Source organism: Amblyomma americanum, chromosome 10, assembly GCF_052857255.1.
Source record: "Amblyomma americanum isolate KBUSLIRL-KWMA chromosome 10, ASM5285725v1, whole genome shotgun sequence".
NCBI lineage: Eukaryota > Metazoa > Arthropoda > Arachnida > Ixodida > Ixodidae > Amblyomma > Amblyomma americanum.
The window spans coordinates 109,704,843-109,849,021 of record NC_135506.1 but is presented as its reverse complement, the minus strand read 5'-3'; the positions used below and the strand labels follow the sequence as shown (position 1 = coordinate 109,849,021).

General features: G+C 46.5%; 2 protein-coding genes across 3 annotated transcripts; one reads left to right on the top strand and one right to left on the bottom strand.

Annotated features, from left to right (window-relative positions):
- Window positions 1-51,033: 51,033 nt before the first annotated feature.
- On the bottom strand, window positions 51,034-108,588 carry LOC144108624 (chorion peroxidase-like). The gene is made up of 11 exons (XM_077641813.1): window positions 108,357-108,588; window positions 90,876-91,016; window positions 78,140-78,241; window positions 77,843-77,953; window positions 76,263-76,398; window positions 73,024-73,233; window positions 67,138-67,272; window positions 64,164-64,382; window positions 57,423-57,592; window positions 55,219-55,330; window positions 51,034-51,112 (listed from the first exon to the last, which is right to left on the bottom strand). The coding sequence occupies exons 1-11, from the start codon at window positions 108,586-108,588 to the stop codon at window positions 51,034-51,036; spliced, it is 1,647 nt and encodes a 548-aa protein (XP_077497939.1).
- LOC144106167 (uncharacterized) lies at window positions 80,006-83,852 on the top strand. Of its 2 annotated transcripts, XM_077638906.1 has the most exons (3): window positions 80,006-81,590; window positions 82,654-82,914; window positions 83,699-83,852. In XM_077638906.1, the coding sequence occupies exons 1-3, from the start codon at window positions 80,279-80,281 to the stop codon at window positions 83,767-83,769; spliced, it is 1,644 nt and encodes a 547-aa protein (XP_077495032.1). In that variant the 5' UTR covers window positions 80,006-80,278; the 3' UTR covers window positions 83,770-83,852. The 2 variants fall into 2 exon arrangements, with proteins under 2 accessions (XP_077495032.1, XP_077495033.1); XM_077638907.1 differs by lacking the exon at window positions 82,654-82,914.
- Window positions 108,589-144,179: the final 35,591 nt, after the last annotated feature.

Below are 144,179 nucleotides of genomic sequence, written 5' to 3'. Positions count from 1 at the left end.
TTGTCTCAAGGGTGGTAGATATAATGTAAAATCGCTACCTAGCATGTTTCCTGTGTTAGTCCACTTTCATTCCGTATGTTCCTGGCCAGGTTGAGGTCAGGCGAGGCGCTTGTACATACGCTGTTGCCTAGTCTCGTGTTGTCTTGCAAGTTGTTCAGGACAGTTAGGCCCAAGTTCCTGACCACCAGCCATAGTCTGTTGCCTTTGGGGCTAGCTGTAATGTATTCCTATTCCGGGTGTGGTGTGTTGAAGTCACCTACTATTTATAGCTGAGCTTCAGTCGCTAGTTTCAAGTCTTGATAAGTAACTCTGGTATACCGGTGCATTTATCTTTGGATGGGCTGTATACATTAAGTAGAAACAAATTGGTATCCCCTCGTCTTTTGGGGATAATCTCAATTAGGACGCAGTCTTCTTTTAAAGTTTCTTTGTTCTGTAATATTGCCTTGTATACGGCGATGGAAACGCCCGTGACTGTGCCGGCATCATACCCTGGCGGCAGATATGCCTTATATAGCCCGGTAATTTTACCGCGCCACTGCAGCTTCTTGCATTGCAACATTGTCCGGTGGACGTTGTTGTGCTTGAATTTGAAATTGTAGATTCGCCCGTTTGCGTCGGAAGCCTCTGAAATTGTACTGACATACCAAATTTGTTGCAAGGGGCCATATTTTTGATCCACTTATTGTTGTAATGACGGTAAGCCAGTCTCTAATGCAGTCAACTTCTCCGTCACGTGTTGGAACATAGCCATAACTTCTGTTTGGAATGTTCTAAACTCCACTGTTAAGACATCTATTTTAGCCCCTCTAAAATTCCTACTCTAACCTCTAGGTTGCCTACCTTGATCTCTATGTTGTCCACCCTTTTGGTGAGAGCTTTAACTTCAGCCCTAAGGGTTCCCGTGGCCTTAGCCAACGCCTCCTAAAACTTTTCAAGGCCTGCGCCGCCTCTGGTGACGTCAGCAGCCGCCGTCCTACCCGGCCACTGACCTACCCCTGCGGGTGCCTCCGGTTCCGCGAACCAGCCTTTTCGACCCGTAGCGGCCTTTCCGACCCGTCGCCTCCCGGCACATTTTTCCCCTCTTGTCGCACGCAGCTAGTTTGTCGAGCCAGTCGCCTCGTGGTAGCTTCAGTGCTGCTTTTCTTGCTCCGGTTCTGCGGCATGCAGGTTTCGACATGCCTAACAAGTGTTGTGTACCTATGTGCTCAAGCAACTACAAGACTGGAAACAAGGTCCAAGTGTTTTCTTTCCCAAAGGATGAAGAGCTTTACAAGAAGTGGCTCAGTGCGATTCCCCGAATGGATTTTGTTCCTACTGCCAACAACAAGGTACGAAGTCATTTTCTCTACTGTTGCGACAAATGTACGGTATTTAAGGGAGCCATGTAAAAAATTAAGCTTTACAGCGGTATTAGATTGTACTGCGTCGGTAATGTGGTGCGTCGCACATTTGCTATTGAAATGCAGCTGTGCGCCGTACATTTCCACGCATCCTGCCTCGAGCACTCCTCATCGTACACCGATCCCCGGACAGAAAAGGTGCTCGAAGTCCCACTAAAAGTGCCACGCTTACGTCTTGGATCAGTGCCATCCCAATTCCCTGGTTGTTCATCGTATCTGTCGAGGAGAGATGCCTTGCCAGCAAGGGACTCCCCAGATGCCAAAAAAATGCGCCGGGAGGCAACATGTCTTGCTCGGGCCATTGAAGCGTCCGCAGCCTGCTATCGACAAGAAAAAATGCAGTGCAAATTTTCATCACTGCATGAAATGATGGAGCGCTTAAATGTCAAGTGGGCTCCAGTTGAATAGACTGTTATTAATTGCCCAAACTGCAGCATGTTCTTGAATATCGCAAATGAAAGCGCGCCGGTCCTACAGTCCTCTGTTACTGTTTTCGCAGATCTTCGTATCACTGCGTGTTTTCACGGCTACTCAGTGAAACGTTTAGGAGATTTTGTCGTGCCTGACAAAATCGGTGATATCAATGTCCTACTCGATATATTAAATAAGCTGCAGCAGATTACTAACGACAAAGGTTCCTCTGATGGCGTTATTGACCTGATATTAAACCTCATGGAAAAGATTGAGGAAAGCGTCTGCGAAAACAGAAAAGTCTCCTTTAAATTTCTGAGGGAACAAGTGTTGTTGCTTGAGAAAGAGCGATTGCATTATTCATCTCAAACAATGGTGCTTGCTTGCATCCTGCATACTATATCTCGTCATGCGTACAAGTTTTTGAGGAGTCCTGGTTGTTTGACTTTTCCACATCCGAGTACCATTAGGAACGTCTGCTCATCTTTCCGCTTATCACCTGATAACGAATTAGGTGACCAGAGTTTGCTTAAATACATTGGCCAGAGGTTTAATAAATTGAAATCGCATGAGAGTGCTGTTACCTTAATGGTGGACGATATCCCCATTCAGCCATTTATGGACTACAAAGGAGGAAAGATTGCAGAAGCAGCAGTGAACTCAGATGAAGCTGCAACTACTGCACATGTGTTCATGGTGCAAAGTATGCTGAGCTCCTTTCGAGAGGTTGGCCACATTCTCCCCGTGAGAACGTTAAATGCGGAGTCGCTTCATGCTCTCTTATAAAATGTAATCCTTGGGCTGGAAAGAATTGGTTTTAAAGTTTTAGCTGTAGTAACAGATAATAACTCAATCAATAGGAAGGCTTTAAGCATGTTTACGATGTCGCTTGAGGTGAGAATTGTTTACCCACATCCAGCTGATGCAGCGCGACCCATGATCTACATCGTTGACGCTGTGCACCTGTTAAAATGTGTTCGAAATAATTGGCTTAACCAAAGAAATCGTGGAACCAACTTTTATTTCCCCATGTTTAACCTAACTGACAATTACGTCCACCCTTATATTATACAGTGGGCATCATTTAAGGATCTCAGGGAGCTTCAAAAATTCGAAGCGTCTCAGCTCTTGAAGTACAGTTATCGGCTGTCTTCGAAGACTTTAAAACCCAAGCAATTTAGAAAGGCAAAAGGTTAAACTAGCCTTACAGATTTTCAACGCCTTTGTGGCTGAGGCCTTGGACACGCACTGCGATTTGCCCGTACTTTCACGTGTGAAGGAAACTGCCAACTTCATCAGAATAATTATTCGTTGGTGGAAGGTAGTTAATAAGAAGACGCCACACAAGGGCCATCACCATCGCGACATGTACGAATAACCAATTTTTCGTTGAATTGTGACCCCAAGCTATCCTTTTTGGACGCCTTCGTGACCTAGCTTGACGTATGGGAATATACAACCACGAGAACGGCACACTCACAAAGGAAACTTTGAATGCTCTGAGGCATTCAGCATATGCTCTACTTGAATTCTCAAAGTATTGCATCTGTGAGCTCGGTTTTAAGTACGTGCTGCTCGGAAAAGTGCAGACAGATGGCCTGGAGAACAGGTTTGGTCAGTACAGGCAAATGGCTGGAGGTAACTACCACATCAGCACCCGACAGCTTTACGAGTGCGAAGGCAGCATTCGCCTCCAAAACACACTTCCTGTGATGTGCGCCGGTGACTTCAATGACGATGAGGACAGTTGTTTGTCAATTGCTGCACATTCCTTCAAAATTTCTGCGTTTTCAGAAGATCTGGACAGTTTGAGTTCACGCGCGCCTGTGTTTGGCTATGTTGGTGGCTTCTGTGCTCATTCTGTAATGAAAGCCCTGAAGTGTGATTTCTGCCGAGAGCAGCTTGTTGTGGACCGCGAAACAACGGAAAATGATGATGCCGATGTTCACTCTTTGGTATCTAGCTTGAATCGAGGCGGGCTGAAATTCTCAAGTGCCTGTGTCGTCACTGTCTTGATGCACACCGAGGTAATTGTAAAAGAACTGTTACTACCAGAGAATGCCACATTGTTTGTCCAACACCAAAACCAGAGGAACGTTGTTCGACAACTGGTTATCGAATCGCTGCCAGAGTTCGGCGACCTTGTGACATGCTTGAATGGGCGCGACCCAGGTTTGGTAATTAGTATAATTGCCAAGTGCTCAACAAATATAATGTTAAGCAACTATTGCAGGCAACGCAATGACGCGGCTGCTGTTGCAAAAGTCGACGCGAAAGCACGAAAATTGAAGACACCGACCTCGAAATGAAGTGTTCTTTATGTAGTGTTCATCTCTCTTGTGTGCTTATTCTTGTGTACATGTAAATAAACTCATGCTACCAAACGTATGACGCAACGCTCTACCGGAATTACAGCGTGTTTCTTCACTAAGCAACACGCTTGCAACAGACCAAGCAGCAGAGCTAATAAAATAAATTATTCCTAGCAAGACATCATCAACCGACACGCAAGCTTGAACACTTCATCAGCCGACGCGCAAGCCTTCGACAGAGCATACAGACTCGCTGGGTAGAAAACACGTTCGAAGCGCCGCGGCAGCCTCGGACGGCCCGTCATGACGTAGCTGACGTCATGACACGTGACGCGCAGGCCTGAAACAAGTCTAGGAGGCGTTGCCTTTGCTGTCTGCGGTACATCGCTTTCAGAGCCTTCTGTGGCTCGTTCGTTTTGCGTATTCTCCGCGGGGGGAGGAGATCTTTTAGCTGGGTTGCGTTTCTCCGTTTCCATAGCCTCGCATGTGGGCGTGTGTGTTCTCGGAGGGGTCTGCACAGCTTTTGGTTGTGGTTGTGATGTTTGCTTTCTTAAAGCCATTACACGTTTTTCATTTCATTTATTTTATTTATTGAATCCTCAGGGCCAAATGCATTAAAAAGGGGAGTGGTTACGAAACAAAATACATAAATAGATACAATGCATATTACAGAACAAGTATTATCATCCTCCTGTTATATAATGTTAGCTAGTGCAGAACGAATATGATGGTTATTAATTATGGCGACGATATCTGCGGGAAGGCGGTTCCATTCACGTGATGTACGAGGCAAGAAAGACTGAAATACCGTTTTAGTGTTACATGCTTCAATGCCAACTTTGTGACGATGATCAATGCGATTTCACACGTATCTGGGGGACTAAATGAGGGAATCGCGTAGCGTGTGGTGATGGTATAGTTTATGAAAAAGGCCCAAACGAATTGTCTGCCAGCGGGATGCTAAAAGAGGTAAAGAAAGACTAGCTTTCATGCTTCTTACACTTGCGGTACGGTTAAAGTTGGACAGGCTGAAACGAGCAGCGTTATTTTGAACCAGCTTAAGCAAAGTTATCAGGTTTTCATGATGAGGATCCCATACTGCTGCGGCATATTCCAGATTAGAACGCATTAGTGTTTTACAAAGCAATAATTTCAAAGAAGATGGAGTTTTTTAAAAGTTACGGCGCACGTAGCCCAACATGCGGTTAGCTTTGTTAGTAATGTAGTGAATATGGCGCGTCCAGTTAAGGTCGGCAGAAATATGAACACCCAGGTATTTATATGAAGTAACCGCTTCTAAGGCAACGTTATTTAGGTAGCACACAGGTGGAGAGTTGGAACTTGTTGATATTCGCATAATTTTGCACTTATTAGTATTAAGTTCCATAAGCCAATCATTACTTCAAAGAGAAATGTTATAGATATCACGCTTGACGGAGCTCCGCCATCTCTTTCTTTAGCCTCTCTTTTTCCTCGTCACGCGCTTTTACTTGTTTTTGTAATTGTTCTGCGAGTTCCTTCTCCCGAGCGCTCATCTTTTGGGAGGTCGGATTTGGCCAGCTCACCTTTTTTTTTTTGGTCCTGCTACAGCTTCTGCCTCGGCTACAGCTTGCGTTCTTTCCATCGGCCGCCCTGGACAGCGGCGGGAAGGAGATGGATGTGTCTCTGGCCTGGTTCCTTGAGAATATCGCTGCCTGGATCTCGGCGGATGTTCCACGTGGCGCGGCGGCGCACCCTCGTTAGGCTTACGTGGCGGTCTTTTCCGGATCACGAGGCGGCGTTTGCAGTTTCGACTCCCGGTGTTATGCGCCCCGTGGCACACGATGCAGTCAGGTGTGCATGAGAGTGGTTCCCCCTCAGGAGGTGCAGGATGGTCCTTGCCGGATCAGTGGCAAAGGCTAGCCTCGGGTAGCTAGCATACATCGGCTCGATGTCCCACTTTTCTGCACTTTTACCAGGGTTCTACTTATTCACAGTAAGGGTGAACAGGAAAGACTGATCCCCAGTAGTAAATCTGGCTCCGGATCGTTTTGGAGCGACCCATTTGACGAGCGTTGGCGATCACGACACCCGGGTTTCGGTTCATGAAGCCTGGTCGGACCTGCTCCGGCGAGCTTCCGTCATATTCTTGGTGAATTACGCCTCGGACCTAGTCGTCTGGCACCTCTACATACGTCGCCATGTCATAATTCTGGCCTTCCAGCTGTAAAGTCTTGACTTCGGGCTAAGCTGCAGCTCGCTGGCGTGCCGGGGTGCCCACGGTGAACGTGTTATTGACGGAGTTAACACGAATGGTGTCTTAAGTTACCGCGGGCTGATGCGGGACCTTGGCTGCTTTTCACATGGTGAGTTGGAGTTGGCGTGGTGCATAGGTTTTTAAATTCAAGCTCCGCGGACAGCCGACTATTTTATAGTCGCCCAGGGGTAGTTGCGGTAGCGGTACTCGCCTTTTAGTAGCGGGCGGCTTCCTTGTCTTCTTGTCGGGAGCACCGGAGTAAGGTTTGCCGCTGGCTTGACCCAGATTAATTAGTCCTCTCGACAGCGGCTTGGTTGGCGGCGTCTTGCTTCAGGCGCCTGACGTGGTCTTGTAGGCGAAGAATGGTTTCCCATTGCCCGGATTCCAGCTCCGCCGGCGAAATGTCGTCCCCCTCGAGAGTGTAGTCCATCGCTGGAAGTTTGGGGCTGGCTCGAACAAGCGAGAAAATGGTCCCAACGTCCGTGAAGTTCACGAAAAATGGGCGTCCAGTTGCCAAAAATTGGCTGTGAACCGGAAGTCCATGTGGAACACGTCCGCCGGCGCCATGTTTTCTCAGATATCTAGAAGATCTACCGTTTATTGATGGCTACGTCTGGGAAGGGAGCAATAGGACAACAACGGAGAAGAAGGGAAGAGGGGTAGGTATATGCTGCCACATCAAGGAACAAATTGGCAAACAATAAAATGAGCTTGAAAAGAACATGTCTGGGTATCAGGTACAATTGCCGCTAAAAAGCGGCATGGCTAGTGGTAGTTTATTTAGGGTCAGGCGACAAATGTAGGGAAAAAAACAAGAATCTAGTTAACTGTCTCAATGACGACATAAAGCGGTTTGGAGAAGGTGCCGATATTATTCTGCTAGGTGACACGAATGGCCATATAAAGTATCCGGACGGATACACAGATTATAAAGGGAAGTTAATGCTAGACTTCTGTGAGCGCCACGACCTAGTTCCTCTAAAGAGAGAAACTAAATGTGAGGGGCAAATCACGTGGGAATCCCCTAACAGGCAGAAGTCCATTGACTACTGCCTGATATTGCAGGGGATCTATAGCAAACTCGCAATAATGAAAAAAAGACGAAGAGGGGAAGCACAGCCTGGGAATTGATCATAAGCATATTAGTCTACAGTTGGGTGCCCTGATAAAAAAGAAATGCAGAGAAGTCAAAAAGAGAACAGAAAATTAAACGACGAACCAATAGCGCGCTAAAGGCAGCCGGAGTAAAGGAGGCAGTAGAGAAACGCGCCAAGGAGAGGTGGGATTATAATCAGTTAGAATTACTCATCAGTACAAAAACAAAAGAAGTAAAAGGAGTAAACCGCTGGAGAGGAAATATGAAGCTACGAAGCTTGTGGAACATGGTAATTAGGGAGGCCATCGAACAACGACGGGCGGTTTCAAGGGAACACAGAGAAGCAAAAAGGGCACAGTTATCTGAAGAGGAAATAGGCCAAAAATGGGAATCTTATCGACAAAAGAAACAGGTCCTTGTCCAGGATAAACTAAAGCAGTCCCGCAGTCCTCTGATCGCTGACTGGCTGAAGTTCGCGATGCAACTAAAGGGGGCCATGAAAGTTGTGGAACCATATAAGCTGGCTGGGTAAAACGAATGAATGAGACCAGGAACAGATGCAAGATGTTGAGGGAAATTGTTTACAGGGAGACGACGCTGTGAACTAAATTACACCAGTTATAGCTTAGTCGTTTAGGAAAGACGATCTCTCCAAATGAGGCCTCTCTCCAAGTGAGGCGGCAAACAGGACAGCACAATAGAAAACAGCTTAGAGCTGGCCAGTCTCAACCGAAAAAAGGTGGAAGAAAATATTCCTAAATGCACATCCGCAGGAATAGACGAATTCTAATCAAGCTGCTTAATGAACTTGGCCCAAGAAGCAAGGGAACGCTGATAAGAGCTTCGGAGACAGCCATAATAAATAAGCAAATTCCGCACAGCTGGAGACAAGAGTAAAATGAATTTGATTTATAAGCAGAAAAAAGATAAGATGAACATAAAATTTCTCCGACTGATTGCAACAACGTCTGTTATATACAGGCTGGCAATGCAGGCGGTGAAATTAAAAATGACGTCATGGGTAGAAAGGAGTGTACATTTCGAACTTCAGAACGAGTTCACAAGTTGTAGGCGCTTAGATGATAGCCTGTTCATGCTTACCCAGAGCATTGAAATAGCTCAGGCGGAAAACAGACCTATGTATCCTGTGGAACGTATTAAAAGATGTAGGTATCGGTCATGAGGTAATTGATTTCATGCAGAAAATTACCAAGGAAATTAAGTTGAAATTACATGAGAAGGAATCAAAAGCTTAACTGTCGAGGTACAAAAAGGGTTCAGGCAAGGTTGTAGGTTGTCCTCTATCACCGATGCTGGTAAATGTAAAAAGATGGCTAAAAGGTAGCAATCTAGGTTATAATCTGCCGTACAGATTAGGCGGAAAGGTCGTTGAGCAACGGCTAGCGGGTTTAATGTATGGGGACGATTTTGTACTGTTGGCAGATAGCCAGGAAGATTTGGAAACTCTGGTTAATTACTGTGGAGACGAAAGAGACGCTCTAGGTTTCAGTTTTAGAGGCAGCTAATTCTGGTATGATGATTTTTAACGATACAACTGATCAGGTGCTTACAAGCAGTACAAAGGCATGAACTACTCAGAGTGGGCGAATACAAATATCACGGGGTATGGGTAAACGAAGGGCAGATGTACACGGAAAAGCACGAGCAGTCTCTCATAGCAAAAGGGCGAAGGAAAGCCGGGATAATGAAACATAGGGCATTGTCGGGGTACAACAGGTATGAAGTACTGAGAGGTATTTGGACAGCAATAATGGCGCCTGGGCTTACTTTCGGGAATGTAGTTCTCTGCCTAAGGGCGGAAGTTCAACTGAGATTAGAAGTAAATCAGTGAGCAGATGGAAGATAAGCACTAGGTGCCCACGACAAAATCCCGAACGAGGCAGCACAGGGGAATATGGGCTGGGTATAGTTCAAAGCCCGGGAAGCTCAGAGTAATATACTATACGAACAACGCCTGAGGAAATTGGACGATAACAGGTGGTCAGCTAAGGTATTTAAATACCTGTACAGAAGCAGCGTTGACTCACAATTACGGAAAAGAACTAGCAAACTAGCCAGTAAATATGCCGGACACGAGGACGGAGAAAGAAAGAGCCTTAAACTACAGTTTTAAAACGCGGAAGGTAAAAATTAAATAAATTCATAGGAAAAGAAGCGTAGTGTAGAACTATATCGAACTGGAAAAAGCAGATCAGGAAGGACACCTTCTATGATAACTCAAGAGGCAGTGCCTTCCTCTTTGAAGCTAGCTAGGTCGGGGTGTCTTCCACCGCGCAGCTACAAAAAGATCTATTTAACGAGGAAGATGACACATGTGCTTTGTGTGGTAAAGCCCTAGAAACAATAGAACACCTCATATTCAAATGTGATGGAATCCATCCCGATGTCGATGCAGACACAGTCACTCTTCCTGAGGCCCTATGGTTTAGAGATAACAAAAGTCGTGTAAATAAATCTGCGGTGGAAATTAGCAAAAAGCGATTGGAAGATTGGAGGCTTAAAAGCAGAGAGGTGACATAAGGTTATAGGTGTAGGAAAATGTATTGAAAGAAAATGATGAATCTTAATAACAGTTTACAACAAAACTAAAGGAAAATAAAATAAGCCCAGCATGGTGGCTTTCAAACCACCCTGTTTCGATCCATCCATCCATTAATCCCTCCATCCGTCCGTCCGTCCAAGCTTGCGTGCACCCTGTATGTATTACTGAGGTGAGCAAGCTTGAATGGAGTAACCCAGCGTCTTGAAAAACGCTGTAGCGCAGCAGAAGACGAAAACACAAAGAACCGAAACGAACACCACAAGCGCTTCTGTTCTTTGTGTTTTCGTCTTCTCCTGCGGTACAGTGTTTTTCATGACTATGAACCAACAAAGACACTCTACTGAACAAATAAATGCGCCGCTACTTTGCTAGGGGCAAGGTGCTTGCATCTGCAAGGTACGTACTTAAGCCCAGAGTTTCACGGAATACCGTCTGGCGAGAAGCGAACATTGCAGAAATAAACATACACTGGCAAAAATTTTTGAAAAAAGGGAGCACGACGTTTCGAGACCCGTAAGGGTCCCTTGATCATATCGAGCGCCGCATGGAACGACAGCGGCTGAAGTACGGTAAATATTACGTACGTCTGATTGTAGATCTATGGAAGATTTCCAAGTGAATATTAAGAGCATGCTTCGTGTTATGTGTATGAACAGATTCTAAACGAAGGCGCGATGATAAGTTTTTCTCTGCAGCAATGACTGATGCTTCGTCCCAATCGATGGTGTGTCCCGTTGACAGCTGTGTTCCGCCAAAGCAATTGATGTGGAGCGGCCGTTCGTGACGTCATTCTGAGGCTCTTTGAGTCTGCGCCTTAAGTTTCTGGTTTTGCGAATGTAAGTAGCGTCACAGCCTTGACACAGTAGACACTTTTAGTTGGCCGTACGTAACGGCGTTACGTACGCAGGAACGTTGCGGGTCGCGAGAGCGCATGCGCAGAACGTTCCGTACGGCTGGGCCGCTTGCGTACGTACGCACGCATCGTGTCGTTGCGTGCGTGCGCTACGGGAACGTTACGGGTTGCGTTGACAAGATGGCGGCGCCCAGCTCGCCCGCTTCGAAATAAATGCATGTCGCCGCTGCATTCTCCGACGGGATAGCTCGCTCAAATGGTAGCGGTTCGCTTTTATTTCGGACACTCTCGCCCACACGCAGAAGTATAAGCGATAACTAGCCCCTGTTTTTCAGATAATTTGGCGATTTTCAAGCTGTAGGCCTAACCGTGGATGGATGGATGGATGGATACGGCTGAACCCTTTACATCGGGCGGTGGCTCAAGCCACCTAGCCATGTCTTGTGAAATTTTACTCCTGTCTTGCTTTTAGCCACCAATCAGATAACCTTCGCTTGGTTACTTCTAACCTCTTAAAATCCACTTTCCCTTCACTATCCCTAAACCCCAATGCCTTGGGTAAGTCAGCCCCGCTGCCTTCGACTGTAGGGTGAAGCCCTTTACAGAAAAGTATCAAGTGTTCAGCCGTTTCCTCCTCCTCTCCGCACGCAATGCACAAAGTGTCTATCTCCTGGTACCTGACTCTATATGTCTTAGTCCGCAAAACTCCAGTCCTGGCCTCAAACAACAAAGAACTTCCCCTACGATTATCATAGATATTTTCTTTGACAATTTCCTGTTTAAAGGTCCGGTATGTTTCTAGTGCCGATTTCGTCAGCATCCCTGTTTTCCACAAAGCTCTCTCTGTTCCTTTAACCTTTTTCTTAACCGATAATTGCTGATTTGCCCCCTTACTGCTGTCCAGATATTTGCTTGTCAATTTTCTAGTTCGCTTTCTCCATTTCGTGTCAACATTCTTTATATACAGGTATCTGAAAACTTTCCTAGCCCACCGCTTTTCCTCCATCCTTCTCAATCGTTCCTCAAATGCTATCTTACTGCTAGCCTCTCTGCTCTCGAAAGACGCCCATCCCATATCACCCTGTACCCCCTGATTTGGTGTATTGCCATGTGCTCCCAAAGCTAACCTCCCTACTCCCCGTTGCATAATTTCCAGCCTTGCTTGAACATCTGGCCTCATACACAGGACCGCATTCCCGAAGGTCAGGCTAGGGACCATCACCCCTTTCCAGATCCCTCTTACCACCTCATACCTATTGTAATTCCACAGTGCCCTATTTTTCATGACAGCTGCATTCCTACTAGCTTTATTCATTACATATTTTTCATGCTCTGTCAGATACTCAACACTGTTATTTATCCACACCCCAAGATACTTGTACTCATTCACTACCTTTAGCACGAACTCCTGTATTCTATGCTCGCCGCCCTCTTCATTAAATGTCATGACTGCAGATTTTTCCTTACTATACTTGAAGCCTAATCTATCTCCCTCTGTACTGCATATGTCTAACAACTTCTGCAGTTCTTCCTTGTTGTCAGCTATTATCACTATATCGTCCGCATATATTAGTCCCGGTAATGTCTGTTTAATCAATTCCCCTTGCTTGAAAAAAGATAGGTTGAAACCTAGTCCGCTCCCCTCTAGCTTGGCCTCCAAACCTTGCAGGTACAACATGAACAACAAAGGGGACAGAGGACATCCTTGTCTAAGCCCCCGCTGTATCTCTACAGGCCCTGATACATTTTTTTCCCATTTTATGAGCACTCTGTTACCTCTATATATATCTTTTCAAAGATTAATTACTCCATTTTCCACATCCAATGTGCCCAATATGTCCCACAAATGCTCCTGAGTAACGTTGTCATAGGCTCCCCTAATATCCAGAAATGCTAGCAATAAGGGCCTATGTTCCTTTTCCGCAATTTCTATACACTGTGTCAATGAAAATAGATTGTCCTCCAACCTCCTTTGTTTCCGGAACCCATTCTGTAGTTCCCTTAGCACCCCCTCGTTCTCCACCCAAGCCTGCAGTCTATCCTTTATAATTTGCATCACCACCCTGTAAACCACAGACGTCACTGTTATGGGGCGATAGTTACTTACGTCTGCTTTGTCCCCCTTTCCCTTATATATCATGTTCATTCTACTTAATCGCCATTCATCGGGGACTTTCTCATCCACTATCGTTTTGTTCACTACCTGTATTAATGTTTGCTTGGATTTTGGTCCTAACTTCTTTATCAACATAATCGGGATACCATCTGGTCCTGTTGATGTGCCACTAGGAACCTTCTTCTCTGCCCTTTCCCACTCTCCTTGCTCAAGTGAAGCTATTGCTGTAACCGGTCTATCCTCCTTCGATAAATTATGTACCACGTGCTTTGCTGAAAATTTTTCCGTCATCCTTGTTCCTATGTGTTTTATTGCTTCATCCCCTTCTAGTCGAATACCCTCATCTGTAACAATAAACCTTTGTTCTAGCCTAGTTTTATTACTCATTGCATTTAGATGTTTCCAGAATTTTTGGGCTGCTTTTCTATCCTTTTTATTTACTTTTGACATCCATTGGGCACCCTTTCTTCTAATTTTCTCATTAATCAAATAGGATGCGTCCCTTCTACACTTTATGAAGGTATCCCATTTTCTGTCTACTTCGGGTTTTGGTTCCCCCCTCTTCTTGGAATATCTGTGTTCCCTGGATGCTTCCTTGCGCTTTTCTATTGCCCTCTTGACCTCCTCATCCCACCAGCTCTTGGGTTTGCATCTTTTCCCTTTTAGCTTTACTCCCACCTTAGCTAGCTCTAGCTCCAGTAATCGAGTTAATTTGGTATAAGTCCATTCTGTTTCACTATCCTCAAAAATTACTTTCTCGATTTGTTTGGCTGCTACTTCCAATTGCTTTTCTGAGTAAAAATTTCCCCCTGATTGTTTATCTTGATTCAGTCCTACATTGCTTTTTCTTCTGAAGCTCAACTTGATACGCTTGTGGTCACTACCTAGACTTCTGGAACCATCTTCATCTATGCTCATTACCCCTAATCTGTTATACATCCTCTGTGACATTAGTGCATAATCTATCGTCGAGTGCAGACTCCCCGCCTCCCATGTTATGAGCCCTTCACACTTCTCGGTGCTGTTGCATACAACTAAATCATGCCTGTCACACATGTCCTGCAGCATGCTTCCTGTCGAATCCGTGTACCCATCCAGGTCTTCTATGTGTGCATTCATGTCGCCTAATATAATTATCTCGCCCTGTCCTCCTAGCTCATCAATGTCGCTTGCAATACATTCTAACATTTTCCTGTTTTCCTCTTTGGCATTAACCCCTGTCCACAGGTATACAAAGCCAAGGAGTGTTTGCTTGCCTGCCACTGTTCCTTTTAGCCATAAATGTTCCCTGCATCCCAGTCTAACCCTTTGAAAATTCATACTTTTATGAATGAATGCCCCAATTCCACCTTCCTTTCTGCTGCCCTCTGTTCTATTGCAATATTCCCATGCGTAGTCTGGGTTACAGGGTGGTTGCTCCATGTCTCTAAGATGTGTTTCCGCTAAACCATATACCATTAATTCCTCCTGTCTTAACTGTTCTTCTATTTCCTCCCATTTCAGTCTATTCCTGCCACCTTGCATGTTAATGAAACCTATATCTGAATTAACTTGGCCCTGGCGCTTGCGTCTCTTTCTTCCCCTATGGTTCCATTGTCTGTTTGATCTTAATTCTTCCTTCTCTACACTGGTTCCTTCAGAGCTCTGGGTCCCCCCAAAAAAGCTGTTGCCTGGCGACCTATCCTACTACCCACCTTCTTGCCAGTGGCACCACCGTAGTGGATGCCATCCTGTGCAAAAGGGTGGGGCCTAACCTCGTACACTTCCCTGTTGACCTCCATCACCTCGTATCTTAGTCGTCGACTCAATAGCCTAATTACCCGATTAGTCTCCACGACCCTCCTTTCCGTTTCGCGAGCCTGCCTCTGGACCTCTGGGATTGTGCATATGGTCACATGCACACTCTCAGAGGCCTCTCTAAGCCTACGCATCCCCACCTCCAACTGCGTCTCAAGATTCTGGCTCCTCCCCTGCAGTACATCATTGAGACCAGCATGGATGACCACAAGGTGTTCGCCATCCATGCTACCCACCACCACCTCCCGGGCTCTGGCCATTGCATCCACCATGCACTTTCCCGACTGAGCCTCCACCTGCACCCGCCTGTCTGCCTTCACTGCCGTCAGAACGCCTCCCTCAACCCTCGCTACATTCGAGTCCCCGACCACCAGAACTCTCCTGTGCCCCAAACGTTCGCTTCCTAATTCCATCTGTTGGCCTCCGGATCGCTCTAGCTGACTCTCCTGCCGCTGTACGCTATTGTCGCGAGTTTCCATGCCCGCTTTAACCTTTTTCATTTCGTTCGCATTTTTCTCACTCAATGCTCGCTGCACTACAGCACTGTACGATCGACGAGCCTCGTCCTCCACCTGACACTTCTCCGAACTGGGGTGCCCAGCCGGCCGCGACCTGAGCGCTTCAACCTGTTTTTCTAGCTGGGTCCGCTTTTCCCGCTCTTCTTTATTCTCGCCCACCATTCGCTTCAACAGGGCGGCATTATTCTCCTCCTTTTTAATCAAATCGGCGACCTGAGCTTCCAGCTTAATCCGATCCTCTCGTTCGACCTGCCGGTCCGCATTAAGTGCATTAAACCCAGCTTCCCATTCCCCTTTTAACGCATGAACGGCGTCCCCAAACCGCTTGCACATCTTACACACGAAGCTAGCCTCACCCGCCTCGGCTAAGCTCCCGAACCCTGTCTCATCTAAGTAACACCAACGGTCGCACTCCTGGCACTGTACTAACTCCCCGTCCTTGTCCTCCTTAACTTTCCTAGCTTGCCGACCCATCGTCCGGCCGACTACGCCTTGTGAAAGCCCGCCAAAATTCCTATGCGTAAAAACCCGCCAAGAATATTACACAAAACTTCGGCACTACGCAACGTAAAAGCCCGCCAAAATTCCTAGAGAAGAAACCTTCGGCACTAGTCAACGTGAGAGCCCGCTAAAACTCCTGCACAAAACTTCGGCACTACGCAACGTAAAAGCCCGCCAAAATTCCTACAGAAGAAACCTTCGGCACTAGTCAACGTAAGAGCCCGCTAAAAATCCTGCACAAAAACCTTCGGCACTGCGCAACGTAAAAGCCCGCCAAAATTCCTACACAAAAAACCTTCGGCACTACACAACGTAAAAGCCCACCAAAATTCCTACACAAAAACCTTCGGCACTACGCAACGTAAACGCCCGCCAAAAATCCTACACCAAAAACTTTCAGCAATACGCAAGGTAAAAGCCTTCCAAAATTTCTACGCAAAAACCTTCGGCACACACACTTCCGCTAGCCTTTCTACCCTTAACTCGGTTTAAAACTACTGCCCGAAAGCATGTACAATACAAGCGCAAAAACCAAAAGGCACTTAGCTTCAGACGTAGTCGCTGGAGCTCCGAGTTTACCTCGTAGCAACGACACCTGGCGGAGCACTTCTCTGGCTATTAGTCAATTATTTCATTTTCTTCTGCTTGCATAATTTTTCTTGGAACAAAAAAAAGACTCTCGATGCAGCCAGCTTTGTTACCAGTAATTACGGATGAAAATTTCTGCAATCCAGCGTTGATGTACTTTGACCGCTTGTGGGAGGGTCTCGCGAGATCTCGCACATCTCGTGTCAGGCCAGAGCGTCTTTCAATATGGCCGCAGATGGCGCGGAGAAGCACAGCGGAGCATTTTAGGATGCGCTTGGTACGTCCACTCGGAAGGACGCTAACGTACGGCTAACTAAAAGTGTCATGGACGCGCCATTCGTACCGTACGCAACGTAGTGAGCGTTGCGTACGTAAGCCCGTTACGTACGGCCAACTAAAAGTGTCTAGTATCTTGTATACCACGCCCGGGTACCTTGAGAGATCCAGACGGTCTTTTATCCCGACCAGCTGTTGTTTCAACATGCTGGCCGGCACATGAGAAATGTTCACTTCATATCCTTTGAAAATGCGTGAAAGTGCTTCGCTTACCCCGGAAGCATAGCGTTTCCAGAAGCGTGTTTCCTGTCTGCAAACTGCAAGGCATGTATACGGCTATCCGGCTGGGCTCTACCGCCACTATCATCACGGACTGTCAGCAGCTGCACTAAAATGTGGGCTAATTTCCTGCGCGAAGCACCGCCCCAGCGCTCTAGACAGGTATTCGCACCTGTCGACAAGATCCGAAAATAGATAGCGCGGAGGACAGTTTAATAAATGGACGCGTAGAACGCCTTCAAAGGGCGTGGTGAACGGGAGACAAAAATTGGTGCGGAAAGGCAGCCGAACTAAGGTGCTAAATACTGCACGCATCTAGAAACGCCAGAGTCTGAACAGGTTGCTCAGTTATCACGGCGAACTGAGCAAACGAAGGAATACCGGTACATTCTGAACAAGAAGCAGCCAATGCCTAAGGCAAACGCGTGAGTTCAGCCGCTGTCACTGCTATACGTACGACACAAATAGCGAGGCTGAGAGCTCACGACGGAGAGAATGCAAAAGCGTTTAAATGTGTGTGTGTAACAGGTAATTGGCCCAAGTTTGAAATGGCTGCTTTCATTCTGGTCCTTTCTAGGACCGGCATTTGCCAATACAATTCTGATTTGGGGTCGATTAATTGTGCTGCCGGGTGTGTATGTACAGTCGTGAGCAGAAGTGGTATACAACACGCAGCCGATGGCGGAGCTCGGGAAAACTGATGTCACGTTCCAGTGACTTTAGGGAAAACTGCATGAAACGCCACCTACCGACAGCGAAAGGGGTCAGGATAACTCAAGGGGGACCCATCTTGTCTGCAGGCATGTCAGTTGGCTCCTTTCGGTGTGTCGCGCTATTGTTCGGTGAAATGCCGAGCGCTGCCGCAGCAGTACCGTACCTACTAATGTTGAGTTAAATTTGAACGCCACAGACATGGCCTTTTGTTCGTCGACTTAGCGTCACGCGAATGACCATAACGCTAGCGATATCGGAGCGCGGCGAGCGCTGGTCATGTTCCGGTTGTCTTTGCCGTATCTCGACCATGAAGTGAAAACAAAAATATAAGAAAACGCCACCCACGTGACTTTTATCGCGTCGGAGCGTTTAGGAGAGAAGGAGCTTGACGCATCGAGCCGAGCTAACGACATTCCTGTAGATAAAATGGGGCACCGCCACGATTGCCTCGATCTCAGGTAGCTGTTGCTAGATAGCGTTGCAATGCGGTTTTCCAGAGCTCCGCCGCCGGCTGCGTGTTGTATATCACTTTTGCTGACGCCTGTACGCACCACATAAGCCACGCAGCCTGAAGAAGACCGACAGAAATTACGCTCAGCACGACAAGCGTTAATTCAAGCACAGTCTATGAACTGTGTCACCATCTGCCAAGAGTAATGATGGCTGGTAGTTTCTAGCGCTACAATAGGGCGACTAGTGAGGCAGCCGTTAATATCTTTTTACTATTTCCTTGCAGCGGCTAAACTTTTTCACGGCTCATGTAGTAAGGTAACACGACCCACAGGTTTATAACCCGCTAAGGAAGACGCAAGCGGACTCCCTGTAAAAATAGTATCGTAAAGGAAGTACTCACCGCCGAAGGAACGGTACAAGGCCTCCGGCTGGCTTCCTGCTCCACGGTTAATCGAGCAAAAAAATCCTTCGCCGTGTACGTCGTCGCCGCCTTCATTCGCGCTACGCCCCGTATCAGCACGTCGTGTCCCTCGGAGCGCGCCAATGTTAAGCTGTAACGAAAAAAAGGCGTCTCATTTTTTTTTTATCATTCGGGCACAGTTTTTCTCAGTTGGGCCCTGCGGAACTGCAGCTAGTGTAATCGCCCCGTGCTAGCACATGCTAGGAAAGGAGGAAAGACGAAAAAAAGCGATAAGGTAGCTTTGTATCTTACCTGCCCATCTCTTCCAGCGGAGGAGCCAGTTTTATTTACAGGGAATTCGACTCATATGCGATGAACATCGGCACGATGGTTGACCGCATCAAAATGCACATGCTGGTCGCTGGTTTCACGGCGTTCAATAACTACCGCGTAGTACAGCCGCGCCACCCATACCACCGCAAGTGTCCAGAGAGTTGTAAGTTGGATAAACGACAATATTAAAGACAGTTACTGCTCTCTTTTCTTTTCTCCGGAATCGATTTTCTCTCTTCTTTCAGACCTTCCTTGATCCTTTCACTGGAGGCGAACCGCAAAAGGCGCCCTTGTGCAAGGGGATACCGCAAGAGACTTCCGTGTGCCGTACGATGTCAGTGCTCGCTAAAGAACCCGGCGTAGTCGAACTTAATCCAAAGCGCACAAGGGAACTGCTACGGGCTAGTTTTACATTACAGAAAGGAACAGCGCGGGCACAAGAGGATATGACAGCCTATTGCCACATCTTGCAGACTACGGGGCCGTCATGGTCATTTGTAATGTAGACTATTTGTTTCCAGAAAGCAAACAGATTTCGCGAAATCTCAACCTCAGACACCGCGACTGTATTATTGACAGTTTCTACTCATAATACATAATACGGGATAGCGTTTAAGAACTTCGGATAGGAGAATATAGCACCGCCAGTCGTTCAGGTGCCTCATCATACTTCATTGCCTAGAAGTGAGAAAGGGGCAACAGTTTAAATTCTTCCTCCCAATCGCAACATTCCGCTGCATTTACCAGCGAAAGGAGCGTACAAAATAAACATGATGCACGATTATCTATTATTGATTCTGCGCACATTATTGGCCTTAAAGAAATATGGCACACCTCTAACGTTGAAGACCACGAAATGTTTTGTAATGCAGATATTTTTATCATGTACTTATGTGATCGTCTGGCAAACAGTGGTAGCGGCGTTCTATTCGCTATATCTAATAACGGATCATCCTCAAGTGGCAGTATTAACACTAGCCGTGAAAGTTTCAAGGTGTCGTTAATAATTGACCACCATAATTTAGTGCTACGTAAGCTACCGATCCCCATCTATTTATTTATTTGGGACGCTAAACGCCATCTACACCGCCTACCTTTATAAACGAATTCCATGACTGTCTAGGTGCAGGGCGACGAATTCGTTAACTTATGCTCTCTACTTCCACTAACGCAGCTAATTACCGAACCAACTAGAATATCAGTCAATGTTTCAAAAACTCTTGCTCCCCTCCTTACTACAACACCTGATTTTGTATCCGACATCACTCAGCTGCCTGGTATTAGTGATCATTCATTAATTACATTTGATCTCAACGCGGCACTCCCAAACCTTGCAAAGTAAAAAGAAAATACGTGACTATAAGACAGCTGATTTCATAGCAGTGAACAACGAACTGGGAAATTTCACGGAGTCTTTTCTTGCAAACAACTTTTATAACAGTTCCATTCAGTCAAACTGGGATATCTTTGTAGCTGAGGTCGACCGTATAACAAACAGATGAATATTTCAGTTCGCAGCATCATATCAAACTCGCACATGCCATGGTACACCGCCCATGTAAAAATTATAAACACGAAAATACGATTTATTCGCACCGCGAAACTTTTACCATATAATTCGCGCTGGGCTGCTTACAAGGCTGCCACCAATAAAAGCATATAGGCCCTAGAAAATGCCGGCGACTACTTCTTATCCAGTACATTACCGGACATGCTACAAGGAAACCCTAGAAATTCCTGGCCTGTCATTAATCCCATATCTAGCAACCCTATCGCTTTAGTAAACTAGTGTAGTGATACAAGTGATAATTGCGGCGCTACGGTATTAAAAGCTACATTTGTTGATGATTTTTCATTCCACAGCTTCACTCAACTTCCTGGTATAGGTCAGCATGATTATTTGGTGATCCCTCTAATGGCTGTACGCTCAGCTGGTGTTGCTCGTCTAATTAATACTTCAAAAGATAATCATTGCCCAGGGTAAGGTTCCGTTAAAGCTAAATTCTTAAAACAATACTTGTGCCTATAACTCAGTTAATAAAACCTGCTACAGTCTCTGGACACAGACACACTTCCTGAAGAGTAGAAAATCAAGAAGATCATTCCACCTGACAAATCTTTGAACAAGACTTCTCCAGCTAATTATCGGCCCATATCTGTCACCAGTTGACGTTGCAAACTGCTTGAGCATATCATATTTGCCACACGTATCGACTTTCTCACGAGCAATTCGTTTTTTTTTTTGTACAACATGGCGTCCAGAAGATCTGGCTACGGCTAGGCGATGTCACGTGGTTCTATTTGGTTCAACGCCATATTGCCGCGAATCTTTGTAGTGTTTGCCGCGTTGCAGAGAATAAAACACGCCGAAGAACTTACGTAAGGAAGTAGCAAAGCTTTCGTTTTTAAATGTGGAGAAAAAAGTTTTATGTGGCTCCGCGCTTTGAAGTACAGAGTTTTTACCAGGCAGTTATAAGTCAAACTCTCTTGTTGCTGTCATTACCATTGCTCCTCCTAAGCGAATCGTCCTAAGCCTCGATCGAATGCATGGCCTTAAATAAGACTGGGGAGGTGCCGCAGCACTTTGGCTGGCGAGATCGCTCAAGCTTCGCGTTTTAAATAATTAAGAGATTACCCGCCGCAGTGACTCAGTGGTTACAGGAGCTAGCTGTGGAATTCGAAGACGCGGGAGCAAATCCTGGCCGCGGCGGCTGTGTTTTCATAAAGATTTTGAAAAACTGGTCGAATGGCGAGCTGGCGACACCCCTGGCAACCAGGGTTACCCAAGAAGAGCCATTCACAACCTACAATGAGATCACAAGAAGAAAACTAACCAGAACTTTCCCACCCCCACATAAATTACTGAACAGACACTAACAAGTAACCCGGAGACAAATACATACACTTACCCTACCTCCAAGTATTTTGCTAAATTTATTGATGGAATAAACCATCTTTGCTGCTTTTGCAACTCGCCGCGGTGGTTCACTGGTTAGCGTGCTCTGCTACTGAGCCTCAGTACCCGGGTTCGAGCCCGGCCGCGGTGGCCGCGTTTCGATGGAGGCGAAACGGAAAAGGTGCCCGTGTGCTGTTCGATGTCAGCGCACGTTAAAGATCTCCAGGTAGTCGAAATTATTCCGGAGCACTGCACTACCGGTATCTCTTTCTTCTTTTCTTCTCTTAGTCCCTCCTTTATCCCTTCCCTTACGGCGCGGGTCAGGTGTCCAATCATATGTGAGACAGGTACTGTGCCATTTCCTTTCCCCAAAAACCTATTGCACAGTTATGCGCAATCATCGTAGTCTAGAACTTTGTCAACGCCAACGGCTGTGAACATAATGAACGCCGAAGGTATATAGCTTCAATGCCACGTTTCTGCTGCAACGTTGTTAATGCAAACGCATGCAGCGCACATCTCTAACTACCGCCATGTAGGTTAAAGCGGGACTGAGGTGTCCACTGCCACAAAATGCCAGTTATACGCCTTTCCTTTGATTTCGAAGGAAATTGAAGATTGGTTCTTAAAATGGGTTTTGAGGAAAGGAGACAGTTTCGTCGAGATAGCGGAGGATGCGGACGTGCGCCGCATGGGCTCCGCAGTTTTTGACCCAACCAGACCGCAATTCATCATCGGGCCTCCAACCTTTGGTGGTACCTACAAGAACTCAAAATTGCGATCATCTGGATACCGATCTGAAGATGGTAGTCCCATTTTTTCGTTTTTTTTTAAACTGTAGAGGTCGCCCACGTGGTGGGGCGTAGTGCAGACGCTATGCCTGACGTTAGGCCTAGCGTGTTCACGGCGCCAGCGGGCAACAGAGCCTGAGCCATGGCATCGACGCAACCAGGAACGGGCCTCCGCCAACCGAGCCTGCCGAATTTCGACTCGCCAACCAGCAGAAACGTCCAAAATCTGCAGGACGTTCAAGAAATGGAAGCGGAGCACTACGTGGTCGCACTGGGCCCGACGGGGCCGCTTCTCCTGTCTGACGAAGAAACCGCCATGCCCCACGACGAGGCGGGGCAAGCGCAAAAGCCAAGGAGTGAGTACGATTGAACTCTCTACATGACTAGAAGCTGAATTAAGGCCCAAAAGTGCGGTACATGGAATGCCGACATTTTGAAGAGCGGGGAGCCCCGGCCAGGGGAAAACAATAGCAAGATGACGCCGGGTGGTGACGTCACGATAGGCGACGCAGCTGTCGGCGGGAAAAGCGCACGCGCGAAAATTAAGCGACGGGAAGTCGAAGCCGCGTCCTGGGCAGAGGGCGCCACCGCTTCCGAAGAATGACGTCAAGAGTCTACTAAGACCGAGGGACGGGCTGCCTGTGAAGGCATTGCAAGGGGCCGACGCGGCACGAGCGATCGACGCGGCTTGCAGAAACAAGATTAAGGGAGGCAGAGACTACATCCTTAGACTGCGGCAAGGATCGAACATAATAATCACGAGCACACCGAGCGAAGAAACAGCGAAGACGACTCGGGGAGTCACGAGCCCAGACGTTGGCGGACACCAGTATCCAGTCAACGCTTATGTAGCGGCACCGGAGGACTGCAAGCGCGCCGTGGTTCACGGAACCGGCGCCAGATCTACGGAGGAAGAGTTGATGGAGAACCTAATGAGCCGATCCTAGGGCGTAGCAATTCTGGGAGCACGAATGCTAGGGAAATCGAAGACGGCCCTCATTACTTTTGACGGCCCCTTCATATGCAAGATAGTCTACTGGTGGGGAGGCGAATACAAGTGCCACCCGCACCTACCATCGAGGCAAGTCTGCTACAGCTGCGGACAGCAAGACCATAGGTCGGACGTATGCCCGACACCGGAGAAAAGAGCCTGCAGACGCTGTGGAACACTGAGCCCGACGGACAGGAACCAATGCCAACCAAAGTGACTGGTCTGCGGAGGCGAGCACGCAGCCGGAACCAAGGAATGCAAGGAAATACTAAAGCAAGCCAGCGGGCTGTGAGGCCCGATCAATGGAGGGAGAAGAAGCCGCTCGAGAAGCAGAGGCGGCTGGCGGCAGCAACGCAGACGTTGGTTTAGCTCGGAGGACGAGCGGACCCGGTGGCGAAGAACTTCCCTGAGCCCGAGCCAGGAGGAGCGTTCACGGAACAGATCGAGGAACCGTTCGCGGAACGGAGCCGCCTGGAACAACAGGAAGAACGGGCAGCAGCAGCAACAGCAACAGCAGCAACATAAGAAACAGAAGCCCAACAAGAATGGAAACAAGGTGAGCTGGGACGCAGGCCCTCCCAAATCACTGTTCTAAAATTCGGGTAACGATAATAGGCAAGAAAACACAAACCCACATTGAAAAGGAGAATAGAATCATTTAGCAGAAGGTGGAAACAGGAAAAGAAAACAGAACAATTAACAAGACTAGTCAGGGAGATGCAGGCGGTTAGCCCTCCTACATCACCGTCGCCACCAAGACAAACGCCAGAAGAAATGCCCGCATACTTTAAGAATATTATGACTGAAGTGATGCAGAAACTCGGCCTCATAGAGCAACGCTTAGAAATGCAGAATACGAAAATTAGGAATATGCGCTAACAAAAAAGAACACAAGTTGTCAAGAACAAATTTGACCAAGAAAGAAACCTAGAAAACTAATCATGGCTAGACATCATAAAGGACAGCAAGACGAAAAGCTAGAAATCTGGCAATGGAATTGCAGAGGATTTAGAAGAAAACAAGGGCAGCTACATTAGTACATAAATAAACAATTGACTCCGCCGGACGTAATAGCCTTGCAAGAAATTAAAAGGCACAAACCTAGGCTTCAGGGATACACGCTCCAGGAAGGGGAAGAGGAGAGTCAAACAGCGCTCCTAATTAACAAGAACCTACTGTCCGTAGCACACGACAAATTAAAAAGCACGGGGATTTACCATGGTATCACCGAAATCATACAAAGAAAAAGAAGAAGGGGAGGTAGCATTTTCGTAGTCAACGTAAGCAGTCCCCCAAGACAGAAAAATGAAAACTATGCAAGGCTCTTCCACGGATAAAGAAAGCTAGCCAGAGGAAACGCCCTAGTTGTAGTGGGAAACTTTAACGCAAGGAACCCCAGTTTGGGGTATAGAAACACGGACAAAAAAGGCAGGGACATCAAAGAGGCGGCCGAAGATAACGACTTCCAACTTATAACCGACCCGGGAGTCCCAACCCGAGTAGGCTACAGCGTACAGGAAGACACCAGTCCGGACCTAACTTTTGTCGCACAAACCAAGCTAACAACATGGGAAAACATGCAAGAAGGGCTAGGAAGCGATAACCTCAATCAAAACACAAATTGGTACAGATCACCTCAAGAAGAATAGGCACCGCAAAGATGACAGACTGGAACGCCTTCAGAGAAGCATGCAAGGAGCTCTCGAGGGAAGGAATACAATCCATAAAAGAATGGAGTGGCAAACTGCAAGCAAAACAAAAGGACTACACCAAATAAACTGACCGCACAGAGCAGACACCAGAAGTGGACTCCAGACTGCTGAAGCTACCGGAGGCAAGACAGAGCCTCACTAAGAGGTGGAAAAGACAAAAATTAAATAGGGAACTAAAGAAGAAGATTGCCGAGATCACCCAGAAGACGGAGAAATATGCGGAGCAACTAGCCAGTTCTCCATGTGGGACACTAAGCACGGCAAAAACGTGGAACATCCTTAGGGCGCTACTGGACCCGACCCAGACCAAATCCGAAAACAACAAGGCGATACAAAATCTGGTACATCAGTTTCAGGGCACCAAAGAAGACCTAATAGAAAAAGTAAGACAGAAGTGCTATGGAAACGACAATCCGACAGCATACGCGGAAGGATATAAGGGAGCAGCAAACCCTACCCTAGACGTACCCATAACTAGGGAGGAAGTATATGCAGCAATAAGGAACACAACAAGAAACTCAGCGGCGGGCGCAGGCAAAATCAAGAACGCACTAATCAGGCCCCTAAGCGACGAGTTGGTTGCAGAACTAACCGAATAAATCAATAAACTATGGACCGAGGAAACAATGCCCGAAGAGTGGAAGCACTCAGAGGTGGTAATGATTCCGAAGCCAGGAAAAAAGCTGCAAGTAGAAACTTTACGACAAATCTCTCTAACCTCGTGCTTAGGCAATCTTTATGAACGGGTGATAACGATGAGACTCCAAAATTATATGGAAGACCACGACCTCTAACCGCAGAACATGTACGACTTCCGATGGAAATTACCAACGCAAGATGTGCTTCTACAACTCAAAGAAGTAGTGATCAATATACCGAGGAAAGGAGAACACATCGTCATGATCCCGGATATAAAGGGAGCCTTTGACAATGTCAGCCATGAAGCCATACTCACAGGACTGGATAATCTACACTGTGGGGAAAAGATTCATGGATACGTGAAGGCCTTTCTATCAGATAGGACTGTAACGATTGGAATAGGAGAGGTTAGATCCGAGGTGATACGCACCCCAAACAAGGAAACGCCCAAATGATCAGTAATTTCCCCGCTACTCTTCAATAAAGCAATGATCGGGTTGGCCAAGCAACTAGAAAAGATAGAAGGAATCAGACACGAGATGTACGCCGACGACATCATGGTATGGATAAACGGAGGCTCGCTCGGAGAAAAAGAAGAGAAGCTGAAAGAAGTAGCCACATGCATAGAGGAATGCGTAAAAGCAAGAGGCCTCGCTTGCTCTAAAGAGAAATCAAAACGGCTAAGTCTGGAGAGGCAAGATGAACCAGACGGTGCCGCAAGAAGTGTATAAGCTAAGGGTTTATCTGAAGGGGCAGCCGATATCAGACAAGACAACCGTAAGAATACTAGGAACATGGCTACATTCCAACAAAAGATGCAACCACACTCAGGCGCAACTCATGAACACCACGACGCAAGTAGCACGCATGATAAACAGGGTATCTAATAGAAGACAGGGATGAGAGAGGAAGACGTGCTTAAGATGGTCACAAGCCCCGTAATCAGCAGAGTAACATACAGCCTCCCCTATTATACCTACACCAAGCAGGAAGAGCAACGAATTGACACTAAAATAAGGCAGGCATACAAAACAGGTTACACCTGCTACAACGCACATCAACCGAAAAACTATTAGTGCTAGGGATAGATAATACCTTTGCTGAGCTAAAGGAGGCAATAATGAGCAACGAAATTCAAAAACTAAAACAAACTGAAGCAGGAAGGGTACTCTTAAGGAGATACTTCAGCGAAGGACTAGTAAAGGAACTCGAGGCTACAACGATACAAAAGATACCTGAAGAGTATCTGAGCACAATACATGTCGCGCCGATACCAAAAAATATGGATGCACATCTAGATAAGGCAAGAAGAGAGGTTAGGGCCGAACACATGCAAAAAAGGTTAGAGGAGAAAAGCAACGTTGCATACACCGACGCTGCGAGATACCAACACGACAACGGCGCAGTATCCACAGTTGTAAACGAGAACCTACAAGAACTGACAAGCGCGTCACTAAAGGACTGCGCGGTAGTGGAAGCGGAAGAGACGGCGTTAGCTCTAGCAATCTCAGAAGGCAACCGTACCAGCAGTTCCCTGGCAATCATAACGGACTCCCAAACGGCAAGTCGAAATTTGCATGAATAGCAGAATAGGGAGCAGAGCGCTACGCATTGTAGACGCCCACCCAGCCGACAAAAACATTAAACACAAGATTATCGGGATACCAGGGCACACAGCGGTAAAGGGAAACCAAGTGGCTGATAGAGTGGCTCGAGGGCATACAAGTTGAGCACACTAAGCATACAGCCGCGAGCAACCCGCACCAGTAACCCTAAAACACTCAGACATACTGAATTACTACAAAGGTGTAAGAAGAAGATATCCACCACCCCCTAACGCAAGACTAAGCAGGGAAGACGCAGCTGCATGGAGATTCATCCAAACAGACACCTTCCCCAACCTAAATATCTTATGCAAAATGTTTCCTACGCAGTACGAGGCAAGATGCTCATGGTGTGGTGACAAACCAACACTCTCTCATATGTTATGGGCCTGTCAAAAGCTAGAGCCGCCGATCATTATGATAGTCAATAACCCGAATATAGAACAGTGGGAGGTTATGCTGACCAGCACACACCTGGAGACTCAAAAGGGTCTGATAAAGTGCGAGGCGCAGCCATACTTAGTGGAGCCTTAGACTAGGGCCCCAACCCTGTAATAAGATGGAATGTCAACCGAAGAAGGAAGACACCATGTGAAGCCATGAAAAACGAATTTGAGAGCTTAATAAATGTTCTTTCCTCGAGGAAAGGAAATGGCGCAGTAACTGTGTCATGTATATCGTTGGACACCCGCACCGCGCTGTAAGGAAGGGATAAACGTGGTTGAGCTGAAGATCGTTCAAGGTCACTCTCCGGCCTACGCGATGACTGCATTACCTAGCGTATGGAAGCTTTTTGCTTCAAGAGCGACTTCATCTGTACCAGAGAGTCACTGGATAACTGTTTCAGAGTACGTCGTTCCTTTTCCCAGCCACGTCGAGCTCGAAAGAAATATGGCTGCCATGACCAAATGTTGCCAAAAGATCAAACACCATGCCTTGCAAGGTCTTGAATAGAGCAGCGGGCTTCCAAAACCTCTACGCTCTCCCCAGGCGCCGTATACATACGCATGATATTGCTTCAACGAGTTGCTTCAGCTAGTTGCGTTAACGAGTTGCTTCAACGAGTTTACTGTCTCCCGTTTTTTGCGAGCGTCCGTTCACTGTATCATAACAATTCTGGACAAAAGCATTTTTAAGCGGGAAACCATTTTTTCGTGTGCAATATTTTGCTGTAACAATATATATACAGGTTACCCGACGTCAATGCTGCATTTTTTCATTGACTTTTCTGGTATCGTTAAAACGTTTGCTATTTGTTTTCTATGGCCGTCTTAACTCAATTTGATCTATGGAAACGCTTTAGATTTTGCTACGTCTTAAATGTTCGATTCGATCTATGGAGATGCTTTAGATTTTGCTACGTCTAAACTCTTCGATTCGATCTATGGAAACGCTTTAGATTTTGCTACGTCTTAACTGTTCGATTCGATCTATGGAGACGCTTTAGATTTTTCTACGTCTTTACACTTCGATTCGATCTATGGAAACGCTTTAGATTTTGCTACAGATCAAAAGAACAGACTGTTACCTTCAATATTTCCATAATAATAACTTAGAATTTTCCAATTTTCAAAATTTTTGTTCGAAAATGTGCTAACAATTTGCTAACTAGCAGGCTGGTTGACAAATTCTATGTAAACATTTAACTATTACATTTAGGCTCGTTACTTATTGATAGATATGTAGCCTGCTGCCGTAAGTAATACCCGCATCGGTTTTTAAAATACCGAGAATGCGGTTACACTGGACGCTGTTACCCAACAAATGTTGGCTGCTTCGCGCGAAAATTCATGCGCCTTTTAGAAGCTTACACGCAAAGCCGCCTCTCCAGTGCACGTACTCATCGAAATAGGCAAAATTTGTTGGGCCACAGCGCCGAGGATGACCATGCTTTCGAAATTAAACTGATACCGACACTCGCCGCTGTGGCTCAGTGGTTAGGGCGCTCGGCTACTGATCCGGAGTTCCCGGGTCCGAACCCGACCACGGCGGCTGCGTTTTTATGGAGGAAAAACGCTAAGGCGCCCGTGTGCTGAGCGAGGTGAGCGCACGTTAATGATCCCCAGGTGGTCGAAATAATTCCGGAGCCCTCCACTACGGCACCTCTCTCATCCTTTCTTCTTTAACCCCCTCCTTTATCCCTTCCCTTACGGCGCGGTTCAGGTGTTCAACAATATATATGAGACAGATACTGCGTCATTTCCTTTCCCCCTAAACCAATTATTATTATTAACTGATACCGATATTACTTACAGTGGACTACATGCCTCTCCACAATTAATGCCTCCCGCTTTGAAAAGGAACACCTCAGTGAGTGGGAGGGGGCGGATAATTTCGACCGCCTGTCTTTTTTTTTAACGCGTGCACTCAACACACAGCACATGGGCGTCTTTTGTTAGTAAATTTGACCTACGTGTTTGGCATTGAACCCGCGTCCTTGAGCGCAGCAACCAAGCGGTGTAACCACTGAGCCACCGTGGCGTTAAATGTTTTCTCATAACCAAATGCGCAGTAACTTTGTCCCTACTCGGTGCGCATCTGAAAATTGCCTTTGATGAGAGGAAAGCTGCAGTAATTGCCTCACTCATTGGCGGACATCACGACCACGCCGTCAATTGATTTAAAGGAGTGAGGCAGGAAGACAGCAAGGCTTGCGGTAGCTGTGGTTTCTAGAATACTTTCCTCCACGTGGCACAGAACAAGGGTGCCTTGTGTGATGTCAGTTGACGCTAAAATTACGGAGGGCACTTGAGACTACTTACGTGCTGTGAATGCGAAAGCATTTGTATCATCGTGGGCAAATGCTTCTAGGGTAAAGGCCGTTAGGTCAATGGTCTTTCGGGTGAAAGCTTTTAGATTGAAGACTTTACATTAAAGGTCTTTGTTATCTGAAGCTGCTGTCTCTTAAGTCGGTTATGTTATAAACTAAACCAAACAAAAAAATTGGCGTGGTACTCTCCAGAGCAGTCTCCTCCTATATGCGATGTGTATATGCACGTTTGCCAAACCCTCTACCTGCTTGTCATTATAGTGCACATAATGAAGGATTTGGCTAAGCAGGCGCACGTAGCGCTTTATAGCTGCTGTGCTGATCGGACGAGTCAGCTTTCGCTTTTGTCTTGTTGTCTAGAGGCATCAACGCCAGCAGCGACAGCCTGAGAAGAGCAGCGGCGGTTCCATGGAATGGAAAAGTGCATTCTTCACTTGGGTGCGAGGCAGGCCTCTGCAACTGCCCGACTAAAGGCGCGCTAACGACGCGGATGCGTGATCACGACTGACGCATCAGTTGTTCCCTTACAAAAATGGTCTGTATACTTCTTATAGGCTCTGTTTCTTTCCTACAGAGATATCTTTTTATGTATTCTTAGTCTATAGACTGTCTATAGACAAAAGTCTACTAAGATTGTATGACCATACATCTATAGAGCATCTATAGACTGTTTGTTGCATTTGTATTGCCTATATACTTTTATCTAGGGTTTGTCTACAGAGTCTATTGACTTTATACACAGAAGTCTATTGACAGTCAATAGACTCTCTAAAAAATTTCGTAAGGGTTAAGTTACTGCCCCACGTGTTGACTGGCCGCATCAACGCCAGCGGCGTCAACGCCAGCGGCGGCGGCCTGAGAGGAGCAGCGGCGGTACCATGGAATGAAAAAGTGCATTCTTCACGTGGGTGCGAGGCAGGCCTCCGCAACGGCCCGACTCAAGGCGCGCTAACGACGCGGATGCGTGACCACGACTGACGCATCAGTTGTTTCCTTTCAAAAATGGTCTATATACTTCTTATAGGCTCTGTTTCTTTCCTACAGAGATTTCTTTTTATGTATTCTTAGTATATAGACTGTCTATAGGCAAAAGTCTACTAATATTGTATGACCATACATCTATGGAGCGTCTATAGACTGTTTGTGGCATTTGTATTGCCTATATACTTTTCTCTAGGGTTTGTCTATAGAGTTTATTGACTTTATACACAGAAGTCTATTGACAGTATATAGACTGTCCAAAAAAATTTGTAAGAGTTATGTTACTGCCCCACGTGTTTACTCGCCGCGAGTGAATGTGAACGTGCTGTCAGAGCAAATAAATAGTTTGTTTCTTTAAAAGTGATGTTTTTATATGCTCAGAAAAGCAGTAATTACTAAGCTTTACTTTGTTTTTCTATTACAATACGGTGTTTTCATTCTTACGGTCTTCCCGACGCTTCTTTGGACATTTTGGACTTCGAGGGTCTTATGTAGGCGTGCACATTCCGCGTTTTGGCAGGACAATGCGAAACCTGCCATCTAAACCATACTATCGATGCTCAATGACGCTTTTACCTTATGTATGCTTTATATGTCAATAGTTTAATATATTGTAAGGCTACAGAAGAAGATGCGTCTGATGATTTGAAAAGACGAAGACGAGGTGACAGTGTGATCGAGAGTTTTGGCCAGCGCTACGCTGGTGTGTCTTTTGCCGATCTGATCCCAGACTGCTGCCGTTGCCGTTCCCGTCGCCCCAGTACCTCGTAACAAACCCCCCGTTACAATATGTAAGCGTTTCGAGGTTAATGCCCAGAAAACACAGCCTTCTAAACGCGAACGAACATGTTATCTTTGAGTATCAGGAAAAAGATTTTTAGCTATTGCAACGACAGTTGACACAATCCACTCACTTTACCACACTGTATTTTCAAAAATAGGATTTTTGAGGTAAAAATATAGCTGTTGCGACATGGTATTGCCAGGCTTGGCGGACACAGAAGAGAAACCAACCTAAAGCATTTCTGCCGCATTGATTGCGTATATTTTTTTTTTCTTTATTGGTATTTTCTTGTCGATATATATTCAGGTTAGCCGTTAGTCCTGAGGATGTACCTAAACCCCAGTCAGTCGAAAAGAATGGTAAGTCTCCACTAAAGCTCCGCTTTTCGTTCCTTCTTTCACTGATTCGTAATTACCTTCCTTAACAGAGCGCTTAGATGTTCACCGAGATAGACAGTTACTGCGCGTTTCCTTCACCGTGTAGCCAAATTTCAATATCAGTGATACCTGTTATGCACAGTCGGGAAACATAACTGGGGTGCACCGGGCATTGTTGCATGGCTGCCTTGTGATGCTTTTCGGCAGGAGCAGTGCACGGCTGAAATGCCTTTTGTTCATCTAGATAAAACTGCAGGCAATCTGCCCACTATTACCTACAGCTGGTGCTGCGTGAAAGTGGCGCATCTATGCTGTCTATACTCGATTTCATTCATCAGGTGAACAAGCCCGGGCGAAAACCAAACATGCACGAAGGCACAGCAACCTTATGCCTTCGTGCATGTTTGGTTTCCGCCGGGGATTGTCCACCCAGGGCGTCTTTCTACAACTCAAGCACCATATCCTTAACTCCCCCACGGGCAACACCAAGGCTATCGTCGGCGTCAACCTAACAAAAGCTCTCGATAACGTTACCCACGCAGCCATCCTAGAAGGCCTCCACGCCCTACGCGTTGGCCCGCGGATGTACAAATACGTCTGCGATTTCCTCTCTGAACGAACAGCCACACCACCATAGGCGACCGCTGGCTGTCCGGTGTCTCCCTGCGAGCGCGGGGAATCCCTCAGGGTGCTGTACTGTCTCCTATTCTCTTTAATATAGCCCTTCTCCAACTCCCCCACCAACTCGTCCAAATACCCGACATACATTTCAGTCTCTATTTGAATTGAATTTGAATTTGAACATTTATTTATTCCACACAAAAAGTGAAAAGGGAGGGTGAAGAAAAAGCTGTTTTAACACAGCTTGACAGCGCTCCGCGCCCCCAAAGGCAAAGGCAACAGTAACAGCCTGCATATATCCCGTTACAAGATTACAGAAAAAAAGATTAAATAATTCATACAAGACAACAGGTTTCAAAGCCTAGAAGTTTACAAAGGCACCAGGCAAAGGACAATCTTTTTTTTACAGAAAAAAAATAAAATATAAAAAATGAAAAATTCGGGCAAGTATATGTGGAAGAGAGACATACATACGCAACGCATCTGTCGAATGCGAAAACACTAATAATTTCAATGAAATGAAAAACTTATCCACATTCATTATTTCATTGACATCACAAATGTTCACTATGACATGTTAATATCAGTGAAATGCGGTTGTTTTTAAGCCTTTCCACATCGACGCCTTCCGAGTGGAAGCGGTTAAGAATGCTTGGCAGCGTGTGCGCAATTCTTTGTTGGCCATAGTATGCACGCGAAAAAGGAATGTTCCAGGGTACCTGATGACCATAGGGATAGACGCTGTGTGTGCTCTCTAAGGTTTGCCTGTGTTAGTAATCTCTCAAGTTTCCCTTTAAATGCTCGCTTGTCGCATCTAATTAACTTGAATCTATATATGTCAGCAGCTTTTAATATATTGTTTTTGAGGAAAAGTGGTTGAGTGTGTTCCAAGTAAGGAACATTCTCAATTGCTCGTATTGCTTTCTTCTGCAATAGAATTAAGCTATGTATATTCCTTACTGTCGTGTTCCCCCAAATCAGTGAGCAATAATCAAGCTGAGAATGGATTAATGAATTTTAAAGAAGTTTTTTTACGCCAGTTGGAAACGAGTGACGGCACCTATTTAAAATACCGATAGCTTTTTGCACCTTCCCGCAAAGACACTTGACATGTTCATTCCAAGACATGTCATTTGGAAAAGTCACCCCAAGTGTTTTTACACTTTTATCGCACGATATACTATATGGTCCTAATCTAATAGTATTTGTCATCTTGTAGCAAGTCCCTCGAGCCCTGAAAAGGACGAATTTTGTTTTCGCCTCGTTGATAAGCAGGTTGTATGCTGACGACATCACTATCTGGGCTAATCGAGGCAGTGATGCCGAATTGTAACGCAACCTACAGTCGGCCCTCAACATCATCGACTCATACGCTCGCGCGTGCGGCCTTGCCTGCTCCCCTTCTAAATCAGAACTCGTCTTCTACCGTCCCAGGCTGCACGAACCCGCTAACCCTCCCATCTCACTCACTCTAGAAAACCACCCCATTCCCCTGGTCTCCAAGATTCGCATACTGGGCCTCGTCCTTCACTCCCACGGCGCGCACGGCAACGCCATCCAGACTCTCCAGACCCAAGCCCAGCAAGCTACCCGTCTCATTCGGCGCGTGGCGAAACGGCGCGCGGGTCTGCGAGAGCGGAACACTCTCCGCCTCACCCAAGCTTACATCACGAGCTGCACAGCGTAATCATTCCCCTACCTTCCCCTAAAGCAGAAGGAGCGGGACCGCATCAACGCGCTCCTGAGGAGCTGCAGAAAGGTTGCCCTGCGCCTACCCCCCAGCACCTCTTCTACCCGGCTTCTCAACCTCGGTACCCACAGCGCGTTCGAGGAGCTAGCAGAAGCCAGCCTAACAGCACAGCTGACTCACCTGTCGAGTACCGCGGCAGGCCGCAATCTAATCTGTCAGCTATCACCCCGATCGCCCATCCTACCAAGGGGGTACCCCTACCTCCAGACCTACGCTCCCATCTCATCATCCTTCCAACCCCTAAGAACGTGCACCCAGAGCACGACAGAGAACGCAGGGCAGCCCGCGCCAAAGCCCTGCACAAGCTCTACGGCAACAGTCCTGAAGTAGCCTACGTGGACGCGGCAGCGTACTCGTCGGGCCCCCGCACGGTTCTCGCCGTCGCTACTTCACAGGCACGACTAATCGCATCAGGATCCGTTACCACAGACTCATTGGAAATTGCAGAGGAAGCGTCCATTGCACTCGCTCTCATCTCCACCTCTGCCACCAAAATTATCTCCGACTCAAAATCCGCCGTATCCAATTTCGCCAAAGGCATAATATCCCGCACCACGGCTCGGCTTCTACGCTTCTGGCACCCCACCCACCCCGTAACTCTTATCTGGACCCCCGCACACGCAGGCCTCCCGGGTAATGAGGAGGTCCACTCCCTCGCCCGGGGTCTCAGTTTCCGGACCAGAGTTGGACCGCCTCCACCATCCAGGAGCGTCTGCTTATATTCAAAAATATTCTTAACTACTACGGAGATACCCGGCGCGTTTACGCACCGCCGGCTCTCTCCCTAACTTTAACCCAGGCCTCCCACTGGCGCCGATTCTAGACCTTAACTGCTCCCTACCCTATTCTCCTTCATGCCCGCTACCGCGATCAATTCCTTTCTTCTTGTTATAAGCTCTGCGGGAAACCGGAAGATATCCTTCATGTCCTCCTCACATGTCCTACCTTCCCACACCCTACATCCCCAATCACGGCGGAGCCATACTGGAAGACTCTCCTATCCAGCTCTGCTGCTGCTGACCAGCGGCGGATAATTAGTGGCGCCCTTAAGCGGATAGCCCTCCAAGTGCTGTCCTTTACCCTGCAAGGGCAGCCTCCTAAAGGTTGCCCTGTGTCATGATAGGGGGTTTGCCTCCCTCTGTATCTGGGAATAAATGTTTCTACCACCACCACCACCATTAATCAGATGCAACTGTGTCATGGCTAGCGCTCTTGTGTGCGCCGCCTACATCCGCGACAAAAAGTAGTGCGTTCCTTGTGGCGAGCGAAAGATAGTAAATGATTTGCCTGCTGGCTGACACATTCATCATGGCACATTCGTCACATGACACATTCGTCATGAGCGTCATTAAATGCACTGTTATTGCCGACGACACGCTGTCGCCTTATCGTGCAGTAGATGAATGGGCCACGGAATAAGCGCAGAGTAACACCTCTTCCTTTATTTTTTCATGCGTACTTCATCCGTACCTTTGACGCCGTTGCACCTGATGTATGGAACGGAATATAACCTAAGTTTGCGTGGTAAGGTAAATCGATGTGTGAAGGACGTGGAGATTAGCTCAGGATAAACCACATTTTGCTATCGTGTACGAAACACGAGAAACAGGAAAAATCCACTTGGCTGGTTTCGCCATCAACAAATTTTCCACCCCCTCCTGCTCTCCAGGAGATAATGCACATGTCGAAATTTCGTGTTCTTTAGTTTCTGATAAGGAGTGAACTTAAACAGGTTATAAAATAAAAAAAAGTCTTGAACAAGCTTATTCAGAAATCCAACATTAAATCTCGCGTTTGGCGCAAGATAGCCTTTGGCTTGTGTCACTTAACCCGTAACACACACGTATCCTCCAGCCAGTAGCTGTGTTCCCTCCTCTTATTGTTTTCACGCCTTTCGTACGATTGTGCACATTGTGGTGTGGTGCCACAATTTTGCCTCAGTAGTAACTACAAAGTGATTATGAGGAAATAAAACTCACAGTAACCATGTAGCACCTCCCGGTGGACACCTCAACTGCACCTTGAACGAAGGGATGAAGGTAGAAATAAAAGAGGGAATAGAGAAAGAAATACTACTCGAGGCCAAAATGACTAATTCATCATAGTATGGACATTAAACCATTATTGCTATCCAAACAACTGCCATCCAGGAACACTGGATATGAGCATCGGAACCCAAGTGATAACCCCACTGCTAACTCACTTGACTCGCATTTGGCCTAACTATGCTAATCAACCATCATTTATTTTTTTCTTTGTATACTCTGTGATAAAGATGAAGTGTGGCAAGTGCGCTGCACGCACTCGCGCTCATGGGGGGAGAAGACGACGAAGTAGGAGAATAGAGATCGGCTCGACCGTATGCTACGTGTACTGTTTCATTGCTAATTATCATTACTACGATACAACATATTTTGGCGACGAGGATGCTGTTTTGATTCGGGACCTTCACGTGGCCTGCTCACCATCCGTCATGAGCTTTTCTGGGCTTCAGCCACCACCGCCCTTCCTGCCGACTCCTGGTCGTCCTGCCCTTCCATGGGAGCAATGGGAGCTGGCGTTCCGGAATTACATGCTGGCCTCTGGTGCCTCTACTCTGGGCGCGGACAGGCGGAAGGCCATCCTGCTGAATTGCCTCGGACTGGAAGGTCAGCGCATTTTTTATACATTGGCGCCGCCCCGTCGTCCACTCCAGCGCCTACAGCTGCGGCTTCGCACTCCGGTGACGAGGCGCCCCGCCTTGACGAATTTGATGCGGCGATATCCATCCTGTCGGAGCATTACAAATCGTCCGTGAATGTAATCGCCGCACGTCATCGCTTTCGCCGTCGAGTTCAGGCTCCAGGAGAGACAACCGATGAGTACGTCGCTGTCCTTCGCAGCCTTGTCGGCGACTGCGAGTTTGGGACCATGGCGGACGATATGATCAGGGACCAGCTGGTGGAGAAGACCTCGAGTTGCCATCTGCGTGAGCGCCTACTCTTGGAAGGCTCCTCCTTGACTCTGTCGCGCGCCATGCTCCTTGCTCGACAGTGTGAGCAAGCTTCCCGGGAAGCCAGGGAATTGGCTGAGGAGGACGCTCCAGTACATCGTGTGAGATGCGAGCGCGGATCGAGACAAACACCACCTCAGGCCCATTGCTGCAAGTGCCAAAGTCAACCATCACAACCTGCTGCTGCAATACCAGAGCGCATGTGCTACCGCTGCGGTTCTAAAACTCACCTAGCGAACAACCCTGCATGCCGAGCCCGCAACCGCAAGTGTCATCGGTGCGGCAAGGTGGGCCATTTCGACTCTCTCTGCAAGTCGTCCGACCGTCCTGTTCAAGTTCAGCAAGTTGCAGATACTGCTGACACATCGTGTAGTGAGTTCGACGCCAGTGACGACGTCTTCGTCTGCCTGCTATCGCCAGCCGTGACTCTATAAGAGCTTCAAGAGGCAACCATCAGCGGCGCGGCAGTTGCTCAAGCCATTCAGTTTACATCGGCGACATGGCCGGACAAGAAATCCCTACCGGAGACCCTTAGGCCATACTATCTCCTGCGCTCGGAGCTGTCCGTCATGCAAGGCGTCTTGTACCGAGGTGACAGGCTCGTCGTTCCCGAAAGTTTGCGACGACGCCTCATGGACATCGCACACGAGTCACACCTCGGGATCAGCCGCACGAAACGTCGACTGCGAGAGCTCTACTGGTGGCCGCGAATGGACGAGCACGTCGAAGAAATGGTACGGACATGTGTAGTGGGCCAGTCCTGTGACAAATTGGCTCGTCCGGTGGCAGCTCCTCTGCAACCTGTCGCCGTTCCAGAGAAACCTTGGGATAAGGTTGCCATTGATATCGTGGGGCCTTTCGACCAAGCTCCCAGTGGCTGCCGCTTCGCGATTACTCTCATGGATTATTACAGTAAGTGGCCAGAAGTTGTCTTCGCTGATGCCATCACAACTCAAACCGTTCAAGAATTCCTGCTTGGCCTCTTCGCTCGTGAGGGTTACCCTCAAGAGATTGTCTCTGACCACGGACCTCAATTTTCATCGATGGCCATGCAAACTTTCCTCCGCGAACGGGGGATACGCCATTGCTACTCTTCAGTGTACCATCCCCAAGCTAATGGACTTGTTGAACGATTCAATCGAGTGCTTAAGTCCTACATTCAACTAGCTCTGTGCGAGCGACGCGACCTACGTACAGCGATTGTGGACTACCTCGGTGTCTACCGCTGTACGCCCCATGCACGACAGGGATTGCACCAGCTGTCCTACTTCATGGCCGGTTGCCCCGCACAAGACTTAACGTCGTAGGACTGCCGGATCAGTCCTTCTCAATGGATCCGACAAAAGCGCTTAAGCTTTTGCGGCAGAGGCTTGACGAGAAACAAGCGCAATACAAGCTTTATGCGGACCAGCGGAGTGGCGCCCAGTGTCGTGACTTTCAGATTGGCCAGTACGTGGCGTGTCCGCAAACCAAATGTGCGAGGCAAACTGGCAGCTCGGTTTTCGGAGCCTCGGAAGATTGTGGAGCAGCGTGGACCTGCATCTTATCTGCTGGATGATGGGCGAGTGTGGCACTCGTCCAAGTTTTCTGCGGTTCGCCCAGAAGTAGTTCAGCAGCAACTGTCCTCCTCAGCTCCAGCGGCCCTTTTCGCTGATATTTCGCCGCCTATCGACGGCAACCGAATGCCGCCGCCCAGTCCACAGTCCGGAACCGTGGTCCAGGGTCCTTCTTCGGACGCGCCTTCAATCCATATGATGCCAGCCGTTCCGCCCGCTCCGGAATCGGCAGCCGCTCCTCAACCCTCGTGTAGTAAATCCACAGCGGCAACTGCGGCTTCACCTCCTGCGCCGCCTCGCCGAAGAACTCGCAAAAAGAAGCGGCCCGCATGGTTCAAAGACTATGACATCCGCTAGACATTTTGTTTTTTTTTAAGTGCGGGGGAAATGTGATAAAGATGAAGTGTGGCAAGTGCGCTGCACGCACTCGCGCGCATGGGGGGAGAAGACGACGAAGTAGGAGAATAGAGATCGGCTCGACCGTATGCTACGTGTACTGTTTCATTGCTGATTATCATTACTACGATACAACATACTCTTCTTTTTTACACTACTGTTTTGTACTCCTACAGTTGCCATTGCGATCGTCACCTCCTGCCCTTCATCGCAGTCTTCCTGGATACATTCTTTCGCGTTCATTTTTACATGTATTCTTCTTGCGTTTCACCCTTTTTCATTTTTTTGAATCTTGGCCTTACTTCATTTAGTGAAGTTTGCCCTTCACTAATAAATCTGCTCGCGCAGATTTCATCACCTTATGTGCTCGTCGAGACGACTCAGGATTTCTTGCCGGCGTTACCGTGGCCAAATTCCATTTTTCCAATTAGCTTTCGATTCAAAATTTCTACCTTTGAACTTCTTTCGACCCTGTTTATTTCTTTTTGATTGGTGTGAGCCTGCCAATGGCTAGGAGGTGCAGATTTTTGCTTGTGCTGCTTTATCTTAGTTTTGGCCGGAGCCAGTATTTTGGGGCAACTCATGATAGAGGGGGGGGGGGGGTTAGCATGTCCATAATGTTAGTAGGTATGAGTTCATGCATGAGCAAATTGCGATGAAAGAGGCGGTATAAGACGCAAACGGGATGACCCTCACGATATTAGTGCCTACAACCGTATCTCCTGCCATTGATCTTGCTCAACAAATATATTCGGCTAACAGTGCTGTCGAGCGCATTTTTCAACGGGCATTTGCTTATGAACGCAAATTTTTTTGCACATCGTGAGATTGCACCATAATAATTCAGTGTATGCGCCGATCCCCTTACAAGAAACTTGTTGTTTCTGCTATGTATTGTCCAAAGCGCACCACATCGGCTTTCTGTGGCAGTTTCAAGGAAACACTGGTGATTACGACCAAAAAAAAAAAACGATTTTTCTAAGAATGGCATTTTTGGAATCTAGAGCTATTATTCTCGAAGTCCTGAGATTATTTACTTCCGGAAATCAGTATTTCAAACGTATTAAATTTAGATACCGCATGGGCTGAAATTGCGCAGGAGCTGATGATTTAAGATTAAACTTTGGATACCTGGCTGTTCAAGTATGTCGCTGTTGGCACCTAGAACAAATCGGAATAGAGAACAGATAGAGATAGAGGTAAGCTGAAGGCGCCATGTTTGCAGTAATTAAAACATATTCTTCTATGACGGTGCAATAAAACTCGATAAACTTGCTTGAATGTTAACACCTCGAATGTTCCTATTTCAAGTGCTGTAAAATTACTAATAACGGTAAACTGAAAAACTGCTTTATTATATTCCTTGCTCATTAGAAGAAATAGCCATGTATTAAAAGGTATTTTCATTGGTCTCTTATGGCACCTGGGCAATAAGGAAGTGCTAATTAAATTAAGAATATTAGGAACGTACAAATGTACTGATATTGCATCCTGTGCGCGACGATCGAATATCGTTTGAGGCGAAAATTAGAGGCCCGTGTGCTGTGTGATGTCAGTGTCCGTTAAAGAACCACAGGGGGTCGAAATTTCCGGAGCCCTCCACTACTGCGTTCCGCATAGCCCGAGGCACTTTGGGACGTAAAACACCATGAGCCATAAACCATAAACGTGAGATCATTCTGATCAGTTTGTTTTTAACAGTATCTCTCAATAATGCACGGTTTCCTCCCCAATTAAAAGTGATGTCTAATAAAGCTAGATTTGTACCATTTGAAGCACAGAGCAGCTTGCGAGGCTCGCCTTATTTTATCAGCAACTTATCTACTGCGCACGTCAGCAATCCCACGTGAGAAAGAGTATCAGTATTGTGCCTTCCTATGAAACAGCGCATGCTGTCGGTCTTTGTTAGTAAGGCGAAATGGTTTATAGACAGTCTATAGGCTTCTTACAGACTCTATTGCCTTTTTTATAGATAGTTCTTTTTGTCAATTCACAGTCTACAAATTGTCTATAGACAAGTCTACTAAAATTGTATGGCCATAAATCTCTCTGCAGACAAGTCTACTAAAAGTGTATGGCCATAAATCTCTAGATTGTCTATAGACTGTCTATATGATTTGTACAGAATATAGACTGTTCTCTAGGTTTCGTCTATAAAGAATCTATAGACTTTATAGACAGTCTATGAACAGTCTATAGAGCGCGTAAAGAAAATTTTGTGAGGGGGCCAGGCTTCTTGCTCTTAAATTCTTGACATTTTACTGCCATATCGTGTCACTTCTCAAGATGCTGGCTTTCACTGGCCCTCTTTAAGAGAGTTCACTAGTGACTGTGCCCGTAGGAATTACATGTGAACTTTCAGAAGCTGTAGCGTGTATAAAAATGGCTCGATTTTCATGAGGTTTGTGGCAGCCTTTTCTTCTTTAGTGAATAGAGGAACTGTTGTGGACAGATGTTATTTTTTAAGTTTCTTTTTTTCCAAATCACAGGGAAATACCCGGGAAAATTGCACTTTTAGATATGTCGGTCTTTTATGTCATCTCGTGAAGAAACAAAGTCAAATATCAGGATTTCGTCTGCAACATTTCATCCCTTTTTCTATCTTGATTGTCAGAGCGCAATTTTCATCCATATCGACCTTAGTGTTTGCGTTTTACAGGCTCTGAAAGTTGAGTATGTATTTTCTGCGGGGATTTGAAATTCGCGCTAAATTGAACGCGCCTCGTGGCTTCATCTGGCGTCAGAATATTTTGTCGCTACTACATTCTACCACAAACCTCTTGGTTGTCTGTGTTCGTGCGCGGAGTTTTTTACTCAGAACTGTGATGATCTTGAGCTCTTTCTTTCTTTTTTTTTTTCTTTGGCTGTATTCAGAAAGGATTTCTGATTATCTTTTTTGCTCTAGGTTGTGATGCGGAAAGGAAGTGGGATGCAAGACCACACCCAAAAGTGCCCCCTCCCCTTTCCCTCCCGGCAGCCACACAATAAGGCATTGTTAGTGCCAAAACACAGAACAAAACACAGGAAGGAGGCTCCCTATTCAGGACAGTGTGGGAGAACAGAATTTTTCCTTGCCCAGAGCAGGGGCAGAGTAACCCAGGTGGTGATACAAGTCAAGAATGCAGCTGCAAATATTCTTCATAGGAGGCCCTCGAGCCAAAAGCGCACTTACATGAACCCAACATGGCCTTGTTGTTGAGATATCGGGCCGAAAAGCGCTACTGGGTTCATGTACACGCGCGCCAAATCGGCAGTCGACGGGTCGGGTACAGTCAACTCCGCCTTAGGGGTAGGTTGACCCAACTCGACCCTGGCCCGATGTGCTTGTAAACGCTGTCGAGTCGAAAAGTATGGTTATTGAGAGGGGAGAGTATAAATGCGAACTTGCTTTACACGTGCGCCGTCGCACCTCCAATACAGCGATGGCGTTCCTCAAACTTGGAGGCCGCTACTACTTGCGCGACGCTTTGTGTCGCTACAGTTGGACCGGTTCCGAATCGCTTAGGTCGAGTTCATGTAAAAATGCACTAGTTGAGTTGGATTGATTACGCTCAACCCGATCCCGAATCGACCCGGCGCTATCGGGTTCTTGTAAACAGGGCTAATGGCGTAGACTGCTGTCATGACGTAGCGATTAGCCTCCTTTCACAGAGGCAGTTGCCAATCACCTGGGATTTCACGCGATACTCGCGGACAACTATGTTTTGCAGTGCAACAGCCCACATCAAGAGGAGAAAGGCCCGTCTCCTTCCTTTTCCTGCTCAGCCTCTGTTGCAAAGCAACTGCGACGTCATGAGAACCGGTCGAAGCCAACTTTGGTGTCTAGCTCCAAGCTAGTGAAACCAGAATGTGTCGGATCGGCATCGAAACGGTGGTTCTCTAATGCGTTGGTTGAGTTTCGTTATTTTTTCTCTAATTCTCCTCCCGACCAGGCACATCTCTGCCAGAATGTTCGCGTTATCAGTGCAGGCGCTGTCCACTTTACACGCGTAAGCGTAGGTGCACCTTGTCTGCAGAAAGGAGCTCGCGGATTTCCGAGCCTCCCCCCCCCCCCCCCCCCTACTCCAGAATCGACATCTCTGAGCTGTAAACAACGTCAAACGTTCATGGCCTGGCTGGCAAAATCATCCAGTTTTGCTTCTGAACCGGTTTCGCATTTTCAGTAGAGCGTTCTACAACCATCTTTATTCTCCCAATTAGATACGCCTCGGTATGCACCGCACCTTGTCTTACCTCCTGCACTACGCTTCCAAAAGTCGCATATTTCAATCATAAAAACGCTCGGGAGGGGCGCTATATAAATATATATATATAAAATATAAAATACATAAAAGTATATAAGTTATAAAATATATAAAAAACATAGAGAAGCAGGGCGCCTAATGAGACTTTCCCGGAAACCATAGTAGGTACGGAATTATCGCTTTAGAACCTGTGACGTCATGAAATTTCTGGTGTGCTGTCGTTTTTATGTACAGAAAGAGCACACGTGGTCGGCGTGGTCAGCGTACATCTTTTCTTCTATTGAACTGCAATTTCTATTCTTTTAAAAATAAACCACTAATAGCAACTTCGTTCAGAGCAGTTGGAAGTTGATTGTGTGCTTGTGCAATGAACAAGCTTGCTTTCAAAGTCACCACGAATAGAACAGGACGATCTCAGTGCTTTTGAAATCAAAGATTTCACCCTTTTACCCAAATTTGATTTGTTCCGTTGTTAAATTATAAGCAGTGAAGAAGACATGAAACGAAGTATTTCAGCCGCAATTTATTTACTGAAATGACTATCACCCATAAATAAACTGAAAAATTCGGCGACGCCGATAGCAACAAACGTGCTCTGTGGTCATCGAAGGGGAACCTTCAAGATAAGGTGCTAAAAACAACTACAGCATCCTAGAATAATGTCCAAATAGTTGTGCCTGGCTGCAATCCTTCCAGATAACGCTGACCAGATCTCGCATAACAAAGTGATATTCCCGCGCTCCAACGGTTTTTAACTCAAACAATTAGTACAACAGTTTCGCGGCATTGATTCTCTCAAAAAAGCATCGGCCGTATGTTTGAACGAAAAGTAAGGTAAACAACAGCAAATACAATGCAAAATGAACACTGGCAGTGCAATGAGAGCGCAAAGAGCTTTTCACTGAGGCCGCGTCGTCGACTCGGCGTCCACACTCGTACACGGTCACCAGGCTTGTATTGCGTGTGGCGACGGAGGAATACGCGGAATACAGAAAAGCCGGCCGAAGTGCCGAAGGGGAGGTGTGCCCAAGGTGTGTCAAAAGGTGACTCACACTTTTCTGTTCTCGCTAGGCGAAATCAACACTGCTTCTAACTACATGCTGTATACCCCACCCTACTATTGTAAATGAAATTTCACAGAAAAATTGCGAGGGAGCTTATGGGGACCCAAACCGGAAAACGTACTTTTCCTTCTGGCAGCTTAGTGGTGGGTTACTGAAGAAAGGTCTATACTCTGACCACTACTGGTTGAGAGGGGTTATTCTTTTGTGCTCCTGTCTCCCAGCTTTGGCAGGATGTACACAGAAAGTTCTGGGCCCTACTTTTAGTTCGAGGAAGAACTACTACTTTCGTGTTGCGGTCAAGGAGCTGTCGCGGTAGAATTTACACACCTGGAGGGGAAATAGAAGCTCCTTCCTTCTTGTGATACATTAATGCTGCCATCAATTGACAGAAAATGTTCAAATCTGAGTTGCCTCCTAGCTGGTGAGCCCTCTTTTAATGGTTGTTTTCACTAGTAGCTTCTTTTTTTGTGAAGCTGCAAGAACCAGTAGCGAGGCCGTTACCGGTGGCGGGCGAAGAACTGTGGTCGCCTGACAAATCTCAAGTGCCTTAATCACGTGGGTGCAAATCGCCCCGCCGACAGCCAGAACCGCCTCCTCCTCAGGTGATGCGGAGGGGAAGAGTTGTCGAAGGTGAGGGGAGTTTCAACGAGAGCATTGCATGTGGCTAACTGTATACTCTACGCTTCGAAAACACTGGGGCTACACATGTACTGTTACCTAGTAGATTCTACTTTTAGATTACGGGTCTACGTTGTGCGGACAAGCGAGGTCGTCTTGCGTAGAGCAGCTAGACCCGGTGCACAACTTGGGACTGTGCCTTGCAGCAGGCGCGTGCAGAACGTCACCCGTAATTGGCCTTTGTTGAAAACAATGAGCCTCCCTTGAATGTAGAAGAGCAATGCTGACATGCGCGTACGTCCTTAGAATTAGACCACTTGCAGAGCGCCTCTACTACCCCATGGTCACCCAGTGCACGTCCAGAACGATATTCTGAAAACTAAACATCTCGACCAATTTGGCGGTCTTAACTGCCATCCTCCCCCCCCCCCCCCCCCACGCCTTTCGCATCACTGCTTTTGTTCCTCTGAACCCCTCCTCCCCTCCATACTTAAAGACGCTAGCTACTGCCCCCAGTCTCCCCTGATGAAGGAGCCAAGCCAGCTTCAAAACGTTGGGTTTGAAATTAGTTTTTGTTTAGAGATGTGCAGTTTATTATGTGAACGATATTCAGTAAGAAACCACTAACAGTCACGTCATTGCTAATGTCATTTGAGGATAAATACTTTGATACTGCAAACACTAAAGTTACGGCGCGCAAGCTCTAACAACTTCCTCCGTGGTACAACTTCCTTGCAGTGTGTGATCTATTTCTTACGCGTTTTCATAAGAAACAAACCCCACAGGAGCGCATCATACAAGAATACCTTGCACTTGTGAGAATTAACGCCGAATTTTCTACATATGGCTCAAAAACATCCCTTTATGTCGGATGCCGAGTTGTACAAGACAACTGGGAGACAACAATACGATTACCGCAGAGCTCGTCAATGTTTACCGCCGAATTCTGTGCTGCCTGCTTCGCAACCAGAAAAATTTTGATGTCGACATCAAGAAGAGTACAATCTACTCAGACTAAGACTTCTAAAAGCGCTGCACTCAAGAAACGAAGTACTACCATTTTTAGGAAATATAGTCCACAGTATAGCAGTGGCCGAAGCATATGTACGAGAAAAATAATTATGCTAGGTCCGGAGCAGAGTCGGCATATGCGGTTACGAATGACCCGACGTTTGTGTGGCTCGAGCTAACTTAAGCAAACCACAGAAAGTAAATGTTCCGCTCAACGATTTCTTAACACTAGTAAACAGTAAACTAATAAAGAAATGGCAGTATACTTGGGATGATGAAATCAACAACAAACTACACCTGGTAAAGCCGATCGTGGGCGAATGGAAGTCGTGTCAACGCAAAGAACACTATATTGAAGTGTTCTTGCATCGCCTTCGCATTTGACATATTCATCGTACACAAAACTTCATACTCATGAAGCAAGAAAATCCTGTATACTGAGAAAACAAATATTTCACCAAGTTTTGCGACAAATACGTTTCTTTACACTCCAGCTTGCTCTTAGGAGAGAATGCAATAGTAGGCTTATCGCGATTTGTTAGATTCCTAAGCGAGCAAAATCTCATCTCAAAATTGTAATACCCGCATGATAGCCTCAGCTGCTAATCTGTTATAAAACCGGCCGCGTGTGCGCACACGCACGCACACACGCACAAACACACGCACGCGCGCACGCGCCCACTGAAATTTGAGCACCTTGGCCGGAATTTAATCGGTGAGATCGCTTCTGTTTTCAGTGCTGTTGTGGATGACGGCTTTTTTGATGGCGGAGAGAATGTGTTGCGCCCACCATTCGAGGGAGAGATCTTACGCTGTATCACGAAGAGAATAGTCACAATGCGACCGGAGCCGCATTTTTTGCAAGGTGCAACAAAACACGGTGAAAGCATTTGACGGCCTAACAAGTTTCGCAGGTTTCAAATTATTGCGATAAGTGCTCGGTCATTACTTGCACGTATGCGCCGATACATTTACTCATAAACATGTTTATTATTCAGTCTAAACGGGCGTGAGTTTGCAATCTGAGAATTTTTTGAAGATCCTCAACAATTGCCGACAGTGCACAATTTTTTCATATGAAGTCCGAAATTTTGAGTTCTCACGAAGGCCATGCTAAGAGCACGAAAATCACTTCTGTGCCGTGTCAGATGCTGGCTCAGGGTTCCTTGTACACAGCTTCGGAGCTGTCCACAACTGAAACCAGTGTTGTGCCGCCAGTTTTCGCCGTCGAGTTTAAGTCGAGATAGCGTTGGTCATGAATGAAACTCTCGACTAATTGCTGTTGTTGAAAACATTGATTAGGAATGAAGGTTTCAGGGAAGCAGACTAGCTGGTCTGGCTATGGACAGTTCGACTAGTGCTCCATCCATCCATCCATCCATCCATCCATCCATCCATCCATCCATCCATCCATCCATCCATCCATCCATCCATCCATCCATCCATCCATCCATCCATCCATCCATCCGTCCGTCCGTCCGTCCGTCCGTCCGTCCGTCCGTCCGTCCGTCCGTCCGTCCGTCCGTCCGTCCATCCATCCATCCATCCATCCATCCATCCATCCATCCATCCATCCATCCATCCGTCCGTCCATCCATCCATCCAGCCATCCGTCCGTCCGTCCGTCCGCTTGTTCATGCTTTGGCATGCGGGGCGTCCCAAGTGAAAGGGGTGCCTTTCCATGTCAGACGCTTCAAGGGCTCGGCGATTCGAGCGAAGTCATGCACACTGCTCCGGTCGTAAGCACATAATCCAAGAATCGTCGGCCTTCTGGTCTTGCGGTGAAGGAAATTTGGCAATAGCTGTTGTCTTGTCTGGATCGGGTCGTACACCCGCGTGGCTGACTACGTGGCCCGAGAACCTGATCTCGGCGCAAGCAAAATGACATTTCTCACTTTAAGACAAGCCCAGAAGACTGAACGGCTTGCAGGACTGTTGCGAGGCGCCGAAGGTACTCTTCGAACGTGCGGCACCTGAGATGTCAAGGAGAGCTTCTAGAGCTCCTAGCGTGCTACGGCCCGTATGGCCTCACGGAGCACGTAAGGGCTACCAGCGTCGACGACGGCGGCAGTTATCAGGGAGGTCGGACGCCCGTAGTGCTTGGATCGCAGCTCGAGCGTCTCCTCTACGGCAGTGGCCTCGGACACAAAATCCGCCGCTGTTTTGGTGGCGTTTTGGCCTAAGCCAACGAAGATTGGCTCTTTGATGCCTCTCATTAGCAGTTTTTTTTTTCCTCGGGCATGTTGGTGTCTTTCCAATAGAATGTCCTCGAAGTAAACGAGGACACTGTCCGTTGAGAGCTGAACTCGAGTCTGCAGGAGAAGCTCGGCTCGCTCCTTGCAAAGCACGCTGGTGAAAGCTGGCAGAAACTGGTTTCTGAAGGAGCTCCACGTGGTTAGTGCTGTCTCTTGGTTTTCAAACCAGGTGCGGACTGCACCATCCAGCGAAAAAAACACGTGTTGGAGCTCCGAATCGTCAGCTCACTTGCAGTATTGGGCGACGCGTTCAAACTTCTCCAGTAAGTCCTCCGAGACTTCGCCTGGGAAGCCTTGGAAGTACGGGGGCTGCGAGATGGGCGAAGGTGGTGCTGGAGCAGCTGGCTATGTCGTCGTGGTACGGTCGGATTGGAGAAGCCTGAACTCCGGCTGAAGACCTCGGAGCCTCGGCTACCCTAGCGGGTAGGCGTAATCTCGACGGTAGTACATTTGGGCGGGCTCGAGTCTCGGCTTGGTGCTGGGGTCCGGGGATTGGGGCGCGTTACCCCGCACTTGCACCAGATGTCACGGAACCAGGAATGACCAGCAGATCAGAAAGGATGCAGCACCACAGAGCTTGGTGAGGCGAACGGCTGAACGTCAGTTGCTCAACCGTTTATACATGAGTTTCCTCGCTTCGAGGAGCCGCGCGCTCGAGAACAGCGCAAAGACGAAGAACGCGCTACGACAATGTCTGAGGTCTTGACACGAAAGTTCATTATACCGGAGGTAGCACATGAAAGTTCGTTATACCCGAGATCAACACACGAAAGTTTGTTATATCCAAGGTGGCATATCGGAGGTAGTATAGTAAGTTCTTTCTTAGCCCGGTAGGCAGGCTACCCGCCAGCCGCCTGTCATTAGTTTCTGACGGACTGTGGTCGCCATTTTCTCTTGCACCTACCCTTCGATTGGTGACGCATTAAATGCACAAGGTGCAGCGCTCGCCCAGCATCGACCTGATCAGACCCCTCTCTCATGGGAGGAGATGAACGGTAAACGGTTAGTCATTTACACTGAAGTTGTCTGCGTAGTAAACTCTCAATTGCAACGTGGGAGGCATAGAGGAAGTACCGTGGCTTTGAGCTCGGTCTTCGTACGTTGTGTTCATGGGACGATTCGCTGTTGTTTCAGCGCGGCAGCGCAAGAATGCGGTTTGCTTGCCAAGAGGGGCGTTATCACTGACGTCACGCAAATCAGCTTCTCTGGGTTTGGTTCAAGTTTTATGCTTATTGAAAGTTGTTGTTTGAATGTTTTAAAAATGAAGTTGTGCACTCTGATGAGAAAGAACTCAGCGAATATAACAAAACAATCGACAGAGTTGCCGTTTGAGGCATCTGGAAACTTGATTGCTCTCGGCGGCTTAGATCCTTAGGCTGGTGCCCAACTGGTGCATTTCGCATGAAGCAGTACGGCTGCTGTTGCAATGCCTGAAATTATGTGACATTAGAGGCAGTTTGGAGACGTTTTTTTCCTTTATCCTTACCTGCACGTACTTAATCTCGGTTTCGTTTTCCTAATTCCTTCACCTTTTTCATTTTTCTATCCAACTTCTTCCCCACAGCTGGATACACAATAGAACGAGTGTGCCGCCTCCATTTCATCCCATCTTAGGCGGGAGTGCCTGCTGAATGTATGCTGAATGAGGTCAACAAGAAGACGTCGGTTACACATGTGGAGAAATAAGAAAGATTTTGCTTGTTTTAAGGCCACAATGGCACAGTTTTAACTATTGAACTTTAGCGTGCAGAAATGAATGTGTTGAAGAATTTCTTTCAGGTACAGCACGTTTTAATGAGAGGTGGCACGTATATAAGGTGGTGTTATCCAATTAGTCTGTTGCTATTAGAGCTAGTAACCTCATTTGTAGCAGAACGCGTACAATGTGAACAGAGCAAAATGATTGCTGGATGACAGTGAAGGCGCATGCTCTGCTTTTTCACTTAGGACTGGAAGAGCAGCGTAATAACGGTTGTTAAAAAAAGGAGCAGGCATTATTTGGTGTACTAAATGGTACTGGGCGCCTTGAAAGCGTTTCGTTTGTTCGAACTCACAAAGCCTTTGGTTTTCAGGCGTTTAATATGCAAGGTTTACAGAGCCTATCTCGCACTGCTGCAGTTGTCGTCGATGGCTTAGTATTCGCTTCCGGGCTCTTCTTTCCATTTGCTGAGGTCGATATCCGGCAGATCGTTGCATTTCACTCCATTCGTCCTGCGACGAATGCGACGAGGTAAGGATTAGTGATTTCCAAACCTAGAGTAATTTACAGGCAGTAATTGTGAACTGTTCAATTATGAGCAGAATGAAAATTCCCCGTTTCACAGCACCACGGATTACAAAACGCCGTACTACGTAGCATTGCTACGTTCCGCCACTTGAAGAACAGACAACGTAGTAACAAAGCGGAAAACTTGAGTGCGCTATATGCATCCCACGCTTTAATAAGACTTGTTTCCGAGATTATTATGCGCGTCAATTGCAGATCAATATCACGAGAGAGCCAAGCCAGCGTTCTGTCTTTCTGTGTTTTTCAAAGGAACATTCTCAATGCTTCCATCCTGGTTATAACTGGAAGTCTATGGGTCATCGAACAGTTTCGACTTTAGTATGAGGGCCGCTCGTACAAAAAGCTCTGAAGAAATGAATAATATCCCCTTCAATATGTGCATAAAAAGAACTGTGTTAATCAGGGCTAACAAGATACATTTTGGCTTTATGCTTGCGTTCAGAGACGATGGCTGCCCGTATAGAGAATGTACAGGTAGAGGTTCATCGTCATCATCTGTGCGAAAGTGCTCCAGGGAAAAGGTATCTGCCACTGGTCTCCCATTAACTATAAAAAAACACACCTGCGCTTAACTTATCGCCTCCTATTCCACTCTCGTTGGCCAGATATGAAGTCACTAGGTGCCCCACATAGATATGGAGTCCTTGGCCACTTCCAGTACTGCACTGCGTATCCTAAACAGTTTTTTTTATCCCAGACTGTCGAATATTACTGTAGTTTTCACCGTATGAACTTTAAGCCCACCACATTGTTTATCAAGTCCTCAATCATGCTCCGCAATTTGTCTCCTGCTTAGTAATCAAGGCAATGTCATCAGCAAATTGGATGTTACTAAACAGTTTTCTAATAATTGTTATTCTTATTGTAACCTGAAAGTCTTATGCGCATACGCGGTGAATCGCGTCCTCCAGCACGGCGCCCCTGCTGACTGGATTTTATCTCTTTATCTTCGAAACAATCTCGTCACTGATGAGTGACCTTAGATATTTTCGAGTACCATTAAATTAATGCCTCCAACACGATCCGGTTGCGTAGTGTGTGCATGGTCGCTCATATTTCGACTGAATGAAATGCTCTCGTAATCTATTACAAATTCTCACAACCTAGAGTGGCCGCCTAAAGCAATCAAGACGGAGCTACGCAGGACTCCTCCTGTGGGCAGCCTAGGAGGAATCGGACTGGTTTTAAATTTTCACTATTAACTCTCACTTGTTTGTAAATGGTAGCGACCTCGTATGAGCCGAGCTTTCGTTTCTTGATGGTGTGAAAATGCTAAAGAAGAGACAACAAAGATATGGCTGTGTGCCGTTTGGGAACGGCTATTGCGAAAGCGTAGCGGCAGTCGATCGGCAGGTGCTATATATAGAAAGAACTCAAGATAAATGACGTCAGCGTTAGAGACTGTTGTACAACGAACGGGTGAATGACAGAACTATAGAAAATCAATTTCCTGCATTTGTCACTACAGGTATGTAAACCTAGCGATTGTCTGTAATGTGTTAAGCGCTAGCGAAGGAAAGAAGCTAGAAAAGTTTGCCACTTGTCTGCATCGCGCCAAAATACGCACGCTTTAGAGAAGATTGTAGGGAAAACAACCTCTCCAATGCGCGTAACTCGTCGAAATAGCCAAAGTTTGTTCGGCCAGAGTGCCGAGGGTACCCATGTTTCCGAAATTCTTAAAACTGTAATGGATATTAATAACGTTGGGCTACACGTCTCTGAATAATTTATGAGCCTAACAGTAACAGGTAAGAGTTAATTATTCAATATTACTTAACCAGCTTGCTAAATAGCACGTCTTAGCTGTATTCTGATGTACTACACCACTGAGAATGCTATGCTGAAAAAGCACTCTTCTGACTCAAAAATGCTGCTTTTAAAAATTATGTGAAGGCTTGCGTGAAACGTCCTGTATTTTTATAGAAAACCGATCACAAAGTCTGCATGAGCTGGCGAAGCGATCGTAAAGGTGCAAACGACGTGTTTCTGTGAGCGCCGATCCTACCTAAACTAGTTCGGGGCGCCACCCAGACGTGGCTTAGGTTTTGTGAAAAGCGGCAAAATACAGGAATTGATTATACTCTGCCCATTTATCTGTCACTTGATTGAAGGTGTGAATCTGGTCTGTTGTTGGGCACCCTTTCCAAAACCTTGCGGTGCCCCTTCGTTGTCATAAACCTAAGTTTGATGTAGCTCTACTACAGATTACAAATTAATGAAAGCAGAAACATATACAAGTACAAACTAATAAAAAGTTACACTAGAGCGATACAGGGCAAGTTACATACACTCCTTTCACTCGCTAATCTCCGCAAACAAGAATACGTATACCCTCACCGCCATAAACTTCCCTGGAAAATTCCAGTCACGAGCACAAGTTATGGCCGCCAACGCATTGAATGCACACTCCTCCACACATTCAATGACTTAGCGAGGCAAGGTATAGACATTACGGTACTTAACAAGGCTGACACAATGCAGTTGCTTGTTAACCACCATTAGTGTAACAACAGACTGCTCTATACTTTCTTTTTCACTGTGATTTCTTTTTTCTTGTAAAATGAACAAAATATTGAATTGTTACAGTGCTGTCATTGTTGCTTGGGCGGTTGGAGCTTTGTGAAGCTGCTATTGTGCAGCTTTTTCTCCTACCCCCCTTTTCGCCATGTATTCTTTATTTTGGTGAAAATAAATTGAGAATTGAAACTGAAACTGAAATACTTCTGTTAATACCATGAAAGCAACGAACAGTAAGCTGAAAAATGTTTTTTCAAGCCGTCCGCATACAAAAAAATTCGTGGATTAATATAATTGTTAGCATTCTTCGAAGATACCGGTACCCTCGAGGTAGCGAGGCATTGTGTGTGTAGGGTGGCGGGTTTATGCGGCACTATGTCTCTAGCATCCTTTAAAAGATTTTAATTTGTTCCCCAATTGCCGGTCTTCCCGTTCGAATTGCTTGTTAAGCAGGCTTTCTCTACGTGTTCCTTTGTTACCGGCGGGAGATCCAGTTCCTTCGCATCAATGTCTCTGTATTAGCAGCGTGAATGTCTCGGCTGCTGCACTAGCCTGTCAATCTGTCAATGCGGGATTTAAAGCTTCAAAGCTGAGCAAGGACTGTGAGAGGTGCTGTAGCGTATGGTTCCGGATTAATTTAGACCGAAGTTGAGGTCCTCTAACATGCAGTGATATCATTGACTGCAATAACTGTTTTTCCATTCCACCGCCTTCCAAATGCGGCCGTTGCGGCTGGGATTCAATCTAGAGTTCTTGGGCTCAGCGGCCAACCGCCATATCCACTAAACCAACGCAATGTACAGCAGTTCGAGGGCAGAGTGCCACTGTAAGCCTTTTGTGCTTGGCCGGTGCTGTTGTCTGCAGGAATGAAAACAGATAAATGAACAATACGTATTATATAATAATGGCATAATACAGCACGTAAAAGTTCCATTCGGTAACTTTTTTTCCTCAGTGAGGGTGCCGATTCTTTGGGTGACGCACAAGCTTGCGAATCATGATGCGCAAAGAGCATCGCAGTGGCCAGTAGAAAAATGCGCTTTCGCCAGATAATAGTTGATTGTCACTTCCACGTGATATGAGCATAAAAAGGGGGAAGAAACTTTTTTCGATGGTTTGATTAGCCCTCAGGCCGGTCGAGTAGAAGGACGTGCCTTTCACATGCAGGAACACCCCGAAGCAAACGAGCTAGGCCCGTAATGAACATTGATACAGAAACCCAGTGTAGAAGATTCAGGGGATAAAAAAAAGAATGACTGGCGAACATTAGAAAGACGAAGAATGATCCGTTTTGTAAAGATCGCCTATGCCTATGCATTTTCTGCCTTGACGTTTTCGTTTGGTTTTCTTCATTCTCATAGCACGTTACACAAGCAGTTAAAGGGCAGTAGTAAACTTAGCATAAAAAATTGTGAGATCAAGCAATGGCTGCAGCAATTGAGCTGCGTTGGTGATGATGTATTCCTAACATGCAGCGCCTTTACCAGTGAAAATGAGTTACCTGGATGCTTACCCATTTTCGGGACGGAGAAAAACATTTCGATTCAGGGTAGCGCTGTCCAGTCCATGGACGTTTTCGCACATAACTTTAGCCATTGTCGTTTCTCTAATTGTGGCCAGTTGTTCTGAAATAGTAGCCACAAATGTTTTGCGTCCTGCACAATGTGTACCTTACACTATCACAGAATTTGCGTTGCATCATCATGACTTTGCCACTTTTACATAAAAAAAACACTGTCGATGCTAACCTATAAAAAAAGGGAAAACAATAAGTATGTATTAGCTAAAGCTCCAGGAATTAGTGTTTTTATATCGCAAAAACGATCCTTGTCTACTGTCTGTACCTTTATAGATTTCTTGCATATTTAACATATCGCTTTGTACAGGTTGCTCAGAGCCCAAGGCGATCTGCTGTTGAACAAGGTTCGCAGGATTCTATACCAACCGCGGTGGCTTCATTTCGGTGGAGGCGAAATGCAAAAGCCCATGCGAAGCGTGGCGCCCATTGCACGTTAAAAACTCGCAAATATTTGCGCTATACTTCTTTGTTCGCAGTATAGCGAATCTCAGCTATAGCTGTTACGTTTTGCTACGCAGCGCATGACAGCGATGTGGCTTGAAAATTACTAGAGACCGAAAGCGTAAGCGCTGGCAGCAGGTATCCAAGGCCGCGCAGCCGAGCCGTTTCCGAGTGCGGATAGTTAAAGATTGCCGTTAGGAAGAGCGCCTTGCAGGGATGCCACACGGTTCAATAAATTCAGTGGCCGGAGAAAAAGTTCCGATGCACAGAACGACTTTCTACGCAGCAATTTGAAGGGGATAATGTATGTTTTCGATATAGTGAACAATTCGAAATATCAGGGTTTGATATATCCTCCCTTGACTGCACTCATTATAGAGTCGAAACTGTGCTAGAGAAGCTTCATTTCATTCTGATAGAGTATCTTCCGGCTGTTCATAGCAAGAAAAAAAAAACTTGGGGGCCTTCTTAAACACACATTTAAAAAAGGAAATACGATAGCATTTTATCTAACTTTCTCTGATTTGTAATGACAGTCTAGTGTTTTCTTATCGACTTTCCAGCCTAAACTGCAGTTGGAACCGGTTCCAATAACCTTATAAGGTATGCGTGAGTCATCACCTTCTAGAATGTTCGGGTACCTTCCATAAGATTTTCAAATAAGACTTTACTAATCTCACCCACTATTACATCTCTATATATTTTCTGGGGTGGGCCTACTTCCTAAGTTTTGAGGGTCCTTGAGAATTTTTGGCGGTAAGCCAACTTCGATATTTTTTAGGTCGTGATATTTACAACTTTGGAGGTGCCCTATTATTGGTCCACTGTTGGTCACGTGCTGTTGATGGTGTCATAACCCTCTCAACCGCATTCTTAGATGGCGGGAAGTGGTGCACGTATTGGTTCAGTGGTGCAACGATTAAGCGATTCATCATTGCCGCGGCAGGTGGCTGTTTCTAACACCGCCAGTGGTGTGGCTTGTTAGTCTCCGGTTGATCTTCCCTAGCTCCCGTAAACCTCATGCGCAGCGCCGCTCCTGGAAGGTAGCAGCTGCATTGTATTTGGCAACAGTGGGCAGTTTCCTCAGAATCCGTTGGGCAGGTTGTAATGACGCCACAAGGTCATGTGGCGTCTCTCGACCAATCAGGAAATTTAGAGGGAATTTCAAATTTCGCGCTGCTCTCTGACTGTCCATGTTGGCGTCATGTGTCCCTGGTGATGTCATCAGGAAATTGACCAATCAGAGGCTATCACAAGGGAGAAGCAAGAAAGTATGACGACAGCCTAAATGCCATCGTATTGCTATCTCCATGCGTGCATGTACCGCGGCGCTCAGTACTTTACAACGTCCCGCGTCCGTGGTCAATAAAATGCTGCTGGAGTTCCAAATTACTGTTTTTTAATTGTTCACATCCAGTGGAAGTTGATCACCTGCTTCACGCAAGCCTTTATCAAGCTCAGTCAGGTGCAAACATCACTCAGTGCTAAAGCTTTGCCATAAACAGCAGCAGTGGAACGACCGTCGGCATTTAACCTCGCAGTAATGAAAGTTCAGGCAAAGCTGAACATTTTCAACTTTTTTCTTTACATTCTTGTGAGACCTGCCGATTTTATACAAAGCGCAGCATGTCTATGAAAACTGAGTGCCTAATAAAAGCATGTTCCTCACGCTAGATGTTTTATTAAGAACCACTTACCATCGCTGAATGATCCCGACTGGTTTGCGTGCTCGTAGTAGAACCTGTCGGCGTACTTAAGAATTCGAAACTGTTTCCCCACGCCGCAGGAAAAGGTGGCCCCAAGCTGAGCTCCTTCGATTCGCGTCTCAGATATTCCTCCAGAAAACAGGTCTATGTCTCGGACATCCCTACAAGAATGGTCGAAACAGTGAAACTCACCCATGCGAAAGCCATCTATAGGTCTATGCGCAACAAAACGCTGTTTGGTTTACTGAGGCAGCTGTCAGTTCCAGGCAGTGTCCCAATAGGATACGATTCCTACGTGAAGCTTCCTTTGAGAGATCTTAGTATTTAGCATTATAGTACGCGATGACAGGCTCTGAATTGAAGAACTTCATGCACGAAAGTTATTTCATTAAGCTGACTATGTATGCGTTCAGCTGTAGAGATCAATGAGAAAAGTATAGTGCCCTTAGTGCATGGTTGTGGGCACTGTAATTGAGTAGGTACGGCATGCCCCTATCTTCCAGCCAAAGCTCACCTCTGCATACTTTCCGAGATTCAAGGGTGTAGTAGGTGCGCAGCTACGCGGTTCAAAAGCAAGCCCTGTCGCCTGAAGACTTTTGACTTGGGATTTGTGGCGACGGATACGCGTACATACATCACACGCGCGCTAGCTTTTAGCGGGTATGAGCTTAGAAAGGGAACCGGGATCGATGCCCTCGCGTCTTCTTTTTGCGGGGAACTATACAAGGAGCAGACAAATGGAGAGTAGCTCCCGGGTATCAAGCCGCCGCCTTCTCTGCTCCTCTCTGCGGCCTCGCCTTCAAATGTATCGCAGATACCGCCGACAATGAGGGTCGCTTTGGGTCGTAGTGGTAGCCGACGGGCGGTCGCCTAACCCCGCTCTCGGTTTAGTTTAATTCACTGCCAAGGTTCTTTCGCTTGGAGTCTGTTAGTTGTGGTTATAACTCGCTGAAGTGATCATCTGTTAACTAGATGGCTGCATATATTACTGCTTTTTTATTTTTTGTTCTTGTGCCTTGCACGATTGCCACTTAATGCGTGTCTCTTCTCTTATAATCCTTTCATTGCTAGATTTTCTTCTACAACCGAGGAATTTCTACAGACTTATTTAATTTCTCTGACAGCCGTGTAACCGAAAAAGGACAATGCACGGGTGCTAAATAATGGGGCCGTGTCCTGATATGAGGGCACTGTGTTGAGTGGTTAGAATAGGCTTGAATTTTGCACATGATCTCTTACCCAGGCCTCGCCCCCAAGGCACTAATATTTTCATGCGACAGAAATGACGTCTTGATTAACTTGAGCGTGCCTGAAATTGAGGGCATTCATGAAATCGCGCACGTGAAAAGCCTCGAAGCATTGTTTTTTAGCTGCTCAAGCCCGGGTTTGTAAAACCTTTGTTCCCATAGATTCTCAGTGTTCTATTACAAGCATCTAGCTTGCAACACATCTGCAACTTGGTCCGAAATGGGCAATAGCCGACTTTGTTATACCAAACATTCTCGACCGTTGACCGCCAACAAAAGCTTGGTCTTGCGCGTTGGTACAGTGGGCAGTATGGTCACTTTCGGCTGCTTCTAAGTTGGCGAATACTGGTAACTGTTCCCAATGCGTCCTGTGTACTCCCATTGAATGCTAGCCAGGCGAGTTTTCTACTTTTTCTTTTCTGCTATTTCTTCCAGTCAGTCCATATGCAGCTTCCTTTTAGGATAGCCAGAGCATGTTTTGTCTTAGTGAAATAAAAGTTTTCCGGGGAGTCTTCAGACGCACCATCAAATATTAAACGGTGCGCACAAAATGATGGTTGTGTTCGGTTTTATTCCAGTTAGGTGGATAAGACCATCACGTGCCAAATGCAAGGGCAATGAGTCTGCAATGCGGGAAAGAAAAGAGAGAATTTGCTGAAGCCCTGCTGCCTTTAAAAATGCGTAAGATAGAAAATGTCAGCAAGCGATTTTAGGCCCAGGAGTAGCTTGGGGTGCAACAGGATTTGTTCATCATATAACTGTGTGAAACACTTCTTTTAGACTCTCGAGTTTAGGACACCAATATAAAAGGAGGTTTGTGGTTACCATATCTACGCAGACTTCACATGTTTCTTCTGTTTTGTTAGGATAAATTTGCGTGTAAGGTACGTGTGTCAATACAAAGGTGACATATCACTTAAATGATGCGTTCCTGGCGTGCACACGACTTCGATTCTGCAGAAATTTTTTTCAACAAATGTAGCCTATTGTATACTCCTTTAAATCAAGTATACTGCCATTTATCTTAATTTAGAGTATACTAACTTCATGTAATTTTTATGGGACATGCTTATTTGCTTAATTTTGTGGTTGCGAGCTTGTGCTGCGCAAACGTCCGCTCTCTTGTTGCCATTATTCACAGCTGTTTCTAGCCCCAGCAGAACTCTACACCACATGCTTGTGTTCTGAACTTTTTATATTACGTATTGCACCACCAAGCTACGGCATGACTGCGTTGCTGGAATGTAGTGTAGTGAGTTTCCTCAGGGAATCGATTCAGACAATTCTGTCCTCGATGCTGTCAGTTATCATTTTCATATGGCGACAAGCGTAACATTTAGAAAACATAACACGGCATAACATTCGGCTGTAAATATTGAAGTGCACTGATGGAGTCCTGTTTTTTCCCGGTACCCCTGCGCTATTGTACTTGTAACACAAACTGCAGTTTTCGAAATATCTGTGTAAAACTCAATGCACAGGAATATTTTATTTTACTCAGATATTCTTGTACGATATGTTGTGCTGTTTTTATGAATTTGTATAAGACTAGATTGCAGGCATTCGGAAAACTATACCTTGAAGGTAGTGGGTCATGTCTCTGCACAATTCCAGGGAACATGTCCAGTATGCAGAGAATTTAGCACATGTATTCAAATTGGAAGAACAGTGGCCTGGTAGCTTCAAAATTGTTCGCAATTGTTCTACATGGACACTTCGTTGCTGCTGAGAAGCAGATGTGTTTTGGCAGAGATTTCACTTTAAGAACATTATCACTAGTGCCGTTCTTATAAGTTTTAGTGGTGTTTATTTGTTTCTGTATAGAGCTTGGCTACAGGAGACTAATGTATGGGCTTCACCATTGACGCAGCATACAAAATCCACCTCCCGGCATCTTCTATTAACTCTGCATGTTCTGCAACTTCTACTCTGCAAGCCCACACCAATCGTTTGAACATGGAGAAAAAGATCTGAGGTGCTATTTCACGGCTTTAAATAGAGATAAAGCGATTTTATGAACGCCACTTTCCTAGCTTCACTTACGATACACGCTAACCACCATGCCCTTTAAGTAATGGTACACTGCATTTATTGTCCTTTTCTGGGGGGCTAAATAGTTTTTCTGCTGACCATGTGTGTTGGGCTTAAGAGCCGCGAGGAAACAAGTCTGTCCTTTTTGGTTCAGCCCACTCAAAACTTGTGAAACGGGAAATTGTAAAGTTTTGCTTTGGCAGTGCTCTCACTAAATCATGTGAGCATCGACTGGATTCTGCGTTCTCTAGCCAGGTGACCCGGTTGAGCGGCTCTGGCTACCCATGTGCACTCTTGTTATCGGTTGCCGAGAACATGCTCAAAGAAAGCAGGGAAGTACTACCAGACATCGGCGGGGTTGACACAAATTGGAGAAAAAATATTGCGGTACAACCTTACATGCACACCATCGCCCACCAGCTCAAGAAAATAGGGAAAAGAGCAGGTGTGCACGTGGTGTTTTCCGCACGAGAGAAGCTGTCGAAACTGCAAGAGGGTAAATTTCACCATTACTGGGAGCGATTCGTGCACTGTTAGGTAAGGCAACCATTTGTAGAGTGCGCGAAAGACGTAGTCTACTCTATACCTTTGCCCTGTGGCCGAGCCTACATTGGCCAAACTGGCAGATGTCTAAACGAGAGGCTCATGGAACACAGCAATAGTGTCATCGGGCATCCCGCCATCTAGGTATACACTGCCGTGATTGCCAGCAATGTAAGGAACGTGGTCCCTTTTTGAAAAGAACAACATTCCTTCATAAGTATGTCAGCAAAATTGCCAGAGAGAGAGCTGAGACTGATGAGATTGCAGAAAAAGGAGATTACTGTGTCAGCACCCCATCGGTGTTGTTAAGTGATAAGGAACGTCGTGTCTTACGAATTTCCAACTAGGGTATTATGTATTTTTGTTCTTGTTTGCTTCCTCACTTTTTAGGTTTTAGCTTTATGTTTTCTTTCTTTTACCTATGAGGATGTGTTTCCCATCCGGTTTGGCGCTGCTACTAGTCTCACATGACTTTCCTTTTCGTTGCTGCGCATGCCCGCTGTACTCTATATGCATTCGCTGCGCGCAGCAATAAAGGTTTTTGAAGTCGGCGTATTGTGTTGTCTCCCCTCATGTCCGTGTTCGTCTTTGCGCTGTGAATGTAAGCATGGAATACCAACTCGCCCAGTAACAGATTTTAAATAGTTTAGTTGAGTTGTCGTCCCCATTAAAGCTGAACTTCTACGCCAATACTGCCTCAATGTTCGACTCAAGAGCGTTAGCTACGGAAGCTTCAAGTGTTTACATTGGTGTCCTCAGAAAACGTGGAGAAGGTCAAATCAAAACAACCGCGGATGTTTGATTTCCGGAAACATCCCTTCTAAGACTCAAGCAGCGCCATCTAGCCTTATAGATTTTGCGCTACTACTGCAATTTACAGCCACCTTCGCTATATCGGATATATTTCCTTGTTATATCAGTTATAAATTTTATAGATGTGCGCACAACCACGCGACAAATAGTTTGACACCATCCAGAAACCTCTGCGACTATCGATTCGGCCGTAAGGACCGTCTGAAGGTCCTCGAAATGCGCGGTTTGGGAGCGGAAAGGTCGTCGTTGCGAATCCCAAACATATTTCGGACGTCATCACGATTAGTAATTTTATCCTGAGGAATATGACAAGTCATTTGAAACATTCTTCGAACATTCTGCGTCAAACGGGAGGCTGCAAAATTTTATGCGAATGGTGGTCCCGAGCGGACGGGGGGGCACGAGGTCCCACTTCAATGGCCGCTATACTGGCCCATATATAACGAATAAAAAGTAGATGTATCAAATGAGGTGGTACGCGCCGACTGTTCATGTGTGATATAGTGCGGTCACGTGATTACTGTTTCGGTCAATTTCACCTTCATTGCAGAAAGACGCGTCCTTGACGAACGCAAGCAGTAAGAGCAACGCTCATAAAACATCTCAAACTATCCGCACGGCCAAGTAAGCAGCTAGGGAACAAAAAAAATGATAACATGCACATCCCATGGCGTCCTTGATTCTTGTAGTGCTCTGCTAGAATGGGTCTTTTGTTTGGCGGATGGTGAGCGGTTGATACTTTTCTGCGAATTTTCAGTTTGGTCTTTACAATATTTATGAATATAGGGCTCTAAAAATACAGTTAGTTGGTACTCATTATCGGAGCATAGCGCCGAAAGGGATAAAATTGAGCACTTAGTGATTTACTTTTCAAAATGATTCAGCTTCACTACTTTCTACGCTGACCGGCTTTGCCGGACACAAAACGCCAAATCCGGTTGCCACTTGATAACTCCTTCTAGGCAGGTATACTCCGGACTTGACGAATTTGCTCTCTTAACAGGTGAAGGTTTTCATAGCCTGCGTCCTTTCTAGGCGAATTTTGTATTTTGGCTAGAATTGAAGTACAGAAAACTTTACTTTTCGGGAACTAGTTTCGGCAACAACTTTTTGTTCGGAGTACAAAGCGCGGGTACGGTTCAGCGCAGAACACTCCCAGCGAATTGGAGCCGATTTATAGTGTCCGTGAGACTCGTATACCTATATGTGTGCTTCAGACCCGAACAATTTCAGGTAGCACCGAATATTAAATAATGCTGTAAAAATGCTATGTAAGCTGCAGTAACGTTACATGCTGTATTATAACTTTACATTATCATTGAAAATTAACATATAACGCTATAAGCTATATAGGAAACATTACTTTCACGTTCTAAACATTGTTTTATTATAGCCTCCTAATTTTTTTTTATAATATTAGAGTCCTAAGTATAAAACAACATAGCAAATATATTTCTGGCACTGATTTTGAGAAATTTTCCCACCCTGCTTAGAGTAGAGATTTTTTTCACCCCAGCAGTGTACTTCGTAACCTCACCTCTTAGCACTCGCCACAGATTACATGCTAAGCCCCAATATTTTGTTAGAAAATTTTGTTTATTTGCCATCCGCCCCTATCACTCATAGGACACCCCGCACTAGTGGCTATATAAGCTCGACTGCATGATATCTGTTCGGAGGGGAGTGAATACGAGTTGCATGCTGTGCTGTATAGTGGAGATGAAGTCGCTCTCGTCGTTGGTTCTTGCAGAGCGTTGTAAGTTGCGTGCCGACACAAATGCCGGGCCTGCATGCTTCTGCAGCGCTGTTTCACCATTTTCGAGAATATTACATTGATAATGTTTACATGTTTCATGAATGTTACGGGAAGGTTCTTCTAACATGTGTAACATTACAGGAACGTTAGAAGAAGAGGACATTAAGCACATTGAAACATTTCACCACCACAAAAATGTAACATTATCGTCTTTCGGTGCTACCTAAGTTCACTTTGTTATAGTGTGACGTCGCTCTCTTTTGTTTCGGTGCGTAAAACATGCCGCACTCTGGTCGTGGTTACCGAGACGCGATCGCGGTTTCAAAGCGGCCAGTTTCTTACTCATAGACTTCGGCGTAGAGCATGGCGATCTCCTCCGGCATGACTTTCTTTAGGTCACTAAAGTCAGCGATGGCTATGTTCTGGCAGTGACGGACCCAGTCCACGTAGGGGCGAATGCCGTGGTCACGGCCCCTCTGGATATCCACGGCAAAGAGATCATCGCCGTGCTCTTCCCACGGATTCCGGAACAGGTAGTGCGTCACGGCATGGTCGCCGAACCTGCGATGTATGCGAAGTTTAAGTAACGGTAGAGAACCACGAGGATGGTTCGAAACATTCACGCGGACAGCAATGGGCTGAGCCAAAAGGCGCCTTGTCTGAGCTTAAAACGAACAGCGTGAGAATATGAACAAAAGCGAAAAGAAAGCACCGTTTACAACTTTTTCTTTGGCTGCAGTTTTACCATGCAACGCAGAGCAACTTATTCTATCACCATTGCGTTAAGACTAGGCAGTCGTAAACAGCTGTTCCTGAGTATAGGCCAGTAATATTTTACGCATAAAGCGACGGTGGAAGCAGTGCTAAGGAAAAGTTTATCGTTATGAAAAACAGGAAAGGAAAACTCCCAATGAAGGCTGCGCACATATCTAGAGAGTGAGAGAGAAATAACATTTATTAGAACCCGTCAAAAGGTTGACGGGGATGCGAGGCGCAGCTCGGTCATAGCCATGCCCTCCACCTCCGCCGTCGACCGGGATCTCCTGGATCTAAGCGGCGGCCAGGCCGAGACGGATGACTTCACGTTGTCCCTGTTCTTCTTGTTCGAGAAACAGTGCCTCCCAGGACTCATATGTTCTGTCAGGTTCTCCAAAGCATGAACATATCCACATCATATCAATCACGTCCGCTATGTCCTCGCGACGCTTGCACGTGGAGCTGAAAATCTCAGCGTGCCACTTGCTATAAAGCTGGGTGTCTTTGAGCACTGTGATCGTCGTTTCAGGTTTGCCGAGTAGGGACGTTTCGGCGCAATATTCGGTCCCAGCGGCAGAACATGGCTGGTAAATACCTGGTTCTCACCAACTGCATCTGGTCTAACATAAGAATGGACTTTGTGCACTTTAGCGCACCAGACCGCCGGCCGAGCTCTCCACTTTTCCCAGATATGTTCCTGTCCAATATACTCAAAATACAAATCCTGAAGCAGAGAACATGGACGCTAATTTCTTCGTGTTCGCATCTCCTTCTGCGTAATCTTACTTCAGAGGAAAAGATATTCGTGCGCTGGATTCAGCAACGTCAGCTCTGACTCCACGTGTCTGTTGTTTGTGAAAGGTAGCTGCAGGGAGTGTTTGCCTCAGACCAAGATCGACATGTCCACACCACAGTGCTTCTGCAGACATTGGAGGTGAGCGTTTACCGCTGCTGACAGGCCCAGCAACGGTTTCACTGAAGGTATACTTCTTCCACGTGGCGAGCCTTCGTCTGAAAGTGAATACTGGGCAACCACATCGCAGACTATATATGCAGGTTCTCCGCGAAACTGGACTTAGCTCTTTCACGTAATTTTAAGTCCTCGATCCACATCTGAGCCTGATAACTTAAGCTGAGTGGCATGCTTCTTCAACGAAAGAAAAACAGGGACCAAATCCTAACGCATAGTTGCGTGTTCGCATCTTTTGAGTGAAATATTATTCGATAATGATATGCGTTGACGCTTTGTCGGCTCGCATCGCCTAAGCTGATGTTCCACAGATGTGCCTCGTACCTTTACTTTTTCAATTTCCTCTATTATCGGCACCAGACTTGCTCCGTCTGCTGTCTGTCGTCCGCTGATACATGGGAATGCACGCCTTCGTGCAAATGAGAGTCGCCCAGGACGCATGCCACGTCCTGTTCTAAACCGCAATCTGCGCTACTGACAGTGCCTTGAGTTGACAGCGAGCTTCGTAGTTATTGCCAAAGCATGCCCGCCACAAGGAGAGCCGATGCCTTACACTCCTTCCTTCGGTGTCTCCCGCTTCAAAGCGTACAGAGCAGGTTCAGGCGCTCATCCGTAGGCTACAATATAGTTCTGTGGTCTCAGCCAAGTTCGCCAGTTACCACACTGTATACGTCCTTCTCAGGGGCAATAATTTATGGTCATCATTACGAGCTTACAGCCTGACTACGCTCACTCCCTGACAAACGCCTCTCCCATATCTCTTCAACTAACCCTGTCCTGTGGGCCCTGCGGTGACCGTATCCCCGCAAAGTTCTTAATTGCATCCGCCAACCTAAATTTCTGCCGCGCGCTTCTACGCTTGCCTTCTCTTGCAATCGAGTCCCTTACGCTTAATGACGGTCGGTTATCTTGCCCTCGCATTACATGCCCTGCTGAAGCCTATTAATTCTACTTGCTTTTGACCAGGATGCTACTGTCCTGCGTTTGTTCCCTTCCCCATTGTGCTATCTTCCTGTGCCGTAAAGTTACATCTATCATTTCTATAAGGAAAGTAATAGGTGCAGCGATTGATGACGTGTTCGACATTCTTGGACAAAAATATTGAATATTAAAAACTGACAGGAACTGTTATGGAAATATTGAAGATAATGGTACATTTATCTGATGTGTAGCAAAATTTTTCTTTTAAAATTTTTCCGTCTCTCGCGGTTAAGACTGCAGTTGAAAACCAATATAGAAGGCTTTTGACGATAGTAAAATGAATTCCTGCCGATTGCAGACCTGGGGATATATTGATTGTTGCCGTGAAATATGACAATATGTAAACAAAAATGCGTTCATAAACTCTGTCTCGTTCGAAAATGCTTTTGTCTAGAGTCTTTGTATCATTGCTACAGTAGGCTCACGTTGCTCATTGCGGAAGGCTGATCGATAAGAAAGCATTCTTTCGAGGCAATGAAAGTATCGAAGCGCCATGCGATCGGGTGTGAAAGTATAATACAAAATTTGACTATTCCATTTAAAAACGCTCGCTGGGAAGAATGAGTGCTCGCCTTAGTTGCAGACCGCGCATCGCTGCAGGCGACATACCTGTTGAACGGTTTCATTGCCTGCAGGACAGATCCGCGAAGAACGCTGTCTATGGGTCTGAAAGTTGCGTTCATCGGAATAAAGTAGGTGTCTTTCAGCTCGAGCATGGTATGGTTAACACCTTCCTCGTCAATCCTGAAAAAAAAGGACATCAGAATTTAGGTTATTCACTTGGGTGAACATATTGTCCGGCGTAATATGTTTTATCACAGCCTTTCACATTTTGCACGTTTCAAGGTAACTAAGGCAGCAATTTGGGGGAGTTGGTGCTGATTCATTGTTGAACAGCGTTGGAAAACAGCGCTCGTTTTGCGTGTTCTTTCGTTCGAATTTCCTGTCTTCTTTGCCTTTTTAGCAATGATTTAAGCTGACGTTTCTTTTATATTTCTCTTTAGTTATGAGAAGGGCAGCTCAACTTATTGAGGACGGCAGGAACTTGCACCTTAGAAAAATAATTCAGCAACTATTTTTGCGTACTGAGAGAGAACACTGAAAATGTACCGTATGTTAAAGAGGCCCTTCGCAATGGCTTGAGTGTGGCAAGTTAAGACATTCGACGGATAGGGTGCGCAGCCATGAAATTCAGAGCTCAGCTTGCTATTAAGTCACAGGAGGCACTCGTAAACGTAACCAATAAGCTATTGTTCTTAGTACCTTAGCGCCCTATTAATGCTGCCATGCAACAGACGTCTGCTCACGTGAGGAAAAGTAGCGAATGGTCTTTTCTGTCTGCGTAATAGCGCGAGCAGCGTAACCAGAACCAACGGCTGCCGCTCGTAGCTTTGGTAGGCGAGACGTCGCTACCGCCTAGTTAAGGAAAAAAAAAGGAAGGAATTCCGGTTAAAAGAAAGCATGAACTTAAATAGTGCACCTGTAGCATATCCGCTCCTGCGCGCTAAGCGAAAATTCTTTCGTGATGACCAGGCTCGTAAGGCCCCGCGTAGCGACCTGTAGTGTGTATTCAAGGTCCCTGCCCTGTCTTGTGCTTTGAAAATATTGATACGTGGCGGCTAGAAGCAGCAGTAGAAAGAGCAGAGGTAATCTGCTACGCAAGGAACCGATGGCTTGGAGAAGACTCTCAGCACACAAGCGCGCAGCTCAGCGTCGTCTTCGTTACCAACCACTTCGTCGTCCTCCCAGCGTCCGTAGCACCCCCCCCCCCCCCTCGCGGCAAAAGCACCGTCCCGGTGCGCACTACACAGGCCAGCTAGACGGCGAGTTGTAAGGTTTGAGGCGGGACACATGGACGATGTCGGTGCGGGGTGCAGCGGCCGGAGATGGCGGATGTAGCGGGGGGATCTCGTACGTCACCGCGGTCACCGGACGTACGACCCGATAAGGGCCGGTATATCGGGGGAGCAGTTTTTCACAAAGGCCCACACGGCGGAAAGGGATCCAGAGTAACACAAGGGAGACAGGAGAGTAGGTGACTTCACGACGGCGACAGTCATGACGTCGTTTCTGATTGACTTGGGAGGTCGACAGCCGCTGGCGGGCGACAAGACGGGCAGCGTCGGCGCGAGCGATGGCATCCCGAGCGTAATGACTCGTGGAGGCGGTGGCGGGCAGTACACTGTCGAAGGGTAGCAGAGGATCGCTGCCAAAGAGAAGGTAAAAAGGGGAGAAACCGGCTGTATCGTGACACGTAGAATTGTAAGCGAATGTAACAAATGGGAGGCTAATATCCCAGTCGCGGTGATGGTCGGAGACGTACATGGAAATCATGTAGGTGAGGGTACGGTTCAGACGTTCAGTGAGGCCGTTCGTCTGCGGATGGTAGGCCGTGGCGAATTGATGACGGACGGAGCAGGAGCGGAGGAGTTCGGCGACCACTTTGGAAAGAAAGCAGCGACCGCGATCGGTGAGCAGGTGACGGGGAGCACCGTGGTGGAGTATGACGTCGTGCAGGAGAAAGTCAGCGACATCAGTTGCGCAGCTGGTTGGGATCGCTCGAGTAATAGCGTAGCGCGTGGAGTAGTCCGTCGCGACCGCGATCCATTTGTTTCCCATAGCAGACACCGGAAAAGGGCCGAGAAGGTCGAGGCCGACACGGGAAAACGGGTCTACGGGGATGGGAATCAGCTGAAGGTGCCCGGGAGGGAGAACCGAGGGCGTCTTCCGCCGTTGGCACAGTTCGCAAGCGGCCACATAAAGGCGGACAGAACGGTATAGACCGGGCCAAAAGAAGCGGCGGCGCACGCTGTCGTAGGTGCGGGAGACTCCAAGATTACCGGCCGTGGGAACGTCATGAAGCTGTTCAAGGACGCTGCTGCGCAGGCGTTGAGGGACCACGAGCAAGAGGTCAGCGCCGTCAGGCCGCATATTGCGCCTGTAGAGGACGTTCTCATAGAGCACAAACGGGGCGAGGGACGCATCACAGCGGTTGGCAGTGAGGCGGTCGATGAGGGAACGTAGCGACGAATACAAGCGCTGTTCTTGCGCAATGTTGCGGAAGGCCGAGATGGATAAGACGCAGGCGTCAGCCTCGCATTCGTTGGAGGAAGGCGGATCGACAGGGTAACGGGACAAGCAATCCGCGTCCTGGTGCAAGCGACCGGACTTGTGGTCGACACAAAATGCGTACTTTTGAAGGCGAAGAGCCCAGCGCCCCAGCCGGCCAGTAGGGTCTTTGAGCGAAGAAAGCCAGCATAAGGCGTGCTGATCCGTGATAACAGAGAAAGGGTGCCCAAACAAGTAAGGGCGGAATTTTGCAATAGCCCAAACCAGAGGGAGGCATTCCCGCTCGGTGATAGAATAGTTGCGCTCTGACACAGAAAGGAGACAGCTGGCGTACGCAATAACGCGAAGCTTGTTGCGTTGCCGCTGAGCAAGTAGGGCACCAATGCCATGGCAGCTCGCATCGGTCCGAAGTTCCGTAGGGGCTTAAGGATCAAAGTGCGCCAACACAGGTGGAGCAGTGAGGGCACTGATAAGGGCTCTGAAGGCGTCAGTTTAGGAGGGTCCACAAAGTCAAAAATATCACTGTAGGAGGACAAAAGGCTGTGAAGAGCTGTAGAATCAGCAGAGGGCAGATCGGCCGCGATCATCCGGGAAATAGAGTCCTCACGGGAGGGTTGCGATGTAGGGACATTGGAGACGGCAGTCGTTGGGTCAGGAGCCAGGACAGAAACTGTGCAATCGGTCAATGGGGACAGATCAGCAAGGGAAATGCCGGTCGATTCTGCTACCAACGACTTCGTCGTCCTCCCAGCGTCCGTAGCAATATGTTGTTCCCGACTGCCGCAGATTCGCCACAACGCACGATAAGGTAGCACTCTAGGGCTCCTACTGCTGGGGTCAGGAAAAATGGTCCAATAAAGGGGCATCGGGCAAAACATTATTTATTGCTAGCATTGCCTGAAAGTTGAAGCTGGAGACCCGTTCACCGCTGGTGGAGCAGAAGACAAGCCGCCAGTGTGATGTGGTTAATTTTAAAGCGGAAACAGTACTTAACAGATCCCAACAAACAGTCTTGTGTGGAGCTTGGAGTAACTCGGGTGAGCTCGGGTTAGTTCGGAGGAGCGTCACACAAGGTACGGTCAATGGTAGGGTGGCCTTGGCCAAATCTAGCATAGCAACAGCCATTGCAGAAATTAAATAAATACTGCCGTGACTGGTTTTCGAGCCCGCAGAGGTGCGAACAGATCAGCGTCGCTGGCCACTGCACGAGAGCACTATGCTATCGCAGCAGGCGATCACGCCTCGTGTTGAACTGCAACACACTCTCGTTCTGTGAATTGCACATCTGCGTCTTCATCAAATTCCAACCAGTGTTTTAGCCAACCAGGCCAAACACATGCTTTCGCATGTCTACTCGGTCTAACGATATTGAAACCCTACCACATTTTTTCTGATTTCTAACCAATTATATATCAGTGGTAAAATATTAAACTATCATTTTACTGTCATCAGCACCACACATACTTAAAAAAGGAAAAGATTTATATAATCCCCTATGCTCTTTGATTTCGACGACTAACGGCTTCCTTCTTATGTATGCTGCTTATAAGGTATAAAGCAAGGCTGCAAGGCGCACCCGTGGGCTCCCTAAACGTTTCCCAAAGAAGTTTGCATAGGCTTTGTCCCCATACGCATGCACATCTCGCCCGTGTTTTCATTACATCGTTCATGCTTAAACTGAATGAAGCCTCGCCATGGTAAAAGATATCTTCCGTATTTCTCAAACGCCGAGGGTACAAGTTTAGCCGTCACATTGTCACGCCTTGCCACATTCGTGATGAAGAGTGTGCGATGACAACGCCTTAGATAGGGAAGTGTCCAGCGTATGCACGTGAAAGACCCATACTCGCATCTGCTCTGAAGCCTATGGACACATCGCTCCTCTCTGAGGATTTGATCCTCGGCGCTTGGCCAGATAGTTTTAGAACTGTAAAGGCAACGCGAGCGCTCTCACGCCTTTTGAGCGACACGGACCTTGTCTCGCGTTTGTGATGTCAGAAAGTGTGCCTTGTTTTTTTTTAAAGTAGTTTTTCATCTGCCCCCTCCCATCCTTATCGTCCCCCATCGTGACCTTCTTTTACCTCCTCTTCCCGTCCCCCAGAGCAGAGTAGCAGGCCAGATATTTATTTTTCAGGCCAACCTCTCTGCCTTTCCTATCAATAAACCCTCTCGCTCTCTCTTGATAGTTTTAAGCACTTTAGTGCTGCCGCGCCCTAACATAAGCCAGCTCAAGCCTAAATCTCTGCTGAGATTGGCTTTCAGAGTAGAGTTTCTGCTGCACCATGTCTAGCTTTTATGGCTTATCTGAGGAACGCCTCAGCACTAGAGATATGAGCGCATAAAAACGTTTTCTTTTCAGTACATTTCCGAACCGCGCGAAGAACAAACACAGAGCAAAGGACACACACACACACACACACACACACACACACACACACACACACACACACACACACACACACACACACACACACACACACACACACACACACACACACACACACACACACACACACACACACACACACACACACACACACACACACACACACACACACACACACACACACACACACACACACACACACACACACACACACACACACACACACACACACACACACACACACACACACACACACACACACACACACACACACACACAAGCGCATTGTTGCGCTTGTGTTCTCTGTGTGTGTGCCCTTTACTCTGTGGTTGTTTGCGCAGCTTGAAAATGAACTTCAATCCTCAACTAGCCCGCCAGAAAACGCTTCTATAGGCGTAAATAAGCCATAAATATCCAAACGTAGCTATCTATACAGCCTCACCTCCCTATGCACTGTAAAAGTTTTTCTAAATGAGTTGTTTGCGACTGTGCCAAGCATCTGGACCTGTCCACAATGGTGGCAAGCTTTTTATAGGAACGAACCACTGATGTTAGCCGCATGTCGGTAACTCCGAATTCTCCTGTCGCCCGCGCCGTGCGAAGAAAGAAACGGATCGCAGTTCGGTAGTGTTTATACGAAGCTGTGCTACAGGCTTGTGGGAGAGTGCATACAGAGTCTCAATGTGAGAAAAGACACAAAAGCAAGCATTTCCCTACCCCAGCAGTGCAGAGCCACACCGATGCAATGCTTTTCGTCGATTCTATTCTACGCAATATGTCACCATCTTTTCTTAAAAATATTTTGCTGCTTCGCTGTTAAGATACAAAAATATAATTCTTCACTCATTTCTCAGTTACAAATTAAATGGGCTCAATGAAGTGCTTTCCCCCCAAGATTTAGCACTTTTCTGAAAAAAAGAAGGAAAAGAGTTTTGTTTTCTCAAGGAATCAAAATTTCTTTAAATTTTACACTTCTTGACAGTACCACACAAGCGATCATTCCCAGAGTGCGTTGTGAGGAACGCAAGTGTGAAGCGTACCTCCAGTATCCGTGGACTGTGTTGGGATGTGAGTAGCGGAAGTGGCCTGCCGAGAACTCGTTGCTCAGAGTGGCGTCCAGGCTGTCGTCGTACGAAGTGCGGCTGCTCTCGCTGACCCAAAGATCGTACTCGTCCATGGCCTTTGACCCCAGCTGCCACGGAAGCCACTCGGAGAAGACGATGTGCTGGTAGCGGCCCTCCTCGATGCGCCTGACGGAAAAATACGTGCAATGCAGGGCGTTTACTCGCGCGAGGTTTGAAAGGTGCGGCGCAGATTGCTGCTGAATGGCCGCGCACTGAGTGGATTGTGCACAAATTTGTGAACTCTGCCTACAGACGAAGTGGGTATAAATGCGCCAGTAAAGATTCGGTAACGTTGCATGGTTGACAAGTAGGTTTTTGAGCGATGTTGCCTCAGTTATTGCTGATTAACGGTTACTTTCCAGTAAAATTGTAACGAGTTACCGGCAGCGTCACCTGCGCTTTATTTTTGAATCCCGTTTTTACAGGGCTGTTTTCGTCATCACTGTAAAGATAATTAACTAGCTCAGGTTTCAGTTTTACGACAGAGGTGGTTCCGGGTCTCAATGGGACTTAGCTGTGAGCTTGGTCTGTATGCCCTATCAGAAGCGAGAGGTACAAGCCGAGTCAGATACTATGGCAGGAAAGCGTTGTTGAAATTTCTGGGTAGCAAAATATTTGCCCTGTTTAAAACTACAACGGTGGGTAAATGACTCTCGCGTCGTCCAGTTAGCAAGGTGGGAATCAGCGCTTTAAACGATTCCTCTGCGGTTCGGGCGTCTAAAATACACAACCTCAGTAGATAGATAAATCAATTTTTTTGTCTCTCCAAAATGATACACCTATTTGTGGCTTGAAAGGCGGAGAAAATTCAAATCAGATCCCGTTCGCATATACTTTAGACAAAGCCAATATGGTGGTAAATTTCACTAATTTCCTAAGGCGCAGCTGTGACGTTGATGCCAGTAAATATTTCATTTGTCTCTCATTTTGGTTCCTGGGCGATTGGCAGACAGTTGCGTTCATATTGGGAACAAAAAGAACAGATTTTAGTATTTTTGTGTGGTCCACTAAGTAACTGTGAAGTATGGGCACTCTGCAACGCGTTTACCGTTAACATCACTGACTGCTTTGTATTATACCGTATAAGGTGGCCCACAATTCCGGCAGAATGTTGCATGCGCGATTCCGCATTGCCGCCCTCTGATACTGAAAATTGTTCGACGCATACCCAGCTGCCTTGAGACGACAGGATCACTCTCGCAAGTTTATGAATGCACCGCTGTAAATACGTTCACTAGGAAAAGCAAGCAAAAATACCTTTTCGGGCGGGCTATAACAGTGAGATGTGAAGTGCCCCCCACCTCTACATAAAACCGGAGGAGAAAGAAAATTTCGCTTTCCAAGGTTTGTTGCCAGTACGGGTGAAGGAAACCAACTCTGTGGAAGCACGGAAACGAGAAGCCTGGGAAAGTTGCTCAATTTCAAATGCTGCAACTCTTATCGCATTTTTAGAACATTCGTGCGGCCACAAGTTCCAGAGACGATGCGTGGCAACCGCCGGATTACAAAAATTTTTATTGACCAGAGGGTGATGAGGTGACATAAAAAAAATATCCGCTGCAAAGTATTCCTGTGTGTCTTATTGCAAAATGTTTGCAGTATATGTATGCTGAAGATAGCTGACAACGAGCAAGCAGCCTTCTTGAGATGTTGAACAACTATTGGTGCCCTTACTGCGTAAGAGTAATTTCTTGGCGTCATGCATCCAAACAAGCCAATCAACTGGCGCAGAGAGACAGCGGGCGGTCTTAATTCTGGTGCCGTTAGCCTTGGGTGCGATGCACGGGATGGGCTGTCAGGCTTCATGAGATGGGAGTTGCGCTTGTTTGAGCAGCTTTGAAGCCCCTGTGTTCATTGTAAAACTTAAAATTTTAACTGACGAATCGCGAGTAAGATTAACCTGTTTCACATAAGTTTCCAGATTTTGTAAGCAATTGATGCAACTAACAAGGTTGAGTAATCACAGAGGTCAACTGCTTAGAATGAAATCAATAAACGCCTATAACTACATAATATCTTAACTGATAGGCTAGTAAATCTGCCGAAAAATTCGCCTGCGTTGGTTAAAATCGATGTCGAAAAGTTGGTTCAGGCACCGTGCAGGTTCAGTGAGGTCTACGTTAACACCAGAAGAATTTGTTACTGAACCTTGCGAAATGGATCTGGGTTTAAGAAGGAAGAGGGTGTTATAGAGATTGTCTCGCACAGAGGTAACACGAGGTTCAAGAGAAGACTGCGCATGTTGACCCATTTCGATTTCGGGCGGAACACAGTATATGACAAAACACGGATGTTGTGGACCGTGTGCTGTTAATCAGTCAAGCGTTTAAGGAAAGGCCTGACTGGACCCACGCATGTACCACTTCGGTTGTTGATACTATAGCCTGAGGGAGCTGATAGCCGGAACGAGACATGTCGCTCCTGAGGGTTAGCAGGGGAAGATGGTGTAGATCGGCAGGCGGCAGTCTGGGGCAGGGAAACCGCACAGGATGGGACACTGTGTAGAACGTCCTCTATAAAGGGAGCCTTCAGCCTTTATAGAGGCTTTATAGAGGCGCTTTGGTTTTGCGGTGGCGCCTTATTCTCTTGCAGCTTTCACCAAAATTTTCTGAGCTGTTTTAGTGCGTCTGAATGGAAACACAAAACACTGAATGCTTCTATGCGTATTCTTGTATCATATTCAGGTGAATGAACAACAATAGGAAAATACAGGTTGCGTTACGGCAGCATGCTAATGATATCACCCGGAAAAGTATTTAAAAATGCCTTGTCTTGAATGTTGTAATACCGCTTAGAAATGTGCTACCCTAGTATGGGCAAATAGTTCCATTACAAAACGGCCTCAACTCACTTGGTAAAGAAAGAGCAGGCAGATTGCTTCTTGACGCACACAGAACAAGGAAGAGGCAAACTTCAGGGTGCCTGAAAATGCTTAGACAAGAGTGCTTGTCTTTGTCTGGGTAAAGCCTTCATCGTTGGTGGGGTTTACATAGGGCCTTCACTCCAAAGAGGAAGGCCCTCTTCCCCCTCACAGGGTCTTTATCCCCGGAGTGAGGGCCCTGTTTAAACCCCACATGAACGCTTTGCCTCAAAGAAGACAAGTCCCCTGGTGGGAAGCACCCTGAGGCTTCCCCTGCCTTGTTTACTTAACTCACTTGGTCACTTGAAACAGCGTCTCATCCTCCCAGTGCGAGTTGATGGCGGCCAGTCGGCGAGCGATTCGGTTGTGTTCCCGCACCCACAGCGTGTGCATGGATAGCAAGCCCGGCTGCTGGTTGCCGCGAGGGTCGCCTGGGGGTAGACGGAACATTACTGCAGTTCACGAGACGTTGTACGCGCAGAAAAACACACCCGCCATGGATCAGCGATCTGCCTTCCTCTTTGTGATAGTTTTTTAAAGCCGGCGTTCTACAAGTAGTTTAAAAAATAGCCTTCAACGAACACTGCGTGTTGTCATTGGCCAGGGAGCCGGTCTTTTGAAAGAAGTTTTCTGTAAGAAAACGAGGATGTGACCCATCTATTATTGGATTACAGAGTGCACGACAACCCCAGGTCGCGGCTGAATAGAGACTGAAGCGCTCTTGATAAAATACCCTTAAGTCTACAAAAAGCCTTAGGCCCGTGACCGATATGTGAACTACAAAAGCGAGCACTTGTGGCATTGATAGCATTCCTCGAGGACAACAGTATCCTTGGGAAGTACTTGCTTGGTAGAATTGGAGTAAATGCTAGAGCTCTTGCCTCCCTGTGTGTGAGTGCTTCAAGATCTTTGTTATTTGCTTTTGCTGCGTTTGCTGCAAACCTATTTTTGTTTTTTTCTGTTTTTGGTGAGTGCTTTAATAGCGTTGTTGTTTATTTTTGCTATGCGTAATGCAAATCAGCTTATTTCTTGTTCTTCTCTCCTTATTTATTCATATCTATTATGTATATTGTATTGTCTACTGTTCTTTTAACACTCAACGTGTTTTTGTTGTCTCATTATTGTTACTTTTACTGACGTTTGTACTTTGTTTTTACGTTGTGTACTGTTTGTGTTTGTTTTATGTTATTTTGAACTATACACCATTGGACCAAGTGGTTACTATGTATTGTTGAAAAGGAGTAGCCGGAGCCGCACACTATCACCAAACTCCCCTTTGCTGTTCATGTAAATAAAAAAAAGTTTTCTATAGAATATCAAGCCTGAAGTGTCTCAGTGCGGAATTCGGCATGCTTTAGGCTGTTGATTATGAAATCTTGTGCAGCAAGACTCAAAATCTTGCGGTTTACTGAGGCGTGCTGAAACAATTATTCAGGACGGCTTTGGACCAGTTGGTTTTACGGAACGCGCTACGAGCGTTGTCGCTTGGTTAAGCGTGAAAGAATAGCTTCAGTGGGTTATATATAACTCTAGAGATGACCTCGGTAGAATGCGGCTAGTCTTAGCCGACCATGGTGTTTATTATGCCCACTGTGATCGTCGCACGCTGACGCGATTGTCACTCGCGAACCTCATTAGAATACTGAAGCCGTCGTCCACGATACTGTGAACAAAGTTCAGAGTGCAAAAATGGGGCACCGACAAAATTGATGACATAGTCTCATACTGGTTATATAATTAATGCCAGTACTTCTTGAAAATGGTTACTAAGCGTTTTTGTGTTGTGCCTTAGCACTTGGTTACTTCGGTGAACAGGGAGCTAAAAGCACGGCAGTCACAAAAATTAACAGAAAATTGATGGCCCAGCCCACGCACCTGTTTGCGCACAAAAAGCGTTCTGCTCGGGTATGCTGCAGTTGTCCACGTAAGGGAAGTTGCTGTTGGGTAGGTACTCGACGCCGCCCACGTCTTGGCTCAGCAGCAGGCCTGTTTGCGATGGGATTCGCGTCAAAAATTAAGCACTAACTTCCGCAGGCACCAGGATTATATCTTCGGCACGCTTTATAGATACAGCCAGAGCCGTGTTTCCTGCTTTAGTGCTAAGGCTACCGTCGTAAGCAAAGATTACGCTAGTTACTCAGGACTGTTATGAGAGATCGGAAGAGCACGCACCACCCCGGTATTTCCGCAGAGGTTTTACCACCTGGTCATTGTATCCGTACACTTGAGAAAGGTCTATGTAGGAAGTCTGCTGGTTCTCCTGATAGATGGGTCCTGCACGAGAGAAAACAGTATGCTAAATTCCATATATTACATTTTGGACATCGAGAAACCAAATTCACCGTGTTGATTGATAGTATGCATGTAGTGACAGGAGGGCTGTGAGATATGCTGCATGCGGTAAAGAGATAGGCAGTGTCGCGAGTGGTCTGATTCTGCTTGTATTGAATAGAGCAATAAGAAATGCAAACAACTTCAACCGCTTGAGACAATGCCCGCACGCGAAAAGGCTGTTCACAGGGTAGCAAGTTCCATGTTTCATTGCGCGTGGTCTCTTGAGTGGCGCTGGACTGTTCTGATTCTCAGAGTTCTTTGTAGAGCACACAACGACGACACAGTGTCGTCTGTGTCGTTTAATTAGCGCTTACATACGCAACTTACAATCCTGTGAGGTTTGTGTCGCTTAGTGTGCGCGAAAAAGAACGCTGATAATGTACCAACCAGCCTCATAACGAATATTACTATCTGATTTTGAAATATTTTTATAACCTAACGTTTTGAATCCTAGTATAACTTTTGCGCCAATATAAGCAAGACTTTTCTATTATTCGATTTCCTCCTCTGTTTTAATATCCATTGGGTTCATGACGGTTAGTTTTAATTTGAAAACAGAATTGAGGAGCTTGCTTTCTAAAGGGACAGTTTCTATGTTATCTAAGAGTCTATGATTTTAACGTGGATGGATTTAATGCGCTTGTGAAGTGTGCGTTGTTTGTTTGTTGCAGCAGACAAAGTTTGCCATTTTAAGGTGGTGTCATTTTGTGCTTATCCCTTAGCTTCTTTTGAATTATTATTTTCATCCACATCCTGATTAAAGAGGTGTCCATTTATGCTAATTCGTTATCTAGCTGGCGACCAGTTTGCACGAATATTTGCGTTCCTGAAGGCATCAGTGGAAGCATCTGTTAGCTTGTGGCACTGTCCACTGAATTTCTACTTTTTTTTCGGTGGAAGGAGCCCTCAAGAAAGAGAACGATCCTGCTGGTAAACGCGGCTGCACCGGAGCTTGGAGGCTGCAGAAAAGCTTGAAAATTAATTCTTTTCAACGTGGGGGCATGTGAGAAGACATTTTACAGGTGTAACCCTTGAAAAGAAATTAGAGAACACACTCAAGCTAATGATATCCGAGAGGAAAATAATAAGCGGATATAGATTTTGCGCCGCTTGTATTGCAGATGATGCGATTCGATGCTCTTTTAAGAGACTGGAAAGTAAGGAAAGCGAAGTGTTGCTGGAGGCACTAAACAGATGTGTGGATAAGATTAGGAAACATGCTGGCATTGGGCTGGCGCCTCTGGCACTGGGTAGGGCTAATTGCAAATAAACTTGACGAGTTTCCAGTGAGTTTAAGCGGAATGATGACGTTGATAATAAATGTGGGAAAGATGTTTGTGGGGGAGTGAACTAAACTTCAGTGATGATGATGATAACGAGTGGGATGTTGATACCTTTAAGTGCCTCCTACAATTGAAGAATGAACACGTGCTTTCGCGTGTCTTCTCGGTTTAACTACGTTTAACCGCTACCAATTTTAAAGAATGTGGTTAAGACGGCCACCAAGTTTTAACTGTTGCAACTGGCCGCTTGTTTGAAACTGAATATTTGTGGTTTGCAGAGATTAATAGCCGTTTCACTTTTTGAAGATTAGAAAACGCGATTCCTTCAGGCGTTGTGGCTAAAAAATTCTTGCCTTTCAGCACACATTTCGAACATGGCGTGTCTTTTGGCGCGCATGCTGCAACGTGTTGTAATTGTTTGGTTTGTGCTGACCAGCGAAGGCAGCCGCACGCCCCCCTATTGGCCTGAGTTCCTATCGTTCATGCTTCTCTCCCTCTTCTGTAACCCTCTCAGTACGAGAGGGTATATAATCGCGGTTCTGGGCAATAAACGTTGTTGTTCACTGCCGACCATTGTTCGAGATGCTGCGCGGTTCGCGCTGACTTTACTACAGTGGCGACGAGTGCGGAAACTACCCATGCGGTAAAAGTTGAAGCCGACAGCCTGTCGCAACTTGAAGCACCGACGAGAACTATGACCAGCCTGCAGCTCCCGACCTTCGACGACACGTCAGATAAGTGGAAAGCGTACCTTATAAGGGCAGAAGCATATTTTGAAGCCAATGCTATTACTGACTCAAAGCAGCAGCGAGCCTTGCTTGTGGCAGCACTCAGCACGCAGACGGTGCAAGTGTTAGCGGGACGGATTGCACCCCGGACACCGAATTCCCTCACCTATGATGAAGCAGTCGCAGCTTTAAACAGCTACTACGACCCGAAGCGTCACGAGATAGCGGAGAGCTATAAATTTTTCACCCGTTGCCAGCAAGAGGGTGAGGCAGTGCGCGCATTTCTGGTCGAAATACGGCGCATAGCAGACGGCTGCAACTTTGGGAGTGCGCTAGACCGAATGCTGCGGGATAGAATTGTTTGCGGTGTACGCTCAACTAACCTACGCAAGCAGTTACTGGCGAAGAAAGACTTGACGCTGGAGGAGGCCGAAGCGCTGGCAATAGCAGCAGAAACAGCCGAGAACGATGCAAACGATATCAGTGGAGCACCACCAACGGTGCTAAGAATGCAAGCCAGTCATCGCTCTTCGTCGCGAGATACCAGCGGGGCAGCGCAAGAGTGCGGACGATGTGGAAGCACGAAGCACGATGATAACGCCTGCCGCTGGGCTAACGCACGGTGTTTCCGCTGCAGGCAACGTGGTCATTTGGCGAAGAAATGCTACAGGGCGAGAACAGATGAAAATGCTGCTAGGCGAACCGCGAGTGTCAAGACACTGACAGTTGAAACCGCGTCTAGAAACGAGAACAAGGATGAGGCACACATCTGGACGCTAATTTCTGGTAGGAAAAACGGCCTGGAACCACCGTTACGCCGCACATTTCGGTGGGGGGAAATAGATCTAGACATGGAAGTGGACACAGGATCCCCGGTGTGCGTCATATCACGGAACGTTTACGACCGACACAGAGCGCAGTGGCCACGCTTGAAATCGCCGCATGTGAAGTTGTCATGTTACGCGGGACAACTGCCGGTGCTTGGCGAACTTGAACTTCCGGTGCAATTCAAGAACGTGTCTGTAACCTGTCCACTCGTGGTGCTTGACTGTTCAGGACCGAGTCTATGCGGCCGCGATCTGATTGCGGCACTTGGCAAGACGGGTGTTACGATGGAAGAACTCACTGCGCCGGATTCGACAACAGGAAACACGCCGAGTGACCACATGGTGAACAGACTGCTCGCTGAGTATAAGGATGTTTTTTCGATAGACCAGGGGCTCATCAAGGGACCGCCAGCCAGCCTAAAACTAAAGGAAACGGCGACACCGAAATTCTGTAAGGCCAGATCACTTCCTTACGCTTTCCGTGATAAGGTCTCTCGTGAAATTGATCGGTTATTGTCCCTTGGTGTCTTATCTCCTGTGCAACATTCAGAATGGGCTACGCCCATTGTAGTTGTCTTGAAGAAAGATGGCACCGTAAGAATATGCGGAGACTTCAAAGTCACGCTTAACCCTGCCTGTGATATCGAGCATTACCCTCTTCCAGTGATCGAGGACATGTTCGCAAACTTAAATGGAGGTGAATACTTTAGCACCTTGGATTTGAAGGACGCGTACAACCAAGTGCCCCTTGACGAAGCGTCACGCGGACTTTGTATCATTAACACACATCGCGGACTTTTTCGTTACAACAGACTCCCGTTTGGTATAGCTTCTGCCCCAGCTATATTTCAAAGGAAGATGGACGCTGTACTCGGCGGGCTACCAGGCGCCCAAGCTTACCTTGACGACGTGTTAGTGTCAGAAGGCAAAGGGGACAAGGAAGCGCGGCTCAAGAAAGTGTTGGAACGATTCCGAGAGCATGGTGTCAAGCTTAGGGCCGACAAATGCAAGTTCCGGCAGCCTTCAGTGACTTACCTCGGGCATCGTATCGATCGGCAAGGCCTACACCCTATGGAAAAGAACGTAGACGCCATCATGCAAGCCCCGCGCCCGAGTAACGTGAGCGAGCTACGTTCGTTCCTTGGTATGCTCACGTACTACGCACGGTTTCTGCCGAATATGTCGACTGTGCTCAGCCCGTTATATCGGCTCATGGAAAAAGGAAGCCGTTGGGAGTGGCTACAGCCGCAGCAGTTGGCGTTCGAGCGAGCTAAACAAAGCCTCAAAAATGCACAAATTCTCGTGCATTTTGATCCTAACAAGGAGCTGAAACTAGAGTGACGCATCTCCGTATGGTGTGGGCGCAGTGCTGTTTCATTCGATAGGAAATGAGCACAGGCCAATTGGGTTCCGTTCCAGAACACTTACAACAGCAGAACAAAACTACTCGCAGCTGGAGCGAGAAGCACTAGCCCTCATCTTTGGCGTTTCTCGCTTTCGTGACTATCTTCTAGGTCGGCAGTTTACCCTGGTGACCGACCATCAACCACTGCTGGGACTGCTCAGACCTGACCGCCAGACGCCACCGATGGCTGCCGCGCGAATTCAACGGTGGGCGCTATTCTTGGGTGGCTACCAGTACAAGCTACAGTACGTGCCAGGGAAACAGCTGCTGACAGCAGATGCCCTCAGCAGGCTACCAGCGCCGACTATGGAACCGGGGACCGATGGTGAACCGCCGGAATATGTCCTTTCATTGGAATCCCTGGAAGAAGGTATAGTGACGACGCACGAATTGCAGGAGCTGACGGCCAAGGACCCGATGTTAGCCAGTGTCACGCACTTCATTTTGCATGGATGGCCTCAAACCACTAAAGGAATGGCGCCAGACTTGTTGCCGTTTTTTGATCGTAAGCTGGAGCTATCGTTGGCTCACCGTCTGATCTACTGGGGCAACAGAGTGGTGATACCGCGGAAAGCGCGGGAACGGATGCTGCAGCTGCTACATGAAACGCATCAGGGCTCCTCGTCAATGAAATCAGTCGCGCGGTCATTATTTTGGTGGCCAGGCCTGGACAGGGACATTCAAAACTTGTCTGCGCAGTGCCGCAACTGCGTGCAAAGCCTGCCAATGCCTACGGCAGCCCCACCAGTGAGTTGGCCAAAGACAGCGGTCCGGTGGTCTCGTATAGACATCGATTTTGCAGGCCCGTTAGCAGGCAAGATGATACTAATAGTGGTTGATGCCCACACGAAGTGGATTGAAGCAGTACCCTTGCAGCACGCAAATACAGCTAGTACAATCCGATGCTTAAGGAGCATGTTTTGCCGGTTTGGCGTGCCACGCACAATCGTGTCCGATAATGGCACACAATTCACAAGTCAAGAATTCGCCACTTTCATATCGAAAAACAATATCGTGCACCTGCGCACTGCGCCTTTCCATCCCCAATCTAACGGAGCAGCAGAAAGAGCGGTTCGGACCGTGAAGGACGGGTTGCGGAAAATGGGAGACGGACAGCTGGAAGATAACCTCATGCGGTTGTTATTCAATTACAGGCGGACCGCCCAAAGAGAAGGAAGGTCACCTTCCGAGATGCTTCTCGGCTATCAGCTGCGTTCCCGACTAGACACATGTCTCCCACCCAGAGCTGTGGACTCGTCGTCGGACGCTCACGACTGGACCATCTCGCCAGGCAGCAGCGTATACTTGCGAAATTACGGCACCGGCAAAAGATGGGTGCCTGGGAGGGTACAGACCACTTCGGGGGCGAGAATGGTAACAGTGAACACGCCAACCGGAGCAGTGCAGCGCCACGTCGACCAAGTCCGCCGTCGTCAAGAGTTTACGGTAGGGACTGCGTCTGTAGAGGCCACTGCAAGAGCGCAGTTAGAAGGCGGTCCTGACCAGGTGACCAGTGCGGATCTGTCACCTGTGCATACGCCCAGTACCACTGGGTCGGAACAAGAACAAAGCCCTCAGCCGCTAGCAGCCGACCAGAGTGAAGTACCATCTCCAGCAATCACGGAGCGTCCAGTGGTTCCGGCGGGATTGACTGACCCCCTGCAGCCCACGCTCAGACGATCGACCAGAATAAGAAAACCGGTACAGCGGTTTCACTTTTAAGGGAGGAGAAATGTTGTAATTGTTTGGTTTGTGCTGACCAGCGAAGGCAGCCGCACGCCCCCCTATTGGCCTGAGTTCCTATCGTTCATGCTTCTCTCCCTCTTCTGTAACCCTCTCAGTACGAGAGGGTATATAATCGCGGTTCTGGGCAATAAACGTTGTTGTTCACTGCCGACCATTGTTCGAGATGCTGCGCGGTTCGCGCTGACTTTACTACAGTGGCGACGAGTGCGGAAACTACCCATGCGGTAAAAGTTGAAGCCGACAGCCTGTCGCAACTTGAAGCACCGACGAGAACTATGACCAGCCTGCAGCTCCCGACCTTCGACGACACGTCAGATAAGTGGAAAGCGTACCTTATAAGGGCAGAAGCATATTTTGAAGCCAATGCTATTACTGACTCAAAGCAGCAGCGAGCCTTGCTTGTGGCAGCACTCAGCACGCAGACGGTGCAAGTGTTAGCGGGACGGATTGCACCCCGGACACCGAATTCCCTCACCTATGATGAAGCAGTCGCAGCTTTAAACAGCTACTACGACCCGAAGCGTCACGAGATAGCGGAGAGCTATAAATTTTTCACCCGTTGCCAGCAAGAGGGTGAGGCAGTGCGCGCATTTCTGGTCGAAATACGGCGCATAGCAGACGGCTGCAACTTTGGGAGTGCGCTAGACCGAATGCTGCGGGATAGAATTGTTTGCGGTGTACGCTCAACTAACCTACGCAAGCAGTTACTGGCGAAGAAAGACTTGACGCTGGAGGAGGCCGAAGCGCTGGCAATAGCAGCAGAAACAGCCGAGAACGATGCAAACGATATCAGTGGAGCACCACCAACGGTGCTAAGAATGCAAGCCAGTCATCGCTCTTCGTCGCGAGATACCAGCGGGGCAGCGCAAGAGTGCGGACGATGTGGAAGCACGAAGCACGATGATAACGCCTGCCGCTGGGCTAACGCACGGTGTTTCCGCTGCAGGCAACGTGGTCATTTGGCGAAGAAATGCTACAGGGCGAGAACAGATGAAAATGCTGCTAGGCGAACCGCGAGTGTCAAGACACTGACAGTTGAAACCGCGTCTAGAAACGAGAACAAGGATGAGGCACACATCTGGACGCTAATTTCTGGTAGGAAAAACGGCCTGGAACCACCGTTACGCCGCACATTTCGGTGGGGGGAAATAGATCTAGACATGGAAGTGGACACAGGATCCCCGGTGTGCGTCATATCACGGAACGTTTACGACCGACACAGAGCGCAGTGGCCACGCTTGAAATCGCCGCATGTGAAGTTGTCATGTTACGCGGGACAACTGCCGGTGCTTGGCGAACTTGAACTTCCGGTGCAATTCAAGAACGTGTCTGTAACCTGTCCACTCGTGGTGCTTGACTGTTCAGGACCGAGTCTATGCGGCCGCGATCTGATTGCGGCACTTGGCAAGACGGGTGTTACGATGGAAGAACTCACTGCGCCGGATTCGACAACAGGAAACACGCCGAGTGACCACATGGTGAACAGACTGCTCGCTGAGTATAAGGATGTTTTTTCGATAGACCAGGGGCTCATCAAGGGACCGCCAGCCAGCCTAAAACTAAAGGAAACGGCGACACCGAAATTCTGTAAGGCCAGATCACTTCCTTACGCTTTCCGTGATAAGGTCTCTCGTGAAATTGATCGGTTATTGTCCCTTGGTGTCTTATCTCCTGTGCAACATTCAGAATGGGCTACGCCCATCGTAGTTGTCTTGAAGAAAGATGGCACCGTAAGAATATGCGGAGACTTCAAAGTCACGCTTAACCCTGCCTGTGATATCGAGCATTACCCTCTTCCAGTGATCGAGGACATGTTCGCAAACTTAAATGGAGGTGAATACTTTAGCACCTTGGATTTGAAGGACGCGTACAACCAAGTGCCCCTTGACGAAGCGTCACGCGGACTTTGTATCATTAACACACATCGCGGACTTTTTCGTTACAACAGACTCCCGTTTGGTATAGCTTCTGCCCCAGCTATATTTCAAAGGAAGATGGACGCTGTACTCGGCGGGCTACCAGGCGTCCAAGCTTACCTTGACGACGTGTTAGTGTCAGAAGGCAAAGGGGACAAGGAAGCGCGGCTCAAGAAAGTGTTGGAACGATTCCGAGAGCATGGTGTCAAGCTTAGGGCCGACAAATGCAAGTTCCGGCAGCCTTCAGTGACTTACCTCGGGCATCGTATCGATCGACAAGGCCTACACCCTATGGAAAAGAACGTAGACGCCATCATGCAAGCCCCGCGCCCGAGTAACGTGAGCGAGCTACGTTCGTTCCTTGGTATGCTCACGTACTACGCACGGTTTCTGCCGAATATGTCGACTGTGCTCAGCCCGTTATATCGGCTCATGGAAAAAGGAAGCCGTTGGGAGTGGCTACAGCCGCAGCAGTTGGCGTTCGAGCGAGCTAAACAAAGCCTCAAAAATGCACAAATTCTCGTGCATTTTGATCCTAACAAGGAGCTGAAACTAGAGTGTGACGCATCTCCGTATGGTGTGGGCGCAGTGCTGTTTCATTCGATAGGAAATGAGCACAGGCCAATTGGGTTCCGTTCCAGAACACTTACAAAAGCAGAACAAAACTACTCCCAGCTGGAGCGAGAAGCACTAGCCCTCATCTTTGGCGTTTCTCGCTTTCGTGACTATCTTCTAGGTCGGCAGTTTACCCCGGTGACCGACCATCAACCACTGCTGGGACTGCTCAGACCTGACCGCCAGACGCCACCGATGGCTGCCGCGCGAATTCAACGGTGGGCGCTATTCTTGGGTGGCTACCAGTACAAGCTACAGTACGTGCCAGGGAAACAGCTGCTGACAGCAGATGCCCTCAGCAGGCTACCAGCGCCGACTATGGAACCGGGGACCGATGGTGAACCGCCGGAATATGTCCTTTCATTGGAATCCCTGGAAGAAGGTATAGTGACGACGCACGAATTGCAGGAGCTGACGGCCAAGGACCCGATGTTAGCCAGTGTCACGCACTTCATTTTGCATGGATGGCCTCAAACCACTAAAGGAATGGCGCCAGACTTGTTGCCGTTTTTTGATCGTAAGCTGGAGCTATCGTTGGCTCACCGTCTGATCTACTGGGGCAACAGAGTGGTGATACCGCGGAAAGCGCGGGAACGGATGCTGCAGCTGCTACATGAAACGCATCAGGGCTCCTCGTCAATGAAATCAGTCGCGCGGTCATTATTTTGGTGGCCAGGCCTGGACAGGGACATTCAAAACTTGTCTGCGCAGTGCCGCAACTGCGTGCAAAGCCTGCCAATGCCTACGGCAGCCACACCAGTGAGTTGTCCAAAGACAGCGGTCCGGTGGTCTCGTATACACATCGATTTTGCAGGCCCGTTAGCAGGCAAGATGATACTAATAGTGGTTGATGCCCACACGAAGTGGATTGAAGCAGTACCCTTGCAGCACGCAAATACAGCTAGTACAATCCGATGCTTAAGGAGCATGTTTTGCCGGTTTGGCGTGCCACGCACAATCGTGTCCGATAATGGCACACAATTCACAAGTCAAGAATTCGCCGCTTTCATATCGAAAAACAATATCGTGCACCTGCGCACTGCGCCTTTCCATCCCCAATCTAACGGAGCAGCAGAAAGAGCGGTTCGGACCGTGAAGGACGGGTTGCGGAAAATGGGAGACGGACAGCTGGAAGATAACCTCATGCGGTTGTTATTCAATTACAGGCGGACCGCCCAAAGAGAAGGAAGGTCACCTTCCGAGATGCTTCTCGGCTATCAGCTGCGTTCCCGACTAGACACATGTCTCCCACCCAGAGCTGTGGACTCGTCGTCGGACGCTCACGACTGGACCATCTCGCCAGGCAGCAGCGTATACGTGCGAAATTACGGCACCGGCAAAAGATGGGTGCCTGGGAGGGTACAGACCACTTCGGGGGCGAGAATGGTAACAGTGAACACGCCAACCGGAGCAGTGCAGCGCCACGTCGACCAAGTCCGCCGTCGTCAAGAGTTTACGCCAGGGACTGCGTCTGTAGAGGCCACTGCAAGAGCGCAGTTAGAAGGCGGTCCTGACCAGGTGACCAGTGCGGATCTGTCACCTGTGCATACGCCCAGTACCACTGGGTCGGAACAAGAACAAAGCCCTCAGCCGCTAGCAGCCGACCAGAGTGAAGTACCATCTCCAGCAATCACGGAGCGTCCAGTGGTTCCGGCGGGATTGACTGACCCCCTGCAGCCCACGCTCAGACGATCGACCAGAATAAGAAAACCGGTACAGCGGTTTCACTTTTAAGGGAGGAGAAATGTTGTAATTGTTTGGTTTGTGCTGACCAGCGAAGGCAGCCGCACGCCCCCCTATTGGCCTGAGTTCCTATCGTTCATGCTTCTCTCCCTCTTCTGTAACCCTCTCAGTACGAGAGGGTATATAATCGCGGTTCTGGGCAATAAACGTTGTTGTTCACTGCCGACCATTGTTCGAGATGCTGCGCGGTTCGCGCTGACTTTACTACAGTTGACTACAGTTTACTACCAGTTGACTTCACTGTATGACACATGTGTCACGCTATCATCACTCTCCCGTCAGCCATGAAGCAGAGAGCAGCGTCAAGAAACTTTGGCGGTTAGCATCGCACTTATGGCCGTTTAAAAAGAAGATCACGCGGAATGTGCGCCACGGAGTGAAGTCAATCTTCGGCGTAGCAGTCCTTGCGCCGAAGAAACGCGATGTTTGAAATGCGCGCGTGAAGGCGGGAACTTGTTGAGCCGCAACGCCGAATGGAATTGTGTTTTAAAAATTATAGAAGCGAAATTGGGGTTACTGACGGCGGGCACCAACTATCTACCTAGCATTAAGCGCTGAATTCCAACTGAAAAATACGCTAACAATTAAATGAAAGTTTATCACCTTACTATTTAGGAGGAATCAATAATTTTTTATGTTTGCCGACACTGGTACTACAGTGCCGCAGACGCCATCTTGTTCACCTTCGCTGAGCCGCCGCGTTGGCTCAGTGGTTATTTTGCTGGGCTGGTAACCCGAAAGTCACGGCTTCAATCCCGGCCGCGGTGGTGGCATTCTGAAGGAGGCGAAATGCTAGAGGCCCGTCCACTGTGAGTTGCGAGTGCATGTTAAAGAACTACAGCTGGTCGAAAAAATTCGCAGCCTTCTCCTACAACGTCATTTATAGCCTCAGCCGCTTTCCGGCGCTGAACGCCATAAATCATACGAAATATTCGCTGAAGCAGCCTGCACAGTGTGAAAGCTTTCTAACTTTAGCATCCCGATCATTACCGATGGAGGTTGATATGAAATGGGATATTAGCATTCGTCCATGCTTCCGGTACGCTTGACGTCTTGAAACACGATGTATTCAGGATGGCCAGTATTTCGAGCACAATCTTTCCATCTCCCTGCAACGGATCTTGTACAATGTAGATATGGGAGACCCACTATGAAGTCTACTTCATTTTTATTCTTTCCATTCAGGCACTTCTATATCCATTACCTTTTCTTGGTCTTACTGATGCTATTCACAATTCTAACACTATAATTCTGCAAACCGTAGAAATAATTCCACTCGTCTATTATTGCCGCCTATGCCACGACTTTCTGCAGCCTGCTCGCCTGCCTGTTGCATCACTCTTGCGCTGAAGTTGCGAAGCACGGTGTTCTGGGCTTTCATTCTGTTAATTGTGGGTTCAACGTCTTCATACAAGCCTTCAAAAATTTCGTCTTTGTTAGTTGATGTCGGAGCATAAGATTAAAAAAATCATCTTGGAATCCTTATTAGCCTTATATCCGAGTTCTGCCACCATCACGTTAATGCTCGCGGATTCCTCGATATTGCTTCCTATTTTCTTGCGCTGAGAGAATGCCAAAAATTTATGTATTCCTTATTCAGATATTGCCAATCAGTGCCAGAAGAAGTTACAGCAGGGAGGCTTACGCTATGAAAACAGATATCCCTTAATTCACACAACACATTGGTTCTCGCTCTTCTTGTAAATCGTGATAACCGAACACGTAGCCCCAGACAGTGTATACCTTGCTCATCCTTGTGATAAGCCATTAAATTTGAGAACAGCTCATCAAACAGCACAGAAAGCCAAGCCTCACTCGATAATGAGCTTGGGATCAATGTTTCAAGATCAACATTTCAGTGATGACTTGTCTCGATCCAGTTGTTTTTAGCACCCTTCTTTTTGCTACAGGCCGGAACGTCGCCTGGGCCAGTTACTTTGGAGATGCTGGGGGCTGAAGGCCAGGTGTTAATTTTTGTATTTATACAGGAATGGCCGGCTGAGCAGTATATCATGGTGACGAATTCTCTTTCCGGCATATGGGCGCGTATCTTTGTTCTTGCCTCGGTGAGTCTTTTTAGTGTTGTCTAACCTTGAATAGCATGGCTTCATTCATCCCTGGATCAGTTCACCTAGTCCAGGCGACACACCAGGCTTGGTTGACCTCAAGACTCGTTTTCGTTTTCTGGGGTGAATTGCTGCCGCTGAGGGTTTCGAACCACGGAAACGCGATAAGGATGGTCTACTTCGACAGAATTGTATATGTGCACTAGGATGGGAAGGAAAGAAAAAGGCCATAAGTGGGAGCATACCATTTCCGCACTGGCTGCAAGTCAAGGTCCGCATCATACCTAGCCGTGTGACGTTGAACTGTGCGTAAAAGTCATCGTTTTCCGGCACCTCGATGGGTAAGCACGAGGGCCCCTGCAGGCATGTCGGGTTCGGTCCACGTCCTGGCAAGAACAAAATAGAAAGAAAAAACTCCGCCACACTTCACCCAGCTGCGTAAAAAGGCCACGAAAAGCACGCATATCACCGCAGCCTCGCCCTGCATGGCAATAAAAAGCTAATTGTGAAGGGTCAATACACTGTCCAGTGATGTGGTGACGTCAAAGGGCGAATGCTGATGGCTGGAGCGGAAGTTGCTGCCATTGGTAAGTAGGTGGTTGTATCCCACGACGTCACAGGCAATCGGCAGCTCACGCCAAATGTTCCTCAAGAGCTAGAGACTTGGAGAGTAATCTCATTGGCTCAATATGTAGGACTGGGAAATATCGCGAGACAATGTGGACGATGTTATTAATACTCATGCTGTGCCAACTGCTGCAGTGTGCGGGTTAGAGCCGCAGTGGAGAAAATACACATAGTGGAAGGGTGACATACCTGCCAGGTGTTTCTCGGCCTGGCCATCTAACTCACGTGATATTCCGGGGAAAATAAGGAAAAGGTATGCGTCTTAGGCGCTGGAGCCTTTGCGTCGCTTCTGCCACAACTTTTCAGGCACATCATGAATTAGGAGCCCAGTAAGAGGTATCCGAGGTTAATCTGCGACCCACGGCCGAAAACCTTCCTACTTACCATTTGCTAGAGGGCCCAAACGCTGATCCAGGATTGCCCAATAAATTTAACTGCATACTTGTCCTTATTACTAGGAACACTGTACTGCACCAGTTATTCTCTTTGGAGATTGTAACTTTGCAAATACTGACTGGCTAGACGTAGGACGACTAACTGCGGATAACTGAGAAGCAAACAGGTGGAAGAACTAAGTTTAAAAGTTTGTTAAAGCAAGCGGCGTGGGAACCAACTCGCATTTCTCCCACAACTTCAAGTATTCTGATTATAATACTACCCAATAACCCTGAAGGCTTATCGTCAATTGCTTACCTGTGTGAAATAAGTCATGTCAAGGCTATTCATGCCACGGTGAAGTTTTTCCCACATCCCCCAAACATTTGAGGAAACATTCAGCATGAACGACAAACGAAATTACGATGCAATCACAAATAAGTGGAAGCGTTTTTGGCTTTTTGCTAACGTCCACTTCTTCACTGATCTATTACTGATAATCGAACGTATTTGAAAAATATGATGAACGAGCTTAGAAGAAACTGATTTATAATATGTTTTTCTACCAACCCTGAAAACCATAGCTCTTGAAGAGTCCTAAAAAGAATAAAAAGAAAGAAAACACGGCTTTATAGCGTGGCTATTAAATAGCCTGCGCTAACAGGACGAACACAGGAAACTTGGAAACAGAGGAAAGGAGCTATTCTTCTACGCTATTTAATAGAAATGTACCAACTAGCACGTCAGAAAGTTCTACTATAGCGTGGCGGAACGGAAAATAAGAACGATGCTGAGGATCTGGGCCAAGCTGCCGAGGACAGCTATTACGCTCAAATTTGGTATGCCGAACAAGTCGTTTTTAACAGCTCTACCTAAAATTTTTATCAATCAATCAATCAATCAATCAATCAATAAATAAATCAATTTATTTTCTTAGAAAAGGAGGAGTGCGGGACTAAAAGCTCGGACAGCTTGATGAGGTCTCCACACCTTGCAAGTTGGCATGACAGCAAGATGGCGGCCAGTCATACACAAAAAATGAAAAAAATCACATAGTAACCAGTAATACAGAGTGAAACAAGACGGCAGCAATCAGACAAGCAAAAAAAAGGTAATACAAATAATAAGCACACATAAAAAACAGCATAAACATCAATAGATTCGAGAATTTCTGGGCAGTAGTAAACCTTATAATAAACATTTGCGAATGCTGCAAAATTATGACAGACACAGGCTAAACACGGGCGCAAAGATGGCGGAAAACATGGTCAGGTGCACCATGTTGTCCGTCCTCTTTTTATTCATTATTAACCTGTGCGTGTCGTAACTAAGTAGCGTCCGCAACTGCTTCCGTAGTTATACAAACAACTAGCCCGAGCACAAGCTATACTAGATAGCGTGACACATGGAGGGCGTTCGGACGCTGTAGCTGAGGAAGGACGTTTCTCGCTCTGGAAGCTCTGGAAGCTCTGCTCTGCTGGGAACGATCGGCTAAGTTTCGGGTGGCTGGTTGTGGCCTTTTCTCTCTGCGTCTTTGCGCGGTAAGGCAGTAAGTCCGGGCTATCTCGACCCAGTCTCCCGGCCAGGGGAGCTCCTTCTGGTCGGCTTCTCTGTCCCCTGATCTCCTGCCGTTGGAAGCTTTTTTGCGCAGTGGTGTCGGCAGTATCCCTGTCGCGCTGGTGCCTAAGGATGGTGATGTAATCAAGATGAACAACTCTGGTGCTGTTCGGTCTGCTCTCCAGTGCTCATTATGGGTCGATCTCAGAGGTACGCCAGTTTGGACGCGGCGGGATTCTGTGCAGATCGCCAGACCTCGGCTGTGTAAGAGATTTGCTAAACTCCTCATCCTTTGCCTCCCTTCGGGTAAGTTCCTTCATCCCTTAACATCTGGCGTGCACGAAAGGTATTGTGCAAGGCGTAGACTCTTCCCTGTCTCCGGCAGAGACTCTTGAGCTTCTGCCGGCTGCAGGTGTTGCTGTGCACCGCTGTAGCCGGGATGTAAACAACTTTCAGATGTCCACTGAATCAGTGATTGCTGCCTTTGCCGACACTTCCTGCCCCTCTGAAATCAAGACATGGCCTCTAATTTTTCGGGTAGACCCGTTATCATCTCGGCCTCTGCAGTGTAACAACTGCTGGCGCTATAGACATACCGCCGGCGGTTGCAAATCCGACTTGAGGTGTTGCAACTGTGGGGATGGTCATTCAACGAGCACCTGCACTGAGAAGAATGAGAAGTGTTGCCTTTGCAGTGGTGCCCACTCTGAAAACTACTCAAATTGTCCCTGTCGAGCTCAGGAAATCCAAATTGTGGAGATAATTGACAGTATACGCTGTTCGCGCCGTGACGCCATTTCAGAGGTCAATGAACGTGCCCACGGTTATGCTGGTGTGACCGCTCGGCAAGGTGTCATGTTAGACTCAACTCTGTCCCAGGCAATTGCGGCTGCTGTGGAGGCTTCCATGTGAAAAATGGTAGAAAAGATTGTCGCAAGTGTGTCGGAGTGCCTTACAAACGTTCTAGCGTCTCAGCTTACACATGCCGTGCAGGCCGGTTTGGCACCTCTTTCGACAGCAATTCCCTCTCCTTATATCCGGTGTACAATTCCAGTAGCATCACAGCCCCAGGAACAAACTCCTGCCCCTTCCGCTGTACCTATCTCGGGTACTTCGAGGGATGTTGATATCATCTATGATTCCGAGAAGGTGGAGCCTGATGCGCGGCTTCTTAAGCGCAGCGGGTCCCCCATGTCTCATTCGTTGTCTTCTCTGTGCACCCAGCGCAAATCAAAGCAGCAGCAGCTTGGCACCAAACCCAAGGATACATTTTGGAGCAGGCAGTTGCTGCTGCTAGGCTTTCGCAACCATAACGTCATTGCGAGTTCTGCAGTGGAACTGTCGCTCTATTCTTTCAGCTTCCTCAGATTTACACTGCATTTCTATCCAGCTTAATCGGGATGTCATAATTCTGCAAGAAACGTGGCTTTCAACCGAGAAACATTTTAATATAAAAAATTACCGTTCATTTTGCCTGGATCGCCAGTCAAGAGGAGGGGGTTTACTAACTTTAGTCTATTCAAAATTTTGCCACAGGGCTATGGTATCTTTTCAACAAATGTCACCTGACTGTGAGATTTTGGCACTACACTTTGTACTTCCTGGGTGCTCTCCATTTTCAATAGCAAATTGTTATTTCCCCAATGAATTCCAGGATGTTAGAGTTCTGGACTTTTTACTCGTTAACTGTAAAAACCCAGTTCTCGTGGCTGGGGACTTCAATTCTCACCGTGTGTCGTGGGGTTTTGAGGACTAATACATGCGGCAAGCGCCTTTGGGACTGGGTTTGTGATCACAACCTGATGTGCTTAAATTCATGTTCGGCCACTTATCAATTCGCTCACACATTCAATCTGATTTAGATCTCACGTTCATTAGTCCTGGAATTGGCGTATCGAATTGGTCGACTGTTGATAGCGGTACCTCAAGTGACCATATACCTATTCATTTTGATATCATATGTCGTGTAACTCAGGTGTCTTCATAGTTGCGGTCACATGTAAATTATGACAGATTTCAGACGGCGTTGCCTGCCCTTGCTTCAGTGTCTAACATCGCCGAGGCCCACCAGTCAGCAAGCATGTGTCTGGCTATAGAGGAAAGCCGTAAAAAGCCGGAGTTCCTGGTGAGGCCAACAAAAGGGAATTCTTCTAACTGGTGGAATGCGGACTGTATAAGAGATTACAGGCAGAGGAAGGCAGCATAAAAAAGCTTCTTCATAACCAATGCCCGAATAACTGGAGTGATTATAAATTTATTGCAGCCACCTTTAAACGCACAGTTCCTCGCGTGAAGGAAACATATGACTCAGAACACTTCGATTATCTTTCAAATGCGGGCAACCGGCGTGCACTATTTGGTTTTCTACGGTCTAGGAAACAGCTCATGTCCTCTCATAATTTTCAGTCATTAGTTTGGTCTCCTGAAGAAGCTATCCAGGCGGTTGAATTAATTGCCACAGGCCTGCAAAAGCGGTTCTCGTCTTTACTACCTTTGCGTCCAATGTTGTTTGCACCAGTCATTCCTAATGATAATGCCTCACAAGTAAATCTATCAGAGCTTTCACAAGTTGTCCAGAGATTGCCAGCTGCTGCTCCTGGTCCTGATGGTGTTACCACAAAGATGCTCAAGATTCTCTTTGAAGAGTCTCCCAACTCCTTATTGCACCTAATAAACTACTCTCTCAAACACGCTTGGATACCTTCTGAGTGGAAGCTGTCCAAGGTGATCCCTTTACTTAAAAATCAGGGTGGAGGCTGTGAATTGGATAATATTAGGCCGATTTCTTTAACATCAAACGTGGTAAAGTTGATAGAAAGGGTGTTACTAATTCGGGTGTCAGCCATTGTGAACCACAAAACTATACTCAGCCCGTGCCAACTCGGTTTCCGGCCACGGTGTTCGATATGGAATGTACATGCTGATCTTGAGAGCAGAATTGTCCTTGCTCGTCGTCAACGCCTGGTCGCGGCTTTGGTTACGTTAGACGTCGCCAAAGCTTACGACAGTGTAGAACACTCCATCCTGATACATAGGCTACAGTCTCTTCAATTTCCAGATTATATAGTTGCATGGTTATCTGCATTTCTTTATAACAGGGAATTCTTTTGCGTCCATAATGGTGTTCATTAAGAGAGGTACAGACAAACGCGAGGTGTACCGCAAGGAGCTGTTCTTTCTCCTGTGTTCTTTAATATTCTGTTGAGCTCAATTCCTCTCCACCGCCATGTACGCACTTACATCTATGCGGACGATATTGCGTTCTTTGCTGCTGCGCCGGATATACATGCCCTGTATGGTCTGTTGCAGTCATATTTGAACACACTTGAGCACTGGTTGAGCGCATTACACCTGAAGTTAAATGTTGGCAAGTGCGCCACCCTTGTTTTCCCTCTATACACTCCTGTTGTGGTCTCTCACTTGCCAGCTAAAAATAATACCGCAGGTTTAATCCCTAAAATACCTAGGGGTCATTTATGACAACAAACTCACCTAGCGACCTCACATTGACCATGTCGCGTAGAAAAGGGCTCGTGCCGTGGGCATGTTACGGAGATTATGTCATCACCGGTACGGCATGCGCAGATATGCGCTATTATTGATCTACATAATGTATGTCAGGCCATTTTAGAATTTGGATCAGTGTTGTTTTTAGGCTCGGCTACATATAAACTTCGTCCTCTCGTCCTTTTATAGAGGGAAGCACTTCGCATGTGCCTCGGCCTTCCAAAATTTGTGGCTACCAATGTGTTGTACCTTGAAGCCCGCATTCCGCCTGTCTTATCACGACTTCAATTATTAACTGTGCAAACTTACCTCAGAATCTATGAATACCATTTCCACCGTTCCCAAAGCATTTTCTATTGTCAGCCGACCTCCTTTTTTGGTGCCCCCTGGTCTCTTTTCAATTCCCCTCAGGTAGTGTTTGTGCAAAGATTACTTCAGCATTTAGATGTAAACATTTATGATATCCTTCCTGTGCTTCGCAATGGGCCCACTATCTACATTGTTTTCGATGATATATTCCCAAAAAATGCAACACTTTTGCCACCGAGTATTCTAAATGGACTACCAGAAGATCCCATCTGAGGACCCTACCTACAGATATAGCAATAGCCACTGATGCATCGCAATGCAATGAAAAACCAGATGTGGGAATATTTTGCTGGCATTTAGACTGGTCCTTTTCACTGCGCCTTCCAGATTTCACCCCTATTTTTCAAGCAGAGTTTCTAGCAGTTGTACTTGCTCTACGCAAGCTAGACTCCTCTATTACAGCAGTTGCAGTAATTACTGATTATTTATCTTTGTGTTCGTCCCTCGCTGCACATGTTGACGGTCCCATTTTAACAACTTTCTTATCCCTACTTCCTCCGCATTTGAGCCTTGCTCATTTAGTATGGGTTCGCGGTCACAGCAGTGTGACAGTAAATGAGATTGCTGACAATCTCGCAAAGGCTTCTCTCAGTGGCCACGTGTTGCCAATCATCCCTGCTACAGCCTATATTACAGCATCTAGATTTTGGCGACGTGCGTTTTTAAGCACGCAAGACACAACTCTTTTAACATCGGCGGATTATGAGCAGATTAAATATTATTGGAACACGAAAATTTGTTGCTCTTGGCAGCTTGAAGTATCACTGACGAGGCTGCGCTGCCGCATCCCCCCTTTAAATTTCTATTTACACAAGTCGGGTTTGGCGCTCTCTCCCCTTTGTGCATTTTGCCGTGAGCCGGAATCTATAGAACATTTTTGGCTGTATTGTCGCCGATTCAACTCTCTGAGAAAAAGGTTGCTGGAGGAGCCCTTGCAGCATCTTGGCCTTAGTGTGAGCAGCCCGCTCTTGCTATCATTTGGCGCCCGACATTTGGGTTCAGCCACAGATCAGTTTGTAGCGAAGTTCTAAATTTCCTGATAGAATCTCACCGACTGCCTTGCTAAGTGTTCCAAAGTTTTCTTTTCTATCAATTATAACATTTTGACTTATTCATAATTATTTTTTTCCCGCACAATATAATTATTCTTATAATTTTGAAATGAAAACTCTCATCCCTTTTCTGGTCATGAGGAAGAATTCACCGGTGTTGCGCTCCCACGTGCTTTTCCTTTTTATTAACTGCGTTAAGGTGAATAGCCACCCGATTCTTGGCCGGTCCCCCCGTGTGGGTATGTGCCATCTTTTGATAGGCTAACAACAACAACAAGTCAGAAGGCTGTTGAGCTTGTGTGAGGGTAACAACAACAGCTGTCGGGCAGTACCCGCTCGTCTCTGCCACTATTTGTGCAGGATTTCTCATCAGTGCTGAACATTTGTGTTCAGATAACCTGCACTTCTATATTCTGGCATGATTCCTGTGGTGGGTGCGGGTCGGCCAGTGTCGCACCCTGGCTCAACACCTGACTGTTCACCTCGCATTGCTCCAGACCTAACTCAACAGGTCATACCTGCTGCGCAAGCCCGGCTGCTGCCTCAAACCTGGTGCCCTGTAGTCACTCTTCTGCTCCAGCTGCATCAAGACTACCATTTCTAGATCATCATGGACAACGCACCCCTGATGCTTCCAACTCAAGCCGTGACCTGCCCGTAACTTCAGGTCAGGGATTTTCCTGATTCGTCAGATTCTTCTACTGTCATCTACATGGACACTACTGCGAAGTCCGGTGAAGGGTCTGATAGATTTTTTCATGTGCCTTGAAAGCGCCGCCGCAGCTCAATGCGGTCACTTATGAGTGCAGACACTCCTAACGTACCTCAAACACCTAAGCGCAACCTCACGGTTGTCATCAAGCCACTTGATTCCGCGCACCGTATTACCCGCTTAAATCCGGTGAAATTGAGGGAACGATTACAGTCTGTGGCTCCAGACGGCGTCATCCAAGTTCGTCCGAATGAGCGCCTAAACTTTGGCAGTTGACACCAGTAAAGTGCACTCTACTGAACGCCTCTTGCCAATGACAAGCATATCTGGAGTTGCAGTTTAAGCGCACGGGTACCGTACGAGCAACTGCGGCGTGGGTGTTATAAAGGCTGTCCCCTGGATCTTCCCCTAAACCGTACATCATAGCGGGAGACACCCACGCCGCAGTTGCTCGTACAGGGCCCGTAGGCTTAAACTGCAACTCCAGCTATGCTTGTTATTTGCAAGAGGCGTTCAGTAGTGTCCGCACACCATCCTGCTTAGGGAGGGATCAGATCAACAGCCAGAGGACGACAGTTATTTGATTTCGCACAGTGCAACAATTTCACTTTACTCAACAACGGCCAGGCAACATTTTATCAAGGTACAAGATCCAGTTCTCTTGACATTTAGATGATTTCTGCGCATCTGTCTTCTTCAACTACCTAGAGTGTTAACATAGAATCTCACGACAGCGATCATCAACCTACATACATAGAGGTTGGTGGTACTTTTTTAAGTTCACAATGGCGTATGGTACGCTTTACGAATTGGGAAGTTTTCGCTGACAGAGTTGAAAAACTGAAGCTCTCAAACCTCGATTATGAAAGCTCCATTGATGCTGTAGCACGTGCTGAAACATCCAGCACTAAGGTTACAACTCTACGAAAAGTGCTCTCAAAGTGCTGAATATGCGCGACTTCGAGTAATTCGCCACAGAGCAGAGAGGCGATCACGCAGAGCGAATTACAGAGAAGACATCAGCTTTGATACGCGCACACAGAAACATGCTCAACGTGATTTGGACAAGCTGGCAAGACTGGTATGGCGATCATTTTGTGCGAAGCTTGACCCCAGAAAACCTTCCTTCTAAGGTACGGAACATTGTACGCAGCCTCAGTAGTCGGTCCGCCCCACTAAATCCCTTCCTAGGCGTAGCTGTAAATGGGAATATTTCTTGTCTCGACGCAGCGGACGCTTTTTCTAAGATCACGTCTCGATTAATGGCCATATCGATGCCTTTGCCTCTCCAAAGCTTTACCACTTCACCTAACACTACCCTCATTCACGAACAGTTCAGTATGGAAGAACTGCATGCGGCTTTGGCTGCTACCAATAAAAGATCGCTCCCAGGACCGGACGGTGTAAGCTACACTGCAATTTCTCATCTGAGAAGTAAGGCCAAGGTTCAGCTGCTCGCAATTTATAAAACCACCTGCGAGACCGGCTGCCTTGAAACGAGTTGGAAGAGTACGCGTGATACCTATACTGAAGCATGGAAAACGATCAATTGACTTGAACACCTACCATCCTATTGCGCTGCTAAGCTTCGTCGGGAAACAGAAGGAGAAAATGTACACTCCCGCCTTACCTGCTACCTGAAGAACAGGAGAATTTACCCTCCGGTCATGTCTGGTTTCCGAAAAGGACACAGCAGTATTGACAACGCTATTGCCCTTAGCAATTGTCTAAAACGTAGCAAAGTAGAGCGGTCTATGACCATTGCCGTGTTAATTAGCATTGGTGACGGATGTATAACTGGCTGTGTGACTATCTGCCCAAAAGATCGATTTTCATGTCAAGAAGTGAAGGTGACACAGCTCTGCATAAAATGTCTCCCAGAGTACCTCAGGGGCGATTTTACTCCCACCCTTTTCAATATCTCACTTGTATGCTTGAAAAAATGCTTGCCTCCTACAGTTGAAATCTCCCTTTTCGCCGATGACATCTGTATATGGTGCTCCGGACGCAACAGGCGCATTGTGCATGTCCGACTACAGAAGGAAATAGGCTGCATCGAATCATTTTTAAGTAAGCGCGGTCTCGGCATGTCGCCAGATAAAAGATAAAAGCACAGCAATTGTATTTTCGAGGCGCGATGTTTCGCGATACGTACTGAAGAATGCTGGTACCCCAATACCCTATGTCACAAGCCGTGAATTCCTAAGGGGGACATTTGACAGGTCACTGTCATGGCCCCCACATGTACAACGGTTAAACTCAAGCTATGCTCTTACGACTCTATTTTTCGTATGCACTCCACCAGCAAAAAAGACTGCTCTATACCTTCATTACTGCGGCTGTGTGGTGCGCTCTGTGAAGGCCTTCTACGATAGTCTCCTAGCTCATCATGGTATCTCACAAAAAATATCAAACTCCTTGAAGCTGTGCAAGCTAAGAACTTGAGAATCAGCCTCGGCCTTCCCAAGAACACTTCCACAGTGAGAATTCTAGCAGAGAGCAGACGTCTATATGTATCAGTACAGCAAACCCAGGAGCTGCTTCGCACCCAGGTGCGGTTCCTGGCTCGTGAACCTAACCTACGACACGCAGCGTACTGCATGGAGGAAGTTTCCCACCTTCTCCCATCACACTTCCAGCGCGCTGCCACAACCTCCTCCCCACCTTGGAGGTACACGGCATGAAAAATCAAGACAACAGTTCCTGGCATCGAAGAAAAACAAACACCCCCGGTCCTGCACGTAAATATTTTGCTCTTGAACACATTTATGGATGCTACAGTGCGCACCGTCACACCTACACTGACAGATTTGCAACATTTATTCTTATTTTTTTATTTTACAGGTACTGCCAGCCTTTTTACCAGGCCTTGGGCAGGAGTAGACAACATAAATCAACAAATTCAAAAACATCAAAATCAGCAAACAAGATACAGGACATTGAGTAATAAATCAGAACAAAAACAAACACACAAGATACTATTTACAACATGACTCATTTTTTTTTTGGGGGGGGGGGGGAGGCACATATCCCTCAGGATTTATGCCCAAGTGCACAGAGGAATGACGAAACCGTTGGGCAGTCAACCGTGTTGGCGGATAGCGCATTCCAATCGCAAATAGTGCGCGGAAAGAAGGAATTTTTAAATGCGTTAGTTTTGCACGAAAAATCTAGGACTTTTTTGGTGTGATATGAGCGCGTAGAGCGGCGGATAGCTGGCAGAATGTATACACTTTTGTCTATTCCCAACTGGTTATGATAGAGTAAAAAGAAAAATTTCATCCTATCCCGGTAACGTCTCAACGTGAGACTTTCCAGTTCTGCAGCTTCTAGAAGTAATGATGGTTACGTGCGCCAGCTGTATGAGTTAAACATGAACCTAGCTGATTTTCTTTGAACTTTCTCAAGTTTGGTAATATTAGATTGTGTACGTGGATCCCAGACAAACGCGGCATATTTAGGACGGGTCACATAAATGTTTTGTAGGCTAAAATCTTAATTTCAGGTGAAGCGTTCCCTAACGTACGCCTTCAAAATCCAAGTTTCTTCATAGCTCTATTGTAGTTGTGTGTTACATGTTCATTCCACCTAAGATCTGATAAATAATAACTCCTAAGTATTTGTAGCTGGAAACGACAGATAAGCACTGGTTGTTAATGTTATAAGCAAATGCTAAGGGGTTCTTTTTGCGTGTAACGGACATTGCCACGGTGTTTTTAAGATTAATAGTCATCTGCCAATTCGAGCACCAAGTTTGTATTTTAGATAGGGAGGTGTTTAAAACTGCCTGGTCATTCGTATTACGTATTTAATGATACAGGACGCAGTCGTCTGCAAAAAGCCTGATCTTGACGCTTATGTCACTGACAATATCATTTATGAAAATCAGAAAGAATAGCGGACCTAAAACGGAGCCTTGTGGAATGCCTGAGTGAACGTTTGCGGAAGAAGCTGCATCATTGACTTGAACACATTGCTTCCGTAAAGAGAGGTATTCTTGAATCCAGTTAATTAAGGTGTTGTTCTTTAGTATGGGCCTTAGTTTCAGCAGTAATTTGGAGTGAGAGACGCGGTCAAATGCTTTCTTGAAATCGAGGAAAATTATGTCAACTCGGCTTTGCTTATCTAAAGCTGCTGCTAAATCATGAACTGTTTCGATGAGCTGAGTTGCGGTGGAAAACCCTCGCCTAAACACATGTTGTCTGGTATCAATTAATGCTTCGTCATTCAGAAAGACAGATATGTGTTTGAATATTATGTATTCGAGCAATTTAGCACATGTGCAAGGTAAAGAAATTGACCTGTATGACATGAGGAGGGACGGATTTTCTGTTTTTGGTATGGGAACGATCTTTGCGTACTTCCATTCGGTTGGGAGTTCCGCGCTTGATAATGACTTTTGAATATTAAAGTCAGGTATCTTGAACACCACTCGGCGTAGCGGAAAAGAAATGCGTTCGGAATTCCATCAGCTCCAGGCGATTTTTTGGTGTCTAGATTGAGTAAAAGTGATAACACCCCTTCCTGAGTAATCGTGACGTCACCAATTGGCAGAATGTGTTCATAAACTGGAAAGTGTGGGCTGATACCGTCATCATGCGTAAACACCGAGTAGAAGTACTGGTTGAGCGCATCTGCGATATTTGCATTGTCAGCGATAAAAGTATCACCGTTACACAGTTTGGGTGCAACTTTCGTTTTCGGCGACAAGTGCTGCCAGGACTTCTCCCGAAAGTTTTTTAGCGTTATTTTTTGAAAATGATCTTTTGCGTTTTTTAGTTTTTCATGCTAATTATACACGGAAGCCAAGCAACCTGTTACAAGTGGAAATAGTGGGGCGTAGTTTGTGTTGTTTTCTTGCCTTTTTTAGCTTACGTTCTAGCCGCACGATTTCTTTTGTTACCCGGGGATTGCGTTTCCGCAGCACTTTTCGCTTCACCGGAACAAACTTTTGCACACATTCTGAGACAAGGCATTTAAATGAACACCACAGGTCCTCAATTGAATATTCATTTGACCCACACATAACTTGAAATGTAGAAAACGACCTTTCCAGTGCATCAAGTACATCAATATCATCACGGTCTCATCAGCGATTGGCATCTGTGTGCCGTCGACGCGCATCTCAATTTCGGCGGCACTCAGTCCCCGCACATCGACTACTGTTGCCGAGCTGGTTGCTCTGCGAGCAGCATTTGCTTACATTGTACAACAACCGCCAACACCGTGGGTTATTTTCAGTGACCCTCATGCTACTCTAAAATCAATAGTCATCTGCCTTCAGGCGCCGATCGTCGATGACATGAACGCATTTCACTCCGCGGCCGGCGAGCTACGTCACCGTGCTGTGCTGCAGTGGATACCGGTCCACTGTGGCCTTGCACACAACGATCACGCACAGACGGGCATTGCAGTTGTCTACACCATCTGTTCGCCTACTTGCTTACAAATGTATTGTTCTGCCTACCTTAGATTATGCTGCTATCATTTGGGACCCATTTACTTAAACTAACATGAATAAAATAGAGAAGGTTCGAAAGAGGGCGGCACGCTAGATATCAGTAACACATCTTTTAATCCAAGCTGGCCTTCCGACAATAACTGAGCGAAATCGTTGTGCACGACTTAAATTTATGTATCAATTAATCAAAAGACACTACAGAACAGAACTCATCGATTTGCCTGTTTTTTCATCCGGATATGCGACGCGACAACGACCCCAGCTAACTTTAACTGCTTTTCGCGTTCGAAATAACTGCTTGAAATACTTATTCCTTCCACGAACTATTTCCGATTGGAACAACCTCACTAACAATGAAGTGCTAAAGCCGTCACTGACATTGTTCTCGCAACATATCACCTAGTTTTATTGCATTTGCTATTTCACTGTTCTGTTGTATATGTTTAATTGTTGTATTCGCAATGGTGCAGAAGAGCTTCAACTTGCACTGTTATTTTTGTTTACCTTTGCCTGTTTTGTTAAACTGCCTAGTTTGTATCCCCACCCTGCTAAGATTCCAACTCCTTGATTGCAGTATCAATAAATAATAAATAAATAAATAAATAAATGGTGCAGCGATGTCGGCGCATGGCGGCACCTCATTGCTCCTACCTAGACCATTTTCTCACAGGCACGGCGCGAGACTTCTAGCTACAAAGTCCTGGTAGACACAACGCTCTTTGTGGTGGGATCTGCAGCGTCAAATACAGACCCCTTCTTTGTGTCGAACTCACTTGCGATTTCCGCATGCCACGCAATTTAGATATGCGTGATCGTTAATTTCTCCCACCGAATTCCCCTGGTTGTTGCCTTCACTAAATAATATCTACATAAAATTGGTGCATCAAGTAGCCCTCTGTGCCCCACATGTGGTGCACCCGAGAATCTTCCACACTTGATCGGCCGCTGCTAGCTCAACAATAATAATCGCAAGTCACTTTCAAGTGCGTTAGGACTCCGACAGGACGCCCCCGTACACCTGGAGCATGATCTTGGACCCTGGAAGGATGCGGGATCGGGTACGCGTGGGACAAAAACCTTTTTGGTGTTACTTAGAGACACTGGTTTGGTGGACATTCTTTGAGAATCATGTGTGTGTGTGTGTGTGTGTGTGTGTGTGTGTGTGTGTGTGTGTGTGTGTGTGTGTGTGTGTGTGTGTGTGTGTGTGTGTGTGTGTGTGTGTGTGTGTGTGTGTGTGTGTGTGTGTGTGTGTGTGTGTGTGTGTGTGTGTGTGTGTGTGTGTGTGTAAGTGCGCGAGTGCGCTTGGTTTCACCAAACACCCTTTTTTTTCCCTTTTACTCTCTTTTTCACCCTCCTTTGTTCTAATCTTTTTCTCTTTTCTGCCCCTCACCTCGAGTAGCATACCAGGTCAATAGCCAGGCAAACCTCTCCTGTTTCAGTAATGTCTCTCTCTCCTCCTCCTCCTCCTCTTCCTCCTCCTCCTCACCCATTGGTATAACTTATAGCGCGCTTCATGAAGCAAGCCGCATGTGCTGACATACTTTATCTCGCACGTTTTCCTATTTACACAGTTAGAGAGGGAGAGTAAACTTTATGTGCGCTAAGAAATCTTGCAGAGATCTCTTGGCTGGGTCCTCGTTCCAGGACTCCCGCGTCCCTTGCTGGCCGGCTTGCAATGATAGCCTCGATCCCTTCGTTACTGAGCGTGGAATCTTGACCATTACAGATAGAATTAATCTTTAAACATCTGTTGGAGTGGATAAATTAAAGTCAGAAGTATGCAAGAGCAATACGCATACTCCTGCCGTTTATCTGATTATGATTTTCGCAGTCACTGTTAACCCAGACCCTGAGGAATGCGGTTCCTGTCCAGCAATGTGCGGGCATTTTGGTGGTGAAACTTGTGGCTTGACACGAATAATTCAGCCGGCAGCTAATGTCGGTGCTCGCTATGGCTGGCCCGCGAAGTGTATCAGGCTTTCACTCTGGTCACGAGGAGTTTTGCGAACGGCAGCGAAGGGCTGCTGCTCAGAAGGTACCGCGTCTGTCGTGCAAAATTCACTACAACGCGTTGCAGTATTGCTCGTCGAAAACTAAACATTTTGACAGGTTTGCCTGTCTGGTTGGGTTTGAAGACTTATAATGAACTGCAAATCTCCAGCCAAAAACATTAATTTTAACCCAACGTTTCCAAGGCGACTCGGCTCCTTCATCAGGGGTGACTGAGGGCCGTAGCTAGTGTCTTTATGTATGAAGAGGAGGAGGGGGTCAAAGGAACGAAAGCTGTGATGCGAAAGGCATGAGGGAGGGGGAGGAAGGGGGTTAAGGCTGTTAGTCACGTTGTCGCACCGCGGGGAGGCGGTAAATGACGACTTTTTTTCGTTGAGTTGAACAGCGAAGTCCTTGGGCATATACTGGGGGCAGGCTTCCTTTTGTGCGGTTGATGTTGTCCGGGGTGGTTTGGATGTGCCAGGATTCCAGAAGGAGCCTTTTTTGGTAATTTGTGGTAATTGTATTTGAAGGCACTTTTCAATTTATTGAAGGACTCAGGAATGAGTGCAAGGTTCTGAACTATCAGTGTGTGCCCTGTGTACCCTGCAAGTAATGGCCAACGGACATGTGGAAATGCAATCATCTCCCTTTGTTCCCTCCCCTTTCTATCTCTCCCTCCGTCCCCTCCCCACGTGTAGGGCAGCATACCGGGCTCTGCCTAGTTAACCTCACTGCCTTTCCATTTGTCTTTCTCTCTCTCTGTAGTAATTATAATTTGGTTCCTCGGAACCGAAACAAATTACCTTTTAAACTCAAAGAAAAAAGTCTCCTCAAAAAGAGGAAGTGAAAGTAACAGCGACCTGGAACTGTGGTCAAGACGTTCGCAGAAGCCCGCCGCTGTTTCTTCTGATTCTACCTCCCTCATCATCCATGCGGGACAATATATATATATATATATATATATATATATATAGGTGCCTGGGGTGATGATGTAAAGGCCGCGTGACTGGGGTATGATCACGTCACTCGTGACTGCTCTGACGACCGACGAACCGCATGACGTAAATCCGGGGGAAGAGGTCTATAACAGCTACTCGCTGTAGAGGAAAACTTTTTTAAGCTTCTCACGTTTACAGACCTCATATGAGGGCACTTCTCTCTTTGTAGAATTATTGTAATCGCTTGCAGCCTGTTCCTAGAACATAAAGTTGGGACAGCTGTACGGCAGTATTTATTTTGAATGGTATCAGCGCACAAGGAACATGGACAACGGAAGAGCATAAATGGATGTGACGAGCGCTATACATAGCCGCATCATGTACTGTGTCTTAAAGTGAGAACAAGAGAAGGCTCTTAAAACAGTTCCAAGGAGCTCCTTGCTTTCCAAATTTCTAGAAAAGCTTGGGTCTAATGAAGAGCAGCTTGTTTGAGGTCACTTAATGATTGTGAAAAACAAAAAAAAATAATAGAGTTCTACATGGTATTGTGCTCTCCGAGTGTGAAATGTTATTGGCACTAATAGCAACTTGCGTGTAATATCCGCACGTTTTATTTTCGGCTTTGGGGCGCCTGGCTTTCCAGCGCTTTGCATGCACTAAACCATGTCACCCAAAAAACTTGAACACTATTGTTGAATATTTTAGATTTGGCTAGTTGGCCATTTACCACGGAAGAGCTTTTCCTGTGACGTATGCTTTTCTAGGTCGTGCTCCTTGCCTTTGCGCTGCCATTTTCTATGTTGAACAGCATAAGTATGAGGATTATAAATGCGGCCACACGAATGGAATTCGTCAAGGCACTGAATTAACTGTCCGCACAAACCTAACGGAGAAGTGTGTCGTGCGGTATTAGAGTGGGCCTTGGTTCAGAAAAATTCGTCGGAATGAGCTGCGGCGTCGTACCCCATTAAATATTCGAGCCATTTATTCTAAAGGTATTCAATATTTCGAGAACGAATTCGATTCGCTGAAACAGAATACCTGATTTGCTATTACAAAAGTTATAATATTCTCCCACCCCTTGAAGCGTTAGGCAGCCGCACTGTCATTACTGAAAACTCAATAAAAGAGCTCACCGTAATCGGTCGGCAGCGTAGCAAAAAGGGCCGGGGCTGCGGACGATATGTCATGGGTGAGGAGCTGGCCGAACAACACCCCAAGGTTGGTGAGGCGCCTGTCATCGCTGCGCACCTGCGGATGGATGATCATGGACACCAGGCGGGCGCTGGGCAGTGGACGGCCGCTCACGGATAACCGCACAGAGGATATGCCTGCAACGGTAGCACCGAAGTCATCGCCGGAATCCATCCGATGTTAGGTTCGAGCACAGTGGGCCGTCGCGCCCTGTCGCAGCGGTTCCCTCTAACGACGCTGCGCATGTCGGCAGCACTAGTGAGCGTGGTGTTTTGTGAGCGGCATTTCCACGGAAGAGAAGGAAAGCGTAGCAGTGGTTAACAGAGGCTCAAGGGGGCGAATGAGATTAGAAAGTTGGCGGGGATAAAGTCTCCGCTGCTGGAGCAGGACAGGGTTATTTGGAGGGATACTGGAGAGGTATCTGTCCTTCAAAGGATGTAGCTAACCTAAGGATACAGGTGCTGACATCGACATAGTGCGAAATTAGCCCACCCTTTACAATTGTTTGATTGGCTCCTGTGCCGGGAACCCTGGAAGCAGCACAAATGCTTCAGATCAAGCACATAATTTCTATGCGACAGGTTTATGGACTACTGCAGCAAGGGATCTGGATCCGGACTGGACTGGACTTTTGACCCTGCCGCATGACCCTCCTCAAAGGCCTTTACAGCAAAGGCGTTCCATTGTATTAAAGGAGCAAAACTGGAAAGTAGTGACGGAGCTACATGGGGCAGCTGATATGAAGATGAATATGCCCATCTCTAACTGCTCGCCGTGGAATAGTGCCGGGAATAATAATTAATTGATCGGGAGCAGTATTATTTTGTTGACCTTAAATATTAGACCTCTCTCTCTCAAGACGTTTGATTAGTTATCATAATTTTTGTATTTTCTATCAGGTCACGACAACACGCCGACAGATGCGCTCCGCACTGTAAAGGAGAAAAAAAATTAACAGACGCCCAGATGGCCTGATACGACAAAATAAGTAATCTGAGTGCATTTTTAGGACGTTGGATTTTTACTCGATGCTTCTCTCAATTGCAGCATGTCGTTGTAAGAAAGTTGCGTCAAGTAATTTTGCTTTATTTTGGCTGCCTTTTTTGGCTCTCTAAAACTTTTTTCTATGCTTTGAAATTTTTTGCATTGTGAATATTTCGCCTTACTTGGTGCACCAAGTTGGTTCAGCTGATTACGTGTGCTTGATCTCGGTGCCGCCTTTTCGCTGTCTGTTCTTTCCCTGCGCTCGCGTTTTCTCCGACGAAAACATGTTTTCTCTTTCGCTTACACGCTAGGCTAGCTGCAGGCGCTGGATGATTCACTCGGTGTCCACGTAGAGGCACACGCCGGCGTTTTTGCGTGGTGGGACTACAATGCTTATGCAGTAAAAGAATCTTGATAGTTCATGCTTAAGGTCAAAAAGTGGGTAGTGCCTGCACTTCAGTCCCCAAAAACTTTACAAATGCAGGGAAAAAGCTAAGGTGGCCGTACTGGTTTGCGCGGCTTGGCGTAAGGGGAACTTTATGCTCGTTGACTCGCCGTTGCAATCGCGTTCATTGCGTGCTCTAAATCAGAAATAAAACAACTGCAAACCACCACGGAACTCTTTATATGAGTGATCTTTAGCCATAAAGAGACCACATTACTAATTTTACTTCGATAATTAACACCCCCCCCCCTAAAAAAAGCATTCACTTCTGTTTGGCGTGCGCGCGCACGCACGCACGCACGCACACACACACACACACACACACACACACACACACACACACACACACACACACACACACACACACACACACACACACACACACACACACACACACACACACACACACACACACACACACACACGCACACACGCACGCACGCACGCACGCACACACACACACACACACACAAGCACACGCACACATACTACTACTAGTACGCCATGTTTATTCAAGCACTTCTTCCTCCTGCTGCACCGTTTTTTCGTCGCTCCACTCTCTCTCCCCCGAAAGAGCTTGCTGTCATTGGTTCCAAATAAAGCTGTGGTTTCCTGACAAGCAGAATATTACGGGCTTTACAAAGCTGAAGCAGTCTCGTAGTTGAAGTTGGAAACTATGTAGAACACAGCAAGGTCCTTCCATAACACAGCTGAACTTTGCTTGGGTGCCATGGAGTCTCATAAAACATAGCCTCGCCAATTCGAAATTCTAGTTGAAGAAACTTCTTATCATAAGTGGTCTTGTTCTTCTGGTGCTAAAACTTGTCCTGCACAGCTTCTTTCGTGCGTCCTCTAGTGTTTCATGGATCTTTAACAGGGGATGGTATGAAGCGATACCCTACATGAGAAGTTAGGTAGTGCACCGGGTTGTCTCGAAAGGGGTCTTGTATTCTTCGACGAGTTCGGGGAGAAGTTTGTTGGTGCTAGAATTGAGCACTAATTTTCCTTATGAGGCGTGTTACTATGGTTTGTCTTGCTCGTTTCTTTATGCCTTTGAAATGAGAGTGCTGTGATGATGTAGAAAACTGATGAATCTGTTTGTTTTCGAACTACTTTTTAAATCTGCCGGCTGTAAATCCAGCTTTGATCTGGGAGGTAGTTCCGAGGCTTGCCAGCAGCAAAGGTGTTCGGCGATCACGAAACCTAGGAATCGCTTGATTCGTTCTTGTGAGCAAACGCGCAGGCATAGTAAGTAGCGTGGTTGATGGCCAGGCGGATAAATTTATTGGGTGAACCGTATGCAGCGAAGCCGCCGATTATATCCGGGTTTAAAAGGTCGAATTGTTCAGCCACAGTTAGGGACACAAGAGAGACATACTCGTTGGTTTTTGCTCTGCAGTTTTGTAAAATGTCATAGAGCGCAAAGCTGCACAACATTGTTTATGAAAAACCAGTAGTATTTGCGGGTAAGTATGATAAGCGTCCTGCTTGTGCTAGTGTGTCCGAAACTCTCATGAGCTCTCTCAAGAATGTTGAAGCGCTCGGGAAACACAAAGTTCTAGTATCCCTTTCTTTGTAACGATGGGGATATCGTTCTTCATTGTGTATTCTCTCGAAGGTGGTCAGCACAGTGACTCTGAAGCTCTTCTATTTCGAGAAGTTTGGTCATTGGAATTCCGGACAATAGGTCTGGTTTGGTGTTGTTGCTGCCTTTCTGGTGTTCAGCACCCTTTGTTAAGTGCCTTTCAGCGCCCATGAGGAATAAATGGCCGTGAGGATTTTGGATCGTTTTCAACTGTTGAATGACAGTACGGCCTGAGATTACAGTGAAAGGCTTGCCATGAAGGCACTGCCACCGTTCGACTGGGTCGACAATAGCAAGACACTTTCGTTCTGTAAGACACAGTTTCATGCTTCAGACATTTGCGAGAGTAGTAGTGAACGGCATCTTCCTGGCCGCCGTCATTTGGCCCCTTGAACATGGTTAAATACCTTCAAATGATGCATTACAGTACATAATGCACGGCTTGTTGGGATAAAAAAAGTGCAATATCGGCTCTTCAGTCAGTCCAGGTTGTTCAGTTATGCAAATGCGTGCTCACAGTCTGGCGACCACACCCATTCCTTGCCCTTTCTAAGTAACTTTGTGAGTGGAAGACAAATGACGTTATATGGGGAATGTACTGACTATAAATGCGCCAGTTGGCAAGAAAATGTAGAAGGTTCTTCTGCTGCTAAAGTGTGGGGAAACGCAACACAGCATCGATAATTCTTGGCTCCAGTATTACTACGCCCAGAGAAACCTTATTGCCTATGTACTGCACAGAATACTGAGCAGAACGGCAGTTCTTGCCCTGGAGCTGGACATGCTCGGTGCGAAAGGTTTTAAACAATGCTCAGAGATGTTCCATGTGATCTGTTAATGTGTTAGAATAAATAATGACGTCATCGAGGTAGCTTGCTACACGCCTTCCTGGTAGTGGCCGCTAAGTGCAATAAAAGCCGTCTTGTAGAGATTAGCACGATATATTCGAATATGCTAGTACCCTGACGTTATGATGATGATGATGAGGGATTTCTATGGCGCCAAAGCATCTGTGGTCAAAGTGCGCCATGGCACAATGTATTTTATTCTACTCAAGGTGCGGTCAACGACCCATTTCCCAAGCATTTCACACTAAATAAGCCGAGCATCAGGCCAGGGGAAAGCTTGTACCTATTGTATTACTGGTGGGTACCCGGCGGCAATGGGCATCGTACCCCGCACCTCCCGCATGCGAGGCGGATGCTCAGATCAGTAGACCACCGCTGCGGGATACCCGGACGTGACGTCCAGTGTAGTGAACTACTTGAGAAGCCCTAGATGGTATATAGGAACGTCAATTCGAGGAATTGATTCGTGATGAGGCATGGCGGCAACGTTGAGCTGGTGATAATAAATGCACAGGTTGTGGGTCCTTCACCTTCCTTTTCTGCTAGGATGACAGGAACCACGTATTAGTATAAAGAAGGCCTCAAAAAACCTCGCTTCTGAAGGGTGTCCACTTGCTTGTCGGCTTCTACTCGCTTACATTATTGGTTTTACCGGTTTCAGTGACTCTGCTCCTCGGTACTTATGCAGGAAATGTAGGTCTGTGTTTGCCAACGATTGCTTGTTAGAAGTTGATCAAGAAGGATACGCTGATGTCGCGTTGGCTCACTACAGAAGGATTTATTTGCACTTGCTTACTGAACGATATTTTCCTGCCTTGAGTGACACTCATGTCATTAAAATTTACTGCTATGTTAAAGCAGAACGCTGTATCCAGACCAAGAAGTAGATCAGCCTGCATTCCCTATAGTACGTGTAGCTGAGCTTTCTCTTCATGTTGGCAATCTGTAGGCCATCATAGATATGAACCAGAGACCTCAGTGTGGTTGTAATTTGCATAATTTGTAAACCTTCATTGATACAGGTATTTGTTTTTCCTGTATAAAGGTTGCAGTAACAGACCTCCCTTTGGTGGAAGCTGTGAAGCGTATTGGTGGAGCCCGCCCTTGCGCTATCCTCTGCTCGATGTCAAGAGCAGAGACGTTAGCGCGGCCTGACCACTCGTTGTGCCTGTGCATCTGGCACGGAAAGCCAACGGCTCATCAATGCCGACACTCCTAGCTAAGATAGAGGAATTGGCTGCGATAGAGGGATGCAGTCGATATGTCGCATTGCTGCACTCTACTCCGTTTCATACATCAGGTGCAGCGCTGTAAAAGCTAGCGCTGTTGTTTGCGCAGCCTACATCAACGATCAAAAAGCAGTAAGTACATTTGGCGAGCGAAAATTAATAAATTTTTTCCTTCAGGCTTATTGCTTGATTCATTTTTCATGACCTTGAATAAATGGGCTCCTTTTGCTGACGACACGTTGTCGCTTCATCGTGCCTTAGACAACTCGGCAACAGAACAAGCGCGGAAAACGCGACTCAATTTATTTTCGCATGCGGACTACTTGCGTACCTTTCACAACGTTGCTCCAAATGATTGAAACGCAGCATAATGCGCAAAAAGATATCACTTAACCCGACGCAGAGATGTCTGGGCTCGCTGCACTGCGACATGGTAGTGAGTTATTCCCGCGAGGGCAAGGTCAACGTCGAGGGGCACACCATCATTGAGGCCAGAATTGATGTGATTGCCCTTCAAATCAGCGAACAAACTTAGTCACCCATTTCGTCGTAGTAACATTTTATGGCGGTGCCCTTGGACGTGCGAGAATAGACGAAGAAGTGAAAGCAGTTTTTGCCGGCGGCAGATGACCCTTGACGTCGTCCCATGACTCCACGTTTTTGAAAATGTCGTTCATGTACCAGCGGAATGCCTCAATGTCGTCCAGGTGCCCACTTATGCGTTCCTGTAATGCGCGCTTCGCTCACGAACTCAGCCACTGCCTTGGCTTCTAAAGGGCGCTGTAGGATCGTTTTTTTTTCGCATGCGCACGCGTCCTTGCGACCATACGCACGGGCGCGCGAAGGTGCGTTGCGTATGAGGTGCTGTACCATCAAGTTTGCAGCATGCGACCGAGTGGACGACTCCGGTGTTCTGATTGGCGCGCTCGTAAGTGCCGCCCGTGCGGCAGCACAGGCATCTGCCGTAGCAAAACACGAATTAACGGATCTTGCCGTACGAATATACACCCATTAATATTGTGGCTTACTCCAAACATGTTTAGCTGTGAGATTTTTCGTAGCAGGTAAAAACATCGATGGTTGTGATAGACGTGGATCTCGGCGCGGCCAATTCTGATTTCCGCGAACGAAGTCGAAACAAACTTTGCAACACCGCAGGCGAGGTTCTAGAACAGCGCCGCGGGAAACGATTAAAGTTTGCACTATTTTCACTTCAGAAAGTGAAAAAAAGCATCACACCGCGATCGTGACGCAACTCGTTCGACCACTAGTCGGCTAGTCTCCGCTGAAGACCACCCATATATGCACCGTTCTAACTGCGATCTAAGATTATTTCCTTCTAATATTTGAAGAGTGCCCCTATCGAAAGTTACGCTATACCCTAACATGCAATAACGATTTCAGAATGATGACAGGATTCGTATCGCGAATTCTTGGTGCCAAGGATACGGGGCTAGAACAAGCTATAGGTTGGCAGTACAGTCATATACGATCGTTTGTAATTATAACAGGAAAATTAACATAGCTGAGATCAGGCACAGGTTAAGTGATCAGTTATTCAAGCTAACGCACTGCAGTCTTTTTACATACATTTTAATAGCCTTTATTTTGTAGCTTTTGCCTTAATCCATGCACACTTTTGTTATTATCTATAAACGCTGGTTGTTACTGTCAAGTAAACAGGCCTCCTTGCTGTCTCCCCACTTAACTGTTGTTGCAAAAGACACTTATCTATTCATCGATATCAGAATTGTGTGTCTGAATTGTGCATGTATTAAAAACTCCAAATTTTAGTACAGTGATGCCGAATACGGACCCAACTATACGAGAAAATTATGACATTCCCAGTTATTTGGAATATGTAAAATAAGTTGTAACTGCAGCAGTTTTGCATTTCACAAAAGAGTGACCGTGCAACAGTACTGATTTCTCTCTTTAATTTTATTCAATCCGTTAGAAAAGCCATAACTGAAATAGCATAGTGTGCAGGCAATTAAAGGGGCCCAGCCATCTATTACTGCACTGAAATGCATAGCTTTGTTTTTTGCGCAGTGACAGCGGGCGACCAGTTTTATTTGAGCAGTCATTCATTAGCTCATAAAGGATGAGGATTGCACCATCTAGAATGAAACAGGGCAAACAAGCATGGAGAGTTGTGCTCAGAGCCAGTCAGTGGTGACACATGCAGAAAGCAGCTTGCATGTTGTCTGTACAACTCCGAAAAATTCTGAAAGTGCCCATGTTAGTGAAAACAAACTGGTTGCTTAGTACTTAGTAAAAGACCATACATGCTTTTCACCTTGAGTGTAACCATAACATGATGTGGGAGTTGGTAAATTGGCTTACATCTGGACGGCTCCTGGATGAGGTTGGGAAAGAATACTTCAAATATTTAGAGAAACAGGATGCACTGACCATGCGTAGTGGTTATCTCAAGCAGAATTTGTAGAAATATATTTACAAGACAAAAGCTGTGTTGTTGCAAAATACAATGAAATAAAAAATAAGCATATAAGTGTGTGTAGGGCATACATGCATATATCCCCTCATATGGCTTTACAGTAATGTTTAAGACTTTTTTTGAGAAGAAAAAAAAGAGGGATCCTAACAGTGATTCTGGTTCCCAAAATAGCAGATAAAAATGAGCACCGTCTGCACCACTTTTCATGTATAAAATTTTGGAACGTGCTAGCTGTTGTTATTAGCAACATCTTCTGCACCGTAAAACTTATTTCAAACTGCGAAAGTTCTATTTAGGGCATACCTTATGTTATACTGATTTAGTTGTTAACCTAACTGCTTGAAAATCTTTGCCTAGGCTATGCCTACGTTTCGGCTTCATACAGGAAGTGTATGAGAGTTTAAACAGTCCTAAAAGGGTTGCATGTATTAGGCAAAGAAATTTCTTGTTTTGTGGCCTCCTTTTTCAAAATAGTGCACCAAAATGATAACCCTCCTCCCGGCTTTATAAAAAAACTCGTGTTACTAAAGTAAGGAAAACAGCAACTCTATGAATAAATTAATATTGAGTACAGGTTTGTGCCTCTCCATGCGTTTCACTGCTGTCAATGGAAGAAAATCACATTCACATAGAAAATTCACAGAATCTGTAATCTGAATCCATTCAGGACGACAGAGCTGTATGTGAGATTTAGCTTTATTATAGAGGAGAAGGAGTCACCTTTTATAAACACTGTAAATGCTGGCCCCATAGCATATCTGGCTGGCCATTTCAGGTGAGAATAAAATGGCAAACGCACATAACAGTCACATGCGTAAACACACGCACTTACCATTTTAACGACATCGCATAATGGAAGTCTCTGTGTTGCTTCGCTTGAAACAGGGTAGAATAAAAGCACAAAGGAAATACTGACACATATCAGCTCGTAATGGAGACGGGTATGGCTGACAGTAAAAACTATTAATGCAGTTCTATTAACGTCGCCAAATAGGCCATTCCAGAGCACAGAGACGGTTGTTCTGGAGTGTTGGAATGTTGATATTGGTAGTAGGATGGCAGACTATACAGCAATCATTGAAGACTAGTGCAATGGAACAGTGAAAGGAAGCAAGACAGGAATGTGGGCTAGTTGGTTGTTCATTTGATGGGATTAACGCGCTAACACCGACAAAAACCGACAACTGAAACGACGGACAAACGACAAGCGCACACTAACAACTAAAATTTATTCTTGTACGAGGGCACACAAATACATTTCATGCACATCATTTTCATGCACATCATTTGATGCAAACAATCAATTCATTGCCACCGACTGTGTCGCACGCTCGTTCGTTTCTTGATTAGTTCTAGCGCCTCACTAGATAAAATACCGAGGGTGTGCTTTCGCACTCGTCTTCACGGTAACGAACCCTAGGGGGTTGAAATGAATCCGAAGTTTTTCAAACTGAAGATAGGTGGTTATTTGGGCGGTTTGGTTTATCACACAAACGGAAAATCAGCAGCGCTTGTCCTGTGTTTTCTACCCTAAAGTCCCCGTTTTCCGCGCTGTTTATTTTCTAATATGTGTCACCAACTCGCCCGTCTTGCTATCGTAAGGAAAATAAGCAGCGCAAAAAACACATGGACGACAGAAGAAAGACAAACGCAACGCTTACACCAACATTGGTTGGTGTCAACTTTGTGTTTGTCTTTCTTCTGTCGTCCATGCGTTTTTTGCGCTGCGTATTTCTTTTTGTTCGAAGCTTTTCATCACGGCGTCCCCTGCAGCTCATGAACAGCTATGGTACATCGAATCCCACATACCAAGTTATCATGTTCTGGCTTTACTTACAGTCATTATACGCCGGTGGCAGTTCCCTTCGCATGCAGGAGCCAGAGCTGCCCCAGTCCGGGTGGGCAAGGTTGTTACAGGAGCCGCTCAGTTCCCGAAATCGTTTCTTGGGATCGCATTTGACAGCTGTCCCGCAAGTCTTTGATGAATTCAGTGCGTCAAGCAGAACTTGTCGACGAATATCAGTAGTCGCCGCACTTTCATTTCCGATGTGGGTAGCAGAAACAAGAAAATAAACGTGCGAAAAAAGGTTGAAATTCTTATACATATGAGGAAAGCGTAATTAGAACCCCGGAATGGCATAAATCCTCATAGGTAACAGCTGGATACATTCACCGACCTATCTTTTCCGGGAAAAATGAACTCTGGGTGTCTATTGCACAAAAAGTATTTGGGATATTTTGACACTTCTTGCAAAAAACAATATAAGAACTAACGATTGCCTGGAGGCTGGAGAGATAACACAGGTCCCGCAAATATACGCGCTTACAGATCCAGTTGCAATGATAACGCCATGCGGGTATATAACGATCCTTACCTTTTGAGTCGAATGCAAGATACGTAGGTATGCCAGCTTCATAAACATATAATTACAAAATCAGATTAAAATACAGCGCACTTATACGAGCTCACTCCATCTGAACATTCAGTATCACATCATTCGGTGGCGTGGATGTCTGTAACGTGTGCTACGATGCAGAAATACGTCTGCGGAAGTTGGAGTTGTCACATTTGTGTCAATTCTAATTTCCGCTTGCGTCGAATTATTTCGTACGTTTTCAGGCAGCATTCGCCGGTACGTTAAAATATGTTGCTGCTGAACACTTTCTTCTCCAGAATGAACAGGTTTTAGGGAATCTGTTTGAAGAAACCTAGTGAGGCGTTGTACACGCACCAAGGAGTGCATAGTAAACACCACTGTGATTAGTTTTCAACGTAATCATTATTATCTTTTTGCAGATTTTTGCATGATAAAACCTTGGACAGGAAACCTACGGAGCAGTGCCACCACATAGTAAGCACTGTTCTTGACAATCTTCAGTTTTCTTTTTATGGCTTGCGCCATTTTTATTTCAAAAACGACCAGCGAATTGGCAGTTTTCTGGCCAGCAATACTTCGAAGACGTCTTCCTCGGTAAATGAATGTGGTTTCATTGCGGTAGAACGAAAATTGCCGACTTGTGTTTAATACTTCTCTATCAATTCGTCCCTTTATCCGTAAGAAATGATTTGAAAATAGAATTTCTGACTGCATAAACCACACGTAGAGCGGCTCCCTGTGATTGTGGGTGGTATAGAAGTGTCAACGCAATTTTTTCTTCCCTAAATTCGTTACGCAAGAACTGCTCATCGTTGTCCATCACTGCCTCGGCTAGCAGGCAGTGTGACGCAAATGCTGAGCGAAAAACTCTCTTGCTTTCTGCGGAGTTGTGCAGGACATTAGCTCGACTTTGATCCGCTTTGAGTGGGAATCAACCATGGCGAAGGATTCCCTGCGATATTTTCGAAGGAAATTCATGTGAACGTAATCCGAATTCTTGAACCACCAAACCAAATGTTGCAATGATGCGGCAGATGTGGACGCGCGCACATTGCCGCTCATATTACACCGCTTTACATTTCATTAGCGTGTTAATGTTAGGCCACAACAGAATGGAACAAGCCAGCACTTCCGCCTTGCTGATTCTATTGCGTTCGTAAGCGCAGAAGGTGTGGCAATGTTCGTCAAAGAACTGGGAATTACATGTCTGTCCCGCAGTAAGCAGTTAATGTACAAGCAAAGTTAACACCGTCTGTTGAGAAATGCCTCGAACGTTTTGTCAACCATTTTAGGCCATCCATGCAACGTTCCCTCGCGAGCTGCTTTTCTTTGTTCGTTTCTATCGCGACACCACTTGCCGTCTGCGACATGCTTGGTACGGACGAAAATTAGTGCGTAGCTTCTTCCGTATGAAACGAAGGTAAGGGTTGCGTTGATAGCCCGTGAACATTATCAAAAGAGCAGCCTTTTCGGTACCCTATAAAATGTTGGTATCTTGCTTGTAAGATTCTATTGATGTGCTAGCACCGTACAGGTATGACCCAAGGGAGAGACAGAGAAGCTCTTTAGTGAAAACACAGAGAATTTAGCAGGCGTTTAAACGCTGGCATGCTGCTCTGCGCGGGGAAGGAGCAGAAAAAGTAAAATTAAAATAAATAAAATAAATAAAAGCGGCGGGAAGATAAAATGCAGCTATTAAATGCGTAGTAAGGTGCCTCGGTGAATAATGATGTCACATGAGAAATTATGAAGTGCATAGTTTGTTAAACGGGCTAACAATGATAAATGAGAAAATATTGCAGGAGGGCAACGTGGAAGGTGAAATTAGAAATTGTCAAGGTGTCCAATGTCCTCTAAGTACGCGAACAGAAAATTACTTGCACGTTTCTGCTGCCTCGCGCAGGCTAAGTGACCTAAAAGACTGTCCATTATTAAAGGCACTGGTGAGAGGTTTTCCATCCACTGTTCATAGTACGCACGCTCGTCAGCATATGCAGGGCATTCAAGCAGGATATGTAGAGTTTCGTTCGAGACGAAGTTGTCACAATGCGGACTGTTCATTTGACAGAAACGGTATTCGAAGCCTTTTGTTAATGCTGTGTTAAGGCAAAGTCGCTCACGAAGGGTTTCCAGATGGCGAGGAATTCTGGGTGGGAGTCTTGAGCTGAAGTGAGCGTCGACCGAGTACAGAAATTGGTAGTGGTGTGTCGGCAAGGTTCAGAGCTGGTATGCTTCTTGAGAAGCAAATCTTCTAGCCATTTCGGATGCATCAAATTTTGTGAAGAAGGTGCAAATATATCACCGATGTTGGAGGCCTTTACAGGAGGCTTCATTTGATTTTCATTGGCCAGAATGCCACAGTGTGCTGGTATCCACTGAAATATTATGCAGTGGCCTGGGACAATAGGCAAATGATGTAAATACCCGATGTAAATTAAAATGGGTTGATTAGCGCTTTTCAGCAGGTTGGAAAGGATCTGAAGGTATGCTTTGGAGTTGCTAATGATAACCTATTGGCCGCGGATTGGCGCAGGATACAGGGAACAGCTTCTTTAATCCCCGCGAAGCTCGGCTGTCGTAGAGGAAGTCTTCCGCTGCAGCCTGTATGAAGGGACATGGCTTGTTGAAGGCACATAAAGGCCACAGGAAGAGTTGTTGAACCGTCGGTGTAGATGTGAGTGTGATGCGTATATTCTTCCGCTATGTAGGCTAGAGCAGCTTGCAGTAGTGTTGCCTGTGGCACGCGACTCTTTTCATCTACACCGGGAATGAACTCAACCTTTAGAGGCGAGAGTTTACAGGGGGGGTGGGAGGGGAGATAGAGATAGAGGTAGTAGTTTATGTGGCTGAATAATAGTGTTGAGGTGCAGCAGCTGCACAGCTTGGCCAAAGACAGAGTCGAAATGAGCTAGGTGGACACTTGGATGACATGGATGACATGGCGGATGACATGGCGGAGGTCGGTGCGCATAGTTTCCTGGGCGGCAATCACATCTAGCGGGAGACAGCCTGCTTCCGCCACTGTTCCTGATGCAGAGGAACCCTTTGGAAGGTCAAAGGCATATCCACAAGCAGTTGTTCCGCGCGGCCTCGCAATCTTCTTGCTTGTTGGAGATCATCTTTGAAGCACCAATAGCGCAAGGTTCTTTCAACGTAGGCTTTTTGAAGCAGAACCATTGAACGGCAGCTGCTGCCCCACAGTGTTCCGGCCATAAACATGAAAACTTGCGATGCTGCACTGATCCTTTCGCGAAGTTTTCTGATCTGAGGTGACCACGAGAGATTACTATCACGACACCTAGGAATCGCTGTCATCGTACATAAGGCAGGGACGCGTCCAGCTAGGACGAACGGATATCGAGTCATCTGTTTTCTCGTAAAAGCCATGGCAAGGCTCTTCTGGTGAGAGACTAAGACCTCGGGGGCCAGGTAGATCGAGATGTGCAGCAAAGCTGTCTGAAGACGTTGCTCGGTAATATAGCGTGAACGACACGCATTCCAGATGCAGATGCCATCTGCATAAATCGATATGCGCAGTGCTCGCGGAAATTTTCTTGTTATGCGTATAACAATAATATTAAGTAGGAGAGGGCTGACCCCCGCTTCCTGAGGTACGTCCTTTAGCACTGCGTTACATTGTGCAGGGTCATCAGGAATTCTCATAAAAATTGTCGTTGTCTTTAAATAGTGTCCAGTCCATTTGTGCAGCTCTCCTCCGAGGCCTAAACTTGCCAAGGCCGAGAGAATCGCACGGTGAAAAACAGAGTCAAAAGGGGTCTTGATGTCAAGGAAAACAGCTATCAGTACGTACCCAGCATGAAGGAACTCTTCAAGTGATGAGACGAGGGCCATGACATTATCAGTGGCAGAGCTTTTTTGACTGAACCAGTTCTTTTCTTGGAAATACTCATTTCAGTTTTCGAGGAAACAAATTATGTTTGCAGATCATTCGCTTCACAAGCTTACCTACGCAGATCAGTAAGGCGATGGGCCGGAAGGATGCGTAGCTTGTTGGCTTCTTGCAAGGTGTGAGGTGCACAAGGAATTCTGAGGGGATTTTTTGGAGTGTGGTGCGTCGACAGCGGAGCGCTACATGCGCAAGCCCAGCGTTGCGCGTGTGCACGTGCGAATGGTATTTGCTAGGCGGTGACAAAGAAGAGCGTGGCGAGCACTAGGAGCCGAAAGCTGACGTGTCAGAAAAATCCAAGAGCCAGTTGACCTTCAGTCTCAGCATGGGAGGAGAGGAGCTTTTCGCTCTAAAATAAATGGGTACTGCTGCACAGGCAACCTGGTCTTAATTGAAGACATGCGTTTGAATACACGATTAATAGGAGCCGCTTTTATAGCCTGTAACGCCAGGAGGACATAGGAAAAAAAAAACTATGAAGTAGTGAGTTCTCTCTCAGCAAAGAGCAATAGAAAGTATGAAGCTCTCCTAGTCACCTGACTCACAGATTAGCAAGGCCTTTATGATGGCGCGTACCAGCCTGTCGTAGTGCTTTTTGAACTGTGTCGATATATTCAATAGCAATATTTGCGGTTTTCGGCTGCTTTCGCTGACGCTGGGATCAAGCATATTTTCCGCCTTCCCTATTAATTCCTGTCTTCTGCGCTAAAATATCCGTCATTTTTAAAGTGTTCCTGAAGTCACAAATCTTCACAGGTACACACCAGTCCACATGATCTTCGCACTAATTACGAATTTTAGACAGATACCAGAGCTTTTTTTGCTTCAACCCGGAACCCACCAGATATGCGTGCAAGGTGCTTTCGCTACTAAACCTATCACATGTAAACTCTAGGTATCACCCAATAAACATAATAGTTATTACAAGAGCACGTTAGTTGTTTCGCCGACCTTTGAAATTGATGTAGTTTGCACGATTTGTGGTACAGGTATATTATAAAAAGAAGACCAGATTACTAAATCTTGTTTCTTCTTTTATATTAATCCTTTAATTGTTTAGGAAGTGGGCCCTCAAACAAAGACAAAAGAACATTATACTTATAAAGCCTGAAATTCATTTCTGTTTCTGCTTCCTCAGATTCCCTTCCTTGAGATTCTTCTTCCTCAATTTTAGACCTTCTTTCTAGTTCTAACCACAATCAGGAACGTGCAACGGAGGTTCACGATGGCATTTCAGATCATAAACTTGTTTACTTCACTTGCGTGTTTCCACGAAGGGCGAGTTCTTGTTAACCGAAGCCTGTTGTTGTTAACTATTCTGCAGCAGATGATGTTCAAATTGCACAGTATTTAAAGGATTGCCTTTTTTTTCACTGAGCCCCGCCGCGGTGGCTCAGTGGTTAGGGCGCTCGACTACTGATCCGGAGTTCCCGGGTTCGAACCCGACCGCGGCGGCTGTGTTTTTATGGAGGAAAAACGCTAAGGCGCCCGTGTGCTGTGCGATGTCAGTGCACGTTAAAGATCCCCAGGTGGTCGAAATTACTCCGGAGCCCTCCACTACGGCACCTATTCTTCCTTTCTTCTTTCACTCCCTCCTTTATCCCTTCCCTTACGGCGCGGTTCAGGTGTCCAAAGATATATGAGACAGATACTGCGCCATTTCCTTTCCCCCAAAAAAAAACCAATTATTATTTTTCACTGATGATGACGTTGACATATTATGGACTATAAGTTCAAATCTTGGCGTACCACTGCATAAAAAAATTTTTCCCAGAAAAGCTGAAAAAGGTTGATCGAGGGAGCCCTTATACAAACAGAGATCTGCTCCAGATAAAACGAAGGTTGAAGCGCCGTAGGAAATTAAAGCGCGTTGACGACGAGGTTGTTCTATAACTAAAATATATACTCACAAATAAGTTGCGAGAGTCTCGGGAATGTTACTATACTGACACTCTCGGCCATTTTGCTTCAGAAAGCCCACGAAAGTTCTGACAGTTCCTAGGGAACAAACATCTTCGACGAATCGAGCAGATAGTGGCAGGCAACACTGTCGTTGCAGTCTGCAGGCAAATAGCAGAAGTGTTTAACCCTCACTTTCAAAGCGTGTTTGCAAAGCCAGACAGTAGTTGGGATGTCACACCAGCAACGGATGGATCAGACACCCTGTCCATATCTTTAGATGGTGTAGTAGAGCGGCTGTTACGATTAGACGCAAAGGAATCGACAGGTCTTGATAAAATTCCAGCCATTTTTCTTAAGAGATACGCACAACTAATAGGTAAATTTCTTGTAATATTATTTGGTAAGTCATTAAAATATGATAAAGTACCGACAGATTGGCTCCTTGCTCGTGTTGGTCCTGTTTTCAAGAAATGCAGCCCGGCGGAAATTAGTTATTACCGACATATTTCACTTACATGTATTTCTTGTAAGGTGCTCGAGCATATTCTTGGGAAATATCTCAATACCTTCTTGGATACAAACAACATCATAAGTAATTTAGTGCAGCACGGGTGCAGGCACGGCTTTTCCACCGACACGCAATTAGTAGCAACCATCAACGAAATCGCTAAAGTTCTAGATATGAATGCCAGGTAGACATAATATTTTTGGACTTCTCCAAAGAATTTGATAGGGTGCCTCATAATAAATTAATCCTGAAGATGAAAACAATTGGTATACCTTCCAAAATAATCATTTGGGTTATATCCTACTTGACTAACAAAAAACAGTATGTAGACATACACGGCTCTTGTTCTGAAAATTTAGATGTCTTCTCGGGAGTACCCCAAGGATCTGCAATAAGACCAGCTTTATTTAATATTTATATCAATGATTTGGTCGTCTCCGTCCGGCCAACTGTATCAGTTAAACTGTTTCCAGACGGCTGTGTCATTTTGAAAACCATAAATTCTATTACGGATCAACTCGAGCTGAACGCAATATTAAAATTACTAACAGAATGATGTGATAAATGGGATATTATGATTAACATTGAAAAAACTGTGCATATGTTTGTTACTAATAAAAGGAAAAGCTGGAATTTTCATATAACATGCGCGGTAATATGATTATGCAAGATCGTTAAGTGAACTGAGAAGCAAGGCGTACAAAGCTAGTAAGACCTTCCTTGGAGTACGCTAGTATTGTGGGGGACCCTCACTCAACGAAAGATATAGAAAAAATTGAAAAAATTCAGAGGATAGCCGCGCGTCTTATATACCGCCGCTACAAACGCCGAGACTATCCATCTGCTATGCTGCAAGAAGCGAAGCTTGAATGCTTAAGAAAACGAAGGAAAACGGCTCGAATTAAATTTCTTGGTCATTTGTATTTTTCAAAACTAGGCATAGGCCCCCCCAGGATTTCATAGCTAAACAGTCATCTAAGAAATCTCGTCATAAGCATAAACACTACACTGAACCCATTTTTGCCAGCACGAATGCCTATAAGTATTCATTTTTTCCTACTGATTGCTGATTGGAACGCACTGCCTCATGATTCTGCTTTGCTTTCCTCCCCTGAGTGATTTCAGCCGTCGGTTGGCGCTGCCTGTGACGCGCTGTGTTGCTGACACTGCGTATTGATTCTTTCATCATGTGCCTATTTAGCGTTGTATGAGTTGGTCATCTTTTTTAGTACTTGTTTTGTCGTCATGTTTCTTTTTTTTTCTTTCAAGGTCGAAATTTTGTACTCTATTGTTTTGTACTGTGCCTCTCCTGTTTTGGCCGTATTTGGTCAGCAGTATGTGATAAATAAAATAAATAAATGAATAAAATAAAATCAGTGAGATCAAAGGTTATGCTACTAAAAGCGCCTTTGTTGATACGGCTCACATTTCACACTTTTATGCGTCCTGTTGTGAATCAGACCTACTAGGAATGCGACCCATGACCAAAATAAAGGGCGCCATTGAATGCCCATGCTCAAGAATTTTTAATTCCTTAACTGCGTGCTTCGTCGTGTTGGTTACATCTTAAATTTTTTAGTTTTGTTTAAGGCAGTGACCACACACGTATTTTATTCGCTGAAAACGGGAATAACTATACCGAAGCATTCTTTACAAATCCTCAGTAGGGGATGGCACACCTTGGTGTTTAGTGTGTCGGTAGGAGAACCTTGTTCGTCATATCTTTTCGTTCCTCATGTGAAAGACTGAATTTGCACTCCGGATATCATTATGTATGTAAAAGGAGATCCTTGTACAGATTTGCAACAGTAAATGTTCCAGCGTGTAGAGAATGAATAATCGCGACATGGAAAAAGGGGCAGTGGTAGAGGAAGATAGAGGTTCACAAGTACAAAGAGAAGCAGGAAAATTCGCAAAATGCACGGAGGCTGACAACAAAACCATATTTAACAATTCTAGACAAGTGAATTCCTGAACATGACATCGCTAATGAAAGCAATTTTTTTCACATGATGTAATATTTCACTATAGCAATTAGTATATCGACAGATCACCCGACGGCAGTCTTGCATCCCTTATTCCCATTAGCGTTTTTGCTCTGAGTGAAAGCGTTCATCATTCGTTTCCTACGGCGGTCTGAATGCTCGATGCGATCAATGAAAACACTTAAAATAAAGATATCGCTACCTATCAGAAGAATTGATCATCACCATCAATATTTCCAAATTAGTACCTTAGAATTTTCCAATTTAGAAAAAAATTTTGCGGGAACGTTGGGCTTGCAAGGCTTGCTCGGATTCAAAACGAATGAAGTTGACACACGGGTAATGATTACTGGCATCGGTCAACAAAAAAATAGTGAAACACGATTAAGGTTCTCGACTGCGTAAAGAGCAGATACATAGTAAAGAACAGACACGGCGCAATCTTGAAGCTCCTGCCTCAAAACTCAGGATCATTTGGAAGAAGGGTTATGTGGGCCAGTGCTCGAGAAATTGGAAAAATAAAATTGCTTTAAGGCTTTCCATGTGATCTCACTGCTGCTCCAAGCGTCATTCAGGGTGAGGCTAGTCAAGAGGTCATTTCGTCGAATGCAAATATTTCTTCACTCGGGAAAATGAGTGAAATTGTGTACCGAGTCCATGCCGATTGCAAGCCCTGGGACCTGACAGAGAGAGCGAGACTTCAATCAACCAGGAGTGGTCTGCCTGGTTGTTGGCCTGGCATGCAACCCCGGGTGAGGGTGAAACTAGAGAAGGAGATTAGAGAAGAGGAAGGTGAAAACTAGAGGTAAAATGAAAAAGAAAGGGTGAAGGGTGAAATCAACGAAACTCTACACTCAGGCACGCATGAACACAAACACATGATTGTCGAAGAATCTCCACCAAGCCCATGCCTCTATGGAAAACTAATAAAACTTTTTCCCACGCGCACCCGAAGCTGCATCTCTCCAAGGTTCAAAGACATGCTCCAGGTGCATGGGGCCGTCCTGTCGGAGTCCTAAAGCACTTAACAGTGCCTTGGGATGGTTGTTAAAGATTTGGCAGCGGCAGATCAAGTGTGGAAGATCCCCGGGAACACCACATTTGGGGCACACAGAGTTACTTGATGGACCAATTTTATGTAGATAGGTAGTGAAGGCAAAGCTACTTGACAGACCAATTTCATGTAGGTAGGATTTAGTGAAGGCAAAGTCCAGCCGAATTTTGTGCAGGCAATTATCATCACGTCTATCTAAATTGCGTGGCATGCTGAAATCACAAGTGGGGTCGATACGAAAAAGGGGTGCATATTGACGTTGCGGATCACACAACAAAAAGCGTTGCATCTGCCAGGATTTTGCAGCCAGAAGTCTCGCGCCATCACTGGGAGGAAAAGGTATAGGTGGGAGCAAGGACGTGTCGTCATTCGCCGACCTCGCTGCACCGTCAGCGTGATCGTTGCCTGCAAGGCCACAGTTAGAGGTTAACCACTACAACACAACACGGTGACCTAGCTCACAGGCTTCGGAGTGTAATCTGTTCAAGTCTTCGACGATCGCCTCCTGAAGGCTGCCTGATGACTTTATCGATTCTAGTGCAGCGCGAGAGTGACTGAAAATAACCCAGACTTTTGGCGGTTGTTGGAGACTGTAAATAAATGCTGCTCGCAGAGCAGCCAGCTCGGTAGCAGTAGTCGAGGTGCGGTGACTGAGTGTCGCCAAAATTTTGGTGCGTGTTGACGGAGTCCATACGCCAGTCTCTGTCGAGATGAATGTGACAAGGCCATCAGTGTAGATGTGACGGTGCGCGCTGTAGCATGCATAAATGTGCTCGAGAGGAAAATATTCTGTATCTGGCATCCTATTCTAGGGATATGATTCCGTTGTTTACGACACAATATAGTGCAGGATCACTTTCGTTTGTCGACCGAGGTGTTGAAGAACATTAGCCAACAAAACATTTAGAACTGTACACAAAAATTCACAGCTGACAGCGTTAAATGGCGATATTACCGCACAAGAATACCAAGACACGCGAGTCAAAGGGGCAGATCTTGAGTTCGTTATGCCTTTCCCGGGGCAAATTTCACGCATGCCTGCAGTTGCATACATGCAGAGAGAATGGTCAGCAGTCCTTTACCTTGTCAGAAAGTCTTCATATTTTGCCAACACCATTTGGACTTCCTTTTCTTCTTGGCGCTCGTCGGAGCTCTTCCAAGCGTAAGGACAACTTGATAATGGCGGCATTTGAAGACTTGCAACATCTGTTTAGAAAAACAGGAGGGTTAAGAGTAAAACACAAGAGAGTTTGGGTTCACAACAAGCGTTTGCGAGAGTTCATTCCCACTGCCTTTGTCAGCGTGGTTCTAGATTTGACGTAGCTGGGGCGCCTTTCCTAAACATTTGACTAAAATTAGCTGATCCAATAATGCTCTTGCTATTTAGAACCAGCCGCGCTGCTGCGAAGCTGGGTCAAGATTTGCTGATGAAGAGTGGCAATTTGGACCAGTTGGTTCATCGCGGGAAACCAAAGCAGCGCAAACAGAACGACGATGAGAGAGAAATAAACCACGCTTGAGTTTCTATGCACACACCGCAAATTTTGTCTTTTTGTCTTTGTTGTCCTCGTTCTGTTTGCGCCTCTTTGGGTTCCCGAGATTTGTTTGTTGACGAAGCGTAGCTGGCCTCAAAAGGCCAGCTGTGCTAACATTTCACTGTATTTGATCCTCTACAACTCCTCCAAAGCTGTCGACAAGCCTTCTCATCTGTGTACAGGTGGTTCGCTTCCTCACGTGTGTCTTCGCTGGGACCGGTATTTCTTCGCATTCGCTGCTTATTCATAGAACTACCGTTGAGACAGCCAAAACCTGGCGCCATTGAAAGCAGCAGCAGAGCTATCCGTCCCGGTGCCCTGCATTCAACAGAAACAATGAGGTTGTGCACTGAGAGAGTCCGAAAACATTGGTTAACTTTTTCGACCTGCTCTGATCTTAAGGGCACAGGGTAAGGTAAAATTAGAAAAATATCGTTTTTTTTCTTTTGGAATTTTAGAAGTTCAATTCTTTCTACACATGTTCCATGATCGCACTTTCCTCAGAAAGCCATATTTACGGCTGAAAAACGCTTTTTCCGAAACCAAGTAGTGAGCGGCCACGCCCCCTTTCAGGATTAACGTCAATTTTTTCAACCAAAAAGTCCACCACCTGATTTCAAAACTTGTCTAAAATCAGCTACATATAAAAAATTGTCTGGCAACTATTGTACAGCTCCTCTTTTTTAGCCAAGACAATCCTGAGACGCTTTGCACGTTTTTTCTACGTTTCTGCAACCTTCATGCAGCTGCGTCCGAGTGCTATCCCTTTCGATCAGTATTGTAAATTGTGCCGGTGTTGGTTGCTGCTGATAAGTTGAGATGCCCAGGGCAAAGAAGGCCTTCGTCAGGCGTGAAATTCACGGCAACCGCTACGCTCATCGTGAAAAAGCAAAAGGTTGTCCACGACCGAATGAGATCCCGAACGCCGAACGCGCCAGCTCCTCGACATCGAAGCTTTCAAGATTTTCTCTGTGCTTCCAGGAAGAGGATGTGCTACAGAGCAGCTATCAAACCCATTTATAGGGAGCTATCGAAGGCTGAGCTCCTAGAGAAGTGCCTGCATGAGCGAACTCAAAATGCAAATGAGTCGTTCAACCATGTTGTTTGGGAAGGCGCGCCAAAGAATGTGTTTGTTAGGCTTCGGACCCTACGGACGGCAACACTGGATGCTGTTCTTTCATTTAATGATGGTAGCATCGCACGGGCCAACGTTTTGAAGGCGTGTGGATTGAACGCAGGGAGCAACACCATCAAGTGGCTGAGGGAAGCTGACCATAAGCGCATGTACTTTGCGGACCGAGCAACACGACAGCTTACAAAAGAGGCCCGACAGTCAAAACGACAAGCCGAAAAGCGAAAAAATGACAGCGATAGTGACTACGAAGCAGGGGGCTATTAAACCAATTAATATGGAGGCGTTTCTGCGAATAAAAAATGGTTTTTCACATCTTTTTTCTCTTTACGCTCTATTATCTCAAAACAGTGTTTTTTCTTACAAAGGTACCATTATTTCCAATGCCTTTCAAGACAGACGGCTGATTTTTTTTTGCAATCATCTACATAGGTGTTGCCAACTACTGAACTAGAATTAAGCAATTTCACTGAGCAGTTATTCTGTTATGAATTTTGAAATGCGCAAAGAAAGGCCAGATTTGTGTACTACCGGAAAAAAATTTTATTAAAAATCCTATTTTCAACACATTTCAAATATTCTAGTTCAGTAAAAATAGCACGAAATTTGGCAAACAATGATATATGTATTATTAGGCTACTGTTATTAGTTAGTGAGAAACATGTACCTCAACATGGCCTAAAATGCATGGGAAGTATAGGGCTTACCCTGTGCCCTTAAAGAATTGTATTATGTAGAAAAAATCATTGCGTACTTTGAATCACTACAAGTTTTCATATACAGCGCGACTGCTAAATTATTAGTTCAATTTCAGTTTCAGTTTGCCTCTGTCGCCACCTGGCTCATATATGCGTCCGCTCGGCTCCGTCTGAGTTCTGTTCTTATCTGCGCTCCATTCCTGCTTCCCCTGAATCGCTCTGCGGATGTTTCAGGTAGCGGCACGGACTGGTATAGTATCTCTATTGCTAGGCTGCACAAACATTGACATGACGCTCCCATCAGCTTGTCGAAGTCATCATTTCACACGAGGACACAAAACACAAAGAAAAAAATACTACAAATTTACTCTTATTGCCCTCGAGATCAGGTCTGTGTAAAAATGCCGAGTTATCGCTGCTGCCATTTTCAAATTAAAATCACGTAGTTAAAGAGGTCCCGATACAGTGTTTCGTGTACTCAATAAACTTTAAAATCGAAATTTCATTAAACTAAATGTGATGTAAGTGCTCTAGCACAGTCACTTTGCTTAATTTGGTGTATCTTCGTTAATCTTAGTTTTTGTGCTGCCGAGGTCACACTAAATAAGCCGTGCACCATAGCACGGGAAAGCTTGTACCCAGTGTATTACCGGTGGGTACCCGGCGGCACTGGGGATCGAACCCCGCACCTCCAGCAACAAAAGCAAGAAGTAAAAGAGCTAAAAAAACTACTGATATGGAGGCTCAACTGCTAGTAAAGGACGCTAGGCTTTCTCTCATGGAAATAGAGATGAATGGATTGATATACTATTCAAGACGTAATAATCTGGAGATACACGGTATTGCCGCGAACATTTGCAGTGTTTGTTCATTCTTCAAATCTGCCGTCACACAACTTTATCGCATTGTTTGCGACGCAAGACGCGACAAGATTTATCTCGATTGATCGCAGCGAGGCAGAGCTGATTCTACGTTGTTCCGGAATGTTCCAGTAACTTTGCGCCCTTTATCTCGAATGTTCGCTATCAGCTTTAAATTGAGCACGGCCGACAGCGGCGGGCATTCTGTTCGACGACCGGCGAGCACGCTTGTCGCTTCGCCGCCGCCGGGTGATTCCGACCAGTTTGGGTGCAAGTCAGCCCAAAAAAGTCATCTTTTAGAAGACCCCTTTTGTCCGTCTTCATCGCTGCTTCGACTGCCATCACCACTACATGACATCTGGTGGAGGTGCTGGGTAGCCTTACATGTTCCGGACGCCCTCTTCAAGTCGTGAAGCCAGCCCTCAGCGCTTCGCACCCTAGGACGAGCCTGAAACTCAGCGCGCCAGCCGACGTCTCCAGGGAGAGGAGCCTGAGTTCGGGACCCTGCCGGAAAACAGCGAAAAGACGCTGCTACGAGCACCGCAACCTCGCCGAAGATGTCGACACCGATCATACTGCAGCAGCCGCGGGTGCCGCCAACTTTCACTGGATCTCTAGGCGGAGACCCTGAAGAATGGTTGGACCAATTTGAGCGCGTGGCGTCATTCAACAAGTGGGATGATGCGGCAAAAATTGGACACGTGTTTTTCTCATTGGATGGCTCCGCACGCACGTGGTACGAAAACTACGAGTCGTCCCTTACGACATGGGAGCTATTCAAGAGAGAACTATTGAAGGTATTCACCAGTGTCGTGAGGAAAGAAAGAGCTGAACGCCTCCTCGAGTCCAGGATCCAGCTTCCGAATGAGCCCGTCCGCGGTTACGTCGAGGAGATGAAGCGCCTATTTCGCCGCGCCGACCCCAAGATGACCGAGGGAAAGAAAGTTCAGTTTTTAATGCGCGGCGTAAAAGAACAACTCTTTGGCAGCCTCGTCCACCAGCCGCCAAGAACAGTCGAGGAATTCATGCAAGAAGCCTGCGCGATTGAGAAGACCCTCGACGTCCGAGCTCGGCAGTACAATCGCCCTTCCTCTGCCTGTGCAATCCGTTCAGACACGACGGCCACAGCCAGCGACAGCTTGAGGGAAGTTATGCGCGAAATCGTCCGAGAGGAGCTATGCCGATTACTGCCATCCTCCCCACAGCCACAAGCCGCTACTCTAGTGGATGTGGTACGGGAAGAAGTGCAACAGGCACTTGGCACCCCGACGGCCACAGAACCCCAGACCATGACCTACGCCGCTGTTGTAATGACTACTCAGCCTCAACGACAACCCCTGCATCCTGCCCTACATGAAGCACTTGTTCCCGAACGCCACCTCCCTGCCCCCGCCCGCCCAGCCTACGTTCGACGCTCAAACCCCAGGAAATGCGACGACTGGAGGACTTCCGACAACCGGCCGTTGTGCTTCCATTGCGGTTAGCGCGGCCATATTCTTCGTCACTGGCCATACCGACGTAATGGTCTTCGAGGATTTTCCGTTAACGCCCCACGACCACGCTTCGGCCAACGTCCGCAAGAAATCGACGAGTACCTGCGTCGAGAGGAGCACATGTCGAACCACTTTTCGCGCCTCGCGCTTTGCTTCGCCACGCCGCAGCTACGCAGCCCCGGTACGAGGAAGGTCTCCCAGCCTTCGTAGGGGAAACTAAAGACAGCAACCTCTGGAGATGATTTTGCTCACGAGCGAAACGCCGAAGATCCTCCACCGACCACGCCCCATGAAGGTGCTGCACCCGCGACGCCGCATAGAGAACCTAAACTCGCTGCACCGATGCCGCACAAAATGACAACCCGGACCACGACGCAAACTGCCTTCAAAACGACGCCGTCACCCAGAAAAGCTTCGACCACACGCCCCACCCGCGACTCGCAGACGCGACGAAGCCGTGACCCGACGCCGAGAGCGACATGCAATGCAAGAGCCAGGGCCTCCGACTTAGAAGTGACTATCGACGACCAGAAAGTTACCGCTTTAGTCGACAGAGGAGCCGATTACTTGGGGATGAACGGAACATTTGCTGCGCATCTGAGAAAAGTCACAACGGCTTGGGACCGGCCACAAATTCGCACCGCGGGGGGCCACCTCATTACGCCATCAGGACGATGCACAGTGCGAGTGACGGTCAAAAGACATACCTATCCTGCGACCTTTGTTGTGCTACCGCAATGCTCCCGCTAAGTGATCTTGGGTATGGATTTCCTTAATGAGCATAAGGAGATCATCGACCTACGGTTGAAGCTGATCACGCTTTCGACGGACGAAGCGATCTCTTCGATGAAAACTCAAGAAAATCACGTTGCCCTGAGTGTCCTGGAGGAAGAAGTGAGCGTCCCACCCCGTTCAAGCGTTATCGTTACCATAGACGCCACGAAAGCCATTAACGTTGAAGCCATCATCGAGGGGAACATGCAATTGCTTCTAGACCGAGGAATCGGCATCGCAAGAGGCATCGCACATTTGCACAATGACCAGGCCGAAGTACTGCTGATAACTTCAGCGAAGAATACCGGCACATTAACAGAGGTACGACATTTGCTTTCTTCGACGAAATATCCGACGTACTAGACTCCTTCGCCTTATCCGACACCTCCTCAGAAGATCCGCCTCACCAAGAGAACTCGCCCACTTTCGACGTCAACCCAGTCCTGCCCTGCAACGGATAAGACAAGATCCGCAATCTGCTTCGAAGCTAGAGTGAGTGTTTTTCGACATCGCAGAAGGTCTGACAAACGCCAATTGCCAAGCATCGCATCATAACGGAACAACACGTCCGACCTCTCCGTCAAAGCGCCTACCGTGTGTCACTGCGAGAACGACAAGCTATCCGGGAACAAGTCGAAGAAATGCTTCACGACGACGTCATCCAGCCTTCAATCAGCCCATGAGCGTCACCGGTTGCTCTAGTAAGAAAGACGGCGCACTTCGATTCTGCGTGGATTACCGCCGCTTGAACAACATAACAAACAAGGTCGTCTACACCCTACCCCGCATCGACGGCACACTGGACCGCCTCTGCAACGCCAAATATTTCTCATCGATGGACCTCAAGAGCGGCTACTGGCAAATTGAGGTCGACGAAAGAGATCGCGAGAAGACAGCATTCATCACTTGGATGGGCTGTTTGAGTTCAAGGTGATGCCATTTGGCCTCTGTTCCACACCAGCGACGTTTCAGCGAGTAATGGATACAGTTCTGGCAGGCCTGAAGTGGCAAATTTGGTTGGTATATTTAGATGACGTCGTTGGCTTCGCCTCGAGCTTTGAAGAGCACCTCAAAACACTTCGAACAGTACTAGACGCAATCAAGTCGTCTGGCCTAACCTTGAAAGCAGAGCAATGCCACTTTGCCTGCTAAGAGCTGCTGTTTCTAGGCCACATCGTTAGCAAGGAGGCATTACGCCCAGACCCGAAGAAAACAGCTGCTATCGAACAGTTTCCACCGCCGGCCGATAGGAAAGCAGTGCGCAGATTTTTCGGACTGTGCGCATATTACCGACGATTTGTGTGAAAAACTTTTCGCGCATCGCCGAGCCCCTGATCCAACTGACGAAAACAGACGTACCATTTAAATGGGAAGCGCCGCAAGCAGAAGCCTTCAAGGAACTTCAGCGTCATTTACAGTCCCCACCGATCCTCGCGCATGTTGATGGAAACGCCGATACTGAAGTTCATACCGACGCAAGCAGCGTGGGACTAGGTGCCGTTCTCGTCCAAAAAAACCGACGGGCTGGAGAAAGTCATCGCATACGCTAGCCGTTTTCTTTCCAAGGCCGAGGCTAATTATTCGACAACTGAGAAGGAGTGCCTTGCCATCATCTGGGCTACGTCAAAATTCCGCCCATGCCTGTAAGGACGACCGTTCAAGGTGGTCAGCGACCACCACGCTCTCTGCTGGCTTGCCAATTTGAAGGACCCCTCTGGCCGACTCGCTCGATGGAGTCTGCGTCTCCAGGAGTTTGACGTCACAGTCGTTTACAAGTCCGGACGCTAGCACTCTGATGCCTATTTCCTCTCACGAGCCCCTGGAGATACACCGCCGCCGGACGACGACGAGGACGCCTTCCTGGGACCCGTCAGCCCCAGCTCATTTGCTCAGCAGCAACGCTCGAACCCGGACCTGAAACGCCTCATCGAGTACCTGGAAGGCAAGGTTTCTTCGCCCCCCGCTTCATTCAAGCGAGGACTGTCTTCCTTCTGTCTGCAGAATGAGGTCCTTGTGAAGAACAACTTTGCAGCGAGCAAAACAGCCTACCTCCTTGTTGTACCTGCTTGTCTCCGCGAAGAAGTTCTACACACTTCACACGCCGAGCCGACAGCTGGACATCTCGGGTTTACTCGCACCCTCCTACGCATTCAAGGCAAGTATTACTGGCCCCAACTGTCTACCGATGTCGCACATTATTTGGAAACCTGCCGAGATTGTCAGCGACGAATGACCACTCCCACACGTCCAGCAGGATTTCTGAACCCCATTGAACCTCCCTCAAGGCCCTTTCAGCACATCGGCATGGACTTGCTTGGCTCTTTTCCAACGTCAACGTCTGGAAATAAGTGGATCATCATTGCGACCAACTACCTGACCCGCTACGCCGAGGCGAAAGCCCTGCCGAACAGAACAGCAGCAGAAGTCGCCAAATTTTTCGTGGCGTGCATTGTTCTTCGACACGGTGCCCCTGATGTGCTCATCACGGACAGAGCAACAGCATTCACGGCGGAACTAACGCAAGCTATCCTGCGTCACAGCCAAACCAGCCACCGGAGGACAACTGCATACCATCCGCAGACCAACGGACTGACCGAGCGCCTGAACAAAACCATCGCCGATATGCTCGCCATGTATGTCGATGCCGAACACAAAACCTGGGATGTCATCCTGCCTTACGTCGTCTTCGCCTACAACACCGCAGTGCAGGAGACCACCAAGATGACGCCTTATAGGCTCGTCCATGGCAGGGAGGCCACGACCACGCTAGACGCCATGCTGCCCAACGTTACAGAAGAAGAGAACGTCGACGTTTCCGCCTACCTTCAACGCGCAGAATAAGCTCGAAGGCTTGCCCGATTACGGATCAAAGATCAGCAGCGGTCCGAAGCAACACGCTACAACCTACGAAGACGCAACGCGGTATACAAGCCAGGAGACCATGTATGGGTCTAGACGCCCATACGCCGCCATGGATTGAGTGAAAAGCTTTTGCGCCGCTATTTCGGTCCGTACAAGATTCTTCGTCGGCTAGGTGAACTTAATTACGAAGTCATCCCTGACGCAATGACTGCATCCCAGCGACGCCGCGTACAACCAGAAGTTGTCCATGTAGTCCACCTGAAGCCGTATTATGCGCGCAAAAGGACGCTGCATTTCCATACTCTATTTTCGCAAGATCCGTTTTATCTCTTACTAGTCGCATTATTTGTTTTAATGCACCGGGTCGATGCTTCTATTAGAGGGGACTAATGCTGCGAACATTTGCAGTGTTTGTTTATACTTCAGATCTGCCACCACATCACTTTATCGCTTTGTTTGCTACGCAAGACGCGACTAGATTTATCTCGATTGAAAGCAGCCAGGCAGAGCTGATTCTACGTTTTTCCGGAATGTTCAAGTAACTTTGCGTTCTATATCTCGAAAGTTCGCTATCAGCTTTAAATTGAGCACTGCCGACAGCGGCGGGCATTCTGTTCGACGAGCGCCGAGCGCGCTTGTCGCTTCGCCGCCGCCGAGTGATTCAGTCCATTTTGGGTGCAAGTCAGCCCAATAAACACTTTTCTTTTAGAAGACCCTTTTGTCCGTCTTCATCGCTGCTCCGACTGTCGTCACCACTACGTGACAGTATCAAGGTCAACGAAAACGAACACTTAAAAAGAGTAATAAGTTCAGTTGCAGGGAGACTTGAACTCCCTATTCCCAGCAATGTGGAGACCGAAACAGTGCACAGGACCAAAGACAAAGCAGATGCTGAGGCTCCCATAATGTCACGAAGACGGCAACGCTGGTGTGGCGAGGGACGGAATGCTGGCGCTAGGCCAGCCGCTATTAAAAATCATCTCACTGCCATCGCACATCTCGCCTCATTATTCGGCTAGTCGGCACGTAACAATGTTAGTACGTTTCACCAGGAGGGAAACAAGGAAAAAGTGGCTTGCTAAATGGACCACACTCAAGGATGAGAACATTTACATCAATGAAAATGTTACATATCTAACAAGAAGCTTCGATGGATGCAAAGCGCCTTGCCACTGAAAAACTACAAATATGTTTGGGTGCGAAACGGCCGTATATATGTAAGGAAAATGGAAGGTGCCGCTGTTATTCTCGTTGAAAACGAAGCATATTTGCGCTAGATAACATGATGACTTAGAGTGTGCGTTCATTTTGTGAATGGATGACGATGCGCCGAGAATTTGTATTGGTTCAACTCTGCATAAGTTTTTATGTTATCCATGAAAAAAGTGAGAAGCCTGCACAAACATTGGGACAAGTTGCAAATGTACCTGGAGAATTCTTTTGCTGTTCTGGATGTCATAGCATTTACTGAGATCAATGTCAGTAGTTTTGAATCATCTTTTTACAATATACACACCTATCAATATTATATGCCTTACGCAGGGAGGACAAACGTGGTGGAGGAGTGTTAGTTTTTGTGAAAAACTCATGGTTTTGTGAAAGCTTGAAAGTTGATTGTGATGAAGCAGAATTTATAGCTCTTAATCTTACAAACTGTGATGAGGAATTGTTAATTGTTGCTATCTACAGACCTCCTAGCAAAAATATTGTAGGTTCTTTGGAGGAGCTGGCTAGCTTCCTTAAAAGATAAGGAGTAAACAAGCGTGTGATTCTTGCTGGAGATTTCAATAATGACATTTCAGTAACTGACAAAGTAGGCGTGAGCGATCACTTAACGTTGTTTGCTAGTTTTGGTATGGAGAATAAAATCCAAGGCTACACGCGAGAAGAAGTTCTTTGCAATAGATTAACACAGACATGCATTAACTAAATCAGTACAGCCGTGATAGAACAGAGACGTTCGGCTGTATTATCAAGGAAAAAGTCGCCGATGATTATTTTATTTCTCTTACGGTGCTAAAAGAAAGTAAAATAGTGGCACAGGAGCAACCTTCTGATATGCTCGTAATTAATAATGACAAAGTCAATAAACTAATTAAGTCGTTCGACTGGAATTCGCTCTTACAGCACAATCACTTAGATGCTTATAAACTACTTGTTGAGCAATTAAAATCAATTTATGACGCCTCAAAAACTAACGTCCGGATGAAACGTAGAAATAAGGCAAGTCCTTCGTTAAACAAGGAAATCGTTGAATTATCCTATATTAAAAGTAAACTTTTAAGAAAGTGCAATGACCACCCACATGACATTGCACTAAGGGAAGAATTCAGGCAGCTGCGGAATAAAATCACAGCGAAAATACGACTGGCGAAAAAACAGTACCAACTAAATCAATTTTCGGAATGCAGTAAGGATGAAAAAAAACAAACATGGAACTTAGTGCAGAACACTATAAAAAAAACGACCAAATAAAAGCCATGATGATGTCTTAGAATAATCATTTCCAAATGAAAACAGCGTAGACTTGGCTACCGAAATCATTAAGCACTTTTAGAGTGTTTCGTTGTCGTGTAAGCAGGGAATGTCAATGAGGATAGTTAGTGCTGCTACTTCGAACATCCATTGAGCTTACATGCCTACTCTTACTGAGCTATAGTTACGAGACTTATTGAAAACAATGTCAATCAAAAAATCGCCAGGGTATGATGGTGTTAGAATGAGGGATCTGATAGTGCATTTTTAGAGATTTAAAACTGTATTACTTTACATTATCAACGCAACTTTCACAGTGGAGCACATTTATACGTATATGAAAATAAGTTTAATAAGACCATTGCACAGAAAATCCACAAAAGAAGTTCTTCATGATTACAGGCCAATTGCGATCTTGCCCGCCATCGCTTGCATCACGGAGAAAATTGTACATGCCAGCATGACGTCTTTTTGTGATAAGTAACATCCACTAAATGCCGCCCAGCATGGTTTCCGCCAAGGCAAATGTACCATAATCCTAATAAAAGATTTTCATGTTTTAATCTGTAAAGAATTATATAAATATAAGACTGTCCTTGAACTTTTTATTGATTTGCAAAAAGCGTTTATACTATTGAACACAATTTATTATTAGTTAAACTCGATCATTTTGCTTTCAGTGGTCGTTACGTGTCGTTTTGTGAAAGCTATTTTACTGATTGAGAACAATGTGTTCGGATAGGCGAATCATATAGTACAATGTTGTACGCATCAACGGGTGTTCATCAGGGCTCAGTTTCAGGACCCTTATTATTTATAAATTACGTAATGATATGACCGATCTTCCTTTAACCTCGCAGTTTTTTTATATGCAGATGAGAGGGCTCTGGTGATACCAAGTGAAAGTTACAAAGAAGCAAGCGGCAGGATGTTAAAGGATGATAATTTTCGATATAATGGGTCAATTCTGATCAGATTTTGACTAACATATAAAAACCTGTCTTTGTTTTCATAGTCCTTGCAAACAACTTTGAACATGCTGTAAATATATCTTCATTAAAGGAGCTGTACATGCTGCGCATGCCCACCTTTGGAACATAAATCGAGCTTCAAGTATCTTGAGATTACATTTGACGAAACTTTGTCATTGAGCTTTCATATTCAGCAGATAGCCAAACGTTTCTGCATGGTGCGTGCTTAAATGTATGCCCTACGATCTATTTGCAATGTGTAGGTTAGCAAAATGGTTTATAAAGGGTTAGGGGAGTCCATACTGGGATATGGAATAACAATTTACTGCCCTGCATCATTACATCAGCTAAACATACTGAGCCGCGTACTTTGTAGAATTGCAACTAATGTCGCCTACGGAACTAACTATCATGATAGAGCAGTAATAGCTGGTATGGAACATGTTGAGATACTGCCTGTACAGAAACAATTTGTTTTTGACATGTTGCGCATAAATTTCTTCCACTGCTCCTTTAAAATCTGCAACATTAAAATACGGCCTCTTCGTCAGTCGGAAAAATACGTCATACCCCGCACCTTTTCTAATTACGGAAAAAGAAAAACCCGCATTCATTATGTTCCTATTACTTCAGTAAGATACAAACCGCCCCATAGATTAAAATAGCTTAACAAGTTTCTTCGATCGTGGTTGAATAATAATAATGAGTGACACATTTTTAATCTATTTTTTCCATATTATCACATGTGTTCGTCTTGCATAGCGGAAGCAATTTCTGAGTCTGTATCTGGTTCAAGCTCTTTTGTGTTTTTTTGTATTTGATTCACTGCTGAGTCATGTACTTCACACCTTGGCTGCCCAGTCACGCACACAAGCGATAACTCTTACGCGGGCTGGAGCATGTACTTACGAATTGAAGGGAATGAAATATATTATTGTTATTATTATTATTAACACTGCAAACTTGTTAGAAAAGTATTTGGTGGTACTTATTTCGCACTAAATTTTAAAGATCGTATCTGCCTCGCTACAAAAAATGTGATATTCGTGCACTCATGGCAGAATGTTAGGCTTGAGGTATGTAATCGATATATCTCTATATATGTCTCATTTATCAACAAAAACACAAAGACGGCTGTTCCACTTCCAAATATTTCGGCGCACCAAAGCGAGATCAACATGCACACTGGTGCATAGCACAAATGTTTACGTCAGTTTGGTGGACAGGAAAAAGTCTGTAACATGGGGATACTTATCTTCGGCGTTGCACCAGCTTTAGATTGCCCAGAGTAGAAAAAAAAATTCCTGCTATCTAAAAGTGTGCCTAAAATAACTCAACCTCGTTTCCACAATCACTGTAGTGATGCCTTTATTAGGAAGCTCGCATCTTAAACGACAAAAGTACAGCTGCTTGTCGCTACCAGCACAGCCCTTTGCAGACTTCATCATCATCCTCATTGTCTTCGTCTTAATAGTCATCAGCTCATTTAGGTCAACTGCAGAACCCTGCCGAGTACTACAGTTTCACGAACTCACTGACGGAGCGCATGTTGGTGTGAGTGCAGCTGCCTGAGGCCCAGCCTTTCTAGGCTGATCGTTCATGCTTATCGCATCATATTTGCGTGGCATCATCCTAAACATCCATTATGCAAATTTTAAATCGTTTGGTTAATTTACGTATCGGAAGTCTCCTGTTTGACGAAAAATTCTCAGATCGCACATCGTCTCAGCAATGTGCAGTGGACCGTGATTAGCTTCATACAGTGGTAGGAAGCTACCGATGACAAAGGACGATCATTTAATGTAAAGAGGCGGTGAGATGGAGGTAGGTTCCACTAAACCTTTCTTGCTACGGTCTCGCCAATTTGAGCAAGAAAAGAAGTCTGAATTTTCCGCGATGAAGTCTTGTTGCGACAGCGTCGCTTTTTCTAACGCTATGCCGGACGCTGCTGAAAGCAAACGGCAGACGGTCGGTGGGATGCTTTTATAACGCTAGTGAGTACCTCCGCGGGCGTTACGTGCACAACCATTGTTTCGGAGGACCGCTGTGTGCAGCAATAGGAACTAGGCGAATATTAGCACTCGGTGTACCCACACTTGTAAATACCTTAAGCCAGCAGGCACACTGTCGCAATAAAAAAAAAACATTAGCATTCTTTGACACTGCTGCAGTTTAAATCCATCACATGAGTTCCAGCAACCCACTTCAACACTAAACTACAGAAAAAAATGTGGCCAAGGCTTGCTAAAGAAGTTACGTCATCCAATGTGCGCGAGAGTTAAGTTAGAATTCGTCGCGAATTGGCACGAACTTTACGTTTGGTGAATTTTTAGGCTAAAAATATGGCACAGAAGTGAACAAACAACTTACCTCAAGCCCATATTAGTCGTCACGCCAGGCGCAGCTCAAAGACGGATACGACCCTTAAGTTTCACTGCGCACACAAAAATAAACTGCGGCTGTCAGTAGTCAGAGAGCAAAACCACTGAAGAACCACTGACCTGTTTAATTTTACGTCTGTAAATAGAGAAAGGTTCTCAATCACCACGGAGCAGTTACTTATTCCCACAGACACTCACTGACCTGACAATGACAGCTTAGATATGAACTTAGAGGAGTGAAGCGTTAAAAAAAAACAACAACTCACGAGCGTGAAACATACCTCAACAAACGACACTGCAACAACGGCCGTCCTTCGGCGCGCTCGAGTGAGGTGAACTTTCGTTGTATGCACAGCACGCAGGCCCAGTTGTTCCTGTGTAGGCCGAAAGAAAAAAAAAGGCAAGTCGTAAAGGTGAAGAGTTCAAAGCCCACTGCACGTGTCCGCGAGGCTCGCACGGCCCTCCCGCATGTTCTTTCTCACTTCAACTGTGCGAGCTTAGTATTGTTCTGCTGCTTCCGCTTCTAAGGCTAGCTAGCGCAGGAAACATGAATAAGTGCCTCACTGATACTCTGAAAGGTTAAAAGACATGTGCAAAGGGCAGACGCGCGTATGCTTCACCTTGCAAGGAATCCGTTGCATTTGTTTAGTTCGAACGTTTTGTGCAGCGAAAGGTGTAATAACTTTGTACGAAGCATTTAGTAGAAGCAATTTAAGGGAAACAGTGGCAGCCGTGTAACCCGTTACTCGCAAATCGTTATGTGGACACCACCGGAACTTACCTCTAGGCGCAGTTAAGGTGTCCATTGATCCAGGGAGACAGTTATGCGCCTCCCCATTACTCGGAACCAGCGGAGGCTTTAGACTGCGAATATGACAACGCTGGGAACTTGACCATTTGCGTCATGGAAAGGAGCCTTAGAGTCTGAATTGTTTCGTGAAGGCGATCGAATCTAGCACCAAGGCGGAAGGAAGCCGAGTGTTCACGTGAGCGTGTAGACGCCAAAACGGGCCTGTAAGACGCCCAACCGCCGAACCATGCAGTCGCCCGTGAAACGTCAAAATGGTCCTGCCACTCTAAACCTCTAGGCCGCTAATTTTAACCAGCTTTTACTAATTAATGCACTAAGTCGGTAACTTTAGGTCTAATATTTTTTTTAGAAAGGAAATCGAACAGATAATTTGGCAGAATGTGTGTTGCTTACGCATGTACATTAGAGAAAAAATCTTGAAGAACAGCAGGGTTCTTTACAAGGTCTCAGTTCAAGAAATCACATTTTCTTTGACAGCTGAGTGCAC

What these genes read in the sequence shown, in the direction of transcription:
- LOC144106167 (XM_077638906.1), top strand. Translation starts at nt 80,279, where the DNA reads ATGACCAGCCTGCAGCTCCCGACCTTCGACGACACGTCAGATAAGTGG. An exon ending in AACGGCGACACCGAAATTCT is followed by an intron (nt 81,591 to 82,653) that starts GTAAGGCCAGAT and finishes ACTATCTTCTAG; the next exon opens with GTCGGCAGTTTACCCTGGTG. An exon ending in ATTGGAATCCCTGGAAGAAG is followed by an intron (nt 82,915 to 83,698) that starts GTATAGTGACGA and finishes ATTCAATTACAG; the next exon opens with GCGGACCGCCCAAAGAGAAG.
- LOC144108624 (XM_077641813.1), bottom strand. Translation starts at nt 108,588, where the DNA reads ATGGATTCCGGCGATGACTTCGGTGCTACCGTTGCAGGCATATCCTCT. An exon ending in ACAGTCCACGGATACTGGAG is followed by an intron (nt 67,273 to 73,023) that starts GTACGCTTCACA and finishes CTTTTTTTTCAG; the next exon opens with GATTGACGAGGAAGGTGTTA. An exon ending in GTCGGGATCATTCAGCGATG is followed by an intron (nt 55,331 to 57,422) that starts GTAAGTGGTTCT and finishes CTACTATTTCAG; the next exon opens with AACAACTGGCCACAATTAGA.